The following is a 144,179-nucleotide window of genomic DNA, read 5'->3' as shown; positions in this document are numbered from 1 at the left end:
GAACTTTTGAAATAATAAGAGTTTTATATTGTGGTGGGTCGTCTCTTATCCCAGAGATCCCTCATGTTGGTGTTACCTTCTGGTTTTTCCTTTTAGCTTTGCTGCTATAGAAAGTCTTGCCGGAGTCCAAACTGCACAATGACATTAACTTCCATACAACAATAAAGACACATAATAATCCATATCTTTCTCTTCCTGTCACCCCTCTTCTCTCTCTCTCTCTCTCTCTCTCTCTCTCTCTCTCTCTCTCTCTCTCTCGAGTTATACATGCTCCTGAGGTTCCAGTGACCACTGTTCCTGCCCCTCTCTCCTCCGTGGATCTTCCGACTTCGTCCAGGCCTGCCTCTGGATGGTGTTCCTTTTCGATTGGAGGCCACTCTGTGCAGCTTGGGATGGTTTCTTATCAATGCCTTGGGTGGTTCCATGAAATTCCAGAGTAAGAATGGGAGCTTTGAGGATGGATTGGACTGTAGTTAATGTCAACAGTGGCAACATCGTATATCTGCTTCAAATGGACATTCGGTGCAACCCAGATGAGGATGGGTTCCCTCGAGTCTGGTTACTCTCAAGGTTTCTTCCTTATGCCATCTCGGGGAGTTTTTCCTTGCCACAGTCGCCACCGGCTCACTCATCAGGGACAAACTTACACTTATAAAGAACATATTCACTTTTAATCACCACATTATCTGTGTAAAGCTGCTTTGAGACAATGTTCATTGTTAAACGCGCTATACAAATAAAAATTATTTGAATTAAATTGAATTATATTCGCTTTTTCACACAATTATAAATGATGTGTGAGAAAGTGAACATACAACACTATAAATGATCAACTTGCTTATCGATCCATAGTGTGAAATCAGACCATTTAAGATGAACATGTACGCAGAGTTATGCCTGGCAAGTTTCATACATCAACAATGCTTACATGGCTTTAAGAATGCAGCTTGTTCCTCTCAAATAATCTCTATTAAAAATGAAAAAGGAACATTTTGTGCAGATTTTTGGAACTAATCTAATATTGAATCAAATAACCCTAACATGTGCAACATCATAGAAATAGCCTGTGGACAGACAAAACACCATGCATCTCTCACTATGTTGTCTCACATGGTGACTCAATGAGTGAGTGTAGCTAGCTTACGTCATCCATCTGTATTATTTATTATGACATGTTGCAACAGATGCTCCCTTAAATCACAGTTTGATAGCAGATGATGCTTCAGCTCTGACATATTGACATGCCCAAACCTTCTTTCTCCCTCTTTGAGAGCCTTTTAGAAGAAGTCCAAGTGTACTCTTCCAAATGTTTTTTTTATTTGTTTTATCAAAAAATAAATAAATAAATAAATGTATGTATATATATATATATATATATATATATATATATATATATATATATATATATATATATATATATACACAAACACACACACACACACACACACACACACACACACACACACACACACACACACACACAGTGGTGCAAAAACTGTACTGAAAGCACCCAATTTGTACTGACTGTAACTAACCTATCTGTACTTACACTACCCGATCTGTACTGAAACTACCAGATCTGTACCCACACTACCCAATCTGCTACACTACCAAATCTGTACTCACGCTAACCGATCTGTACTGAAACGACCCGATTTGTACTCACACTACCTGAACTGTACTCACACTCACACTACCCGATCTGTACTCACACGCACACTACCTGATCTGTACCCACACTACCCGATCTGTACTCACACTACCCGATTTGTACAATTTGTACTCACACTACCAGATCGGTACAGAAAATACCCGATTTGTACTCAATTCAATTTATTTTTATTTGTATAGCGCTTTTAACAATGAACATTGTCTTAAAGCAGCATTACACAGATAATGTGATGATTAAAAGTAAATATGTTCTTTATAAGTAAGATTGTCCCTGATGAGCAAGCCGGTGGCGACTGTGGCAAGAAAAAACTCCCCGAGATGGCATAAGGATGAAACCTTGAGAGCAGATATACGATGTTGCGGGGTACAGTGATGGTGATCAGAAGTGAAATGTAGTCCTGAATCAATGTAGCAGTCTGTTAATATTAACTACAGTCCAATCCATCCTTAAAGCTCCTGTTCTTACTCCGGAATTTCATGGAACAACCCAAGGCGTTGATGAGAAACCGTCCCAAGCTGCACAGAGTGGCCTCCAATCGAAGAGAACACCATCCAGAAGCAGGCCTGGACGAAGTGGGAAGATCCACGGTAGGAAGAGGGGCAGGAACAGTGGTCACTGAAACCTCAGGGGGGCATGTTTAACTGGTTGAATGAAAGTTAATGTCACTGTGCAGTTTGGACTCTGGCAAGACTTGCTATAGCAGCATAGCTAAAAGGGAGAACCAGAAGGTAACACTGACATTAGGGGAACTCTGGGATAAGAGACGACCCACCAAACCACCATCAACAAACCTGAGTGAATGTGTGAAAGTGAGGGGACGACAGCATTCAAAATATCCCAGTTCACCAAACACCATATAGCCATGATCCCTCCAGATCTGCGCCTTTACCTTAAAAAAGTCTACTGATAAAAGCCTTGACTAAAATACGTTTTTAACCTCGACTTGAACACTAAGACTGTGTCTGTGTCCCGAACACTGGAAGGTTGTTCCATAACTGTGGGGCTTTATAAGAGAAAGATCTGCCCCCTGCTGTAGTCTTCATTATTTGAGGTACCAACAAATAGCCTGCACCTTTTGATCTAAATAGGTGTGGGGGATCATAATCATACAGAAGTTCACTCAGATACTGCGGTGCGAGACCATTAAGTGCTTAGCCAGTGTAGACTGATTAAAACAGGGGTGATGTGGTAAAATTTTCTAGATCTAGTGAGGACTCTTGCTACTGCATTCTGAATTAACTGAAGTTTATTTATGCACTTACTACTCACACTACCCGATCTGTACTCACACAACTCGATCTGCCACACTAACCGATCCGCCAGACTACATGATCTGTACTCACACAACCCAATCTGCCACACTACCCGATCTGTACTGTACTCACACGACCCGATCTGTACTCACACGACCCGATCTGTACTGAAACTACCCGATTTGTACTCACACTACCTGATCTGTACTTCCAATCACACTACCCAATCTGTACTCCCAATCACACTACCCGATCTGTACCCACACTAATCGATCTGTACTCACACTACCCGATCTGTACTTACACTACCCGATCTGTACTCACACTACCAGATTTGTACTCACACTACCAGATATGTACTGAAAATACCCGATTTGTACTCACAGTACCCGATCTGCCACACTACCCGATCTTCCAGACTACACAATCTGTACTCACACTACCCGATCAGTACTCACACTATCCAATTAGTACTCGCACTACCCGATTTGTACTAAAACCACCTGATCTGTACTCACCCTCACACTACCCGATCTGTACCCACACTACCCGATCTGTACTCACACTACCCGATCGGGCCTGAAACTACCCGATCCGTACTCACACTCACAATACCCGATCTGTACACACACTACCCAATATGTACTGAAACTACCTGATCTGTACTTACCCTACTCAATCTGTACTCACACTCACAGTACCCGATCTATCCTCACACTACCCGATCTGCACTCACAATACCCGATCTGTTCCCACACTACCCGATTTGTACTCACACTCACACTACCCAATCTGTACTCACACTACCCTATCTGTACCCACACTACCCGATCTGTACTGAAACTACCCAATCTGTACTGAGTGAAACTACCCTATCTGTAGTCACACTACCCGATCTGTACTCACTACACAATCTGCAGTCTCACTCACACTACCCGATCTGTACAGACACTAGATGATCTGTACTGAAACTAACCGATTTGTATTCACACTACCTGATCTGTACCAAAACTAACCAAATTGTGCTCACACTACCTGATCTGAACTAAAAATATCCGATTTGTACTCACACTTCCCGATCTGCCACACTACTAGATCTGTAATCACACTCACACTACCCGATCTGTACTCACACTCACCAATCTGCGACAATACCCGATCTGCCACACTACCGATCTGCCAGATTACACGATCTGTATTCACACTACTCAATCTGCCACACTACCCAATCTGTAATCACACTCACACTACCCAATCTGTACTCACACTTCCCCAACTGTACCAAAACTACCCAATCTGAAATCACACTACCCAATCTGTACTCAAACTCACACTATCCGATCTGTATCCACACTACCCGATTTGCACTCACACTCGCAATACTCGATCTGCACTCTCACTCACACTAAATGATCTGTACTGAAACTACATGATCTGTACCCACACTACCCGATCTGTACTTACACTACCCAATCTGTACTTACACTACCCGATCTGTACTCGCACTACCTGATCTGCACTACCCGATCTGTACTAAAACTACCGGATTTATACTGACTCAAACTACCCGATCTGTAGTCACACTACCCGATCAGTACTCACACTACCTAATCTGTGCCGAAACTACCCGATCTGTACTCACACTACCCGAGCTGTGCCGAAACTACCCAATTAGTACTCACACTACCAGATCTGTACTGAAAATATCCGATTTGTTCTCACACTACCCGATCTGCACTCACACTACCCAATCTGCACTCTCACTCACACTACCCGATCTGTACAGACACTACATGAGCTGTACTGAAATGACCCGAATTGTACTCACATTACCAGATCTGTACTAACTATAGCCGATTTGTACCTACACTACCCAATCTGGACTAAAACTACCCTGTACTAATCTGTACCAACTATACCCAATTTGTTCTCACACTACCTGATCTGCCACACTACCTGATCTGTACTGAAACTACCCAATCAGTACACACACACTACCCGATCTGCCACATTACTTGATTTGTACTCACACTACCTGATCTGTACCGAAACTACCCGATCTGTAATCACATTACCCAATCTGCCACACTAACCAATCTGCCACACTACTCAATCTGTACTCACACTCACACCTGATCTGTACTCAAAGTCATACTACCCGATCTGTACGCACACTACCCGATCTGTACTCACACTCACACTACGCGATCTTCACTCTCACTCACGCTACCCGATCTGTACTGAATCTACATGATCTGTACCCACACTACCCGATCTGTACTCACACTACCAGATATGTACTGAAAATACCCGATTTGTACTCACAGTACCCGATCTGCCACACTACCCGATCTTCCAGACTACACAATCTGTACTCACACTACCTGATCAGTACTCACACTATCCAATTAGTACTCACACTACCGATCTGTACTAAAACTACCCGATCTGTACTCACCCTCACACTACCCGATCTGTACCCACACTGCCCGATCTGTACTCACACTACCCGATCGGGCCTGAAACTACCGATCCGTACTCACACTCACAATACCCGATCTGTACCCACACTAATCGATCTGTACTCACACTACCCAATATGTACTGAAACTACCTGATCTGTACTTACCCTACTCAATCTGTACTCACACTCACAGTACCCGATCTATCCTCACACTACCCGATCTGCACTCACAATACCCGATCTGTTCCCACACTACCCGATTTGTACTCACACTCACACTACCCAATCTGTACTCACACTACCCTATCTGTACCCACACTACCCGATCTGTACTGAAACTACCCAATCTGTACTGAGTGAAACTACCCTATCTGTAGTCACACTACCCGATCTGTACTCACTACACAATCTGCAGTCTCACTCACACTACCCGATCTGTACAGACACTAGATGATCTGTACTGAAACTAACCGATTTGTATTCACACTACCTGATCTGTACCAAAACTAACCAAATTGTGCTCACACTACCTGATCTGAACTAAAATATCCGATTTGTACTCACACTTCCCGATCTGCCACACTACTAGATCTGTAATCACACTCACACTACCCGATCTGTACTCACACTCACCAATCTGCGACAATACCCGATCTGCCACACTACCGATCTGCCAGATTACACGATCTGTATTCACACTACTCAATCTGCCACACTACCCAATCTGTAATCACACTCACACTACCCAATCTGTACTCACACTTCCCCAACTGTACCAAAACTACCCAATCTGAAATCACACTACCCAATCTGTACTCAAACTCACACTATCCGATCTGTATCCACACTACCCGATTTGCACTCACACTCGCAATACTCGATCTGCACTCTCACTCACACTAAATGATCTGTACTGAAACTACATGATCTGTACCCACACCACCCGATCTGTACTGTACTCACACGACCCGATCTGTACTCACACCACCCGATCTGCCACACTACCGATCTGTACTCACACTACCACATCTGTATTAAAAATACCCGATTTGTGCTCACACTACCCGATCTGCCACACTACCCGATCTGCCACACTACCCGATCTGTACTCACACTAACGAATCTGCCACACTACCCGATCTGTTTTTACACTACCCGATCTGTACTGAAACTACCCGATTTGAACTCACACGACCTGATCTGTACTCACACTTACACTACCCAATCTGTACTCACACCCACACTACCCGATCTGTCCTCACACTACCTGATCTGTACTTACTCTACCCAATCTGTCCTCACACTACCTGATCTGTACTCACACTCACACTACCCGATCTGTACCCACACTGCCCGATCTGTACTGAAACTACCCAACTTGTACTGAGTAAAACTACCTGATCTGTACTTACTCTACCCAATCTGTCCTCACACTACCTGATCTGTACTCACACTCACACTACCCGATCTGTACTCACACTACCCGATCTGCACTCTCACTCACACTACCCGATCTGTACAGACACTAGTTGATCCTTACTGAAACTACCCGATCTATACTCACACTACCCGATTTGTAACAAAACTACGCAAATTGTTCTCACACTACCTGATCTGTACTGAAACTACCAAATTTGTACTCACACTACCTGACCTGCCACACTACCTGAACTGTACTAAAACTACCCGATTTGTACTCACACTACCCGATCTGCCACACTACCCATTCTCTACTCACTCTACCCAATCTGCCACACTACCTGATCTGAACTGAAACTACCTGATTTTAACTCAAACTACCCAATCTGTACTTACACTACCCGATCTGTACTCACACTCACACTCCCCGATCTGTACCCACACAAGCTGATCTGTACTCACAATACCCGATCTGTACTGGAACTACCCGATCTGTACTGACACTACCCGATCTGTCCTAAAACTACCCGATCTATACTCACACTACCAGGTCTGTACTTACAATACCCGATCAGTAGACACTACCCTATCCTTACTGATACTACTGATACTATTATATATGTAATCACACTACCCAATCTGTGCTGAAACTACCCGATCTGTAGTCACACTCCCCAATCTGCCACACTTCTCAATCTGCCAGATTACCCAATCTGTTTTCACACTACCCAATCTGCCACACTACCCGATCTGTACACACACTCACACTACCCGATCTGTACTCATACTCACACTCACACTAGCCAATCTGTTCCCACACTACTTGTTCTGTACTCACACTACCTGATCTGTACAAATCTACCCGATCTGTAATCACACTACCAGATCTGACACACTTCCCGATCTGCCAGACTACCCGATCTGTACTCACACTACCCAATCTGCCACACTACTTGATCTGTACCCACACTCACACTACCCAATCTGTACTCACACTCACACTACCCGATCTGTACCCACACAACCCGATCTGTACTCACACTACCCGATGTGTACCGAAACTACCCGACCTGTAATCACACTACCCAATCTGCCAGACTAACACTACCCGATTTGTACTCACACTACCAGACCTGTATTGAAACTACCTGATCCGTACTCACACTACCCGATCTGCCACACCACCCGATCTGCCAGACTACACGATCTGTACTTACATTTCCCAATCTGCCACACTACCCAATCTGCAACACTACCCAAACTATCCCGAACTGTACTGGAACTACCCAATTTGTACTCACACTACCCGATCTGCACTCACAATAACCGATCTGTTCTCACACTACCCGATCTGTACATACTGTTACGATCCATTCTAGGGTTAGGCCGGACAGAGTATTTAGCTCGGGATTTAAAAGAATGGATCTTATAAAGCAGCAACCCAAACACGCACAAAAAGGTTTGCTACACAGGTGTTCATATATTGTAAAACGTATATATGTACACAGACTTACAGGCTTGTCTTCAGGGTGGACAAAAGCCAAAACAATAAACCAAAAGGACTATTTTGGGGAAGCTACCTTTCCTGAAAATAAAGAAAAGGAAAATACAAACAGCTTCCCTAACTCCCTGCTACAAAAATAAAGACAAAACAATCCCTCACCCAAAGTAAATGGCAGCCACACCCCTAGTGCCAGTGAAATAAATATGTACAGTGCATAAATATATTACAATATAATACAAAAGAAATATATACAAACAGTAGTCCAAGGGGCAAAACAGGCTCAAAGTCAGTAAACAGGCAGACGTCAAAATCACTAACATCAACAATCAAGCTATACCCTGAACAACAAAACAAGCAATCAAAACACCACTACAACAACCCTCCCTCAATTGCGTCACTCCTTCCTCCTTAAATAGGAAACTGGTGGATGTCATCGTGAGGGAGGTGGGATCAGCCAGGCTAGGGCAGGCCTCAAACTCTGGAGTGGATCGGACCTGCACACAAAGCACACATACAGAACACAGATATGGACATGGGGCTACCTAGGGTTGTAACAATACACTCACAATACCCAATCTGTCCTCACACTGCCCGATTGGCAATCTCACTCACACTACCTGATCTGTACTCACAATCAAACTACCTGATCTGTCCTCACACTACCTGATCTGCACTCACACTACCCGATCTGTCCTCACACTGCCCGATCGGCAATCTCACTCACACTACCTGATATGTACTGAAACTACCTGTTCTGAATTAAAAATACCCCATCTGAACTCACACTACCCAATCTGTAATGACACTCACACTACCCAATCTGTACTGACACACACTACACAATCTGTTCTGACACTTTCTAAACTGTACAAAAACTACCCGATCCGTACTCACACTACCATATCTATATCGATCTGTACTGAAACTACTCAATCAGTACTAACACTACCTGAACTGTACCCACACTGCCCGATCTGAACTTACAGTACTCGATCTTTACTCAACTCCCCGATCGGTACTGACACTCACACTACCAAATCTGTACTCACACTCACACTACCCGATCTGTACTGACACTACCCGATCTGTACTGAAACTTCCCAATCTGTACTCACACTACCCGATCTGTACTGAAACTACCCGATCTGTACTCACACTACCAGGTCTGTACTTACAATACCCGATCCGTAAACACTACCCAAACCTTACTGATACTACTGATACTTCTCAATACTTACAAACACTACCCATTCTGTACTCACAGTACCTGATCTGTACTGACACTACTCCATCCATACTAACACTACCCGATCTGTACTCACACTACCTGATCTCAACTCACTCTACCCAATCTGTACTGACACTGCCCGATCTGACCTGACACCCCAATCCATTCTGACCCTAACTGATGCATACTGACACTACTTGATCCATACTGAAACTACACCATCGCTCACACACACAAACACAAACAGGCCGTCACACACAGGCAATCACACTACCCAATCTGTACTAACAATACCCGATCTATATTTAAAAAATTAAAACAAGCCATTAAGTTTTGAGTAAAAATATTTTTTGAGAATAAAGGGTTAGGGTTTGGTTAAATATATAGTGGAGTACAAAGTACATATGAATTGAATCACAATTGCAGTTGAATAGAGAGTAAAGTGGCAATTTAGCACAGATGCTTAAGGAGAATTTAATGTCACAAAGTAGACAAACTATTCATACGTTAACACCATGTAATTCTATCGGGGCTGCAGCTAATTAGAACACCACAACCTGTGCTGTAAAGCCTTTCTGACAATCCTAATTGTGTAAAACTATTAAAACCTAACTGCAAAATTTATTCCATTACAAGTTATGTCACCAATTCTAGTACGACGATTGAAATGTAAAGTATGTGATCTGAACAAAACTTGATTATTTAACTCGTATTAAAAGAAGGCCAAACAAGTCTTTTCAAAGAAACAAAGCAATCTTTTAAACAGGTTTTTTAAACAAATAGATGTACAGTTTAACGTCACAAAGTAGACAAACTATTAGATTTCAAAAGAGAAATAAAAGGTTACTTTAGTGTTGTCAGGTTTGAACCCCCGACCTGGTGGGGACCTGCTGATCGATAAACCAACACCGTAACCACTAAGCTACCACTACCCCCATGCAAGCAGTCAATGGACCTAATGAACCAACATGGCTCCTTATCCATAATTTTACAGCATTTACTTCTGTCTGGACTTAGGCTAATTGGAACCAACTTCACCACAACCTGTGCTGCAAAGCCTTTCTTTCAAATACTACTTGTGTAAAACTATTGAAACCTTACTGCAAAACTTACTCCATTACAAATTGTAAGTCACCAATTTCAGTATTACTTAAGTAGAATGTAGAGTATGTGATTTGAACAGTACTTGAGTGTTTAAAACTCATATTTAACATAAACATAACAAGTCTTTTGAAATAGACTAAGTAATAAAGCAACCTTTTAAACAGGTCTACTCAATTAACAAATAGATGTATAATTTAATGTCACAAAGTAGACAAACTATTAGATTTCGAAAGAGAAATTAAAATTTAACATTGGTGATGCCGGGGCTTGAACAGACGACTTTGTGGGGATCTGCTGAGCGGTAAACTAACACCTTTATCACTGAGCTACCACTCCCAACTTGTACAACAGTCAATTGACCTAATTGACCAACATGGCTTTCTTTCCATACTTTAACACCATGTAATTCTGTCTGGACTGAGGCAACCTTGTGAGGTATTTAACTGACAATGCCACACTACATGATCTGCCACATTACCTGATCTGCTTTACTACCCAATCTGCCACACTACCCGATCTGCCACACCACCCAATCTGTACTCACACTACCCGATCTGTACTCACACTAAATTATCTGTACTCACACTACCTGATCTGCACTCTCACTCACAATACCCGATCTGCCACACTACCCAATCCGCCAGACTAACACTACCCAAATTGTTCTCACACTACCTGATCTGTTCTGAAACTACCCGATCTGTACTCACACTACATGATTTGCCACACTACCCAATCTGCCACACTAATTGATATGTACAGAAAAAAAAACCCGATTTGTAATTACACTACCCAAACTGTGTCGCTACCCGATTTGTGTCGCTGCCCGATTTGCGGCGATACCCAATCTGCGTCGCTACCCGATCTGCGTCACTGCCTGATCTGCGTCGCTGTACGATCTGTACTCACAAAACCCGATTTGTACTCACACTACCCAATTTGCCACACTATCCGATCTGTACTCACACTCACACTACCCGATCTGTACCCACATTTCCCAATCTGTACTCACACTACCTGAACTGTGCCAATATTACCCAATCTGTAATCACACTACCTGATCTGCCACACTTCCCGATCTGTACTTATACTACCCGATCTGTACTCATACTACCCGATCTGTACTCACACTCACAATACCCAATCTTTACTCACACTTCTCAATATGCACTAAAACTACCCGATCTGTTCTCACACTACTCGATCTGTACTCACACTACCCAATCTGTCCTCACACAACCCGATCTGTACTCACACTCACACTGGTATAATAGTCATACACATGCCCTCAAGAGAACAGCCCCTAATCTGGAGAGAAAATGGAGGAAAACTAAATTGGAGGTATTTACAATTGCGTATAATGACAGTATACTCAGCTACAGACAGGCACTAAAAGCTGCTAGATCTGAACACCTTAGCAAACTCATAGAAAACAACAAAAACTATCCCAGTTTTCTTTTCAGAACAGTAGCTAAATTAACAACAAATCAGGTATTGAGGACTTGATGAATTTCTTCACTTAAAAAATGTATAGTATTAGAAAAACAATTGTGGTCGGTCCAACCTCTGACAGCATCTCCTGACACAATCTTACATAAAACTCCACAACTACACTGCTTTACATATATAGGACAGGAAGAGCTGTATGATAGATCCCATTCCAACTAATCTATTGAAGGAAGTGTTACATACAGCTGGTGAGCCTGTTCTCAATATTATTAACTACTCACTATCTTTAGGTCATGTCCCAAAATCCCTCAACTTAGCAGTTATCAAGCCCCTCATTAAGAAAACTAAATTGGATCCAAACACGCCATCAAACTACAGACCCATTTTAAAAAACCCATTTCAGGGACTCAAATCCTGCAGTGCCAAACGTGTCCCCCTGCTTAAGCCAGTACATGTCCGGGCCCATCTGAAGTTTGCTAGAGAGCATTTGGATGATCTAGAAGAGGACTGGGAGAATGTCATATGGTCAGATGAAACCAAAATAGAACTTTTAGGTAAAAACTGAACTTGTTGTGTTTGGACGAGAAAGAATGCTGAGTTACATCGAAAGAACACCATACCTACTGTGAAGCATGGGGGTGGAAACATCATGCTTTGGGGCTGTTTTTCTGCAAAGGGACCAGGACTACTGATCCGTGTAAAGGAAAGAATGAATGGGGCCGAATTTTTGTGAGATTTTGAGTGAAAACCTCCTTCCATCAGCAAGGGCATTGAAGATGAAACATGGCTGGGTCTTTCAGCATGACAATGATCCCAAACATACCGCCCGGGCAACGAAGGAGTGGTTTCGTAAGAAGCATTTCAAGGTCCTGGAGTGGCCTAGCCAGTCTCCAGATCTCAACCCCATAGAAAATCTTTGGAGAGAGTTGAAAATCTGTGTTGCCCAGCGACAGCCCCAAAACATCACTGCTCTATAGGAGATCTGCATGGAGGAATGGGCCAAATTACCAGTAACAGTGTGTAAAAACCTTGTGGAGACTTACAGAAAATGTTTGATCTCTGTCATTGCCAACAAAGGGTATATAACAAAGTATTGAGATGAACTTTTGTTATTGACCAAATACTTATTTTCCACCATAATTTGCAAATAAATTCTTTAAAAATCTTTTTTTTTTTTTTTTAAATAATATATATTTCTGGGAAATGACTCACTTCTTTTGCTGAACTCATTACATTATCAATGCAATCCAATATAGTAGACTGGCAGAAGAAAATGTTTGCTCGGCCAATTGGCCAAACAATTGCATCACCAAACATATCAGCAAAGCATACAGTCCTCCAGGACACCGAATGATTATAAATCAAGAGCTATTAAACTAATATGAGAAACTAGATGACACAAGTGTGTTAGATCTGTAGCGGTCCTTCAAGCAAAGATCTAAGCGAATTTGGATCCAGATGTCTAAAGAGCATGCAGCAGGTTAATTCCTGGGGTGGACTTGGCTCTGGATGGTAGTGTTTGCACTTTACCCTCCTCCCTCTCTGTGATCTGTGTACTTCCAGCTTGATTGCTTTGTCATGTGCACTCCCACTCTCTGATCGATGCATGCATTTTTCATTTAGCGTATGAAGTCACAGTCATTCATTATGAAAGGGATTTCTCCTGCATGACGGCTCACTCAAAATAATTACGAATCTCATTATGTTTTGCTTATAACTTAAGTTACAAATCATTATCTAAAAAGTCAATATTGATCTATGCTAGCTTATAAGGATAATAGTACCAGGTGTTCAGAGCTATTAAGACATACTGCATTTAGTGTCTTAATATCAATAACCTGTTTTAATATCACTGCCCTCACACGCACACACACACACAAACACAAACACACACACACACACACACACACAAATGCTAGTTATGTTTTAGCAATTCATACTGAATTAATGATTATTTTATTCATAATGTGACATTTTTGTCATGCAACAATTAGCTGTATAAAAAACAATGATGGCCAGTGTTCATAATATGAACAGTAAACAGGTTGACAGAAAATAAGGATGTAAGAGTAAACTTTATTTGAGATGCTGAAGTGAAAATGAACTTATGATGAAATAGATTTGAGTCAAAGCAATACCAGCAAATCACATCTCCATATGTTAGCGCATCTACATAGATTATCTGTACAAGCTAATTTAATATTTTGATTTCTTGTATATTTAATATACAAATTTATATATTGGTTTTGGAAACAGTAAAGGCGTTATTTTTGTAATATAGATCGGCATGTAATGCGGACATTTTTATATCTATTTTTGTTTATTTATATTTTTTTTATTGTTATTCTGACATTATTTATTTCTGTTCTGTTTCTATGTACGCCATTCCTGCATATTTACATATTGGCCTGTTGAGACATGCGCAAACAGGAGACGAAGAAACAGTTTTCTTGCTGTCATTCGTAGGCTTTTAAGAATAAAAGCTTTTGTAACATTTTTAAGGTAACACAAGAAAAGTATGTCCTGTGTATGTTTGTATATTTTTACATTTTATGACTAAAGAAGAACTTTTGCACGGACTCATTGGTTTTGTGACGATGTAAGAACATATTCCCTGCGTTAATGTTTTAAAGAAAGGTAATCCAGGACCTTATTTCTATTTTATCTATCAAGCACAGGAAATCAGTCACATTTATACCAGAGGTGATCCAGATATTTTTTTAATCATAGTACATAAATAAATGTTTAGTAACAGACTGAGTGCTGCCTAAATCCTGAATGCATACGGGTTTGTGCAACAAACACTCTCTGTGCCCACACTGATCTCTTTTTGTCTCTCTCTCTGAAGCCTTTCACAAAACGACACCTGACAGTCCTCTGAGTTTAGAAACTCTGTCTGTATCTTCCCTACCATCAACAGCTCCAATTTTATTTCAGACACATTTGTCCACCTTTAGCTTTTTTTTTACCCTGAGGCCTTTCAGCCACTCGATTAGTCCAGCCATCAGTCACTCCCCCTGGAGCATCTGACCCAACAACTCAACTCTATACCCAGCATCACCTCACGCACACACACACACACACACACACACACACACACACACACACACACACACACACACACACTCTAGAGTTATATATCCATGCCAATCCTTAAAGGAAAAATCATCCCTTAATATTTTGTACAGTATATAATTATTATATGATATTCAGTGACATTTAGGATTTATTTATGTAATAGCTTCTTTCATGGACATAATACTCTATTCTCAGTTTTACCCACAATGCTATTCAGCTACCTGCTGATAGTGGAGCCAGAGGGATTATTTTATCTCTACCACAGGACTGGTCTGGTGGATGCTGGAACAAAAAAAAAATATTTGTGTGAGACACAGGCTTTCATAAATTCTTTAGTCACTTGTAAAATTTCACAACAAATCTGCAAACTCCAGTCATCCAGAGATTTTGCAGAGAAAAGAATTTGTAGCTGTGAATTACCAGTAGTTTAGTTTGTGGGTCTGACACAAAGCCTTAAGAAAAGTATAAATAACATTTTATACTGCATTGTTCCAGTGTTTGGTTGTTATAAATGATAATAGAGTTAATAATTATACTGTGCACATAAGTATATCCAAGCCACCCATATAACTGAAGGCAGCTACTCATGGTGGAGTTTATTGTCAGTACAATAGAATACAATTAAAGCGACATCTTGGTAATGTAGCTTGTGGATGCAATTGACTAATGGTGTGTTGTAACGGATACAAATTCCTATACTTGAAGTTGGCACTTTTTCTGTGACTGATTTGCCTCAGTAGCCAAACTAAACAATGCCTGATGGAGCTCCAGCATAAAACCATATTTCAAACTGGTCTGAAATTTACAAAAGATTAAGAATAAAATGTTTTTATTTATAGGGCCACCTCTCCATAACTTATAGTCCACACACTGTGCACAGGGTAAAAAAATCTCTATTGGGTCTATTTGATACATTTCAAAAATGTAAATTTTTTGCATGTAAATAACCTTAGTCACCATTGTTAAATGAAAACATTGCTGACATTTATTTTTTTACTTTATAGTTTATGAAGGAGTAAATTTTGATGTACAAGTACTGTATGAACAACACACTTTTTTTATATATATATATTTTTTTTGAATTAAACAAACATTTGATCAAAATCTTGCCAGAAAGTTCCCCATGCAGTCTGATTATAAACTTGAATAAAGTTAAAAAAAAATTCTGTTTTAGAGTGTGTACAATGCCAAAATAACAAAGCAGATAAGATGTAGATCACTGCGACATCACATGCACTACAACTGATTAGTGATTTAGAACATTGTGGCTATAAAAGTGTGAAAAGTGCTATGTTACAGTATAATCAACAAAAAAAGGTTTATGCTAAATTTTAATTAGGACTATTATATTATGCTTACTATACTTTTATGTTGCACTGTATAATTGCATTTCTTTTCTTTTCTTTCTTTTTTTTGTCCTTAGTCGACAGAATCAGTTTTGTCGATAAAAGTGTCACTAAAATCACAATGCAGTCTTATTCAATGTGGTGACAGATTATTCCTGGTGCCTGCATATCTCCTGTGACTTTGGGCATACAGGGGATGTGGGAACAAAAGAAGACAGACAGAGGGTAGGTGGACACTCGTGTTTTGGGGAGACTTGATCTGATTAGAGTGACAGTCAGTCCCACTGGAGCCAGGTTCTTTATGGGATCCACATGTGGGAGATGTGATGTCCCCACTACAGGCCAGATGGAGCAGTAGATCCATCAGTGCAGAGCTGGACAAGGTCGTTTTATTTCTCCTTGGGGAAAGGAAGTGCTGTCAGTTGTGGAGAGGGAGCAGGAAGGAAGAAGGAGTTTGACCACACTTTACCCTCAGATCTAGCTGTTTTTTCCTGAACAGCAGAAACTAGGATGTCTTGTGTGTCTACATACAAAATGCAGGGTATCCTTTATAGGAGTTAAACACCCAGCCACTGCAACATGCATGTAGTTGTTTTATTTAAAGTAGCTTCAAAAAACAAATGCTTTATTCATTAAATATAGCATTTAGTTTGGAGCATGGGTAATTTTTTGTACAGAAAGATATAAAACAAGCAATCAAACGTTTTTTTGTTTGAACTAGCATTTACTTTTTCCTGATCCACCCATTTCCACTGTCTTGTTTATGTTGCATGAATGTCTTACAGTGTTTGATACTTTGCCAAGGAGATCAAGCTCATTATGTTACACAGGCTTTCATGTTTATGTAAAAAAAAATCATATTAAATGGTTCCCTTTGATTTATAAACAAATGGAAATTGTTATTTATGTTCTACTTCTCACTACATGTGGTATATTACTGCCACGCCCAAAATATAATGTGGGGGGAAAAGGACGGCTACATCAATATATAGGACTACAGTATATTAACAGTTCCTTTTGAACTGAAGGAGTGTGAGTTGGAAGTCGATTGCATAATTTTTATTACCATTTTATTTGTATCTCACTTTTAACAAATGGATTTTTTGTCAAAAAGAAAAAACAGCTTTACAGAAATATATATCAATTAATAATATGCATTGTTTATAAAATATATATATATATATTACATTAGACTCAACAAAAGCAGCTTATGAGTTGTGCTTTGAACAACTACTGTATGAGGCTCACAAGACAGAAAAGGGACTTTAATGATAAACATGGACATGTCCCAGACCTGCACTACAGAATGAGGTATGAGGCCAATGCATCTGGTGTAAAGTGACCTTTACTCATTCATTCATCTTCATCAAAATCTATATTCTGGTGAGCATGGCAGTAGTAGAAAACATTTATTTTTATCTTGGGAATGAGTAAGCTGTAGAGTAGTCATTACTGTGCACTTTATTATGATTTATACTAAAAATATAGATATTTCTATCTGGATTTTCTATCACAATTTGTTTCAAAATGGTCCATTTTAAAGGCAACACTTCAAGTGTATGAATTCCAGTTCACTATACCACACTAACATCGTAGACCAGATTTTGGGTGTGGAAAAAAAAGAGTACATATACAGTACAAGCATAAGTAAAAGATATAACCATTGCTAAAGTGAAGTGATGGCATGAGATCATTCTTTGTGCCAGTGTTTATTTTTGGTTAACAAGCTGCTCAGTGGTGCAGTTACCCTCAAAGGATGAAAGTCATAAAAGGTGATTAAAGTGTGAAACCCAACTAATATTTCTAATGGGATAGATTCTGGTCTTTCCCTAAAACAGAACCACATTACATTTAGCAAAGGGACATGCGTCACATAGGACCTTACTATTTGAATGTGGTTTTTACAAGTCTGTGGTGTCTTTTTTCTAGCTTTTTTAACTGCAATAATGACAACAGATAAATGACTAGTTTCCACTGTGCATGCTAAACTAACCATTATCTGTTTCATAAGGCTCAACATCCAGATTTTCCGTAATCCTAATTTGATTTTAAATATGTCCTGAAATCGACTTATACCAGGCAAAAATAATGTGCAGTTAAGGAAAGAGCAATGTCAGTGTTCATGAAAACATGTTTAATCATTCATGCATTCATCTTTAGCAAGCACTTTACTGGTCAAGGCTGAGCCTATTCCAAGAACACAGGATGTAAGGCAGGTATACACCCTGAATGGGACAAGCGTCTGTTGGCCATCATATACTGACATTCACACCTAAAGTACTTGTAGGTGTGAATGTCAGTATATGATGGCCAACAGACGCTGTCCCATTCAGGTGTATACCTGCCTTACATCTCTGTGTTGTAATATAAACTCTATTTTTTTTGTTTTGTTTTTACAGTATAAACTATAGAAGTATCTTAAATAATAATGTTGTAATTTTCTAGTATTAGAATTGATCCAATATTTTTATATTGGATGAATTCTAATACTAGAAAATTACAACATTCTTATTTAAGATACTTCTATAGTTTATACTGTAAAAAAACAAACAAAAAAAAAACAATAGAGTTTTATATTACAGGTACAAACAATAAAGAAAATTTTAGGTTTATTGGTTTTTCTACATGAAAAAGGGTCCAAAGGAAGTTCACAATGACCCCCACCAGCGGAGAAAACAAACTTGCAACACAAGCTGAACAAACAGCACCATGTCACCAGTGAGAGAAAACACCAGTCAGCACCTTGCGGGATACATGCATCATCGTGTGAGGCCTCTGTTCTTTACTTCCTGGTCCTATGAAAGGATCTAAAAGGAGAAGAGGACAGGGGTTGTGAGGAGGTTGTATCAGCGGGCAGCAGGATTAGAGGGTGGAGTTGTAGGGACTGCTGGCATTAGTCTGGCAGCTTGTCGTCGTGCCTGAAAGCAACCCCATATTGCTGCCTGGCAGTGTCTCGGCAGCAGACGGCAGCGTGCAAACACACTCGCCACTCCACTCAAAGCAGACAGATGTCTTCATTATCATGAAGATTAGTAATGAAGGATATGGATTATGATCTGGCAGATACATTGGGAAAATACAGATGGATATTAAGAGGGGAACCCTCTAAAACATACAGTCGTTTGTCAGTGTTGCTGTGCTTTACGCTATTTAATGCTATACTGATGACCACTGCAACCAAACACAGCCGAAAATTGTTTGGATAAATGGATAGGCTAGTTTTCTCTTCAAAATTTGTAGTTCACGAATTACTGTAGCAAACAGTGTGCCATATATAGTTTTTAGAAATCAGTAACAAAAGGAAAATATAACTTCACCTGCTTTTACTTCCTGCTGATTGTAAAGTCACTGAAAAACAAAATGGCTAATCTTGTCGTTAAACCTATTAAAATAGAAAACACTTTGTACATTATTTTCTCAATGAAAATTACATCCATCACTCAGGACATAAATGGATGAGAAGAAACTACATCAAATGCAAGCCACAATTTGACGCAAATACACATGATTGTGTTGATGCAATAAACGTGCTCCCTTGCTACCTTTTGGATTGTTCTGATATCATTTACCCAGCACCTGAGTCGCTGTCTCCCTGGTGACAGAGCAATAGGACCTTTTGCAGAGAGCAGCACAAAACAAATCAAACTGCCACCTGACAGCTCGCCACCTGCGATGAAAATGGCTTTCTGTTCTCCTCTCAAACCTGTACACAGCCTTGTCTGTCTGTGCCACTGAATTCCCAGTCTCCTCTGTCTAAGCTGCAATGACACCACTGCAGGGGAGAGACCATCTGCTTCTGCTGTCCTCCAGCAGCCCCAATTAATCGTCCACTGCCAATACACACCTTTACTGTCAGCAGAGAAAATCTGGAAACCACTGACCCTAACAGCGACACAGTTCAACACAATTACTGATGCCAGTCAGTCGGCCACTATGTGATTCCATGAGCTACTCACAGCATTAATGAGTGCTATCACAACCCGAGGACTCACTTTGACTAAAGACTAAAATGACCTTTCTGACTCTGCATATTCATATTACATACATAAAACCATTCTTTTACTAAGGTGAAAAAGAAGGTGCTGGATCATTATAAATAACTCATAGACATACCAAAGTCAGAAGGTTCAGGCTATGCTCTTATTTATAGGTCTATCTGGTTTTGAGCTATTAAGGTTTAGTTCAGAATTGTTACATTCTTCAAACAGGTAAATAATTAGAATAATTTAATTATAAACATAATAAGCTATTACAACTATGGCATTATGATTTCCTTTGCAGGCAGTTAATCTTAGCTTTCAGACTATTCATAAATGTAACAATTGCTTTGCTTCCACCAATCTTTCACTTCTAATACTTTTTTTTTATGGCGGTAATATAAAGATGCACTCACTCTATTAAAATGGATTTACAGCTAATGTGTTTCCATCATAAAAGGTTTTTTTTGTCTCTAATAATTACCAGGGAATTCTCAATTTCCTGGCAGCCTAGACATGAAAGATAACACTTATGTTACTTTAGTAGGTTTGTTTGAAATATAACAAAAAAACAGCAGCTTGAACAGTTGAAGCTAACTATTTTCCCAACTAACAATATCATTTCCAAGAAATTATTGGTTAATAAATAATTTATTACTTGTAGTTTGTAGAAACTGTTTATATATTTATTTGTGAACGATTTCAAAGTATTATGTTCCTACAATCTTTATATTCTCACAATCTTTAAATATATATATACGTATACCGCATTTTTCGGACTATAATCCGCTACTTTTTTCCACGTTTTGAACCCGCGGCTTAAACAACGAAGTGGCTAATTTATGAATTTTTCCTGGGTTTTTCCCGGTTTTACAAACTTCAAGCCAAAAAACTAAGCCCCATAACATTAGACCAATGAAATTTCGAGCGGAAGCAACGCACCTCACCTGTGTTCTGAGCTGCACGGCATCGGGAGAAAAAAACTTTTTTTTAAACGCACGACGATGCCAAAAGATAAACTGCAGAGAGAAATAGTTGTGAAAGGAAGGAGAAAGACAGTGAACAATGACTTTCTTGGTCGGCTACTGTTTAGATACAAGCTGTTGTAACGCGTTGAGTCTGGGTGAAGGGAGAGCTCGCTAACTCCAGTTACAACAGAAATCATATAAGCACAGACAGGTTTCCAAAACTCGTGCTTTTTTATTTTTCTTGGCAACAGCGTTACGGGTTAGTCAAAGAAACTTAGAAATGAGCATCAGAAAATAATAAGGACATATTCCTCGGTCTTGCACACATGCAGTAATAGCGGAAAAATGCGGTGCCAGGCTATTCCCAAAATACCGCTCTGCTCTTAAAGGAAGCGCAACATATTTCACCCGTTACACCGTGTAACAGACACTGTCTTTCATTAAAGCCTGTGTAAAGTTCATTAGTTTCAGTGTAGACATTATAGACAAGTGCGGCTTATTTATGTTTCAAATAAAAATCTTTGTCAAATTCAGTGGGTGTGGCTTATATATGGGTGCGCTTTATAGTCCGGAAATTACGTTGTATATATACAGTGCCTTGCAAAAGTATTGACCCCCCTTGGCGTTTTTCCTATTTTGTTGTCTTACAACCTGGAATTAAAATGGATTTTTTGGGGGTTTGTATCATTTGATTTACACAACATGCCTACCACTTTGAAGATGCAAAATATTTTTTATTGTGAAACAAACAAGAAATAAGAAAAAAAACAGAAAAATTGAGCGTGCATAACTATTCACCCCCCCAAAGTCAATACTTTGTAGAGCCACCTTTTGCAGCAATTACAGCTGCAAGTCTCTTGGGGTATGTATCTATAAGCTTGGCACATCTAGCCACTGGGATTTTTGCCCATTCTTCAAGGCAAAACTGCTCCAGCTCCTTCGAGTTGGATGGGTTCCACTGGTGTACAGCAATCTTTAAGTCACTCAATTGGATTGAGGTCTGGGCTTTGACTAGGCCATTCCAAGACGTTTAAATGTTTCCCCTTAAACCACTCGAGTGTTGCTTTAGCAGTATGCTTAGGGTCATTGACCTGCTGGAAGGTGAACCTCTGTCCCAGTCTCAAATCTCTGGAAGACTGAAACAGGTTTCCCTCAAGAATTTCCCTGTATTTAGCGCCATCCATCATTCCTTCAATTCTGACCAGTTTCCCAGGCCCTGTTGATGAAAAACATCCCCACAGAATGATGCTGCCACCACCATGCTTCACTGTGGGGATGGTGTTCTCGGAGTGATGAGAGGTGTTGGGTTTGCGCCAGACATAGTGTTTTCCTTGATGGGCAAAAAGCTCAATTTTAGTCTCATCTGACCAGAGTACCTTCTTCCATATGTTTGCGGAGTCTCCCACATGCATTTTGGTGAACACCAAACGTGTTTGCTTATTTTTTTCTTTAAGCAATGGCTTTTTTTTGGCCACTCTTCCGTAAAGCCCAGCTCTGTGGAGTGTACGGCTTAAAGTGGTCCTATGGACAGATACTCCAATCTCCGCTGTGGAGCTTTGCAGCTCCTTCAGGGTTATCTCTGTTCTCTTTGTTGCCTCTCTGTTTAATGCCCTCCTTGCCTGGTCCGTGAGTTTTGGTGGGCGGCCCTCTCTTGCCAGGTTTGTTGTGGTGCCATATTCTTTCCATTTTTTAATAATGGCTTTAATGGTGCTCCATGGGATGTTCAAAGTTTTGGATATTTTTTTATAACCCAACCATGATCTGTACTTCTCCACAACTTTGTCCCTGACCTGTTTGGCGAGCTCCTTGGTCTTCATGGTGCCGCTTGCTTGGTGGTGCCCCTTGCTTAGTGGTGTTGCAGACTCTGGGGCCTTTCAGAACAGGTGTATATATATACTGAGATCATGTGACACTTAGATTGCACACAGGTGGACTTTATTTAAGTAATTACGTGACTTCTGAAGGTTATTGGTTGCACCAGATCTTATTTAGAGGCTTAATAGCAAAGGGCTATTAAAAAAGGGCTACATATGCACGCACCACTTTTTCTTTATTTATTTTTTAGAATTTTTTTTAAACAAGTTATTTTTTTCATTTCACTTCACCAATTTGGACTATTTTGTGTATGTCCATTACATGAAATCCAAATAAAAATCAATTTTAATTTCAAGTTGTAAGGCAACAATATAGGAAAAACGCCAAGGGGGGTCAAGGCACTGTGTGTATATATATATATATATATATATATATATATATATATATATATATATATATATATAATATAAATTATATAATCGACAAGCTGCACATTGACTTTTCTAAAATATATTCACGTTTTATTTTTATAGAATTGTCCCTTAAGAAGATATACAGTACTAAAATAGTTGCTGAAATGTATGTATGGAAATGTATTTACTTTTGTGAGATAATGTGTACACACACACACACCTCTCTCTCTCTCTCTCTCTCTCTCTATATATATATATATATATATATATATATATATATATATATATATATATATATATATATATTTGAATCACACTCAGTAAACATATTGTCAGGCAGCAGGGATGTATTACTATTCTCAAAAAGCTTGCAACAAATCAAATATGCCATATCAGGCACTCAGCAAACAACACAAACAACCATAAGAGGAAAAAAAAATAGGGCACCAAATCTGAATAACAATATAGCATACAGACTGGCAAGAAGTCCACAGTAGATAATCTTCACACTGATGTGTTTGTGAGGACATCCTAAACTGATGGTGATTGAATACAGGTGCATGTATAGTGAGTTTCTGGTTGCTGGTTTGTCGTTAATGGGTCCATATTTGTAGGCCACATTGTGCGCTGATAAATGTAGTGTAGTGACACATACAGTACAGTGAAACCCGCTTATCTCGCCCTCGGTTATCTCGACAACCCTATTAAGTCGACGTTTTTGAAGTGGAACTGCCAAATTCTCGCTTTTTCTTATCGGTTATGTCGACTTTTTTTATGTCGCCGAACCCTAATATCTCGAGCACAAGGGGGAAAAAATTTGCCATTTAACGTCAGTTATCTCGGTGCAGCCGCAGAAGAACTCGCGGAAGTGGCGGAAAAATCAAGGCTTACAGCTGCTACAGGTGTTGTATTGTACACTGGTGTTAGGCGTGGTGCGGAGGCGGAAGCCGGAGTAACGGCAAACAGAAACTTTATTTAACAAAGGCAGAGCCAACACAAAATACCCACGTAGATCGGGATAATCCGGCAAACGGCAGTCCAATAATAACATCAACGGTGCGTTATCGAGGAAGCGCGGCGCAGAGGAAGCGACGGGGAAGCGTCGAAAGTCCGAGGTGCGCTGGGAAAGGAAAACGCAGCCGTGGAGTGAGCGAGGAGTCCGGGAGGAGACGGTATGTAGCGGGTGCAGCATACACACGACCACGCATGAACACATATAATAACGGACCCCGAGAGTGGGTGAGTGAGCGGTTAGTATAGGAGCCGGGAGTGAGTGAGTAACGCGCTTCAGCTGTGCATGATTGCGCGGAGGCAATGACAGCCTCTGAAAGAGGCGTGGCAGGTGGATTCCTGACAACTGGTGAATCTCTGCTGTTAGTTAGTGCAGATATGCCTTTTGTGGTTAAATGTTATGCGATGAACGGGAGGCGAAAGCCGCGCTTGGCAGGCCCGGAACGTGTGATGACCATCCAAAAGCATAGAATGAACACCGGCAGGATCGGGGGAATCCGCGGTGCGCTTTGGGAAGAAAAGAGCAGCCGCTGAGAGAGTGCCGGTGGGAAGACACGTACCGGGATACGCATGCGCGATAACAACGACCGCCATGAACCAACATATACCAACAATAACGGACAGTGAGAGTGTGGAAGTTTAAATAGGAGCTGGAGATGATGATAAACGAGCACAAAATGTGCGCGATTGAAGCGGAGCTTCAGAGAAAGCGTCCGAAAAGGCACCTGCCATGCTGAAGGGGGTGCCGAAGGGGGCGTGGCAGGTGGATTCCTGACAGATAAACATGTACTGTATGTATTTTTATAACATGCCTTCATCAAACAAATCGCGGCAACGCTGTTGTGTAAAAAAACCTCCAAAAACACGTGCATGCACATTCTCATTTATTAACGCACATCATGTACATAAAGAAATTTCAAGCACGTTAATATACTGCCGCCATTTTGATTTTCGTTTATCTCGAACATCGGTTATCTCGATGCTTTTTGGCGACCCCCTAGGACATCGACATAACCGGGTTCCACTGTATATGTATGTGATGGTTAGATGTTCAGAAACTTGTGGTTTTCTAAGATTTGTAGTAAGTAAATATCTGAAACTTGGTCACTACAGATTTTAGATTTTTGATTATTAAATGTTATATGGTTATTTGATGTCTATTTTTTTCTTTTCTATTCTATCTGTGTATTTTTACAAGTTTAAAACAACATAAAACAACAATATAACAGAGCTGATAGAGAGTATGAATCTCAGTTCAGTCCCTTAGCCACTTGCTAGCCATTATTATTAGCTATTAATATATACAAATATAGTATGGTGTGCCTGTTTCCAAGGACATAGCAAGGAAATAAATAGCTCAGAGTAAAATCTCATAATTAGTACAATGTGACATGAAAGCACTATAAATAGCTTGGTGTTAAATGAAAGCACACCACTCCTAACTCTAGTATGATGGTTCCCTCAGTCCAGACACTTTTGGTACAGGTGGACAGAATGGGCAGAATGACAGTGAAGAATGCCTATATGAGCAAGTGCTCTCATTCTCTCTCACTTGTGTGCTGCACAATACTGGTGAGCCAGATGGTGTCTGAAAAATTGTTCTGTAGTCCTGGAGACACAAGAGACCCTATTTCTAGCCAGTTTAGTTATTCCAAATAAAATGCCTAATGTTAGTTTACTGCTGATGATGATAATTTGCCTAGATTGCCATCTTGCTGACTCAGCACACATTTATGTACTGAATATAATAGTTAGGGTAATGTTAGCTCATCATTTTAGAAATTTACTGCTGCTTTTAATTAAAAATATTATAATATTTCAACTGACGATTAGATCTGAGGTAAACTTGCTAGGGGGTTCACACTGGCAAGCTAACTGATACGTTATTGCAGCGGTGTGTAGCTGTGACTAGCTCAGTTGAATTGCTGCATTGTGTAGACATAAACTGTTAACTCTATGCCATGCTGAAGTAATAAAATCCAGGTAACCTTGTTTAATGGGAATATGAGAAATTAAGTTTGTGTGTGACTGCTTGAGTTCGTGTTTCTTTAGTTCTATTTTTCATGGGTCTACTGTATGTGTACCAATATTACTTTCACACAACATAAACTAAAGGAAAAAGCCAACCTGACTTAACAACTTGATGCAAATATCAAAGCAAAAAGATTTTCAATTTTACCGGATCTTGTGAATGTTGGTAAACAGGCTCTCAATGATCAAATAGTCTTAAAAAAAAAAAAAGAAAACGGTCAGCATCAGGAACACTGTTTCACTTCAACATAAATCACATCCTGCTATATTTCAACCCAAATAAAAACTCCATCAATAAATGTGTAAAAGGAGGCCCAACAAACTTTTACAGCATGTGATGGATCCTTATCCAGGTGCAGTAACACACTGCATTTCGTTGCTGTGTACCTGTACAATGCAATGACAATAAAGTTATTTCTTTCTTTCTTTCTATCTTTCTTTCTATCTTTCTATCTTTCTATCTTTCTATCTATCTATCTATCTATCTATCTATCTATCTATCTATCTATCACACTGCTTATGAACATGTCTATGATGTCTCTATATTTCAGCCTAGACCTGCAAACACACCTGGAATATGCCCACTGCAATCAAAATGCTTAAATGCTAGCTTACAATGTTCCTAATTACTTGAAGGTGTGCAGACCTACCCAGTGATCAACAAACACTCATTCAGCCTCTGGCAAGCAGTTGCATTTAAAAGCAATATGAAAGTAACTGTGCAGGCATCAAAGTGTTTGTAATGTCTGTGCTACAGTAATTTGAAATGAAATTAAACTAAGCATTGAACAAGAATGTGGCTATGATTCTTTTATATATATATATATATATATATATATATATATATATATATATATATATATATATATATATATGAAGCAACTGAGCATTCATTGAGATCTGTGAATGATCTACACAGCTTTGAAAAAAGAGAATTAAAAGAGAATTTTTTTTACTGGACTGACAGAATAACTAGCAACTGTATATCAAACAGTATGACATAAAACTCATTGTTTGTACATCCCTATAAATATGCTTGATAATTGTTGTGAAGTGTCTAATCTACTTTAGTGTATTACATACTTTCAGATAATTGGCTTATGCTCTGGTAGCTGTCGTGAGAATTAAACAGCCATTAAGTTTCTACAAAAGACTTTTCCAAAGCACAGAATAATAGCACAGAACAATGCTATAGTTATAATGAATATTACCTGCATTTCTAAAAGGTTACTGCAAAATACTTTTCCACACACACAGAACAATGTTTATATTTATAATAAATAGAATCTGCATTTCTGTAGCATGTGGTCTTTTTATGGTCATCTAAACGTTTGGAATTTCATCTGTCTTTTTAATGTTGTATTTCCCTGGTATGATTATAGCATGCTTTCTTCATCCTATATGGATATTAAATAAATGAGTGTGAGGTCTCATGAATAATAGACCACCATTGATGAATATTGATAAGCACATTAATAGGATATATGTGTAAGCCAGATGGTTAGATAGGATAATATGAACATTGGATATGATCTTCATGAAGAATAAAATACACTATTCATAGGTCTTTTTGCATTCTAAATGAAGATGATCATTTATACATTTTCGGAAACCATGTTGTAAATCTGGGGATTCTTCTTCTTTAAAATTGTATGTAATCCGAAAGATTTAGGATTTGATTTAGGATTTTAAAAAAATGCCAAATGTTCACTTTCTTGAATATGTCATAATCAGAACTCTACACTATTATTAAGTAGTGTAGGAAAGGAACACTTCTATTATTAATTAAACAATGTGTGAAATTGATCACATTAACTGCTTTGTAGATCAGAGTTTTCTCATGTCTAATATCTTCTATTAAAGCATGTGCTCAGATGGCACTCTGAACACAAGCATTTTTTCGAAAATGTTCATAAGGTTTTGCACAACTTCTGGAGTCTGTCAGCTCGAATGCACACTAACATTTAAGCAAAAAAAGGAGAACATATGGAATAGTAATAAACTCTAAAATTTTATTCAATCTTTCAAAAATGTACTTCTCTCTAGTTCTTATATCGTATAATTTATAACAAAAAATGTTGTATAATTTATAATAGTTATTTTTAACATTAGAAGGAGCAATTAAATGTAATTTAATCACAGACGAATACATTAGGATCACAATATCACCATAACATTTACTATGTTATGGTGATATTGTGATCCTAATGTATTTGTCAATAATCTCAACAAAATCAATAATCTCTTTTTTACCTGGTTTCAGACTAATATACTCAGACTTGTAAATATATCATAAATCCAGATATTTTTAACGCTCTCTCTCTCTCTCTCTCTCTCTCTCTGTGTCTGTCTGTCTGTCTGTCTCTCTCTCTCTCTCTCTCTCTCTCTCACTCACTCTCTCACTTTAATATTGTGCCCATTTGTCTTGTCCAGCTCTCCCTAAAACCCCTACTCCCTGATGTGTGCTCCTTTAAATAAGCAGCATGTCTCTTCACCTGCACTTCATAAAGGCAAGTGATCTGATTTTTATTACCCAGCTTCATGTCAACACAGAGCCCAAAGTCAAAGTTCAAGCAAGGTCACAACCTCTTCTTGTTGCTTGGGCAGTTTGGACAGAGTATGACGGGCCCCACATGGTGTTGCCATGGAGCTAAATGATGTAGATCAAGAGAGTCAGACACTGAGCAAGGCTACTGAACACTCAGAAGCTCCAGGGAGGGAATAGAGGCTTCGTTGTAGCTTGTCCTCCTCAACGGGATCAAGTGACAAAGAAACGAGCGTGGAGCCACCTGCCGCGGGGGGGTTCCTGTCCAGGCCCCTTAATCCATTAATGAATTCAATTAGGGCAGTGGCAGCCTCTGGCATAAAAGGCTGACTGATGTCCAGTAGTGACAGGACTTTTTGTCCTGAAAGACATGAAAACAATCAGCAACCCCAACACTGTCCACAAGCAACCTGCAGGAGACAACAATGTCTGAGCTGGACAAAGACCGCAAACAGGCTTAGTGTGAAACCTGCACAGGTTTTTACTATCTTAAACAAAATTCAAGAAAGAGACATTCCATAACATTAAATGTCTAAATGACTATATATAAAAATCTAAAAACATTCTTAGTTTTTGAGATGTAAAACTATTAGGAGATTTTCAGCATTTCATGGTGGGCTAGCAGAGCATAGTTAATTATTTCCCTATTTACCACATCAATGTGTTTATACAACTATTTTAATAATAATAATAAAAACAATGTTACAATCACATAACATAAATGTTACAATATTGGCACATGTTTGTGGACACCTGACCATAAGATTCATATTTGCTTTTTGAGGTTTTGTGCACAGAGCCATTATTATGCTGGAACAGGTTTTGGTCTGCTAGTTTAAATGAAGAGAAAATGTAATGCTACCAAATCCAAAGACACCATAAATCTTTGTGCCTCCAACTTTTTGGTAACAGTTTGGGGAGGAACCACATATGGCTGGAAATGCCATGTGTCCCAATTCTTTTGGCCATATAGTGTATGTTTATTGCTGGTAAGCTGACTTGCAGTGGAAAATTAGAAATGCTAAATTGTAAGAAAATACTAAAGAGACAAAAATTCAGCCAGTCACCTCTTGGCGTATCTGATGTACGACTAATTGTGTGGATAAAAAATAAATAAATAAATAAATGTGTTGATGCATGAGGAGTGACTGACAAAACTGATTATTTAAAGGCTGTGGTTTAGAGTTTAGCAGCTTTCTTTATAAATGGAAGTGGAACATGTTGAGTGCTTGAATGCATAAGTATTAGAGTTATTATTAGTGTGATCATTTAATTCACTCCTGACAAGCATGTCTTTGATGGTTTTGTCACATCTGTAGGACTGTAAAGTTTTTTAGTTGATAATGATGAAGTGCATACCAATTTGGCTGTGTTATGTAACATTTCTGTAGGGAGATGCCATTCTTACTGCATATGGAATGAATTCAGTATTTGGGAAGAACTGTACTACTGTAAGTAAAATGAAGTGCTTGTAGGTGTATACTGAGTGTGAGTTTCCACTGACAATTCTCAAACTGGAGTATTACTCCATGTAAAATCATAGAAAAAAGAAAATATCTATTCTTCAGTGCTTCAGGTCAACAAAACACAACAGATTTCAATGTGTAGTCATTTTTTTTTCTTTTTATTTAGAAACCAGGTGGCAAAATAAGTAGATTATATTTTGTGTAGAACCACCTTCAGTCTTTAAAATCTACTGAAATTTGGGCACAATGTTCTTTACAGCATTGCCTCAGTTCAATGATTTTTGACGGCATTTGGTTTTTGCACAGCTCTCACTAAAGATTCTATTACATCATCCCAATGGGGTTACGGTCTGAACTTTGACTTGGTCTTTTCAACGCCTTGGTTGTTTACGTCTTTAGCCATTCAGGTGTTGATAAATCGGTGTGTTTTTATCTCTAAGTTGGTCTCATCAGTCTAAAGAATGTTGCAGTATTATTACTGCAGTATTCTTTTTGGAGAGAAGGAGCTATTTCATAGCCATTCGTGAAAGCCATGCCTGTTCAGTCTTTTTCTAAATGTGCTCACATGAATATAAATATTGAATGTGCTCATAAAAGCCAGTAGGTCATATGAATGAGTTAATGAGTTTTTTCTTATATCATTAAGCATTAAACAGTTGGACTGAATTCGCTGAGACGTCCACTCCTGGGAGAATTGGCACCTGACCTGAAGGCTTTTCACTTTGAACAAAAATTTTCAAAAGTTGTAATTTTTTAAATTGTTGGAAATGCCCTTATAAACCATCCCAAATTGATAGTAACAATATCATGCCACGGTTAAAGTCATAGAGATCACACATGATCAGTGATGATAACACATGATAATATGATTTATATTGTGAACATTAACTAAATCTCTGCATAATCTGCATAATTTTATGCATTCTGCTTTTGCCATGACTTGCTGATTGGACTCAATTTTAACTCCATAAATCAGCAGTTGTACAAAAGATCCTGCACAGGACAAATTGTTCTTTTTTTTCTATGATTTGTAAATTCGTAAAGGTGAGAGAAATTAACTGTTGGCACTCTTTAATTGTGCTGGTAGAGTTTCAGAAATGCCAACAATGTAGCTGAGGAACAGCACATGTACTGTACATGTCCTCTGAATTCTTTGCAGAATTTCAACTAATTAAAACTGAAAGGTTTTCATACGTAGGTTGCATTTTAGTGCTCATGCATGATGGATAGTATAAGAAAGTATAATAGAATTGTCTCCCGCTGTACAGCAAATACAATGAGTGAATTTCATGTTGAAACTCTGGAGGTCAGTGGGTTTTCCCAATGACCTTGGTCCTCAGTGTCATACACTCAGTGTTCAATACATTAGTGAGGCTTAGAAAAGATTTTGAACTTTTCCATTAACCTCTGAACCCACTACGGGTATTACAAGTCCACTAGATTTCATTGTTTATTAGAAATATACACTATTTCCAGCAGGACTGTTTCCCCAGGCTTAGGGTGTCATCGAAAACGTAAGGGCTGAGAGTTGATGGATGAGTGCTGATACCTAGGGAAATGAATTCTCTCTTGCAATATCAAGTGAGAAGCAGCTTTATAGCACTCCTCATTGCTCAGGGGGAACTGGCTCTTAGCTCTGCCCTTAGTTATATCTTCAATTCTCATCCAACACAGGCCAGGAGCTTGCAGCTAGGGGTGAGCCTTTGGAAAATGTAATGTCTATTTCACTTGCATTTCCACCTACACTCTAACAATGTGTGTGCCTCATACATGCATGTATGGACAATGCTTTGATTTACCATCCGTCACTATTAAAAGTTTATAATGCTATGTGAATGTAGATCCTACCACAGAGGCATAAAAAAACTTAAAAGCAAATGGCTATTTTTATATTTACAATGTATTCTAATGGCAAAGTCAATTTTGACAGTTTATTTGAATGTAATATTTGTTTTAGTTTAGATTAGTCTAGATTTAGTCGCAAATTACCACAACAATTTAAGTAAAAAAAATGTCTGAAATTTCTACAATAATAATAATAATAATAATAATAATAATAATAATAATAATAATAATAATAAATTTCATTCATTTTTAATGTAATGCTTACTGAAGCTTTTCACTTTCTCCTCCAGCTTGGGCTGACCACCTACCAGCTGCCAAAACACAGGCCCAGATGGTCAGACTGGTACACTATTTTTGCAAGCTGGGAAGTATTTTTTTTGTTTCCCTATTACATGACTAAATTGACCAGTAAAAGTCTAAGAATTTCTAACTGCATTTCTGTCTATTTTCTACCAGTAATTATAGAAGACATACAGCAGTGTGTACACTATGCTCTTTCACTTCATTTCTCGTTGCAAAAATCTTAATATGCCTAAATCTCAGCTCATTTAAATTTCTCTGTGTAATCACCTTTGTAAAGTAAGCACACTGGGATGAAGGGGGCATAGAGTCTGTCCAGTCACCTGCTTGTGACATTTTCATTTACATTAATTAAAGAAAATTATTACATTTCATTAAATATTTTGAGTAGAAGGATGAACTATTTAGTTTTCTTTTGTTGTTTGTGAACATCCCTGCCTTCACTCTATGCACTTTGTACATAATAAATTGCATTGCACTACTAAAATATTAAGCACAAATACTCAAACATAAGCACAGTTAGAATAACATTCATACAGCTAGTAAGTCTAAGTGGCGTTCAAAAAATTGGTGTGAGTTTCTAACGGTTGCATTACTCAAAGGGTACAAGTGCTACAGTTTATTATTTAAATGCATAAAGTCAGCAATTTTGGTGTAACTTTGCTGAGGGTAGCAGTTTTTCCACTGAAAGCAAACACATGAACATGATTGACAGGTAAGCCTCAATTTCGTTTTGGATGATGGTGTAAGTAAGTTTTTCAAGTTATTTTTCAAGTTTGCAGAGCCCCTGTGCATACAGACAGACAGACAGACAGACAGACAGACAGTACTAGTTATACATCCAAATATGGATCTCTAGGAGGTTTGTCAGATAAGCTTTTTGTAGAACCAAGCATAACAGCACCAACAATGGTTGTAAAAAGAATAAATAGAATTCTTCTAGCACAGATTCTTGAAACAAACTGAACCATCAAACCAAACCATCTTTTTGAACTATTTTAAATTCTAGTTGTGCTAGAAGCTGTGCTAGAAGCAAATTGAAGAGTCTGTGAAAATCAGTGGCCATCATGTCCAGTGAGTGCACAAAGAGAAATGGCATTAGATATAATCTCTGTTAGGCCATAGTTTGGCTGACATATCTGCTTAAAAAGGATCATCTAAAATACAATACCTGCAATAAAGAAAGCAAACCAGGTGGATTATTTACTCATCGTTTTTCCCCTGAAACCCCTTTGGATGTGAAATCAAATCTAAATGTATGAATCACACATAGTCCATCCAATTAAAGAACATATGCATAAAAGAACAGACAACAAATGTTAGTGTTTTTTACTTTGACCAGTTTTGAACCCTGTACTGTTTAAACTCCGACTGCACTTATTATTTTCCTATAATTTATATATAATCTATTAATGTTTCATCTCTTACATTATTCACTTTATTCAAAATACGCGGAAATGAAATCAAAGATGAAAAAAACTCGGGATTTAATTTCTCCCCAGTCCCTCACACAATCTCAAGTGTAATAAATGCAATCTGTGATTGACATGTTTTGTTCTCTCTTGTTTGGGTGCAGCTTTCAATCGCTGTCTTACAGAAACGCTCAAACCCGAGATGCGCAAAGCAGCCATCTGCTGCCACAGTCCACTGTCTGGGCTTTACAGCTCTCAGACTGCACTCTATCATCTGAGCGTGAAAAAGCCGATCCGTGGCGAAACACGGCAGAATGAACCGTCACAAAAGGGCTATTTGCACTCATCACAACATATTTGAGCGGACAGACATAAAAGTCATTAAATCGCAGTGTGCAGGGGCTGTTACGGATGCCTTTTGCCTAGACCAAAATTGAAATAGGCCATGAGCGATTTGTTCCAGTGTGATCGGCCTCCTCAGGGACAGAGAGGAGGGTAATGAATAGCTATGATGGGGAAAGGTATTAATCATGTGTAATCACGTCTAAAAGGTCCCCTGACTGGTAAAAATGGCACCCTTATGGCCCACACTTACAATCATCTATCAGCATTTGATTGTCTTGTGTTTATGTGTGTGGGTGTGTGTGCATGGGTGGGTTGGTGCATTATCGTCTGAAAAAGAATCTATAATTTTCACAACCAAATTTACCTGCTTTGATTTTTTTTTTTCTCATTAGTGATTTTTTAGAAAAATTATCTGCATTTGTGTATGTGCATGGCTATGTATACATGCTTATGTAGAGGCTTCTCCAACCTGATTGAAATCCTGATTCTTTTGTGCGTCATCCCACAGCTGACCTTCCAAAAATAAAGCTGATTCTTTGAATATTTGGCAGTCATGAATGCAGGTGTTAACCTGTCTGAGAAAAGAACTAACAAATGACTAGCACAGAGAGTTCAAAATCCTGTAAATGGTACACAACACACACACACTTAGGCTGACAAGCACAGCCCCTGTTCCTCAGACAGCAGCAGACATCTTAGCTGTCCTAACCATTGATTTATTGACATGGCCTAAATTGAGCGAGACACATGTTGGCTCTACGTAATCAAGAAGCTGAGAGTGTTAAGTCAACACTAGAATGAGCGTCAATGCATTCTGACCCATCTACCACTGACCTGTTGGCTGTACAGCTCTCTTTTCAGAGATATTTTCACACCGTGCCATTTATTTTATTTTCCCAAAGCACCTCAGTCTGACAAGGTCAAAGGAACTGCACACTTTGAATAGGAGAAACACAACTGGGTCTGTTGAACAAAAAAAAATGCAATTACAGATTAAATCAAGTGTGTCTGGTATACAGTATACACAAACAGGAAGCAGAGCCACATGGATGTTTTCCACAGAAACAGATGCTGCATGGATGGTTTGATTAAGTCAACATAGCATCTTCCATTCGCAGAGTTACACCCAATCTCTATCTCCTATTGAACACTAGGACTACATTTATATAACAACAACTCAAATTCTTATCAGTGCTCAAGATCACCGTTTAATACGACATAATAATATCAAGAAGTTTTTGAGTAAGCACTAATAGGCAGTTAGGAGTTTGCAGTCATCCAGCATGTATTCTATCAATCATTTGGAGCCATTTTAGACATTCATCACCTTTCCTCAACTGTTTTCAATACAGCAGGTGTGTTTCCCATCATCACGTCATACTGTTTGAAATGAACACAGATGATTTAATATTAATAACCACAAAAACAAAACAAAAACACAAATGAACCCTGAAACTAGTGCTTTTAGCCACTGGATAAGCTGCACATATTTAATACACTGTATGCACTTACGCTTCATCTGTGCAAAGGATTTACATTTTATTCCAATGATATGCATTCCAACCTGGTAATAAGATCTCCATGAGCATTTGCTGCAGTTCACATGTTTGCTCACTATGTGCAATAACACCTCTGTGGAGCTTGGAATTGTGAATGAGGACTTGAAGATGAAAATGGCCACAATGGAACTGGAGTGGAATTTTCCACCTTTTTTTTAGTCTTTGGGATGAAAAAACAATTGCGATTTCGAAAAACAAACAAAACAACAAAAAAAAACATTACACAGTTCCAAATAAATGTGTAATTATATTACCCAAACCTGGTACACCTCTTATCTAAATATTTGTAAAAGATTTTTGTTTTTGATAGCAGCCTCATTTCCGTATACACCCACATTCCAATGTTTTGTACATTTTGGTTTTATAAAGAAAAATATGTATAAGGATTAATCATGGAACCATTTATAGCACTGGGTTTTTTTGTACAGTGACCTGCTCTATTGCTGTAGAATTGCACCAGAGAGAGAGAGGACACTTCATGCAGCTCTTTTGTGAACCCTGTGTTGATGTGTAGATTGGATTTTAGGTGGCCATCCATCAGCAAATCAACACTTCCATTTTGTGTGGTCTGCATAAATCTGTCCTCAGCCTCTCACTCCCCTGTCTTCTACATTATCCTCTGTCTTTCTTTTGCTCTCTGAGTCAGAGTCTCTGCAGACTGACATATGCAAGAAGAACAGCTGGTGCAGTGTTGTACATGTTGAAACTGTTCCATAAAGCTAACTGGTAATGTATCAAAACATACTCATTCTCGCATGGAGAACGCCTACGCGTACGAACGGTATGTTTTTTCCACAAACACTGATATCAGGCTTTATCTCTAACTCTACAATGAAACAGAACAATAACACACCTACATTGCCAGGTGTGACTGATTTAAAACCAGTTCTAACAGCTATTTCAACTGCTTTCTTAGATAAAGCATATATCAGAGGATCTATGACAAAAATTGCAAGCATGTGCTTACATCGTTTTCACACTGCAAATGCAGTGAATTCATACTGCCTTCATTTAGAATTACAAGTGAATAATTACTCCATATTGGAAAATTCCTATAGGGTATGACTGCATTAGAGAGAGAGAGAGAGAGAGAGAGAGAGAGAGAGAGAGAGAGAGAGAGAGAGAGAGAGAGAAGGAGCAGGGGGGCTTTAAATACCCAGGAACATTGTGAGCTAAGATAAAATTAGACATTTAAACAGCATCATCATCCAATGCCAAGCTATAGAGTCAAGTAGAAAATTAGTTGTTTAATTTATAATCCCTATAAATATACACTGCCTGCATATGTATACACAGGAGCCACTTCAAACCACATCGCATCGAAACTCTGGAGTGGAAAGAATGTCAGATCAGCGAACAGGCACACGCCAGTTTTCCATAGCATGCGGGTGCCTCCTGTCACAGAGCGTCTGCATTGGAAATGCGAGAGAGGAGGCAAAGGGAATGGCGCAGCAGCAGATGGCTCGGAGATGGAGGGGGTTGTGGGTGGTGGGACTCTACCATTCTCAGGGGCTTTGTGACTCCTGTCTGCATTCCAATAGATCATTTGGATGGAGCCCCAGTGAGCTGCCTCACAACCTTCCCTATGCTCGTCCTCTTAATAGATCCAATATGCTGGGCTTCTCATTATGCATATCACCTCCTCTCACCTGTGTGTTACATGTCCACGGTCATTGTGTGCATTAGATGGTGAAGATGTTCTACATCCAAACACACCTTACCGACGAGGTCAACTCACTAAGCAATGAACACACAGTAACACCACAGCCCAGTCCCGAGAGAGATATATACTCTAAATGGTGAACAGAGCCCAATATCTGCTCCATGTGAATGCATGTGCAGGGTGGGGCAAAACATATTTTAAATTAAACACAAAATACTTCAACTTTAAGTGTATCAAAATAAACTACAAAATACAACAGCCACACCACATATCAAAATAGATGACTGTATTTTTGTATTTCATTTTAATATTTTTATTCATTTTTTTATTGAACTTTTCTTTATAAGCCTTCCATCAAATATCTGATCTACTGTAAACAGTTTTTGATAGCAACAGCTTTTCTCTGGTCGAGTCATATATCGAGTCATATCGAGTCATATATCGAGTCATATGCAACCAGTTAACAGATCAAATATTCACATATAAATATCTCCCAGATAAAGGTTAGTTTGCCTTTACTGTAAGTAACCAACAGTTTAATGTTTAATAGTTTGCAAATGACTCATAATTGTATCATAATTTAGTTACTTGGTGTTTGGTAACTGCATTAGGAACACTGACTCAATGACAAACAAACCATTAATAAGAAGACGACTGATGGCACCTGTATTCATAGCAACTAGTTCTTAATTAATGAATCATTTGATGGTTAATCATAAATATAATATTTTATGTGTCAGGCAGTCATTCATTGTATGCAAAATCAATGCCTTACTAAACTGCTACTTCAATCAGGGTACAATATTCGGTAATCAAATGTTTATTTATTAATCACTAGACACCTATTTGAAAGCTGGCAGCCTGCACATTTCTTACCTTCACCACCAGTAAGCACCAATCAGAGGCCGCATTTTTATTACTTCATCATGTAGAATTCTTATAAAGTATTTTACAACTACAATTTTAAAACTACAAAAATGCAAAACACTAAAGTATTTTGATACAGAATTCGAAGCCATTTTCATCAACCCTATCAAATACAAATGACAAAATCCTATTTTATATTTGAAATGCATGTATCACAAATACCCCCCATCCTTGTGCATGTGTGTGAGAGAGGGAAAGAGACAGAGAGCGTGCGAGAGAGAGAAAGAGAGAGAAAGAGAAATGAGAAATCAAAGCAGCTGTGAGGGTTTTGTGTGTTTATATTTACATTTATTTATTTGGCAGATGCTTTTATCCAAAGCGACCAAGTGAGAAGGAACACATTCCAAGCATGGAACTGTTAAAAAGAGCTGACAGTGACTGACTAAATTTCCACCAATTTAACAATAAAAAAAAAACAGAAAAAAAAAAACAGTTGTGTGAAGAAGAGAGTGAGTCGCAACCATATTCACAAGTTGGAATAAGTGCTGGTATTCAGCAGTAGTACAAAAATATTGTCACAAAGCAGTCAAGTAACAAAGCTAGGCACCACCAATTTCTCTGCATGAAGGGCTCTGGGTGCGTGTGGAATCACGGCAGCTGTGAAGTGTAATATGTTATATTTACATTCATTCGTTTGGCAGATGCTTTTATCCAAAGCGATGAAGTGAGGACGAATACAATTCAAGCATGTATCTTTTAAAGAAGGTGACAGTGTCACTACTGCAAGCTCAAGACAGATGTGTAAAGGAAAGAAAGAGTAACACACAGTACATGCTGGTACTGAGATGTATTACAATACAAAACAGCCAAATGCTGGCCACAAAGCTAGTCACTAATAAATCTACCATGCGCATGGCTATGTATGTGTGTAGAATCAGAGCAGATTACGTTTATTCATTTGGCAGATGCCTTTATGCACCAGGGCCAAGTGAGAAAGAAGCGGGAGCTGAGCGCACAGTAACCCCTGCGCTCACACTAGCAAGTGACAAGTCGCTTATGTCGCTTGTAGTTTGTCTCTCATTGGCGTGAAGCAAGTCATACCGCGGCTGGGCACTGTCCAGAATTAACCAAGCAAGCTATTTCTACCAGGTACGTACACTCAGGGGCACCAAAAATCTCTGCTATGTTATCCAGAGCTTTATTTCTCTTTGTAACATGTCTGCACAAATTTCATCAAAGGTTGTCTATGCACAATTAAGATAAAATCATGATTATAGCTTGTGGCAAGCCATGAATAACTTCCGGAAGGAACTAAAGCAAAAGGGAATTGAAATGACATTGGACCTCATGCGCCATAAAACCATTGGCAAGGAATCATTGAAGGCAGCTTATTTAGCTTAGAATTGGTAAAATCTTACTTAATTTTGTTGTTTGCTGCTGTTGAAGAATTTGTGGCTTTGTGCACAAATTGATAAGAGCTGACAGCCTGACCCAATTCACAGTAAAATAATGCTAACCTGCAATAATAACATTTATGCATGATATAAAATAATTAAATGCAGTGCCGTCATTACATATAGACTACATTCCAACCAGATCCTCCGTCAGCATTTTGTGCTTTGCCATAATGAGGCTGTGAATTCAGATAGATTTTGGCATCATTTGGAATCTGAGCACAAATACTGTATAAGTGCTGCATGCATCAAGATGGAATAATATGCCCACCTAGATGGCTCCTGGAACTCAGGAGAATATTTTCCTTAAAGTTGAACGAGAGCTAAAGCAAGCCTTGAAAAGGACAACGATAAGGACTGCAATTGGAGAAACATTTCCCAGAATCAGGCCTTCTTTAGGCTTGCAGATCATAAATACATTTGAGTATAAGACATTAACTCTGTGTCAAGCTTTCACCCATAAGATTACCAACCTTTTTGGATATTATGAATATCCAAAGAGAGTGACTTTTTGTGGAGAAATTTTAGGTTGACCACCTAAAAAGTGCCTCAGAAAAAAGTTTTAAATAGATGAGATGAACAGATGTGAATTAATCAGTACTCTGACAGTAATAACATTCACAAGGACAAATATGATGAGAATGCAAACACTGCTGGACACTGAAAGCACAACACAAGATGAATGAAGGTTATGAAGAGTGTGTGCTGTGTTTACCTGATACCAGAGGTGGGAAGTAACGGAGTACAAATACTTCGTTACTGTACTTAAGTAGATTTTTCTGGTATCAGTACTTTACTCCACTATTTATTTTTTAGACAACTTTTTACTTTTACTCATTACATTTTTACACAAATATCTGTACTTTTTACTTCTTACATTTTCAAAACAGACTCGTTACTTTAGTTTTAATCCATTGATTTGGTGAAATATTATTTTTTATTTTCACTGCGCGCCGATTTCAGTCGAACAACCGATTTCCTGTTACTGCGCGTTCAATCCACTGGTGTATAAAGTTTGGGGTTAATGTGGATGAGACAGAGGGAGTCAGTGATGTAAACATGACTGAGAACAGACACATTCCTGATCATAATTTTTTCTCTGCTTGTGTTCTATATGTGGATCTTCAGCCTGGAAACATTCATTTGGTAACAACATTTTTAATTCATTTTGTATATATTTATGATATAATATAAAATATATATATATATATATATATATATATATATATATATATATATATATATATATATATATTATATCATATTATATTTTATATATATATATTTGGCTGTCAAAATGTAAATTATTTTAAACGGCACTAGATGTTATTAACGCGCTATCAATTCAGCGTGCATTTCTGTTTTTAACATTTTTATAAAAAGTATAAATAAATAAATAACTAAATATAAAATAGGCTGAATTAAAACCTCCAGCAAAACATACATTTATCCACGACGTCCTTTCTTTACTTAGATATACAATAAATAAATAAACTCCAGATAAAAATATTTTTAATCAGTAAACTTTTGCTTTATTTCTGAGTCTCAAATCAAACACCAAAATCCGCCATGTTTTACACAATTAACCCTCTGGGTGGCGTTTTGTGGGTTTTTCCCTCATAATGGCGACACGAACTTAAATTACTGTCTTTATTGATCGTACAGATAAAAACAATACATCATACAAATCTGTAAAATGTCTATGATTATATATATAAAAGCTTCTTCACTTGACTTGAAGAGGTGCACTTTTTCCGGTATCACCTCATTAACTGTCCGTGTGGAAACATAGCAAAGGCTCTTAATGATGTCCACACGTCTCTGCACTGATATAGCCTTTATATTTAATCACTGTACATATGCTTACATTTATATCACATGCTGTACATATGATACATATTTATTTGCACTATTTGCACGATTGCTACTTTTTGCACTTTTGGTAGATGCCAAACTGCATTTTGCTGCTGTGTACCTGTACTATGCAATTACAATAAAGTTATTTCTATCTTTCTATCTTTCTATCTATCTATCTATCTATCTATCTATCTATCTATCTATCAAATATTAATATGATGTGAGGTCCAGTTAACAGCTAAAACAGGTAGCAGTAATAACTACTTTTTACTTAAGTACATGTCAGAGCCAAGACTTCTTTACTTTCACTCAAGTAAAAGTTTAATCAGTACTTCAACTTTTACCCGAGTATTTTAAAACATAAGTATCTGTACTTCTACTTAAGTAAAGGATGAGTGTACTTTTGAATGAGAAGGTGTGTCCAAACTTTTGGTCTGTACTGTACACACACACACACACACACACACACACACACACACACACACACACACACACACACACACCGTATTTTTCGGACTATAAGCCGCTACTTTATTCCCATGTTTTAAACACCGCGGCTTAAACAACGAAGCGGCTAATTTATGGATTTTTCCTGGGTTTTTCCCGGTTTCACAAACTTCAAGGCAAAAAACTGAGCCCCATAACATTAGACCAATGAAATTTCCGAACGGAAACGAAAAAACACACCTCACCTGTGTTCTGAGCTGCACGGCATCGGGAGAGAAAACTTCCACGGAAGGAGGAAGACAGTGAACAATGACTTTCTTGGTAGGCTACTGTTTAGATACAAGCCGTTGTAACGCGTTGAGTCTGGGTGAAGGGAATGCTCACTAACTCCAGTTACAACAGAAATCATATAAGCACAGACAGGTTTCCAAAACTCATGCTTTTTTTTTTCTTGGCAACAGCGTTACGGGTTAGTCAAAGAAAATTAAAAATCAGCATCAGAAAATAATGACATATTCCTCGCTCTTGCACACATGCAGTAATACCGGAAAAATGCGGTGGCAGGCTATTCCCAAAATGCTGCTCTGCTCTTAAAGGAGCCACAACATATTTCACCCGTTACACTGTCTTTCGTTAAAGCCTGTGTAAAGTTCATTAGTTTCAGTGTAGACAGGTGCGGCTTATTTATGTTCAAAATAAAAATCTTTGTCAAATATATATGGGTGCGCTTTAGAGTCCGGAAATTACGGTGTCTATATATATATATATATATATATATATATATATATATATATATATATATATATATATATATATATATATTATATGTGTATGTGTGTGTGTGTGTGTGTGTGTGTGTGTGTGTGTGTGTGTGTGTGTGTAGAATGATGATTTCAAATCCTGGATGTGTGGCACCTCATGCCACATCCATCACAAACCCTCCCCCTTTGTATATACTGAATCATAGGCTACACATACTGTAACACCATGGCTGCTGAGAAAAGCTATCATTATTTAATTTAAATCAAAATTCATTTCAATTATCACTTTAATTGTATTTGTATACACTTGGTCAAAAGGCAGTTTACAGAAATCCAGAGGTAGCTCTCAAATGAGCAAGTCTAGGATGACAGTGGCATGGAAAACTTTAGAGGAACCAGATTCAAAAGAGAATCCTTTCTCTACTGTATGAAACTCATGAATATGGACATAAATATGGCAATAAAAAGAGAGGGCCAACAGAAAGGCATTCAAATAATGACAAAAGTAACTAATCATTCAATTATTACAGAAGAAATGCTGGTGTATAAATAGACAGGCTGTTCTGTCCTTTCATGGCTTTAAGCCATATGTATAAAAGCTGAGACCAGTACGATTTTAGGCAGATGAACTTTGTGCAGTACTTGAGATCGAGCAAGTTGGCTGGAACTCATTTAAAATGACATTTTCTCTGTATGACATTCTTGATATCCACGTTCAACTGGTGAAGTGTAGATTTATTTTTCTTCTCCGTTTTCATGTCAAACCATTTTCTTTTTACCTCACCTACAGTAATTCACACATGTCACCTTTTCTACCATTTGTCTTCTCTATAGCTTGACCTTTTCGGATGATGTCACAATGAAAAATACAGTATTTTTTTTTTGCATAAAAGTGGGTGAAATAAGTGGCACTTCTACCATTCTGCCTTTTCGTTCGGCATTTAGATATTATTTTATGTTTCTGGCTCTTATTCAATGCAAATAAGCTGTGCAACACAATTCGCACTTTATGGGTAATCAACAGATGCACAATAGTACAATGGAAATCTGAAAATGTTCTAAAAGAGTTTCCTTGTGAAAAAAATACTTAATGTGTATTTTAGAAAAAAGCAAACTGGGTCACATACTCAAGTACATCCTGAAACTGAAATGACAACCAAGTAAATCAATTAGGCTGAATAATTAGGAAGACTCCCCTGATCCATGCCAGATGACTAAAAGTTGAAGTGACTGAGATGACCTTGCTGAGGGTGTTGCAGGGGAATTATGGGTAGAAACTAGAGCCTGGTCTTTAGTCCGTCAGAGGGAGGGGAAGCAGAGCGGACCGTGCTGTTTTGTTTAATCCAGTCTTTGAAGAACCTGATATAGTTGAAGTGTGAAAGAGTCAGCATCTGCTAACAAATAAAATCAGACTTGATTGGCAGGCAGCAGTGCTGCAGAGCCAGACCATTAGAGTGTCGTATTACCCAGCGGAGTCATGGTTGGAGGCAGGCGGATTGACTGCATCTACTCTGTGAGCACCTGCACTATGAGGGAATCTGCCACATAAAAGGGTTTTAGACTTCCATAACACTGCATACTTTACCATTACAGAAAGACGATAACAAGATGACACTTCAATATTATGTATATGCAATATTAGTATATTTTTTGCCTTTTACACATTCAGGTTCTAATTCGATCCTAGAAATTATAAGAGACATAAGGGATTTGCTACCGTGTGGATTTTTACAAAATGACCTTGTTTTTTGAGATCGGCCTCAGGTGTACATTCTGATAATAAAACTGGAATGACGTATAGAAGTCTAAGGGACTACTTATGTTACTCATGAAGCAATCCAGTGATGCGAGATGACGGCGATATCACAAGGAAAACAGAGTGCTCGCCATCTGCTGCCCTCTCGCGCACATGCGCGTGCACACACACACACACACACACACACACACACACACACACACACACACACTCGCTCACACACATGCACACCTGAGGGTCTGTAAGTGAGCTCACGTTGCACAATGACAGATTTGTCAGCGCTTGCATGTCTTCAAGATGAAAAAAAAAAAGAGAGAAATGGGAGACCTGCATTAAAAGGCAACCGGCATAATACGGGCTATGGCTCAGGTATAACAAAGGCTCTTTACATGTTACAATACCCTATTTAGACACTGACATCTTTAAGAAAAAAACTGAAGCCACGACATTAAATATCACAACATAAGAATGAGGAACTTTGCTCGGTATTTCTCGGTCCAGTTATAGATTTTTTTTACATGAACAATAAAATCTTTAGTAGTGGGTGAATACACTGTTTTGTTCCCTCATGGAAATTGTGAATTTAATTACACCTACGAATGTTCTCAGGCTACCAGCTGTTCATCACTGAACCCTGTAAAGATTTTCTTATGAAATGTAATATTAGTGTAAAAGGTTTCACCATAGATTACAGAATAAAACAACAGGAGAATATCACAAGAACAAACACAGTGATGTATAATATATTACATCAGTGTAAGAACTAAAAAACTTACATGGAATGGAAACATTGCATTTTTATTTAAAACAAAGCAAGTGACATTGCTTCAAGAGAGATTATGTACATTTATACACATTTACACATATGCAAACTGATCTGCTAACATGATGGCACTATTATGTGGTAAAACAACTGACATAAAATTACACAAATGACAAAAATAAATCTATTGTTAACATTTTTTCCTCAATATACAGTATATAACATCTCCTACAAGAGCACCATTGAACATTTATAAAACGATTGCTATCAAACGAGAAACATCAAAAACAACTTTTTCATTGTTCAGTGTAAGTGTGAATAAAATGATGATGGTAATAAAATCCATCATTTATCATACAAACATCACCTGAATGGGCTTACTGGCTACATAAATATACATTGATTCTAAAGCTGCATCACTGACATAAATAGATACACAACACCTCGTTAGTTTTTTTTTCTTAGCATGTGTATGGATTTATAAAAAGCTTCCCCCATAAGTAATTACAATTATTCACATCTGAACATGTGCATCATAGTCCAATTCACAAAATCGACATTTCTGGTCTTCAGTCATGTGAATCCCACATGTCACACACACACACACACACACACACACACACACACACACTCTTCTCTCTATTGTCTCATGCTACAGGAGTTGAACAAGTCCAATGACGCATGAATGTCCCTTCATGGGAATGACAACAGCACACGTCCCCATGTCCTGTTTTTCGCCCTCTCCTTTCTCTATATGGGAAGAAGACATCACTCACAGGCTGATGAAATCATGGCCGATGAGAAGACAAACACGGTGTGCTAAAAAACTTCCTCCTCTTCGCCTTCGCAACCATATTCTGGGAATAGAAGGAAAGTTCTTGAATTGAATTTGAAAAATCATGAGTAAAAAAGTCCAAATTAAATGTGGCCCTGCGCATATATATGATAAATTGGCACGAAAAATCCATAAATATTGTAAATGAGCTTTTGTTTATTGTACTGTAGCTTTTATTTTTAATCATATGTGCTGTTTTAAGATGTGTTGATGTCATACTGAGCTGCAAAGCAACTTTCCCATGTGGACAATAAAGTCATTTTCTCTCCGATTGTATTAGAGACTTCATCCATGGTATCGGGCTGGTGGGTGGGAATTAGCAGAAGACCGTATTAGGCAGAAAATGGAGGAGGGGAGGTGATCTACGTATTTAATATGATTGTCGTAGTCAAACTTAAGAAGCAAAACTGGATTTTGGGTCACTATGGCATTTTAGCCATCTCTATGGGAAAAATCATACTGTTTGCTTACTATGCAATTTTAAAATCGTTACTTTCATCCAATTTTGTGTGAACGTGAATGAACAGTTTTAATGACTAAATCACATAATAATATTTGTGTGGCAAGTTTGAGGCTTCTCCAATCACATCATAGGTACAAATTCTAGTACAAATCGATGTAAATATTAAACCATAAACTATTATTCGGCATATATGCAAGTTATGTACCCAAAGGTACCCATTTCCCTAATTAAAAAGACTTAAATGGCATTGAATTTTCTATTATTTTCTTTTCGGATTACTGCAGCGCTCTATATGCTGCCTATTCGACATGTGATATGCTTTTGCACACTTAATTCCATTAATCAAAGTGGGTTTGCAGGTGCATTGCTAACTCTCAAATGTCTCCATTAGACAAATTATGACAGAAACCAGAGGGGTCCTTTCCTTGGCCTTGATCTTGGTTTCACTTGTATTCGAACTCTAAGTCTGTGTCACCTTTTGACCTTAGGTTTGTCTAAACTATTCAAGGTCTTGGGTTTCTCTATTCAACAAAGGTCTTGATTTCAGCCCTGGGATCTATGCATTACAGTCTGCATAGGGAAAGTGAAAAATAGCTACTTTTCTACCTCAAATGTTAAAGGTCTACTGTCTATAGATAGGCAATTGTTAGTTAAATTGATTTATTTTATTTAAATCTATTTAAACAATCCACCAACGCTGACTTCTATCAATATTAACCACTTTATATATTTAATTCTACCTTGAAATTGAACTGACATAAATTATGATCATTAACTTTAGATTCTTAAACCAAACTGCTGAATCTGTTTGTTACCATACTGACCATTCCCTCCCATAAGCTTCATAGCACTGATGCAGGGCTCCTCCACCTCTTCGTCGTCCTCTTCCTCAGTGGGTTCCTCATATGCCACAGGGCCACTCTCTATGACTGCAGGAGGAGTAGGTGCAGGAGGAGTTTCAGGGGTTACTGGAGGGGGCATCAGAGCATTGGGCTGCATCTAAAAATTACAGGAGAGAGAATAGCTTATGTTGATTTTCTGACATGCTTGTATTGACCTTCAACAAACCTTGCATTAATCAATGATGGGCTGAGGCCAATTTCATTCAGCGCCCTGAGAAAACTGAAATCAATGACAGAGAGCAAGGTAGTAATAAAGTGTAGAAAGGAAACAAATGGGAAAACGGGATCTCTGCCAAGTATGTGGTAAATATGTATTCAGTATTGACAGAAAAGAAATTTAGGGAGAGAAAGTTTTAAAAAGAGGAATAAAGAATCTGTGAGAGAGGAATCACTGCCCAGGGATGTGAGAGGCCTAATTAATTATTATGTAGAAAAGTAAAGATGAGTATGGAAGTATAAGCTAATTATAGCTGGCATATGTGGCATGAGGGTCCTCCCAGGCCGTGTCTCTCTCTCTCTAGGACTGGTGGCAGCAGCAGCAGGGTTCTGCTGATAGCGGCAGCGAAAAACCCTTGCACAGCTTCAGAAGCGGCCCCTCTGCTGGCCTCAAAGAGAGCTGACGCTCTGCACTGGGTCAGACCCCGACTGAGTTAACCCTATCTTGGGTTGATCAAACAGAGAATCTTGGCAGCTACAGAATCTCTGGGACTCATTAAATTTTACATGAAAAGAATGCGCATGGCAAATAATCTAGGTGAATAATTTAGAGACTAAAATAAAACTGATGTGAAACTTTAATCTTTGCGCTAGATATAGTAACGGGAACAGTAAAAGGCCTCTGTTTGCCTCGTATGTTGCAGCGCGGCCCTGGAGGCATGACATTTTCTCCCACTGTGTACAGGCATATCACTGTAACAAAGTTGACATGACAACTTCAGGAAACACAGTAATAAATATATTTGAGCGATTCTCATAGTGACACATACTACATTTACATTTTTTCCCCCCTAGACCTTTCCTTGGATTGGAGAGAGCAGTCAGATAAATGCTCCTGATTGTTTGTTGATGGTGACTCCTTTCCGATTGCCTCACAGGAACACATGCAGTTATGTAACACCGATTCATTTAGCTGTCTTTCTTCCGCCAATCAGAACAGCCACTCCACAGCAACCAGGACAGGACCGGGAGGTTGCCTAGCGACGGCCCAGTTGACCCCCGCCAGCATTCTGTGTGTGTGTGTGCTCTTTCTCTATGCCTTCCTACCTCTCCCCCCTTTTCTCCCTCTCATTTTATTTTTCTCACAATACAGATTTAGACTTTAATACAGATTAAGGAGATCCTAATCGGAGCATGCTCAAACGCACTTAAAGTCTCAGAAGCAAACAACAAAGCAATTAAACAAACACCCCGTGACAGTAGATCCTGACTTCAGAATAAATACGACTGATTGATTACTGTCAGTCACAATAGTTCCTCACCTGTGTAGCTGCTCTTTTCTTCTTGTGATTTGACGCAATGAGGGGGCGGAGCCTAAAAGAGTGCAGAGAAACAAAGAAAAAAAATGATCAGATTATAGCCTGGAATGAACATGTGCAGGGACACATTTGATTCGGTGTTAAACCACGTTGCTATCTTGCATCCACTCTGTTACATTTATTGAATTTAGCCAGATAGCCAGACTGGAACAAACATTCAGATTCCGTCCCAATCCGGACTGGACGCATGAAATCAGCAGCATGAGCAGCAGTGGATTGGGTTTCTCCTCCCAGGCTGTGCACCCCTCTCAAAAAACTTTTTTTAATCATTCTGTCTCATCCCTTCCTCCTCCTGCACTGCAGATTATTCAAGCCTAGCACTTCGTTAAGCCCAAGAGCTGCACCATTGGGTGAAAAAGACATCCCCTGGCACAGATGAAATACTTGCTTACATCTGCAAGGAATCGGATTTCAACATCAAACATCCTGCTCTATTTAAGGATAAAATTAAAGAGACTGTTATGAAAAGCTAATTAGTCTAGAGGGAAAAGGGAAGCAGGAATTGACGGAACAATCATGGAGAAAATGACCTTGATTGGTGCCTGTGCTGCTCCTGTGTGTGCAGAGCAGATAGATCTTGAGAGGCTCAGAAGAGAACACACAATTCATGTCTCATTTAGAACAGTCCAAATACATGAAGCCTTAATAGAACTAGTGAAGGCTTGTAGCACAACGCAGGAGCAGACGGTAAAGCAATTCTGTGAATCTAATTTAGAGCAGCAATGATGGGGAGAAAAAAAAAATCACACTGTGAGCTTTAACAACAATTTACATTGAACTTAAAAAGCATTGTAAAGTGCACCTGGACCAATTTAATATATGTTTAAATGTCACACACAATTAAGGATTACACACCACCGTCACACATTTCTCTTTCAAAAACAAATGGGAATTAAATAGGGAAGAGCTGAAAAGGGAATGGAAGAGAGAAGAGAATGCCTGCCATGTAGCAATCAGCCACACTGACACGTTTCTGGAAAAAGGTTGGCAGGTTTGTAATACAACATTCTGAGATAGCCTGCTATATTTAAAAACAACTGGTTAACACATTTGTAACAAGGGGAAAAACATAGGGCTAAGGCCAACAATGAGAGAACAAATAGACCATAAATATACTTCAAACAGAAAAGAAGATAAAATTGCATCTGACGTTTGAGCTTATCGTGTCCTTAACCCTGCTTGGGTTCATTCCAAACGCTAACCAGTAAATCTACTTCTTAAAATGATAATTCCTCATAAATCGTACAAACACTCATCCACTTGTTCTTGAGAAATCAAGCTTATGACAATTTTGGATGGATGGACAAAAGGGTGGACAGACAACTTGAAAGCATAAACAGCTAGTGGAGGAGAGATAAATACAGGAAAAATGTCGGCGAAAACTGCAGACGCATGGAATAATTATATAAAATAGTTCGAAACATAAAGTCCATTTAAACCATTATACGCGGGATTTGTTACAGGGAGCATCCTGTGTTAGCAGTATACAAATCAAATATTAGCAGTATTCCAATGTTCCTGATTTTGAACTTTAAAATTCAAAATGGCCAAATGCCATATCCATCTCTCTTCATTTACTCACATCCTAACAACAGCATAAGCCTGGGCAGTGACTGGGCCTCCCTGCTGAGTTCTCCCAGAGGACTTGTCAGAGTGCTTTCCTGGCTGATAAACGAAAGTGCCAGTAATTAATCAGCTTAAGGAGAGGAGGAGGATGACGAGATGCAGACTGAGGGCTTGCTGTTTGCCGAGCAGAGGAGCTTCCATTTCCTTGTGATTCATTAAGTGTGCCAGCTAGCACCAGCCATCTGCCAGATACAAGACAAGCTAAGTCTGGCCAGGCTACTCTGTGAAGTGCGGGTGGTGTGTGAAACTCTGGTGCCGATCCCTACCGTAGCAGTGGCTTTAGGGTTACCCAACAGAAAGCTGAAAAACTTTTAGATTGAGGCCGGGATCCGCTAGTGGGCTGCGACTATTACAATTACTTTGTGTGAGCAAGCGACAGCAGGCAGCTGGCCTCTGGGCAGAATGTGGAGAATATCTATCGACTGGTTCTGCTCAGAGGGAGTCAGAAGTGTATACAATTTCTTGGCACTGGACTTGTGAGATAACCCATGAAGAAGTAAGTAGGAGTACCACCCAAATGCACTGCACATTACATGGGAGTGGAAAGGCTAAGTGATTGCTTTCAATTATTTTTCTAGTGACCTTCCATTCCATATAGCAAGGCAGCGATGGAAGAATCGATAACAATCCGACTGAGTCCACAAAATCATAACGGGATCTGAAAAAGCCTGAAATTCAGCGAGAGCATCTGCCAATGCAATCAAACTCTGATTTGCTGTGATTAATCCCATTTTTCTATTCACTTCTCACAACTATATTTGTGGCTACCTTCAATAACTCCATACACAAAGTTCTCTGTTAATCTGACTTTTTACTACAAACTGTCCTGAGATAGAAGTCATTTTCGATGAAGCGTAAAAAAAAGGCAAAAGGTGCAACATTAGTGATTGTATCTTAAACCTCTAGTTGAATAGGGCCCTTATTGTACACCTTAAAAATATGTAATTCTTTGCCAAATCACTTGGCATTTAGATCAAACTGCTGCTCTATGTACAGTATAGCAGTACACTGTGAAGACCATGACAGCACATGGTGAGAAAGGTCAGAGAGCTTCGAGTACAGGTAATGCTAAAACACATTACAGAGCCAAAATTACCAGACAGACAGAATCAAGCATGGCTGGGCAGCTCAGTAACCAAAAAGAAAAAACAATAACATCCACCCAGTATCCAGCAAATGTTCTTTTATGTGCTTAATGGAGCGAGGCCACTGAAGCAAGATGTTTGTTCTGGGAGTATAAAGCCACTGCAATTCTTAAGAAATGAAAGACTAAGTGTGTTGTGTTTGAATGGCATCTCGGGGCAAGGCTTTAAATGTGACTACTGAACTCTGAACCTTCACTATACACGCTCTCTATTGTTGTGTTATTTTTATTTTCTTGTGCCGGCAGGGTTTGGCTGAAGCTGAGCACATCCGCACGTGAACCCCCACAATCCCTGTGGGCTGGCAACTCACACCAAACAGAGCCAACCAGGAGTGACATCCCATATAGCATCCTTTGCCAGCTCCCATGTGGTTGGTCTGCAGGTTTTTTTTTGCCAGTGTGGATGCATTAACAACATTTCTGCTAGGTGTGAATGACAATGGAGTGTAAAGGACACCTTGGCAAATCAGAGTTACTCAAAATGTTCTTGTGAAGCATGCAAAGGTCATGCTTAAAGGAAAACCTTGTTTAATTTAAACTAAGACCATACAATCTTGAACTGTGCTTTTAAAAGAGTATTATATTTCATTAGATAATTAAGGAGGTCCCCATCGACTTCAGTTCAAAGACAATCGTTGCTATAGTGAGAGGGTTTAAATTAATGAACATAAAAGACTACAAAGATCGAATGGATTATCGTTTGCTCAACAAAGGCAGGCAGAATTCCACATGGGTTAGCTAAATATTCCATGTTATTCCATGTAATGCCAGGAAAGAAACCCACAATAAAAACAACATGCACCATCTGGCAATTGTTGTCATTCTACAATTTATTTAAACCATAAGATTTCGAATGCAACCAATAAAAAGATATTCAAAATAAAATGTGAGTGAAGTAACATCTTTATTAAAAGCAAATTACAGTAAACATATTAAGAGCTTATTCACATGTGTTGCACCGAACAGTCACAGCGAGTGCAGAACACTTGCTTGATGGGTCGTTCTAGTGTGTGCATGGGGAGAGGGTGGGGGAGTCTGAGGCGCCAACCTGATGCCAAACTGCCTGCTTGCCCCCACCCTTAGACAGATGGCAGATGAGCTGGATAATGGAGTGAACTCACGCAAGATAAATTTATCAACTTAACAATCAATCCCCGTGTTGCCATATCATCAATGATTTTCCACACGGCCACAGAATCGGCAAAGACACAACAAGAGATGGCAGAATGACCGAGAAATTTAAATAATACGGCATTATTAAGTAGTCTTCTACACAACCACATAACTGACTATAGATCTACAAATAGCAGGGCTTTTACATGAGTGCACTGTTTGTACACAGCTAATATTTTCTCCATGCAGCAAAGAATGTCGCAAAATCTTGTGTCACATTAACCACAAAGCAAACAATAATATTACAGTCGATCGGCCAACAATGCAGTCAGCATCATTGGGTCACTGTAGGAAAGAGTTCAAATTCAAGGTCAAGCTCTTCCAAACTTTCTAGCTTTATAGGTAGATTAACACTTTTAAGTGGCTCTTGCTGTGAGCTCATAAAGCTTGGCACAGCTGCACCGTTTTTTTTGTGGATGTGCTCCGTACCCCTGCGGGGCCCATTTTGCCATTCAGTCAATAAGGCACATCAATGAAATCTGACAGGAGGAAGTAATAATTCTGTTGATCCAATACCGCATGTCAGATGAGACTGCATGAATACAGAATGGGTCTAAATGCAGACTGAAGGAGACACTAAAATGGCAGATCATCATTTGTTAAATGGGACAGTCTTTAAGCAATATATAGGGGATTCTTTTGCAATGCAAGGCTTATATTTCGTGAATCAAAAAACTGACTAGGCTAGAACAAGAACTAATAAGCATATATTAAATGTGTGCTTTTTAAATTGGTCTAGCCTGGTAGTATTCTAGTCTCCTACATCTTAATGCTGGTCCCTATGGTTTTAAAGTCACACAAACAGCATAGCTAGTCACTAAATGTGTACATCTCACAATACAAATATGTGCACAAAAAGAAATATCCCTCTCATTTTCATTATAATTTAATGTATTCAAGCTAAAAATCATTCAGAATTGTAGGAATTGGTAAATTCTTGTACATACACTATTGCGAGATACACTAGTATTGGGAAACCTGACTTTCCTGCCATATGTGGTTCTTCTCCAAACTGTTACAACAAAAGCGCACAATTGTGTAAAATATTGCGTTCACTCTTACTTGGACACCCAAACCTGTTCCAGCATGACAACATGTTTACATGGTTTGGAGAGGAAGATCTTAAGTGGCCTGCTCCAGAGCTCTGATCTCAACCCTAATGAACACCTTTGGGATGAAATGGAACACTGACTGCACCCCAGGTCTCCTCACCTACATCATTACCTGACTTTACTAACAGCCTTGTAGCTGATGAACACAAATGTCCACAAGCACACTTCAAAATCTAGTGGAACATCTTCCCAGAAAAGTGGAGGGAATTATAAGAGCAAATTGGGAATAAATGTGAAATGAGACGCTCAAAAAGCACATACTATCCTCATAACCATGTGTCCGCAAACCTTTGCTGATATAGTGTATATTAAACCGTGTGTGCTATCTAAATCGCTCCAGCCTGATGGGTACTTCTACTATCCTACTGCTGGTTCCTATTGTTTTAAAGTCACAAAAACATCATACAGTAGCTAGTCACAAAATGTATACCAAACATCGCACAAAATATTTATATATATATATATATATATATATATATATATATATATATATATATATATATATATATATATATATCGTTTTTATGCAGTGTTAGAATAAACGGAAAATGTGTTCTGCTGTTTACTTAACAGGCTTGAAGTGTTCAGCATACCAAAAGACAACACTGAATTTTAACATCTAGCACTTTATACCCCTTTACGGCATCGAGAATATCACCAGCTGCAAGCAGGAACGAATAAACGACGCTAAAATATACAGCGGTTCACAGGTTTGAAGGTGAGAGTTTGTGGGGAATCATATCACTCTTTCTCACTCCTACTGGTCACATCACTCTCACGTGCTTTTCACGAGCGTAAAGTAAAAAAAAAAACAAACAAACAAAAAAAAAAAAACTATTTTTTGCATCAAAACACCTCCAGTTTCACATTGTGATAAATGCTTGGGCCCCTGTGGAGGTAGTTCACCGAATCTTTGTACAAATGAAAGCTTTCAGGCCACATTGTTACGTCGCTGCTTGTGTGAACGCAAAGGAATAATAATACTTCAAAAATATCTTACTGAGCATTTCAGAAGAACCCAGCAGAGAACAGTGGGGCCGTGGTTTTGCATGCTGCAGGAAGGAGCTTTCAGATAAGCAGAGCAGGATATAATGGAATTCTCATGAGCTTCTGCTCAGGACACACCCATGTGATGTATGAGATATACTGTAGCGAGCGAGTGCAGCCGTCATTTCTTTCCCACATCAAGAGTTGTCTGGCTCGACTAAAACATAATAAAGGTCAATCATGAGCAATTCAAAAGTACTGTACTTTGCACTGTGGAAGTAAAACGACTGGATGAGACAGCCTTCAGACACAGATCGCTGATCATGCTCACGCCGTGCACACACACACAGAGTAGGGGATGGGAGGTTAAAGCGCCGAACGCAGACCAAAGAAAGCTCGCTTACATGGCATGAAGTCATTAAACATTCAGCTCGCACCCTCAGTTCCAGTACGATGAAGAAGATATTGGAAGGATGCATACATTACGAGCTGTGTGAGTTCCACACCTCCTGGTGTGAAGACAGCTTATCACACGTCCTGCAGACCACTGAGGAAACCCCCCCTCCAGGGTCTGGAGGCTAAAGGAGGATGCTTGGTGGGTAAGATCCAGGGTAGGGAGGGAAAAGGTGATTATCCTCCTGCTATCTTCCTCTCCAGTGGTTCAGCAGGAAGGAAGTACAGAGGGGGGGTGTCCTCCAATGTTATGATTAAGCCTAGCTACAACGTCTGCAAACTCAATCTTCTCACAGGATGCCTTCTGAGTGAAATGGGCAGACTGTGGCCCTATGATGCCCATCTCACCGTACTGACATGGACGTGATGCAGTAGACATTACATAGCGTTACATAGCAGTTTATACGATTTATTCATTTCCCATCAATTTTCTGCTGGCAAAGCATCCACAATGCTTCCAGATGAATCAAGTGGCAATTTATATTTATATTTTACATGTGCTGAAAAAGAGCGTGTCTTTTGCTTCAGTTTTCTTTGTACATGCTTCATGGTCTCAATTTAAAAAAAAAGCAGCACATCACACATTTTGCAGTGTATTGCCATAATCTAAAGAGCACTCCGGTTGTGTTTCAGGCTGCTTCCTAAGACAGTAATGTATGCAAATCCAAATTAAGTGAAAAGTCGATCTGCCACAGTACATGGAATAAAGTTTGTTGTCACCTGACTATAAGACTGTGCTTTTTGAACATCCCATTCCACCATAATATAATAACTATAATCCCATTCCATTATAATAACCTCCAATCCAGATATTTCACTAGATATTGGAGTGTGCTTGTGGAGATTTCTGATCATTCAGCTACATGGGTGTGGTGGGTGAGGAAGCCTGGGGTGCAGTCAGCATTCAAATTAATCTCAAAGGTGTTTAATAGGGTTGAGCTCATTGCAAGCCACTTAAGATCTACCACTTCAACCATATATTTATGAATTTTGCTTTATGCACAGGGGAATTGTCATGCTGGGACAGCTTTGGTCCTCTAGGTGGAGTGAAGGAAAAATGTAATGCTACTGCATCCAAGGACATCCTACACAATTGTCAGAGTTGGGAAGTAATAAAGTACAAATACTTAGATACTGTACTTAAGTAGATTTTTCTGGTATCAATACTTTACACTATTTATTTTTCAGACAACTTTTTACTTTCACTCACTAAATTTTTTTTACACAAAAATCTGTGCTTTCTACTTCTTACATTTCAAACCAAGACTCGTTACTTTAGTTTTAAACTATTTGGTGACATGATCAATATTTTTTCTTCTCATTGCGCCGTTTTCTGCCCACCAACCCATTTCTTGTCATTGTGCAGCTTTTTCAATCCACAGCTGGACATTATTTCCTGGCTCTCACACACCACAGGTGTAGATTAGTGTAAACATGACTGAGAACAGAGACATTCCTGATCACCTGATCATCATCATCTTTTCTTTGCTTATGTTCTATATGATGGTTGTTCAGCCTGAATACATTCATTAGATTACAACATTTTACATATGTTTGTATTAATATGTTAATATGATGTAAGGTCCAGTTACCAGCATGACACTGAAACAGGTAGTTTTAATGGCTACTTGTCAGAACCCAAACTTCTTTACTTTAACTTGAGTGAAAAAGTGTCTTTTAAAAACATGAGTATCTGTATGTCTGCTTGAGTGAATGATGTGTGTACTTTTGTCATATCTGCCTCTGACACTGTGGTAACAGTTTGGAGAAGAATCACATATGGCTAAAAGGTGTCCCAATACTTTTGTCCATACAGTGTGCATGTGAAAACTGCATTGGATTAATAAACTTAATGTGACCTCATACAGTCATAATGCTTAGGCAGAATACTCTGATGGTCAGTACAGATTGATGGTATTAATTATTAAACCAGTTCAACAAAGCATGGAAATAAATGTGCCACATCTCATTTGCTTGAAATGTGCAGACTACATCTGGTGTAGTGCTTTACTTAACTGTTAATACATCTAAACAAAGTACTGATCGAGGTTATATATAAGAGCCAAGATGCACACTTGCCATAACTTTTCCCAGACTTTGATAAGCTGCAGTGTGACATAAACCAAACCTTTTAAGTAGATGCTGTGAGTGTAGACACAGTGATTCACAGAGGCATCGTTAAATGTCTAAAAAAAACCACGCGCTATCTTTCTCTCTTTGAAGCAAGACAATTAACGTGTTCCTCTGGATGTGCAGGGATACATGTAGAGCAGAGCTGAATAAAAGACCGATCATGAAAAACGTGGACTGAAAATGCCGCCACCTGCCAAAAAAAGGCTGAGATCCGCTGGCTCTCGATCGTACGCTGACACACATACATTCAAAAACATGCACTACAGGGACTGTTAAAACCACCCTGCCTTCGAGTGAACAAACAGTGTGGGGGAGTAAATATGCCCTAAACTGATCACACAAAGAATCTGACATGGTGCAGGGTGGCTGTAAAGGAAGTACCAATTTTCTCTTCGTGTGTGGCTGTGCAGCTTCGAAACTGCACTTCGCTGTCATCATGATGCCCTTTGTTGCATTTGGTCAGAACAACAACGAAAACCCAAAGTGCAGAAGAGTACAGAGGATCGTTCTTACCACCTCCGCTCATGTCAGCGAATGTATGCGTTCTTGATGCCACCAAGAGACATAAGCCTCCATTAACAGACAAGGTCTAGCCTGGCTTAGTGGAGAAGGAGAGTGGGAGAGGGCTCCTGCTGAGACAGCTTGAGCAATGTGAAATGTGACTGACTCAACCTCCCTCAGCACCTAAAGAGCAGATGGAACAACGAGCCGAGAAAGCTCAAAGGGTTTTACAAGATGGCCATTTGATGCTACAGTGCTAACTGTCCGCTACGTGCCTAACCTGCTACTGAACCAAGCCATTTAATCATTGCTGAGCGGTGGAGGAATATGTACTTTAAATTGAAATGCATAAGTGAAATCAAAATAAACATTGGGGATCCCACAAAGCATTAATGAAATACAATTTTCTAGTCATTAGCCAGAATTTATTGTTTCACAAATAATCCATTTAGGGGCTTGTAAAGTTGCTTATATGTTGCTTTCATTACCTGATTAGCTTTTTTGGCAATCGGGTCATTGGTCACCATGTAACAAATTTACAATCTACAGGTTTATATTTCCCTGAGAATCCTGCTTTAAAAAAGTACCACATTCAGCTGTTATGAAGGACGCAGTTCCCATCAGCAGGCAGTGGCTCCCTGACTCCTACCATCATGCGTCCTCCAGACTAGCAGACCACATCCCACTCCCACTAATAAATCACATCCCTACACAATAGAAGACTCTATGTTGTGAAATCTGGTCCGAAGTCTTTTGGGTCAGAGGCGAGGCATGAAATCACCATGAGAAAAAAAAAATGGCCTGGACATTAGGCATGACCACAAAACCTTTAGTTTAGCTAGTTAAGCTAGTTACAAGCGTCACTCTACTAGTGTCCCTTCGTTTTTGAAATCCATGCTAATCTGGATTTCTTCCTGCCGCTTCAAGAGGAATTTTCTTGCACATTATCCTTTACATGCTGGCTATAGAGGTTTTGTTGAGGGGAGGGCAAAGCCTTTAGAGACATAATCTGTCACAGTCTCAAAGGCCACGCTGTCTGTCTCTGGCTCAACATGACCAGACTGGAAGAAACCCAGTCACCCTTCTTTCTGCTCTGGTTACTAGGGAAGTTGCTTCAAGGACCTGGTGACGTAGAGCTTCGACCACATTAACCATGGGGCCATGTTCCACTATTGGTTGCTTGGAAATGATGTCTGTGTTTAATGACTGAAAGCTTATTGCTGAATCTGCTGTTATGGAGAGATGAGTAGCCAAACCCATAACACACGATGAGCAGTGCTGGAGAAAAAGCTCGAGTTGACTGGAAACAATGACATTAGCTATAGTAAATGTTGCATTTCCACTGAGAATAAGCAGCCTCTTTAACAAGCCTGGGAAATGCATCAGGATAACTCTGTATTTTGGTCATTCAGAGCTCTGTCAAGTGACATCAATCCCATGTGAATGTAATGCAAAGCTAACTGAAGAAAAAAAAAGCAAACACACGTTTTTCTGGCCTTAGTCTAATATATCCTTCTATCTTGTTATTAGGCAAGAAAGCTACAAATAGCATAGCATTTAAAACTCTCAGCTGTGTTACTCTGGCTGTGATTTCAAAGCAGGAGGAGGTACTGTAACATCAAGATCAGACAAGCTTCACACAGCACTCTGGGAGGAGACACGTCTGGATGCGTTGTCATTCACTTTGAGTTACGTGCATAGAGGACCCATAAGCAGGTCCTCCTGCCTCAACAAGTTCAAATTTGCACTTCAAAAGTTGAACTCTGTGACTACTAAAGGCTCAGAACCTTTACAGCGAATAGATGGAGGACTGAAAGACAAAAAGGAAGCAAAAGAAAGAAAAAATGCAGTTCTCTTCCTGGAGAAGTGCTTTTCCTATCTCTGTTAGTATGGAGGTCATGTAGTGGGCTTGGTTTGGCAGCCTGTGTGTGTGTGTGTGTGTGTGTGTGTGTGTGTGTGTGTGTGTGGGTGATAGATGATGGAGTTAAAACAGTGTGTCTGCTTCCTTGCTGAACCAACAGAGAGGTGTGGGGTCATTCAGTTTAAGGAACCATGTAAGGAACGATTTGTATATACAAAAACAGATTTTGTCTCTTTGCTCATAGTCTGCCAAATAAACACTCAAAATAAATAAGCAAAGGTTAAGAAAAGTAATGTATTAACATTAAGTTGATGCAAATTAGATTCTTGAGTGGCAGATACGAAGCAAGAGGTTTAAGCTCTTTCAACACTTTATTCTTGCCAAGGCAAAAAAAATGAAGAAAATAGTTTGTGTTTTGTTAGTAAACCATGGCTTACACTGTCTGGTATAAGAAATTAAAGCACTAAGGCCAAATTGCCCCCCCCACGACAGCTCATTAAATGTTTTCCCATGCTCCAGCAGGAGGGAAATGAAACGTTTTCACTCAACCAAAGCTGTAACTAAATTAGAGTTTATTGTCAAATTTGTTCCACGTGCCATCCGTGACATTATTTAATACTTTTTAATAAGCCTCAGCCAGTCAGTAACAGGGGACTAAATTGATTTTGCATTATATCTGTTTTTAATAGCGAAAATGTTTTTGTTTTTTTGGACAAAGAACTTGTATTAAAACCTCAAAGCAGGAATTGATCAATATTAATTAGCTACAGAAAACAAATTCTGAAAAAAAATAAAAAAATTGGTTAATAAATATATGCTCGAAAATATATAAAAAATATTTTCGAGAGGTGTTTTTCTATGTATCGTTTACTGTATTCTAGCATGAAATGTAGAATGAAATTAATTGCTTCTGCAAAATGACCTCTACGGCAGTTCATATTTATGATTCTCCTTGACAAAAATGAAATTAGTAAAACATTATTTATAAAACAAACCTAAAAAATATCAAAATTTCACACAAAAACTAAAAGTCTGTCTGATGCAGATTCATTACTTTTCTTACAGAGACATTTTGGAGCTCCAGAGAACTATTAATTGGAGAAGAAGCAAGTTCAGAGAAAGCACCGCAGGGTGCCAGGTGACAGCAAACAGAAAAGACTGGCAAAGAATTGATGACGAGGCCTCTCCTGGTGGAAAAGACTCTGAAGGTCAGCCAAAGCGAGACAAAATTATATAGACGAACCAGGAAAAAAGTACCCTATCAAGGACTGTGAGAACCTTTCGATCTTCTTTTGTCAGAGGTACAAAAGAGGTTTTTCTGAACTTAAAGAAAAAGCTGCACCGCTATAGAAGGGCAGTTGCAGACAATAAGGGAAAGCTCCTTCAGTACAAATGAAGCCATTACTGCATAAAACAGCAATCACTAAACAGCTTGCTTGGTTGAAAGGAAACTCTCGATGTTAATTCTCACCTTTTCCCCATAAGGCTGGCAGGCTTGGCCAGACCCAGATTGCTCTTGTTGGGCTGTTTCTTGCGGCGGGTGAGCTTCTTACGTCCAGGGACTATAGCAGACACTTCCTCTGTCGTATGTGCCGGGCTGCTGCTGCCTTTGCTGTTCAGGTCTCGCAGCACATCGTAATTGATTTTGCTCGAAATCTTCTTTTGTTCCAACATCTTCTCTATTGCTTCTCCTGCAGTGCTGGCCCGAATAGGCTCTCGGCGTTTGGACGATTTCTTCGGCTGCCCAGTCGCAAAGAGAGAGAAATTAGACAAGCTGGGAAGGACAAAGCTCAGAACTGAAAAATATATAAAGAATCAGTACTGAAAAGCTGCTCTGCTCTACTCTGACTTACTAAAACACAGATACGTGTTACACCTTTGCCAAGCATAGATAAGGTTCTGAGTCCAAAGTATATATTTATTAACAGAAATTACCTCCACACTGTCCCTCGTGGGACCAGCGGAAAATTACGTGAACCTCATACATGGCCGAATGCAGCCTTTAGAAGTGATTCAGCTTGTCAATCATCTAAAAAAATGTTATCTAAAAAAATAAACAGAGTTTATGTCTGAGAGCGGAGCAAATCCCAGACCGCTCTGACTTCTGTGGGCTTGGTTCTCAGCATCATATTAGAGGTCCAGGGGTCCAAATATTAACATAAAGAGGTTAAGTAAAAACAGCACAGGGAGTCTGAGCTGAAACAAGAGGTGCAGCTTGGTTCAAATGGAACGTGTGTAGATCCCAGGGACAGGGATATGTTTAAGAACCCAGGGACAAGGACCTTGGATTACTGTTGACACACTCACCTTCTCCTTATAAATTCCTTGCTCTTTCTCCCTAGCTATCCTCTCTTCTTTTTCTGAAAAGACCAGAACAAATATAAATCAGAGGATTTGTTGGAGACTTCACCCGAAAAAAAATAAAAAAATAAACGAAGGAAAAATAAATACAATGGAGTTAGGAGACATTACACTATAATAAGAGTAGATACAGTAATAAATGATGTATTTATATTTTTAAAAGAAAATAACAGGCAGTAATCCATCTAAACCACCAAAATGTTTAATTTTAATTTCTTTTCTAATTTTAAATTTCTCATTTAGAAAAACATTTTTTGGAGCATTAGTCTTGTTATAGCACTGTATGTACACTGATCAGAAATAACTTTATGACCACTGACAGGTGAAGTGATTAACACTGATTATCTCTTAATCATGGCAATTGTTAGTGAGTGGGATCAAAGTTGACGTGTTAGAAGCAGGAAAAATGTGAAAGCATAAGGGGTTTGATAAGAGCCAAATTGTGGTGTCTAGACGACTGGGTCAGAGCAAAACTGCAGCTCTTGTGGGATGTTCCCAGTCTGCATTGGTCAGTATCTATTAAAAGTGCTCCAAGGAAGGAACAGTGGTGAACCGGGCGGTCAAGACTCATTGATGCACGTGGGGAGTGAAGACTGGCCCGTGTGGTCCGATCCAACAAACGAGCTCCTGTAGCTCAAATTGCTGAAGAAGTTAATGCTGTTAATGCTCGATTGGTCAAAACTGTTTTAGCAGAAAAAAGGGACCAACACAATATTAAGGAGGTGATCATAAAGTTATGCCTGATCAGTGGTCATAATGTTATGTCAGTGTATTAAGTATTATACAACAGTTAGTTCTGGACCATGTGACTATATTTACTATAACCTCTGTTGCTAGTTCCAAACCATTATTAGAGTAGTGTTAGTGATCATCAGTGGAAAAATAAAACATAATATCCTAAACTAGCATAAAATATGAAAACATTTGGTTATTCTGAATGTCAACATTAAGTGATTACCTACAGCACTCACCTAGCAAGCTTGATATTTCTTAAGAATTAAATGATATATAAAATATACACCGATTTTTTGGCACTGTTATTGGATAAAAAAAGGTTATAAGAATGCCAATTTATTAAGGTAACATCTCACAAAGTTGTAATATAATCACATTTATCCTAAGCACATTAAATAACCTTTAATATGTTTTTCTATAACGCTGGATGAAATCAGAAAATACACTGCAAAGTATTTGATACCACTCAATCTATCTAAATCCTCTGAGGTTCCAGGTCAACCTATCTATAATAAACTCTCCATTTCAGCACACTCCACGCATTTTTTATTTATTTAATAATTTAGACCTTTAGAATCACTTTTTTTGCCAAAATGTTTTTTTTTTTCCTTTGACCATTAACCCGTGTTTCTGTCGAAGTTCCAGTAGTGTGTAAACTCCAGATGTTTATTTTTATGGTCAGATAAAAGAAAAAATCTTTCTTCTAGCATGCCTTCCCAACAGATTGCTGGAATGTCTAACTCTAGGCTTGGTGACCCCAACATGCCACCATCTTCTATTTATCTCCATCTGTGATCCTTGGAGAAGACTTTTGCCTCTTTCACCTAAATCCTTCTTACTGTGTGTGGGTCTGGTTGTTTTAAACTTCTTAATTAATCAGTGGATATGAACATTTTAGGGAATGTAGACATTTTTATAGCCGCTGAATTATGTATGAAGGTCAACACACGTTCAGCTTATTTCATTTGTGCACTCTTTAATTGTCCACGTGCCGATTTACGACTAACGGAATTTGGCCTCTGAGTCACCATGTATTTATATGCTATTGAAACAAGATATTACAACTGACCAATTGGAACATGATTTAATTATGTTCATAAACTATTCCATTGTCAATATTTGTGAAACATTCACTATATGGACAAAAGGTTGTGGACACCTGACCGTAAAATTTGTATGTGCTTTTTAAACATCCCATTCCACATTTAGTCTGTTATAATCTCCATTCTTCTGGGAAGATGAATGAACACTAGATTCTGGTGTGTACTCAGGAAGATTTGTGCTCATTCAGCCACAAATCTGAGTAATGTCAGGTATGTCAGGTAGTAATGCCTGGGGTGTTCAAATATAACCCAAAAGTGTTCAAGAGAGATGCGGTCGGAGATCTATAGCAGGCCACTCCAGCGCTTCCACTCCAACCCATGTGAACTATAAAGTCATGAAGTTCGCTTTGTGCACAGGGGCATTCTCAAAATGTAATGCTACCATCTCCAAAGACATCCTAAAGATTTGTGTGCCTCCACCTTTGTGGTATCAGTTCGAGGAAGAACAGAATAATCCTGGAAATGTCAGGTGTCCCAGTATTTTTGTCCATAGTGTATGACTCATTCAATGCATATTTAATGCAGTTTTTTCCTACGATGAATTCAGTCCAATCGATTATTAGATTATGATGAAAATGATCAAGTTTGCTAAAAGCATTTGCTTTGACAGCAGGGTACACTCATATGTGCCATAAAAAGGCTTTCTGCTACTCCTACAGGGATGTACTGAATTAAACTTAAGTGTAATGAAGCAGGTTTTATCTAAGATTTATTCATGTTTGAATACTTGAAGAAATGAAATATCCTGAAATTTGATTTGCAATTTGCTCACAGGTACTCGTTCACTTTTCCAAATGGGCAACAAATCCTTTCACTTCATTAAGCTCTATTTTAATCCCAGACGTTTCCCTTCTCTGGGCGTCGCACCCGCTGGGTTGATAGCCATCTGTACTGCGATAATCGAGTGAGTGTTAATGAATGCGTTAAGCACATCTTTTTTGTTCCCCTTACCTTTCTGCTCCCTTAGATACTCTTCATTTTGCATCATCCACAGCTTCGTCTTAGCCTGCACCTCCTTCTCATTGAGAATGTACTGCACCGGGGAGAGCACACAGTTGATAAGGGGTAATGCTAAACATCAAGACTGCAAGATCTCATATCGTTCACTAATGAGCTGATTAACACGGAGAGCGTTCAGGCAAACAGCTTTGTGAACATGCATTACAGCATCACCATCTAACAGGCTGTAAGTGCTTAGAGACAGGAGTGGCAATGGGAATGTTTCATGTGATATTGAAAAGATCTCTTTCATTTCTCTTCATAGGACAAACCTTTTCGATCTCGTCCTCATCGATGCCTTCCAGATTAAGCTCGCCATTATCTGTCTTGTCCTCTGCAGGCAGATGAGAAAAAAAAAAAAACGGCATGCATTAGTTAATGCCCTAAAGAAACATGAACTCATTTGAAATTCTACTGCATGATTTGTTATTCTGCTTCATTTGCTATTTTATAATTAACATTGCTCACAATGATGTATTGCATCATGATCACTTATGATGCTACTCTAACAGTTACTTATGCTAAATCCCCTTTCACTAAGCAGCTCTCTTTCAACATCTATGGAATGCCATTTTAGTCACAATTATCTCAATATAGCCACAATATAAATAATAAAATGAGTAAATGCAACAATACACCTATTAATGAGTCAACAACTGAAATAATACTATCCTCATTATTTTATTATTTCATCAAAAACATCTTCATGAAGAATTTAGCCACATTTTACAGTTTCCTATTTAATAATAATAGCATGTATGTATCAAAACACTTCATTTCTTAATACAAGTAGCCATGATATAAAAGATATAAACCTGTTGTAAAATAATCTTTAGCTGGTTATAGAAATCATGTTAGGTTGAATCACACTACCCTGCTGTTGTAGTTTCCTTTAGCAGCACAACACCATCATGTTTCATTAGCTGCTGTTTTAATAATGACATAGAGACTTATACTTCTTGTAGTTTCACCGTCCTAGATTTAATAAATATGTGACCATGCAGTGTAACCTCGGGCGAATATGATTAGAGGTTAGCTGATTGTCAATTTATGTTCGCAAGCATAAAGAGGACAGATCATGGGCTAACCTCAATCCTTTAAGCAGTACCAACTTTACCCTTTTGCAAGGCACAAGTGAAAGGTATCACTGGGCAGATGACAGATGACATTTATAAAAAAAAAAAAAAAAAGCAGGCAGCGTCTGTTTATCTGGTCTTCTGGGCAAGCTTTTCCATTAACCCGGCAAATGCCCTGGAGCATGATTTAGTGATTATCACCAGGCCACATGAGCAGGGAAGATAATTCAGCCTAATGCCTAATTTTTAAATGAAACAGAATCATCTTCTTGCTTGGCTGGAGGCCGGGGAAGACAACAAAAGAGTGGAAGACACCGAATTCCAGTCCTAATTAGACCTCCATTTCATTAAGTAGCAGCATCACTTATGTGCAGCTCTGTCAATAACACATGCTCCTGCCAGCTCTGTTCGGTAATTACCCGTCATAGACATTATTATTATTATTATAATTATTCAACATCTATAATGGGGGAATCTGAAAAAAAAAAAAACATTTCCTACAGTCTCATATGAACAAAAACCTTGTAACTAAATGCATCTGAATGACCAGAATGCACTTATAAGCTAATTTTAGATCACCGATTTACTGTTTAAAGAATTGGGGAAGCCACAAATCAATGATCCCTGAACGATCACGGTGGATTGTTTAACCCTGTTGGAAACTGATCCGATCCAGCATCGGTCAAATACCAACGGTATGTAACTGAATTGGTGCACCCACACAAATATCCCTGTGCATTGTATTGAGGATATCGCCACTACAGAAGAATCATATTCAAAACCTGTGCAACCTGCATGTGGAAGAAGAAAATAATTCCTATAAATAGATTTTTACCTGCAGTTGAAATGATACAGAGCTAATCTCCGGTGGAGAATCTGCAGTTCAGCACCGCACGGCACATTCGGTTTAAGCAGGTGAGTCTTTTTTGTGACAGAAAAGGCTTCTTCCCTGATAATTAAGAGCGGCGAGAGGAGCATGAGGGGCCGACCTGCGATATTGCTGTGAATTAAATGAGTCTCTGCAGATCAGGATTTCTGCAGATGTTCATTATCTAAACTAGGAGTTGCTTGGACTATGACCGACACCACACACACACACACACACACACACACACACACACACACACACAAAAGACTAAAAAGAAAGCAGCAGCTCCTAAGAAGAACTGATTCTACATGTGGGATGAAGACAGAAATTGGGTCAGAGTCTGTCAGAAAACGTATATTTCCTTTCTTGTTTGCGTCGAGTCGGAGACGTTTTACATTCTGACTGTAAGAGACTAGAGACACACAGAAAAAAAGCTGTCAAAAGCCTGCAGTTGTTCTTTGAACACAGGCACGCAATCTTAATCTAACACTTTTAATAAAACAGCCTGAAACTTCCAAAACCCACTATCAGGAATATCTCACCAGAAATCCGCTAATGTCAGCTAAAGGTCCTGCTCTTGTGCAGAACGGCTACAGCGACCTGTCAATGCAGATCCATTCGACACTCCACTGTCTGCATACATTTTCACTTTTGTAACATGATAAGCACTGTGCAATGTTATCAGCACCTACAGCTTCCTTGACACAGCAGAGCGAGTCATTATCAGCTGCTGACGGACTCTGACAAGGTTAAAGGTGAGGAATGATTCCTGAAACCATATTTTAACAAACAAGATGCTCACTGTGATGATTGAGGTGAAAATTTGACCTGAATTTTCAAACCAGGCCAATAAACCCATTAAAAGGGTGATGAAATCAGTGGACAAGTATGAGGCCTGGGGTACATTTCCAATTCATCCCATAGGTCTTCAGAAGGGTTGAGGTCAAAGCTCTATAGCAGGCCCCTTAAGATATTTTACACCAACCTATGTATGACATCATGAAGCTGGCATTGTACACATGGGCATTGTCATACCGGAACAGATTTTGCTCTCCTAGTTTAAGTGGGTGGAAAATGTATTGCTACTGCATCCAAAGACAATTGTGTACCTCCAAGGTTGTGGTTACAGTTTGGAGAAGAGCCACATATGACTGGAAAAGTCAGGTGCCCTGTTAATGTTGTCTATTTAGTGTATGTTTAAGCTACAACTAACACACGCTGCTTTGAAAACCATTGCCTGCTGGAATTCACAAACCAGTGCCGAAGCTCCCCACGTGCATCAATGAGCCTCGGCTGGCTGTCGTAGCCGGTTCACCACTGTTCCTTTCTTGGAGCACTGTTGATAGATACTGAGTACTGCAGACCGGGAAAATCCCACAAGAGCTGCAGTTTTGGAGATGCTCTGACGCAGTTGTCTAGCCGTCACAATTTGGCCCTCGTCAGACTCGCACAAATCCTTACACTTGCCCATTTTTCCTGCTTCTAACACGTCAACTTTGAGGACAAAATGTTCACTTCCTGCCTAAAACATCCCTCCCACTAACAGGTGTCATGATGAAGAGATAATGTGTTATTAACGTCACCTGTCAGTGGTCATAATGTTATAATGTCATAAATGTATATAAGGACACAGGGGTTGATTAGCATTTAAAAATGTCAGATGGCCTTTTCGGAATCAGAACCATGTAGTAACACTTGTTAGAGCACATGTGCTAGAAGATTATGATCATATGCTTGTTATATTTAATGAAATTACTCTCTATATGTAATTTAAATGCATTAGCCACCCCTTAGTCAGCTTCTAAGCTACTAAAAGATCCTGGGTAGAAAGGTAGAGCTTTTAGTTCTGCTAAAAATTTGTATAAATATATATATATATAAATTGTCTACATTCCTTCTACTCGTTTTTAACACCTCAGATTTTTTTCTGTAGGTAAGCAAATTTCTCATATATTTAAAAAATGTCTGTCTTTGACAAGCTGTCAGTGGCAACCTTACTCAAGCATGGCCTGGTGCACGCACGCCGGAGTACGCGACAGGGCTTGCCGCGGCTGTCACATATCAAACTCGACAGAGCAAATCACCGCAGCTCCTTACAGCAACTGCACAGCCACAGCTGAGAGAACAGAATGAAGGAAACAGCACGGTACAATTAGGCTTCTTTTCTGCAGCAGATTAGAGTTAGCCGGGGGCTGCTGAATAGCATCCATACTCACAAACCTGAAGGTCATCCACATGCCTCCACAGCAGCCTCGTAGAGCGAGAGCAACCTGGAGAAATGCAGCCATCATTACAACAAGCAGTGGGAACGGCTGAATTAGGCCCATAACCATGTCATTTTTTTGTGCTGTATGTAATAAAAAGTTACACAAGAAGAGACAGAAAACTGCTACTTGCAGCTGGGGGATATGTTTACACAACAGCAAACATGCTGTGCATGAGAAGATATGGAGAAGAAACTCCAAAGATGGAAGCTTGAATCATGGAAATTCAGCATGTTTATTTATTTATTTATTTTTTTGAAGAGCCTAATATGCCTGTGAACTGTAAACTAGCATAATTCAAATTGCATAATGAGTCATGTGAATCATTTATGCAAATAAACAAGATAAGTTTGATGCGAAATGACACAGAGATAAACTAGGCACTCAGGCTAAGCGCTTCTGCTGAAACACAGAAATTAGCCTACTCAGAAAGTCGCTATTTATAGCACTGGTTGGGAAAGAAATAAAAACAACGATGGAGTGATACAAATACAATAAAATCTCAAGCTCATATCAAAACGGATCATGAAATCTACAGTTAAAGCTCAGGCTTTAGTCTGGGATTCTGCAATATAGCAGTCCGACCTCACAAACCCCCTTCCACCCTCGCTGCTCGTTCCCACTGTTTGTGCTGTAGAGCCAAAAGGGTATATGAGATAAAATGTGTGTAAATGTCACGGCTTGGCTACTGCATACTGTTTATCAAAATCCATCCTCGGAGAAAAAGGCAATGTACTCACACACACACACACACACACACACACACACACACACACACACACACACACATACCAATGTCCCAGCAGTACACTCTATCCCTATGTCTGTGAGGAACTATTAATATCCACAGTTCATTTTTAACAACACTTCCACTCTGGTGCAGAAAAATGATGGCTAACATATTTTCATGTCTGTCAATTATTCTTCTTGTAAAACTGGCAACCTTTTTTTTTTTTTGGAAGAAAAAAAACCACTTCTCCGCGACGATGATGGAGTTTATGGATACTAGTGAGATATTTAAATGGTGTCACTGATTCAGCCATACAGGAAACATGATTAGAAACCAAGCACCACCTTTCTAACATTAGTATGCTAAATGATAGCAGCTACATAAGGGGAACTTTAGAATACTGCTGTAATGGGATCAAGAGGAAAAAAATAAATTCTCAGTATCCCTCAGCAAATTTACATTGTCAATCATTTCAATCCACCCCTAAAAATTTAAGCATTGCAAAGGACTTAGGAGGGTTTAGCTGTTTTTAGTTATGTATTTACTTTTTTTTTCAAAAATCCCCATGCTGAATGTCATCCTCTGAAAGTTTACAGAATCTAGCTGTCATCTCCGGTGACACGTTCTCCCTTCCTTGGCTGCACTTTCTCTTTCTGCCTCTCCCTTTACCTCAGGCCATTGGTCCATCACTCTGAATCATGTGCAGTTGCCAGCATTCATGGCAGCCAATAGACTGGTATTTTACCCACAAAGGCACGAGAAGAGGTAGCCCAGGCTTTTGGCAAGAAAAGCGCATCCACCAAATGAGGTAGATGAAGTGTATGTGTGTGTGTGTGTGTGTGTGTGTGTGTGTGTGTGTGTGTGTGTGTGTGTGTGTGGGTGTGGGTGTGGGGGGAATCGCAGAGTCACGCTCACTCAGCAGAAGGATGAAACTGCACAGCACTACGATTTGTGAAACCTGTCAGACGCGAGAGCTTCAGCGTCTGAAAGCTGCAGCTACAATTCCCTTACGGAAACAACAGGCCAATGCCGGAATAATAATGTAAAATCAATGCGAGTGCCGAAATGACTCTTGCAGCTTGGTCGCTTCTGGTAACTGCTGATCTGATGAACAGATAATGCGCATTGAATGCGTTCTAAATTGTGCCGAGGATTACTGTCTTTGGAAGCTCTCCGTATCCAAATCCTGTCTGATTTCAATTATTTGTCAAGAATTTAATGTGTGAGTTTTTCCTATCAGTCTGCACTGCCTTTTAGAAGGCAGGGTTCAATGAAGGTTCTTAGAACCATAACTAAATGACCTATAGAAGGATTTCCTCAGTACTTGTTACTAGGGTTTTGGACATATTCACGCATGACGATGCCTTGTTTAGACCCATTATACTCATTAATATATCAAACAAGATCTGATGTTTGGAGGTAAAAAAACTATTTTGATTACATGAGCATGAACTACTTACAACCCTTTTCTGGGCTAAAAGTGTCCTGCCAGTCAGAAATCGAGCTGCTTAAAATAGACACTGATGAGAAGAAGGGAAGGAGGCTATGGGACTAAGAGTGCTTTCTTCCTTGCTGTGCCTGTGATGAAGGGTGTGAAAGACAGACAGAGAGAAAGAGTGAGAAAAAAAGAGAGAGAGAGAGGGAGAGAAAGTGAAGTGCCACACACTGCTGTTTGTTCTGTCACTCTCACTTTCAAAAATTCACACAGGCACATTTAAACGCTCCCTTTTCCAATCCTCAGCTCACACTTTCTCCACCTGTGTCTATCCACCATTTTCACTTTCTCCAATCTCAACAATGCGACAGTCAGTCTCTATTTCCTGACCTTTTTTTTTTCCACAATCCTTATCCATGCTCTGCAGGTGAAACTCTCCCCCCTCCACCATCTCTTCATGATAATCCACACAAATCATTATGCAAGTGTCTGCGAGAGCCGAGATTTTGCAGTCTGCTGCGCATTTTGTTATTATTGTTGTGAGGAGGTGGATTCGTTCCTGCGGAGGAGATGGCAATAAAGCTGTGTTTACCAGAGACTCTAAGAGGCTTTTGCTACTGCAAAGTCATCAGCCTCCCCTTTACAAAGGACGAGAAATGATGGGGAATAATATTGGCTTGCAGCCACTCAGTGAAAATCCCATAAACTCCCTTCGTCACCGGCATCAGCAGATAGTTCCAGTCTGTATCACAGCTGTGCACCTTCGTCACGCCTCTCATAACAGCCCCGGGGGCGACCAGCAAAAAGTCAATACCAAAATCCAGGTCAATGACAGGGCAAAGATCAATGGTGGGGTCAAAAGGCAGAAAGAAAATAGTGTAAATTTGAACGGCCTGCAGGTGCTGAGTGCTGAGACCAACACAGTATTGCTTGGCTAAGCAGACTGTATAGGATTTTTAGGTGTTAGCAAAGAGCGCATTAATAAATGATGGATATATCAACACTTTAGAGCCCTCTTTCCAAACAACACATCAGCCATAAGCACATTACTTCAAGGTTAATGTTCTTTGAGCAGAACATGCTTTTAATTACAATCCTAACTAAGTCAAGATCAATTTCATTGATGTTTTGTGTATCGATACTAGCTAATGTGCTGTACCTATTAGTGTACTGACAACATATGATAATTAAATACCACTCATTTATGTATTGATTTACTCTTGTCTAATCACGCGAAATACACGTGAGCCCGGCATGACTGAAAAGCAAAAGACCTGTATGATGTGTTAAATATTTAATCCTCCAGCCCATGCATTTCTTCTGTTCATTTTTATATTTTTTTTTTTCTGATGCACTTTTTCCACTTATTCATTTTTCATAATAAATACAGTGCTTGCCAAAAAAAAAAAAAAAAGTCACCACCTGGATTTAACTAAGCAAATAGGTGAGAGCCTCCCCTTGGATAATTACTGCATGGATGATTATGTTTGAGCTGGGTTAGGGTCATAAACTCATATATATATCATTAGATTTTTTTTTTGACAAAAAAATATATGTATATATATTCACAACAACAAACTCAATAAAAACGTCAAGACTGCAGCAGAAGATCATAAACTCATATATATCATTAGATTTATTTTTTTTGACAAAAAATATATGAATATATGTTTTCTACTACTGTAACCACTATTTCATACTTTTTTAATCAAGCCTGTAGCCCATTCATTAAAGCACTAATGATACAAAATGTTAAATTATAGATTTTACGTCAGGCTTTTTGGTTAATGTTACATACCAGATGGAACAGATAGAGAATTTGCTAAAAAAAAAAATGCATCCCTTATATGCTATCATTGTTATTACTAAAGATTATAAGACAACCCTAAAAAGAATATGTGGTAATACTTGAGGAAAAAAGACTTTATTTCAGTCCTGAGAGTCCTGCCTGAAGGACTATAGGTCGGTCAGATCAGTAGAGAGTGCATTGATTAGCTGTATTGATTAGGCTAATTCCTGCTTCCAGTGGTTTTGACTTTCCCACACTGTGAAGGACTGTAAAATGAACTCTAATTGTTTTCAAGAAATGCAGACCATTTGCCTCCAGACGTTCCTGACGATTACGTCTGAATGAAAACTGAAGCACGAAATAAAATAAGAAAAACTCTTTAAGAAGTGAGAGAAATAAATGATACATATTAGATGAAGCAAGGTAAAGCAGTTAAATCCAGACTACCAGAACAAATCCAGAAGAAGTACCCATGTTTTGTAAATGTGAGCAATGTACAATAAAAAGCTAATACTAAATTAAAAAAAATGCTTGTCAAACGTGAACTACTGTACACTGTACATAGTCATATCAAAAGAAAGTTTATGAGTTGTAATATATAACATTATTTCACGTTAATTGATTTGGATTATGACTCTATCTCTAATGAGCTTGGGGTTCTCTATTTATTATGAAGCATACAATGGGGACAACAAAACAAATTAACAGAGTGTTTTGTGACTAGTGCAGCTGTAGGTCATCTTATCCATCATAATCAAATTAGTATTTAAAAACAGTTACATAACTCAAAAAAAAAAAACACAGCATGTGGGACACTAATACTTCATCCACTCACCATCCTCCCCCTCGTCTGTCAGGCAATGGCGGATAGAGTCTGTGAGGCCAAGGCTGGCAGCGCTAGGAAGTGGCCCAAGCAGTGAAGTCAGTGGCACATGAGTGGAGCCACTGGGCAGCTCTGCTGTTTCTTTACCCTGCTCCTGTGCCTCTGTGCCCCCCTGAGGTCCCTGTGCCAGTTCAGGTAACACCTGGTTCATGAAGTCCTCATGGAGGTGCTGAGCTGCCGCCTCTATCTCCTCATCTTCCGTGTCCTCATCTCCTGCCAGGTCCGACCCCAGAGACACACTGCCATCGCTGGTGTCTAACAAAGAGACAGGAGGGATTTGCAAATGTAATCATGAGGAGCAAACATACTTCCTCTTCAAGTTAATTTACAACTGATTGCGGCTACCAAATGACACACTAATTACAACTAAATAAACAAACAGTTTGTAATACTTGAAATAAAAACAAGAAAATACTTAAAAATATATATTTACATTTACAGAAATAAACACCCAAACTCAGCGAACACAGTACCTTCTTGCACATACATGGCATAGATTCCTCTCAGTTTAGGCCTGCTGTTCTCCAGTTCAGTCTCGATCTCATCCCGATAGGAACTGATCTCACCTAGAGACAAGCAAATGCACCGCATCTCAATCACAACACTGCCTCTGGCAAACTACACCACTTCTCGGATTAACTCAAACCATAGCATTGCACTTTTTCTCAACATGATCTTGAAGGCATTTGAAATACTATGGAGCATGTAGTTAATGTTTAATGGTCAAATTCAGATTTTCCTAATTAAATTCTAAAGTTGAGAGCATGCAGAGAAGCACTATGCACCCGATTTTCGGGGCTCTTAAAACGAATTATCTGTGTGTAATTCACGTCTACATGTTTCCATAGAATCTACAGAGTTGGTTTTCAGCATCTATACCACTGGCAGGAGCATTTGTTTATGCATTTCTGAAAGAAAAGCAGACTGAAGACGGAAATAGTATAAAGGGGAACTAAATCTGTTTAACGTGTTTATTGGGATGTTTAACATGCACACTGCACATGAGACTGGTGTCCACATATATTTTGGCCGTATGGTGTAATACTATATTAAATAAATGCAATAGAAAAAATACACAAAAAAATCTAGAAGATTGAAATAAGTACGAGGGGAAAAAAACAATAAGAACAAGCACTTAATCCAGCGAATTTTATTTTACATCTTGCCTATATTCTTTAATATCGTACTTCAAAAGCTGAGTGCACAAACTCATGAAGCTGATGAAATCCTAATGCACGTGCAGTTTTTATTAAAAATAATGTCAATGTTTTTTATTTAACTTGATGCTCTTACTTTTAAAATAATGTGCCCACACACACACACACACACACACACACACACACACACACACACACACACACACACACACTACATTCTTATGCATCTTCTGAAGTCTTTCAGTCTGCCAGTCTATTTTACATTTTAGAGCCGATGCTGAACACAGCTCTGAATATTGCCCTAAAAGCCTAACTGATGTAATGTGCTTCTTCATCCCATTGTTCTCATAGAATATTAAAATGCTACTTCAAGCAAAAAAATTGAAATAGTTAGATACTGCTAAGAACAAGCTGAAAAAGGGCCTGACTTCAGAAAATGTACAAACCACAATTTCTTTTTTCAGCTGCGATAACTAACCTTGATATTCATCAAGCTTCTTGGCAAGCTCCTGTTCCAACTGGGAAAAAAAAACAAAAACGAATTTGTATTTTGTTAAAAATTAGCTGCGAAATTGAACAAGATACAAAAAATAGAAATGTGTCATGGGCATAAAGTACCCAAGGAGCTATGCAAAACTCAACCTGCATGATCTTTAACTTCTTTTGACCAGCAACAAAAGAAGGGGGATCACACTCCTCCTCCAGGTCCACTCGCATGAACTCATCAATGGTCAGGTGACTGGTGGGTGTGTCCTCAAACTCTGTTAGCCTAAAAAGAGATCATGTAAATTATGGTAAAATGACAGGAATCCAGTTTTTCCAAAGACTTCATAATTGTGTACAGTATTTATATCAGAACTGTAGTTTGGTGCACTGAATGTGCAGAACTGACTGAAAGAAAAAAATACCTTAAATCACAATGCTGTTGGATGCAAATTGGATACACTCTTGTTAACAATGCTACACCTAACATCTTATACAGTAGCAGGAGTGTATTAAATAATTGTTACATTTCCATCACAGAATCACCAAAGGGTACATGCTGCTGCTTTAAATAATGGTGTTTCTATATAATTAATTCTTCACTCACTGAAAATAAAACAAAGCATCGGAATATTCTATGTACATTTTGGCATCATGCAAGCAACCTTATATAGCATTTTTATATATTAGTTCTTTCATTTTATTTTACCTTTTGCTATATAACTCTTAGTGCTCATGTGGGACCAACACCATGAAACATTCTGATGTCACCGGCGAGGCCAAAATCAACAAATCAGATTGCAGTTCTACAGGTAATATATTAATGAGGAAATGATCAGTAGTGGATGAAGTACACAAACCATGCACTCTGTTTACCCAGTAAAAGTAAAAGTGCATCCTTTAAACTTTTACTTGAGTAAAAGTACAAAAGTATGTCTTATTATTATTTGTGTCACAAGACTGTTGCTTAATCAACTCAGTTTATGTGAAAAGAATCTAATGTTACTCTAAACACAACAATCTATTAATACAATTAAATTAATGAGTCAAACACTGATTGATTTCTATTAAAAATAATCATGAGTACAAAACCTTCTTTTCATCCACAAAAATCACGCAAATAAGGAAACAGGTGTTGTTTCAAGTTCGAGTCAGGAGTGTTTATTCCTCTTAAAATGTTCTGCTTGCTGATAAACTGATGCTGTATGTTGGTGATAAGTAGCAGCCACCAAGCGCCAATCCAAACAAGTTCAGAACAGAGCACGAGCTCTGTGCTGATTGGTGGATTGCTGCGTGTTTGACCAGTCAAGTTTTCATCCAATTAAAAATAAAAAAGAAACAACTGATTTCGCGAAATGTAGTAAAAAATAAATATTTGACATTGAAATGTAGTGACGTTCAGGTAAAAGTCTCTCCAAATTGAAAACGCTTCAGTAAAGTACAGATACGTGAAAAAGTAACGAATTAAAGCACATCAGCGAGAAAACCAAAGAAAACCAAAATAAAACAAATCCATCAACCAGGTTCCCTTCTCATACTACTGTACATCTCAATACGAATATTCCTAAACATGCAACACTAAAAGGAACCCACTCACACATAAAGCTGGGTCACCTACCTCTTTCTGAGAGTCGCCTCGCATACTTTCACCACGCCAATGACCTCCTTCACCGTGCGGCGGAATTCATGCATGCGGGCCGCCACCAACAGAGCTGCAAGAGTAAAATGTCATCCATTTCCTATAATAAATCTGCTCAGGTAATAAGGAGACATTTCTTGAGTGTGGCAGCACCGTTACATGGCAAAAATATAGAGCACATGAACACAAAAACAAGCCTGTACAAGTCACCTTGGGTCGTCAGCCAGCGTTTAAGCTCAGTGCCCATAACTGCTTTATGCAGCATTTCACAAACACGTCAATAAAAGTTTCATTGCTAACTTTATGCAACCAGCACTCACCTGTATATAGATAACTAAAGAAGAAAAAGAAAGAAAGTCTTTGTTTCTTGGGAAAAAGTTTCGGAACAGCAAGCTTTAAATTTAAAAAAGCATTGAATTTGAAAGAAAAGTAACATTTACCCGTAAGAACTTCATTACTGGAGTATTTACAGGAAAAAGAAGGGTGCGATGGCTTTAATCGTGATTTGAAGACTGTGAAGCAGAGCTTATATCATTCACAAGCTGCCAAAACAAGTCTTTGTGCCAGTCTATTAAACAGTTGACTATCTAACACTAGTTTGAAGAAAAATCACTGAACACTCATTTTAAAGATACAAAAGTATAGCAGGTGTCAGTAGGCTATAATCCCATATTTAACACAGTGGTAAAAAAAGAGCAAGATGGCTGATGTCTTATTACATAATGCTTCTTATTTTAATGCATACCTGACTTCTGCTGAACTCCTGAACTTTGTATTTGTTTTTCATTTCTCTTTCTATATGTGTTTTCTGAAAATAGTAGACATAATACAGAAGTACCGTATTTTCCGGACTATAAGCCGCTATTTTTTTCCCACGTTTTGAACTTAAACAATGAAGCGGCTAATTTATGGATTTTTCCTGGGTTTTTCCTGGTTTCACAAACTTCAAGCCAAAAAACTGAGCCCCATAACATTAGACTAATGAAATTGCCGAACGGGTTCAGGTGAACCAATGAAATTCTTTATATTAAATCAGATGCGCTCCCACTGAATCAGGCCGCACCACATCATAAATATGGATGAGGTTCCTCTGATGTTTGACCTGCCGCTCACTCATACTGTCAACAGGAAATGTAAATCATTCGTCACGCTGAAAACAACCGTGCATAAAAAAAAACACACTTCACCTGTGTTCTGAGCTGCACGGCATCGGGAGAAAAGCTTCACCGATGGTGATTTTTAAATGCACGACAATGACAAAAGAAAAACTCTCGAGAGAAATAGTTGTGAAAGGAAGGAGGAAGACAGTGAACAATGACTTTCTTGGTAGGCTACTGTTTAGATACAAGCCATGTAACAGACACTGTCTTTCGTTAAAGCCTGTGTAAAATTCATTAGTTTCAATGTAGACACATGCGACTTATTTATGTTCAAAATAAAAATCTTTGTCAAATTCAGTGGGTGCGGCTTATATTTGGGTGCGTTTAATAGTCCAGAAATTACGGTATGTGTGATAAATGATTAAGGTGGTAAACTCCAACTGCATTCGCTTCATAAAAACTGGGACCTCAAGGTTCATTTAGGCGTTTTCTGATTACGAGACTGTAAATGCAGGATGGAAATATTCTGACCATCAGATTAATATAAATATGATTTACTGTTGTAGATGATCAAATACAGTTTATTAGCTGGAAAAAGCAGGCTTTTTTTGAGCTGCCTTCCTCACACTGTGTTTATTTGTATTAAAGTGGCACTGTTACAATTCACTGCTGTGCATTTAAAGACATGCTGAGAAAACACAAATATGTGTGAGTGACTACAGAACAGCCGGTCACTTTTTTGGCATTCAATTTGGTGAAGAGCACAAACTTAACAAGCTTTATACACTGTGTGCACAATTATTAGGCAAGTTGTATTTTGAGGATTAATTTTGTTATTGTACAACTACAGTGCTCTTGGTCAATCTAAAATGTTAACAAACCCTCAAACCTGAACATTTAAGTAGTAAAACTGAAGTGTTGGCTTTCTAAAGAGAGTATCTACATGTACACCATTATAAGGCAACTATCAGTGTGCAGAATTATTATGCAACTAATTGAAAAACAAAGATTTTCCCATCTCACTTGTTTATTTGCACCTGTTAAAGTGAGAATAATAAACAAACTCAAAATGTACAAATAATCATTTCTGAAATCTCAAAAAGAAAACCTCAGTGACCACTATAGCCACCCTTCTTTTCGATAACAGTCACAAGCCTTCCATTCACGGAGTCAGTCAGTTTCTTGATCTGGTCAGAATCAACTTTTTGTGCAGCCGCAACCAGGGCTCCCAGACACTGTTCAGAGACGTGTCACGCCCCAATATCTTAGATATTTCGAGAGTGCCGCATCCCTGTTAAAGACTTTTTACAATTTTTTACTTTTCAAAGTCAGTTAAATCTCTGTTTTGGCCCTTTTTTCCTGAGGCGTCGAATCTGCCTAATAATTATGGACACCTTAATATAGGGTGTTGATCTCCATAGGCCACACCCTCCCTCGTTACACAAATACACATCACCTGATATGCATTAAATCCAATAAGCATTTAAGTTTATACAGCTTAGACTTGGAAATTATGGATAAAATGATGATATGGTCAAAATAATCATTTGCCTAATAATTGTGCACACAGTGTATAACCAGCTATAAAATATGGACCAAAATACACACCTTTACAAACAGATTCTCACTCTGAAGTTTAGTAGCCGATGATGCAAATGATGTGACAAAAGGGCCAAAACAATGGCACTGGAATGGGCCATTTACATGGTCGAATGTTTTTAATTAACCCTTCACATTAATTTAAGATTTTTCAACAGTTCGCCTTTGATTAAAAATTGTTTCCCTGAACACAGCGAATGATGAATAATGAATACAATGCAAAATAGAATGTAAGCTATTGAAAGACAGAATAGAGATGTATGGAAACAGTTTGTTTCCTGTTTGGGGTGAGGGCATCTTGCTGATGGCAGAGTGCAACGCTTAAATGCTGACCTTCAGATGGATGGCCAAGGGGTCTGTGCAGCAAAACAGAATGTGCAGAGCTTTGAGTTTAGGTGTGTTATGCAACACAGCAACTCATTTTAGCTCCCATATCAAACACAGTATGGGTTTGCTTCACGGTCTGGTAAAAACATTCAGCATATCTTTATCACTTGGAATTTCATGGAGGTTCTGATTTGTGAGGCATATTTTTTTATGGCAAACTTTGTTCAGTCTACTGTGGAATACATTTTATAACACTGCAAAATTTACCCATCTGTCTATCTGTATTCTTTTCTATCAAAAAGCATTTGTTCCTTTCCTCATCTACCAGCCAACAGTGACAATGTATGTTTTTGAAAGCTTGAGGAAATGTTAAACATTACAGAGCCTGAGGAAAAAGAATCTACCCGGAATGGATTGCATTTTAATTCTTATAATCAACCTGTGATCTTCTGTGCCATTCAGAGATTCAATTTGAAATAAAATTGTGAATTGACCTTTGAAGGTTAAACTTATTTCCTTTAAATGTTAGTGTAGATCCACTATGGACAGTGATTTTAAACACTACACACAATTCAATTCGAGCACCAGCTCTACATGGGATAAGTGGATCAGTGGATAAAATGTTGTATGTTGTTCTGATCGAAATGTCATGGGTTCAAATCGCACCCCCCAAGCTGTCATTGCTGGGCCCTCGACTAAGGCCCTTAACCGTCAGTTGCTCAGCTGTGTAACTGAGACAACTGTAAATAGCTCTGGATAAGATCTGCCAAATGCGATAAATGTAATGTAGGCACATTTACAATAAGCACATATGGACTTTTGGTTCTGGGGAAGGGGTAGCTCAGTGGTTAGGACATTGGACTTCTGATTGAAAGGTTGTGAGTTCGAATTTTAGCACCCCCAAGTTGGCACTGTTGGGCCCTTGAGCAAGGCCCATAACCGTTGAGTACTCAGCCTAACCCTAACCCTAGAAATAAAATATTTATAAGTTGCTCTGCAAAAGGAAATCTGCTGACTTCATCACTGCCTCACTACCAGACATACTGGACCCATTACAGTTCACGTACCGCCAGAACCGTTCTACTGAGGACGCCATTGCTCATCTCGTCCACACTACGATGAGCCACCTGAACTACAGAAACGGGAATTATACAAAGATGCTGTTTGTGGACTACAGTTCAGCATTTAACACCATAATTCCTTCCACACTCACCTCTAAGTTGGAGGTCCTGACACTTTGCCTGCCGCTGTGTCAATGGATCTCCAACTTTCTGACAGACAGACCACAAGCCGTACAGGTGGGAAAACACACCTCATCCACCCTCACCCTCAGCACTGGAGCTCCCCAGGGTTGTGTTCTGAGCCCCCTGCTGTACTTACTGTACACATATGACTGTGTGGCCACTTCCAACTCTACAACCATCATCAAGTTTGCTGACGACACTGTTGTGGTGGGCCTGATCTCCAACAATAACGAGACAGCCTACCTACAGGAGGTTAAAAACCTGGAGAGATGGTGCCAGGAGAACAACCTTCTCCTGAATGTCAGCAAGACTAAGGAGTTGATAGTGGACTTCAGCACAAAGCAGAAGCGGTCATACCCACCGCTAAACATCAATGGGACCCCAGTGGAGAGAGTGAACAGTTTCCGATACCTAGGTGTTCACATCACACAGGACCTGTCTTGGTCCTGTCACACTAACACCCTGGTGAAGAAAGCCCGGCAGCATCTGTACCTTCTGAGACGCTTAAGGGACTTTAAACTACCCTCTCAGGTGCTCAAGACTTTTTACACTTGCACCATTGAGAGCGTTCTGACGGGTAGCATCACTTCCTGGTTCGGGAACAGCACCATGCAGGACAGGCGAGCCCTCTAGAGGTGGTGCGTTCAGCTGAACGTACCATCCACACCGAGCTCTTTGATCTGCAGGACATCTACAGCACGGGGTGCCGGACCATAGCCAGAAAGATTGTGAAGGACTTCAACCATCCCAACAGTGAACTCTTTTCTTTGTTGCGTTCAGGGAAACGCTTCCGCTCCCTGAAAGCAAACACAGAGAGAATGAGGAGGAGCTTCTTCCCGCAGGCCATTTGGAGTTTGAATCAGGAGACACCCAGGATCTAAAAACTGGCCCACTCTCTCCATCATCACACTTTTTCTCTGCACAAATTTTTCTTTTCGCACTACGACATTTTAAACTTAGGGCTGTCACTTTAGCTCTGGACTTGCACAGCACAGTGCACTTTATACTTTATACCACACCACAACGCACACGGACACTTTAAGGACAATCACATAAACCACCTTAAATTGTTTACTGATTTACTGTTTACTGCCATAAGCATACCTTGTATATACACCTTTTTTCTCATATATATCTTTATATATTTTATATAGTTTTATACTTTATTTATCTGCCTTCTTTTTCTTGGTTTATTTTTTTACTTTTTTCTACCCATCCTACTCCCTCATGCCAGACAGTCGTAAAAAGCATTTCACTGTCGTACCCTGTATGTATGTGTATGTGACAAATAAAATTTGATTTGATTTGATTAATAGTTCTGATTCTGGATGCAACTTTGAACATTGTTTAGGTAATTAAATAAATGAGTAACTGTGATTCTAAACAATGTAATAACAGTAAACGTTGAATAAAGATGTAAATAGCTAGCTACGATTTTGACACAGACCAAACAGTTTCATTACATTAGGTTTCATACTTATCAGGAGAAACAATAACAGCATAGTTATGGTTTCCAACAGAAGGAGGTCCTTCACACCATGTTAGTTATTATGAGTTTTTCTGCTGCCTTTTCACCGGACAACAGATGTTTGTTTTGTCCATAGGGGATAATACCATGTTTGAGGTGTTTTTGAAATGCTGCCTACAGATGCACATGCTGCCTTTCACCAAATGTTCACCTTCATCCAAGTAAACAGCACAAAGACATTTTTTTCTCCCAAGCACTTCGGTGAGAAACGAGTGAACTTTCGAAATGCTGCTACTACACTAAATTTCCAATATAAAAATATCTAATGTATTCCAGAGTAGACTGTTTTCACACACACACACACACACACACACACACACACACACACACACACACACATATATATATATATATATATATATATATATATATATATATATATATATATATATATATATATATATATATATATATATATACTGTCACTAGCATCAAACATTACCTGCACCACAGAGTCCAGACGGTCTGCGTCCTGTGTGCATCCAGTCTCTTTTCATCCTCTGGAGCAGTCTCAGTGCAGTCATAGACACTTCATGTGTTTTCTCTCCGAACTCCAACATGTGTGCAAAGCGGGGAATATACAAGCATGGATCTGGGAAAAAAAAACCTCACACATCAACAATATTAGCGGTTCATATTATGCCATAGTCCGACAAAAAAAAGTGCTGTTCCCACTGCTAATAATAAACAAATCTATAAGTACTAGTGTGTAAAGCATTTAAAGTCTAGTAATAGCATTTAAAGTAAATTTGCTTTGACATTTGCTTAAGCCCTGTTCAGATTGATTGCGGGGAAATATAATTATTATTACTGGAGTATCTCTGGGATTTAAATCCTGTTTAAAATTCGTCCTGTCAGTAAATGTTTTACAGATGTGCACATGCCTGCGAAAGACTACAGCATACTGTGTTTAACCATCTCTGAAATTACCAGCAGAAAAAACCCCACAGGTAATAGAATATGAAGATTGAATTATATACAGTGGTTAAAAAGGTTTTGCACTTTTCTATAGAGTAAGAATGATCCAGGAAGTGCTCGTTTCTATTCTCTCTGGCCAAAATGAAATCAAATAAAGTACTGTCTGAGTTTAAAACACTGAACCCAATAAAATACAGAAATTGTTTGAAAGGACATGTCAGAGAAGTAATGCTTCTGGGGGTTTGAGGTAAGATATTACGTTTCTAGAACAGTTATATCATAGCCATGCACGCTTTGTGAAGGCACATCCATCTTTATGCAGGCATCACAGGTCTTTATGCAGACATCACAGGTCCTGTGCTAATTGATCGAAATTTGGCTAGAGACATCTAACATTACTAAATATACTTTTTGGATGCCATTTCTAGTCTCTGGATTTTCTCTCTCTCACACAAATTATTAAATCAGTAAAAGTATATCCCTATAGCTACTCCTACAGGGGGTTTTGTGGGTCACAAAGGACATCTCTTTATGGCTCTCCTTGACATAAGGGGCAAATGTTAAACCTGCTTCTCTATAGGGAGTACGCGATGTGTTCTGTTTCAGAGACACTCTGTTGAAACAAACATCCCTAACTTCCACCTACTTCAAAGTCCTTGAATAAACTCACTCTGCTGGCCCAGTAAAAAACACGTCACTGACTGCTGTCCTAATAACAGGGAAAGGAGTTCAGCTCACAGAACCAGGCAGGCACTGTCAAAAGGAAATAATATATGGACTCCACCTGTGTGTGAAAGGAAAAAAAAAAGGCACGGAAATCCCCCAGGACTGCGCATGTCATGAGCCTTTCCTTTCTTATGGCCATACTGAATTATCATATTAATTACGTGAAATATAACAATGAGGGGACTGACCTTTCTGTGCCATCTGTATAACAGTCAACTGCTATCTGACAAGTCGCTGACAACATTTTGTACTGAGATACGTATGATACAAATTGGAACTAATGCCAGGATCTGAAATCTTTACTTGATGTGGACTACAGAGATCGTTTGATTTGTATGACAGATGATAAACCAATGTAACGGGACAGAAGGGACTGTAGCATTAGAAGAGAAAGAAAGTTGAAGTTGAAGTCATAGTGTCCTGGCTGAAGAAAAATACATTTATGAGCGTCGGTGAGAGCTGTGAAGAAGAAGCCAACCGAGACTCATGCTGAAAAGGAATCTTGAAATCTCCATGCTGTCTATCACTACTACTTAGGATCTAATGGAGGTTCCATACAGATGAGGAAAATCTGCTATTTATCTTTTTTTTCACTGTTTTGTCTTACGTCTTTGTTTTATTTCTGGATAAGGGCGTATGCTGAATGACGTGAATGTAAATGTAAATCTGTCATTTAAATCCCAAAGAAGATCATAACTCATTTCAGACAAAACTGTATAAACTAGTGTGCTGGACATCTTTACAGTGCTGGATGCCACTTAGCAATAAACCGCAAAGTTTTGTCTTATATTACATTTTTTATGGTTATATTCCTATCCTGGTTCCTATTCCGATTTGTTAAACTGTACATATAAAAACATGACAGAATTCAACCTTTCTTACCAAAATGATTCTCTGTGTACACAATTCAAGTTTTCCATATTTGAAAAAACTGATATCTTAGTGTTAAACAATACCAAATATGGAGTAAGTTCCTGACATGCTCTGCAAGCCTAAATTGTTTAGCTAAATAAAGTTAGATTGTGGTATATCTCGATTGGGGCATGCTGTAAGCAAATCTGTGTCCCATGTTCACTTCAAAAGTCACTTGCGTTCAAGCCAAAACAAATTATAAATATAAAAATAATCAGGGCCATCTTGGTCCTAATTCAACCTATTCAAATACTGCCTATGTTTAAAATTTGTGCAACATACTGTATTATGCATGATTATAAATAACACGAAACTTTAAGGTTTTCATTTAAAAACATGATATTATTAAACTCCATATGATACCGCGATTAATCGGATTTATACCACAGCGGTGCGGAGTTCTTATATCTGATTGGTTAGAAGGCTGTAACACTGGATGCAAAGCCACAGGTTTACACAATTGTGTAACACATTATCATTTTTATAGTGACAACTTGTCAAGAAGGATTTACATAAACTAAGACTAATAGTAAGCAAAATAATGTGCTCTAACAACAAGAAATCGAATTACACGCCGATAAAGGGTGTTGTATGTCCTTTAACATACTCAAATGTCGTTGTTTTGCAAATTGCTGTGGAATAATGGGAATAAAACAAACTGGTCCTGGTTAGACCACCATGTTGTTGATCGGTTTTGTTGATTCGTGTTTTACTCCTGCTGCTTTTGTAAATAGTTACACTATCAATCCAATAAATCATCACCAGTTTGTTAACCTTCCTCAGGATGCTGTCGTACATGTAACGAATCTTTAATAATATAGTAATAACGTGAAAGGGGATGAGAACGCTTAACAATCGTGCGTAAACAAATAAATGCAAACACGTGATTTCTTGAGAATGTTTTTGTTTTTGTTTTTTTTGCAGATACGTGCATTATCAACAAGTCTGGCCGTCAAAACACTTGTTATGTAGATGTGTATAATAAGACTGAAAAGCCGCTTAGCCCTGATTCGCTTTGGATAAAGTGCTCCTGATCCATTTTGTAACGCCGGGGCCCTCTGTTGGAAAGCCGGGAAAGCGATGTGGGAACAGGACGGAAGCCCAACCCCCTCTCCCACAGTAAGCTCCGGATTTAACATGGCTTCTGGCTGCGATCGGGCGTCCACAGAGCAAACCTGAATGCATTTCCTTCTCACCTGCGCTTTTTCTTCTGCTTTCTAAGGTAACGAAATGACAAAAAACTCTACATCAGCACAGTTTCTCTCGGGTCTGCTGGTGGGCTCAATCTCCAGATCTTCACTTCCGACTAGTCAGTGTTACTGAATGAGTGTGTGTGTGAGTGTGTGTGTTTGATAGAGAGAGAGAGAGAGAGAGAGAGAGAGAGAGAGATCATCTCTGGTGCCACTTTCTGCTTTCTTCTTATGTAGGCATCATAGTGCTGTGTGTATATACAGTGTTGAGTCGTCAGTTTGGTCTGGTACTTGGGAGTATCTGGTGCACTTCTGCTGCAGATGTTTATTCATCCCAGTCAGTAAACGATGAAGCGTCTAAGTATCGGGACTTCACAGGCAAGGTTAGCAAACTATACAATTCAATGTGTTGTTAAAGTGGTGAATGAGCCCGTACTGGGTTACTGCACTGGGTTTGATGGTTGCAATGACTAGTTTTAAAGTTACTTAGTAAATGATACAAAACCTGGAGCTGGCGTTTATTATAAACACGCCGTATCTTTGTGCGTTTTTGTGCGTTGTGTATGTAATAGAGCGCGTTCCGGATTATGTTTTTCTCCTATAAGAATAGAAATAAAGCCGCGGTGTAAATGGTGTAAATGGTGTAAATGGTGACGTGCGCCTACATTGTCAACAAATCCCGCAAGGGGTTAAAGGGCTGCGCTTCGGAGAATATTATGGCGAAAATGGGCGGGTGCGTGTGCGGTGGGCGGCGCTTCGGGGGCGCTGACGTAGGCGGCGTGCGGAAACCCCATTGGCTGACGCGCGGCTGGGCGTCCGCGTCCGCGACACAAAACGAGCTGCTTACTACGCGGCGGAGGAAACAGTGGGGGATGCGCTCAGAGCCGCGCGCGGTCAGCGAATCCGCTCGGGTCTCTAATGACCGATCAGACGAGACTATAGACAGAGGATGCGGTGATGGCAGCACGGTCAACTAACCGGGCATGGATGTGGATTCGGTAACGGGATGTTTTCTCAATGACAGAGGGAAGAGCACTCGGTTGGGAATAATGCATTGTAGATCCGCTGCGTTGTTGCCCCAAATAGAGCGGTGTTTTGGCACACTCAGTCCCGTGTAAATCACAGGGCTCCACTCGCTCCACCTTGCCTTTTAATTACTCCATACACTCGTGGATTTGTTTTCTGATGCCAACACCGGACTGCCTGTATGGCCGGATCATGAAGTTGTTGACGTTTTTTCTTTTGCTTCCAGAGAGCCTGAAAAGGACTAGAAAAAGTGGGAAGCAGCCAGGCAAGTTGCCAGCATGCTATGAAATTGTGACTTTGTCCTTGAAGAAGAAGATGGCTGCAGAGCTCTACCCTGCCAGCATAAACACCAACCTACCGAACAGTAACAGCACGGCGGTGACACCTGCCAACAAAAAGAGTATCGTCCAAGTGTCCCAGACAGCGACCACTCTGACCGCCACCGCCGCACAGCAGAACCTCAACAACAACAACGTCGAGACTGCCAGCTGGCAATCCACTCATCCCACACTCCGAGAGAGGTAAATCCACACCCGGTGACTCTGGTTTCTTTGACATGTCCCTGTTTGTTTGGCCGGACCTTCTAACATCATCGTCTCTCTTTCCAGGAACGCTCTGATGTTTAATAACGAACTCATGGCAGATGTTTATTTCATTGTGGGTCGCCCCGGCGAGTCCCAGAAAGTGCCTGCGCACAAGGTGAATTTAGCGCTCATGATTTTGGACTAACCAACACGGAAAGTGTCTGTTTCACTGATTTAATTCAATGTTCTGTTCTTTCAGTATGTCCTGGCAGTGGGGAGTTCTGTGTTTGGTGCCATGTTTTATGGGGATCTCGCTGAGGGCAAATCTGAGATTCATATTCCCGATGTGGAGCCTGCTGCTTTTTTAATCCTGCTGAAGTAAGCCATATAACTGATAACTGAAATCGTTAGCTTTTTTCATATTAGGTGATAAGCCAATTAGTAGCAATTATTTGATAACAGCTTTGATTAAGTCTGTTTTCCGATCCTCTCCCTGCAGATACCTGTATAGTGATGAGATTGAACTGGAGGCAGACACCGTGCTGGCCACTCTGTATGCTGCCAAGAAGTATATTGTGCCTGCCCTGGCCAAGGCCTGCGTCAACTTTTTGGAGACCAGCCTGGAGGCCAAGAATGCCTGCGTACTGCTGTCTCAGAGCCGGCTTTTTGAGGAGCCTGAGCTCACACAGCGCTGCTGGGAAGTCATTGATGCCCAGGCCGAGCTGGCTCTCCGCTCTGAAGGCTTCTGTGAAATTGACCTGCAGACCCTGGAGATCATTCTGAAGCGGGAGACGCTCAACACCAGGGAGGCTGTGGTCTTCCAGGCTGTCCTGGAATGGGCCGTGGCCGAGTGCAAAAGACAAGGACTTGGGCCGACAGCTCGAAACAAGAGGGCAGTGCTGGGCAAGGTCCTGTACTTGGTGCGCATCCCCACTATGACCCTGCAGGAGTTTGCAGATGGAGCGGCGCAGTCAGATGTGCTGACTCTGGAAGAGACTCATGACATTTTCCTGTGGTATACGGCAGCCAATAAGCCCAAGTTGGACTTTCCGTTGACGCAAAGGAAAGGGCTGACGCCGCAGCGCTGCCACCGGTTCCAGTCCTCAGCTTACCGCAGCAACCAGTGGCGCTACCGTGGACGTTGCGACAGCATTCAGTTTGCTGTGGACAAGCGAATCTTCATCGCTGGGCTAGGCCTGTATGGCTCCAGTGGCGGAAAGGCCGAGTACAGTGTTAAAATTGAACTGAAGCGCCAAGGGGTCATCCTGGCCCAGAATCTGACTAAGTTTATTTCAGATGGTTCTAGCAATACCTTCTCAGTGTGGTTCGAGCATCCAGTTCAGGTGGAGCAAGATGCTTTCTACACAGTCAGTGCGGTGTTGGATGGTAATGAGCTCAGCTACTTTGGACAAGAGGGAATGACAGAAGTGCAGTGTGGGAAAGTGACCTTTCAGTTTCAGTGCTCTTCAGACAGTACGAATGGCACTGGTGTGCAGGGGGGACAGATCCCAGAGCTGGTCTTCTACGCATGAAAGGTGTGAGCACAGCGACACTGAAGTGCATTCCGCCCACTGTATTTAGATGCAATGAACACAAGGGGGAGTACAGGGTCCCGAGACACTTTTGCCTTCTTTTCAGTGTAGCAGTGGAGGACAGTTAAACGGCAGCCTGTTTATAAAACAGACTCTTCTCTGACAAAGCTTGAGTGAAAGAATACTCCTCTGCTTTATTTATTGAGAAAAGTATATTTGATTTAATTATTGATGCTGCAGCATGCAGACATATAAATTAGATAAATAAATAAATCTATATATTAACAAAGAAATCGATGTATTGCACTCCTGGTGGCATGTTACCACTAGTGTGTTTTTTTTTTTTTTTTTTTTTGTACATAACCTGAATTTAATTTGTTTACAGCTTGATGAAATGTCTTGTATTAGTGTGCAGCTTACTAAACTGCAGATCATAAATTTTTGTGACTCAAACTGAAGAGTGGTTTGCCCTCCTTATTGTTTGAATGGTATTGTGTAATAACTGGAATGTAAAACCCACCAATATGTACTGAGGAAGTTTGAAAATAGATGCAGACACATTAGCATAAAAGATGACAAGGAAATATTAGAATTTGGACACAGATGATTTCATACACAACTCAAAAAACAGCCACACCAAACCTGAACTGTATTAATAAGACAAATATCGCTATATAGTACAGAAATATCTCTATAACCCACATTAGGATAAGCTTTGCCTTGCCAGGCTGCAGGGGCAACTGAATAGGGAGATTGTTTCAATTGAGCCCAAAGAATTTGCTGTGCTGTCGTTTGCATTCTAATCGAGGACTTGGTGAATGCACAGCAGATGCAGGATGGTAAAACGGCAGATTTTTTTTGACAGACAAGCAGCTGAATATGAAATCGGAACACGTGGAAAGTGTTTAATCAGTCTGATTGCTGAAATTTTACCATGTACATTATGCTTTGATATATCTAAGGAACAAAAGATGTTTTCTATCCCTAATAGGATAAGAAGCAAAAAACAAAAAGCTGAGTTCAGAATGATTGCATTATGGAACTAAATTGATTTTAAGAAATGATGGTACCCCCTGTGTACCCTAAACCAACTTTGTTCATATAATTTCCTTTAAACTGATGGGTCATTTATATTTAGTCAAGTCTGTGCACCTTATATACAGTGATGTGAAAAAGTGATTGTCCTGATTTCTTATTTTTTTGCATGTTTGTCACACTTTAATGTTTCAGATCATCAAACTAATTTAAATATTAGTAAAAGATAACACAAGTGAACACAACATGCAGTTTTTAAATTAAGGTTTTTATTATTGAGGGAAAACAAAATCCAAAACTACATGGCCCTGTGTGAAAAAGTGTGGTTTATCACACCTGAGTTCAATTTCTCTAGCCACACCCAGGCCTGATTACTGCTACACCTGTTCACAATCAAGAAATCTCTAAAATACGACCTGCCTGATAAAGTGAAGTAGACCAAAAGATCCTCAAAAGCTAGACATCATGCCGAGATCCAAAGAAATTCAGAAACAAATGAGAGAAAGTAATTGAGATCTATCAGTCTGGAAAAGGTTATAAAGCCGTTTCTAAAGCTTTGGGACTCCAGTGAACCACAGTGAGAGCCAATATTCACAAATAGCAAAAACATGGAACAGTGGATAATCTTCCCAGGAGTGGCTGGCCGACCAAAATTACCCAGAGATCACAGCGACGACTCATCCAAGAAATCACAAAAGACCCCACAACAACATTCAAAGAACTGCAGGCTTCACTTGCCTCAGTTAAGGTCAGTGTTCATGAAAGAGACTTAGCAAAAATGGTCTGTATGGCAGAGTTCCAAATGAAACCTGCTGCTGAGCAAAAAGAACATAAAGGTTCGTCTTAGTTTTGCCAGAAAAAATCTTGATATTCCCCAAGACTTTTGGGGACACACCAGCAAGTCCACCTCTGAATGGCTGAAGAAAAATAAAATGAAGACTTTGGAGTGGCCTAGTCAAAGTCCTGACCTGAATCCTATTGAGATGCTGTGGCAAGTTATCGCAAACACTTAAATGCAGTTGTTGCTTCTAAGGGTGGCCCAACCAGTTATTAGGGGCAAACACTTTCTCACACAGGGCCATGTAGTTTTGGATTTTGTTTTCCCTCAATAATAAAAACCTATTTTATTTACCCTAAAAAAAAAAAAAAAAAAATATATATATATATATATATATATATATATATATATATATATATATATATATATAGGGCTGTCAATTGACTAAAGTATTTAATTGCAATTAATCTAACGATTGTCATGATTTAACTCATGATTCATCGGAACTTAATCGCACAACATCATTTGTTCTAACTGTGCAAATGTATGTTTATTATTAGTAAAACCAAACTCAACATAGAGTATGAAGACAAAATATTTTTGTAAATGCTTAAAAGTAATTATGGTGTTTTAAATTCCATTAATCATTAGGACACCAAACTGAACTTTTGCTATGTTTCCACACGGACGCTTTTAATTGCCGGATGTGTGTATCATGGCGGATTTTGGTGATTGATTTGAGACAAACAAATCATGCGGATGGTCCGCTGTGGCGACCCCTAATGGGAGAAGCCGAAAAAAAGTTAGATTCGAGACAAACAAATCAGCAAACAAATCAGTAAATCAGTAAAACAAATGTTTAGTGATTAAAATATATATGTATTTATTAAGTTTATTTATTTATATATCTGAGTAAAAAAAGGACGTCATGAATAAATGTGTGTTGCGTTGAAGGTTTTAATTTCGCCTTTATTTATATTTTAAAGAAAATTTTCCAAACAGAAAATTAACCCACGTTAATCGTATAATAAAATGAGTGCAGTTAAAATAAAGAACTTTAATTTTGACAGCCCTAATATATATATATATATATATATATATATATATATATATATATATATATATATATATATATATATATATATATATAAACTGAGATAGATATACAATAAATAATATCTCACCATAACACTTTAAAATGTATTAATAAGTATTTATAAGTATTTATGTATTTATAAGCACCGCCTCTTCTGCAGTAAGAAATAATAAAATCCAACTTTACCGACAGCAGGCGCATTGATGCAGAGCTCTCTGGCCAACAGCAGAAAAGTCTTTCCCAGGATATACACATTCACCTGAGAATATAATATATTGAGCACACAAGTCTTTACATAAATACTGTAAGTTTTTTAAGTTTTATATAATATACCTGTGCATTTATTACTAAGCATGCATGGCTGTGACATAATGCAGTATTCCAATTCTTTCATTTACTGTATACATGTCATAGTAGGGTCTTTATACCACAATATGCACTCTGTGTACTATGTTCACTTTCTCTGGGTATGACCAGTTATACAGTATGTTTAGAGCACTTTGGCCAACACAGTAAAGTACAGAGGTCAAGCCCTCAGCAGCAGGTCTCTAGTTAGCCTGGCAGGCCCAGCAGGGTGCGGTGCTCTCACAGCCGGGTGTGGCTGCACTTGCATAGGATTCATTGCATATTTCAGATTTGCTGTAAGCCACCCTCCTAACATCTCGACAGTGCCAGACAGGGTTCAAGGGTCCATACTCCCTGGACAGCTGCAGGAGTATAAATAAGTGCAACACCAGCTGTGTAGCTCTGAAATGCCGCCCCCCCCCCTGGAACCACTGTCGGTTTGTTACAGTGTAGAATGCAGGATTGATTCGGTAAACAGACATTTGCTATTAAAATTACAGTTTATTTGTAGTTGGAAAACACTGAGTGCCAACTCAGTCCTCTGTGCACTATTCACTGCATAGCCCCAATGGAAGATGACATTTACTTAAAAAAAATAATTAAATACTGCTCCTCGAAATATTATTTTACAAATATTTTTTCTGCTAAAACTTTAAAGCAGTCAACAGCCTGGCAGGTGGCTTTAGCTAATATATATATATATAGACACTATTAAAACCACCAACCACCAAAACTGCTGGCAGACTCCATATGACTCCACAAGACCTCTAATACTATATAAAGGGGTATACTAGGTACAAAAACTGTATAGCTAGATGTTACATATCAAAGTAACATCCACATGAATGCTAGAAGCTAATCTGTCCCAGTAAAACATCACCCAGAATATCACTCTGCCTCCACCTGCTTGCCTTCTTTCAATAGTGCATCCTGGGACCATTTACCATCGCTTCCCCAGATAAGTGGCACACACACACCCGACCATGTCACTCGTTCACCATCTGTCCTTCCTTGAACAACTTTTGATAGGTACAAAACAACTAAACGCAAGACCTGCCGTTTTGGAGTTACTCTGACCTAGTCGTCTAACCATCGCCTTTTGGCCCTTGTACAAGTTACTCAGATCCTTACACATGCTAATTTTTCCTGTTTCCAATACAAGTTTAATAACTGATTGTTTGTCTCCTTACAGTGACACCTGTCAAAGGGGTGGGGTTTATTAGGCAGCAAATGAACAATGTTATTCACTTTACTTCTCAGTCATTTAAATGTTATATCTAAATAGTGTGTATAAAGAAGGACAATAACGTGGTTGGACAAAAATATATAAAACATCCGGCATGCCGATGAACCACATTTCAAGTCGGTTTTTAAAAGACAGTATAACAAATTACCTTCGTATTCTGTGAAACCTATATAATAATATCTTGAGTTTGTACTTCATAGTCTTGTGGTGTGTGTAATCTAAAGGCGTATCAGCTGCCTACAGTGTAGTCTAAGTGGAAATGAAATGCTTATAAAAATGTGAAAGCCAACCTGTAAAAGATCGCTCAGGTCCAGGAGCATATCTGCAGATGAGTTAAGGAAGGATAGATTTAAACACAGATTTAGATACTACAAACATGAGAAGACATGCGGTGCTCCTGATCAAGAGCTGACAAGTTTAATTCCTTTAAGATGACGTCACTGCCTTTCTTTACACAGTCATTAATGCAAAGCTGTTATAATTAACTGAGTTTGTTAATTGCCACATTGGATTATGGTGTAATTTAGTTTGATCATTTCGAAATCAACACCTCGCCCTCTGAGGCCTGGGGCAAAATTTAATTCTTACATTGAGGAAGGATTCTCCCTGTTTGTCTGCCCCAGCTCACCTGTGCTGCGTACATAAAAAACATACATTCACCTGTGGAAGGTCTCCATGGTGATTAATGCCTTCTAATGACATTATGGAGAGATTAGTGGCAATGAAAGTGAAAGGCTAATCCTGTCTTATCAAGAAATAGCAAAGGTGATCAGTCGGGCTGTAATTACACTGGCGATCTTGATAAGGATAACGTACAGTGGTAAGTTGTTGATTAGAGCGACCAACAGAATTCTGCAGTTAGATACCTTCTGCAGAGTTTAGATATGGGTTTGGGCTTATCAGCCATTTATGCACAGTAAAGTCTGAAATGCAACCGTGGCCTTTGCTAAGGCTGCACTTAGCTGAGGTTAAGCCGTTCTCTTGAATAAGCCCTTCCCAGGCCCCAGGGGCAGGCAGCCTCACCCGACAAAAACAGATCCAGCACTCTGCTTCATCACAACAACTCAGGGATACTGGGCATTGCGTGCATGTGAGCATGTGCATGTGTATGATGTAACACTGAGCAGGTGTGCATCGGAAGAATAGGAAGGCTTGTTGCCATTGTGTAATAAATTTGAAAGGCTTTTTCCATAAAAAGAATAAAGCAGCTTGACTGAGAATGAAGAAAACATATATACTGTATATAGAGGATGATCTTCTTGACTATGGGCCATCAGTCAGACACTATTCTCTAAATAATATATTAAACTAATTTATATTCAAACTCATTACTATAAAGGTTATACATTCCTTTTTCCATAACTTTTGTTTTTGCCCTTGAATGCCTATTAAAAGATCTATATAGATCAATCAATTTTAAGTCCAAAGAAAGTGCAAAGTATATAGTAATGCATATAGAATAGAGTTCATACTACATACAATGCATGTAAAAAATGTACACCCTTTATAACATTGTAAAATATGAATCCAAGGTACAACAAATCTTTAGATCTTTTACAAGCAAAGAAAAAAAAGGGAAAAAAATTACAATATCTGGGGGTTACATGTGTGCATATTTGTTTATAAGGGTCATGTGACTATGTTTAGAATAAACTAATCACATTTACACTCCGGTTCAAAAGTAATTATAATAAACTATAAACTTTCATCAAGGACAAGATGCTACTGATAAGCCTACACTAGCATTGAAGAAGCTACAGAAATATCTGGCAAGTACCTGGTGAATATTCACAACATGCTATCCGACATATAATTTGGATAAATGTTTGGTGTAATAACATTGCTGCAAAATCACCATACTTATGGCGAAGCATGGTGGGGGTTGAATTAATGCTATGAGGCTGCTTCTCTTTAGCTGGGAATGGGCCTCTAGTCAAGATAGAGAGGATTTTATTTTATATTATATTTTTTTTACATTGATAGTTCCAAACACTAATATATTTTGACACAAAAACCTAAAGGCTTTTTGTTAAATGTCAACATCTTTGACCCTTCTAAAGTGGATGTCATTTTTAGGCAGAAAAAAGTTAGAAAAAGTTCGGCTTGTGAGAAAATGGCTTGTTCATAGCTGTTATAACACTGTTGCAAACTGTTCCACAACATGAATTGTCATTTTTAGATAAACCACTGCCATATAACAAAAATGGCTCCATCACTCCACATTGTTGTGGATTGTTTTCCTATAAGAGCATAGTGTGAAGTGTTTTATTCCTTACTTATAGGTGAAGTACTGGATGTTGTTACCCTGTGGTGCATTAGAGAGAAGACCACCACTGTGATCATTCCTGAGAGGAAAGAGAGTTCTAAAACTGAACAGATGGTCTGTGCACCATAGTTTACTCAGCAGAACGACTCGGAATAATCATAATCCTGTCACACTCATCCCTCAGGCTCTCCATAGGACATAATGTTTTTATCGATGGAACATCTTCCGTTATCAATAAAGAAACAAACCGGTATATTTTCAAGCAAATCTCTATCTAGTGCATCTGTAGTATATTTTCAATTACCACAAAAAATCATTTTGATAAATAATGATAAATGAAAAAAAAAAAAACCTGCTTACTTGAAACTCAATTACAATGAAAGCCTAAGGGCAGATGGTGAAGTCAATGGATTTTCACATAAAACATTTCATTATGCTACACTCGTGTATCCATCAAATTTATTGATAAATGAAGCTCTAAATCTAATTTAATCTCATTTAAGAGCAAATAATTGGCTGTTACAGATTACCAACATAGTCGATGTGGATAAAATTACAAATGGAAGTGTTTTGTTTTCCACCTGATGATGCGCGGAGACAACAACATTTTAAAGATAGCTTTTCTTCTATTACAATACAGATGTCAAACTTGTGGCCAGGAGGCAAAACACACAGCAGTGACTCATTTTATTGAGCCTGCTCAAAAATAACACAAACATTTTCACATTATCAAGAATTTACATCAGATTCCTCGGTGTAGTGAACACCTGTCTAAGCTAGCATTTCATAGGGCTGTAATGCTGGTAAAAATAGATATGCTCCTATCTACTGTTTAATGAAGATTCGAAAGTGTTGGCTTTTACCGTCATTCAATGACAAAACATACACGCTGTCATTGAAAAAAATGTTGCCAAACTCAAGGAGAACCGAAGAATAAAGACAAAGGATTGTGGACATCACACTCATATGTGCTTGTTGAACATCCCATTGCACAGATATCAGATAAGGAGACATGTGCTAGATGTTCCAGTTCACCTAACACAGTGGTGGATGAAGCACACGAACCATGTACTTCAGTTAACGTAGAAATACAGTAGGTCAAATATTACTTCAGTAAAAGTAAAGTGCTTCCTTTAAACTATTCCTTGTCCAAAGTACTATTATTAGTATTTATTATGTCTATAATGTTCCCATTAAATTTTTGGTTTATTTGCTTAATCAATTTATGTGAAAAGAATCTAATGTCACTATTAGCACACCAATCTCTTAATAAAATGCTATTAATGGACTAAGACATCTTTTAAAAATGTGTGCCTTAACTTTGTTTTAAGTTTGTCAAGTGCCCTAATACTTTTCGCCATATTGAGTATGTACTCAGCAAAAAACGCATTTTATTCTACTGTCAGAACCTGGGTTATTGGTAATAGTACATACAATACTAAAAAAAAAAAAATAGACTTAGAATATGTTTTTTCAAGCGATCACAAAAATGCTGATGTGGTCCCAGCCGAATCGGAGTCTGACTACACGAGGGTAGCTTCAGAAATGACATTCTCTAATGCCTTTCTCCTTCTTAGACCTTCATCAGTAGTTATGGATTCATGTTGTGACATATTTTAAACATTTATCAGGGTTCCATTACACGCTAAGTACATTTCACTTCAAGGAATTTTTATATGCTAAAGATACAGTGTTTAGGTTGAAAAGTGCCATCCTGTGTATCCTATTTGTAGTTAATTTATAAGGCTTTGGAAGCAAATTGGAAACTGATCCACATAAAGCTCGAAACCTGGCAACTCCTGAAATATGATTCGGATGAAAAGAATACAAATCGTGGCGCGAATAAGGATACGGGGAGTCCCCTCTGTCCGACACACCAGATACAGGCAGGCAGCTATGACGTGGGCCATCTTGCGTCCTCTTGTCAGATGCTTGCTCACCACCATCTTGAAGAAGTTGAAGGCTGTGTCTAGGCAGTGCTGGTTTAGCTGCAGCTGGCTGCCCAGGCTGTGTATTTGCCGTTTCCCTAGAGACAGGACACACACATGTACATGAGTTCAGTCAAACACAGGAGCACACGCACACGCACACACACACACACACACACACACACACACACACACACACACACACACACACACATTGAAGCATGACTTCACATGCAGGTGTTTAGTTTTTTTTTCAGTAGCACTGATGTCACGAGAGGAGCGCACATCTGGACAGGCTCCCCTGAGCTTCTGGGCAGAGAGACAGCTGTTTTGGTCCCAGGAGTGAGACCATATGCAACCTTGTCTCGCTTTCTCTCAGGATGTTCGCGTGTTTGTGCTCACACTCACCCTAATTCATTTGACACATCTAATATATCAGTCCACAAGAATCCCACAGCATGGTGAAGTGTGTTTAGTTTATTGAAAGGAGCATTTAAACGTATGGTGCACAATCTGGTCAGTAATTCGTTTTGCATTGCTTCTTCCCAAAAAATAAAAATAAAAATAAAAAAGTCCTCCAAAGCGTCTGTCCCTGGCAGAAGGAATCGGGTATCATACACAAGCATTAAGCAGATGTGGACTGGACAGAGACAGATGAAGAGGTGGATTCCATGCCTCAGCTCCCCAGTGTAGCATCAACATGCCAAACACCAAAAATAACCCAGAAAGCTTTGAAGAGCTTAATCCTTCTTTTCTACAACCACTGTTTGCTGACCCCTTGCTCTTGTGTGTTCACACTTCTCAGGCCAGCTAGAGCACTGAGTGATTTTCATGCTGCACGTGCCACAGGATTAGCGGGGCTCAGTACCGCAGTAACCTGGACACATGCGTACGTAGCAGGAGGATTACATCACCACAATGGAGTAAATTTGGCATCCTGGGAATTTCTTTCTCACTCGCTCTAGAGTTTTTTTAGTGAAGCAAAGTTCTCATATTACTTTGGATATACTTAATTAATATCACACATGGGTTTAGCTTGCACTTTGGAGAAAAATTTGTCTTAGAAAAGGCCATGATTGTCCTGTTCACAGCTTTTCCCTCTGGGCCGTGGATCTCTCCACCTTTTGTAGAGTTCCCCTTGAGTTAAATGGTGATGTTCAGAGTGAAGTACTTTATTGTAAAGCAGAATAATTTACTGTGGAAACTTATAGAAAGCCTGTATAAACATTAAAAGCCAATCAAAAAATGTTTTGATGACTAAAAGACTAAATGCTCACCATTCTGAAGTGTCTGAGCACGTGACTCCTTCCCAAGACTTGTGTGGAAGCCGGTTCCAAGAACTGGGGTTTTCGCAGGACCTGCAGCGGAAAATTGCAGAAAGAAAAAAAAGCCACATGTCCTGGTTTATCAGAGAGCCGTCCAAACCACTTCCAGAAACAGAGCAACCTTCCTGTTTAGTTTGTGGCTTTTTTATTTACATGCATCACAACATTTTTTATTTATAATAGGACATCCTAAAGCAGCTTTTGTAAGAATTCAGGTTGTCCAGGTTAAGAATGGACTGTAACTATGGGCCATGCAACAACACAATTCAGAGTTAACTGTGCTTTTACACTGACTCCATCTGGTGGCCTTTAGCAAGACAAACAGGGACATATTTCAACTCTGTCCCATAAATCTAAGAAATGCTGGAGAATATTTTGAGTATAACAGAACCTTGGTCATATGTAGTGATCAATGGCAGGAAATAATATTGGAAAAAAAATGGGGATGTGGTTCAGTATAAAATACATATAACATTAATAAAGTAAATTCGCTCAATAGTAGTAGTAATAGTAGAAGTGTTAGAACTAGCAGCAGTAGAAGAAGAATTTTGCTCCAATAGATCTAATGTGTTCACCTTTTGGTGTACATTCATGTGTCATGATCTCATAGGTTTTTTTTCTGTTAATATGCAAATTTAAAAGCGATACAGAAAACTAGTACTGAATCAGTGGTGTATACTGAATTTGGAAGAACATAACGTGAACCGTGTTGAAGGCTATTTACAGACGGAAATGTCAGCACCTAAAAACATGACTGAAGTCATGGATCATTTACTAATGTTCAATGCAGACACTCTGCGTAATAAGCTGGAAACCAGGAAGGTCATTCTTACTTCAGAAGACTTTTCTCCATTTCCTTTTCTTTGATGTATTTGATAAGATTGAAGCTGCTGATGCGGCTGATGCCGAGCATCAAGGTTTTCTAAAAGATTAAATGCTAGTATTTACACAAAACATGACAACACCCCCCCTCCACATCAGCCCCACCCCCACCGCCACCACCCGAAACAACTAACAAAAAGAAACCTATACAAGATATGATTAGCACAGCAAACAGAAATCGCTAATAAGTGTTAAAAACACTCATATAAGTCGAGGTATAACTGTCATTATAATAATAGTAATAATAATAATAATGTTAATTATTATTAATAATAATAATATTACTGAGCTGTATCCCTATTTATTACCCACACTGTCTATACTGTCTCACATTGTCTGTATTGTCTTGTCTTGTATAGTCTGTTTTTGTCTTGTCTTGTCTGTTTTGTCATGTATAGGTTTTATTTATGTCTGTACTTTTGAGAGTCACTAACAGCTGGAACCAAATTCCTTGTGTGTGTCAACACACGTGGCCAATAAACCTGATTCTGATTCTGATTCTGATGTTAGCCAGATCAAAGGCGATGCCATTACATTTTCATTAGCAACATTAAATACGATGTACTGTACATCGACAAAATTGCTTCACATGTGATTTAATGTGAGTCACATTACATTCGCATCAATGTGCTGTACAACAAGAGAAACAAGGCAATTTCATTAGTTTTTCTCTGCTACACCAATTAACGTTAACTGTGCTAATTTGGAATAACAGCCAAAATTAGGATGAAAGGGGAATATATATATATATATATATATATATATATATATATATATATATATATATATATATATATATATATCTTGCTTCTATAAAAAACCAGTCGTACATATCTAAGCACGTAAATTCTTAATTCATCTAATTGATTTTAGGAACGTGCCCCTCATGGCTCGTGCTTAAACCAGAGCTCCATTATATAGACGTGTCCCATGATCTGGCTTCCTAAACACATCACCGTTCATTTCTGCTTATACAATTTGTTTGAGACTTTGTTTAAGAAATTATATAGCTAAAAAAAAAAGAAAAAAAATTGTTTGCTTGAAACAAGGCGACATAAATGATAAACCCCTATTGTATTTCAGCAAACAAATATATAGTGTTATTAATCTGATGTATGGGGTTTGGGGAGATTTTTGTACAAGTGCCACATCAATATTCAAAAAAAATATAGCCTTTTTTACTCCATCGGTAAAAATTGTTTATGTAAAAGCAACACTGAGATAGAGGACTACATATTGCACTACCAACACACAGACTGTCTGACAGCTAATAGTAAGCATACTAACAGTTTCTACATAAAAAACTGTCGCTAGAACTCTAATAGCGTTCAGCAAACTCCGGCGACTGGAGTAATTCAGACAGCAAAATATTTCAGTACTGTTATACTAAATATCAGCACTCTTGGAAAGGTGCTTATCCAATCAAATTATTTCATTAACCTCAAATCACTATCTGAATTGTACGGGACACAAGTTAGCAGGTGAAATTGAATGGACTTGATCAAACAGGTAACAATCTTATGATCGATTATCCTGTATAATAAAAACAATCCACTGAGTTAAAATAGAAAAGTCACACATGGAGATGCAGGGGATTGAACCCTGGACCTCATACATGCAAAGCATGCGCTCTACCACTGAGCTACATCCCCAAGTGCAAAACACCACTTAGAGTACAGTGTTCAATTCTACCATCTGATTGGTTGCCAAATAATGTTTTAATGGTCAGGAAAATATGAATTTATTTTAAATGTTCTCTCTTCGCAACAGTCTGAACAAAAAAAACGGTGACTGTTTATAATGGTTTAAATACAAGCAGTAAGAGGAACTAATTAGATCTGCAAACATCCCACAACATAAGAAACGATTATAAGTTGTGAGCGTCGTTGATTATTTTCCAATAACAGAGAGTCTCGCTGGAACACATCGAGCACTGACGTACCATCAGCAGACACGAACTGTCCGATAGCAGAAGCTCCTCCACCACTGTTCTCCACAAACTGCACCTCAGACACGATGATGTTGTCCTCGAGCACAGAGCCGCAGGTGGTGCACACAGCACTTCCACGCGCCTGGTCTATGTCTATATCATCTCCACCACAGTTCTTACAGCGCCTGCTACTCATCCTGAGTACTCAGAGATCCTGGTACACCTGAAAAGGAAGCAAAGAACATGCTTTTGAAAAAAATATATATATATTTGACAATATTTCATTATAGATTAGGAAACCTACACACACAACAGGTCCTTATATATATAAATGCTGGATTAAGTAAAAATATTGTGAACATTTTATTGGTATCAATGCAACACAATAAAGCAATGAGTATTTATTTAGAGATAAGAAATTGAACTTTTGTTATAAATCTTTATAACGGATTTACACATGCAGCGCCTGAGACTCGAACCCGGGCCTCGTCGCTCTCCGGTCTACCGCACTGTTCCGCTCAGCTACCGGACATAACAACCTACTGCTTGTCTTAAACACTAAAGTATTACAGTTATCGCTGCTCCAGCTCGATTATTTAAATCTATTTTTATTATTAATGTTTATTATTATAGTATTAGGATGTTTATTTGTTTCTGTGCTGCGCCTGCTTTAGTGTATGGAAAACGTAGCCATATTTATGTAAAGCTAGCTCCAAGTTTCAGAAGTTAATCTCCACTCAGAAACTTGTTATAAAGCTCATAGATTTTTTTCCCCCACTACCATATTTTCTTGTTTATCAATCCAACGCTCGCTCAAGTCTCTCCCGGTTTACCTGCTTGTTTTTTTTTTCCTCCTAGCTTGCTAATGTTACATGCAGTGATGCTCTCCTAGGCTAGTTAGCCACTCACCAAGCACAAAAGTAAACGCTACAAAGCAGTGCCTTCGACAGACTTTATTAACAACCGAGATATCCGTTATGATAGTCCATCTTGCAAATAATAAATAAATAAATCAACCAATAAATCAATAAAAACAAAAACCGCTGTAACACTGTGTTTCACTGTCAGGTGAAATCGCCTCGCAACCTGATCAAGATGGAGCGCTAAAAATGTGCCTGGGTGGGGGTGTTCGCGAAAATACAACAAACGCTTCGCTTACACCGAAATACTTTCTCATTAGTTTCACATCATTGTTTAATTAGATTAGTTAGTCATATTTGTTTGAGGAAATTATTTCATATGTATGTGCTCGTAAACTAACATATTCATTCAAAAGCACACCCCTATACTGGAGCATACCATTATCAAGGCCTTTCATAGTTAAAAACTAACCCGCGCTCTTTTCTGGTTGAGTTTGAGCATCACTATGGACTGTGATATACCAGTATTCTTACATAAAAAATTTTCCTAATCCATTTTAGTACATATTTCTGGTTAGTGTAATTATATATGTATTGTTTTACATAGCACTCTGAAATTGTTTTACTTACAGGAACCTTTATTTTGACGGGTATTCGAAGTTTGAATCCTAACCAGGAAATAGTGTTCAAGACCAGGCGCGGGAATTTTTCTAATACAATGTTATTGTAATAATGATATAAAACCTATGATGTCTGTAACTGTAAATATCATCAGCTTCAGACTTTAAGACCGAGTCATGAGATACAATGGATTGGGATAAACTTGAACTGAGCCCAAAGATTATTCATGCTTTAAAAAGAGGTACAGAAATGATACGGGATAATGGTGTATATTATTATTATTATTATTATTATTATTATTATTATTATTATTACCTGTATTGAACTGTATAACAGGATACGAACTGATTTATTTGCACTACATTTTTTTCCAGCCAATGTGAACTCGGCGAAAAAGGTCCTGAGTCTTCCAGCTTCTGATCTCCAGAGGCTCCTTCAGCTGTCCAGCTCTGAGGTGCAGCTGGTGCTCCATGCAGTTTCTAGACTTTTCCGCTCAGTGCCTCCTGTTACAGGTAAATACACCGGCTTTCAGAGCAGAGTGTCAGATCAAACCTGGTTTATTAAAAAGACCAGATTAGAAACTTTTTCTGCACAAACAGAAAATGTTATTTGTTCTGTCTGACATACATACCCCCTTTTTGTCTCCCATCCCCCTCACATACTTCTCGTCCGTCCTACATAACCGTGAATGTCCGGCATAACCCTTGTCTGACTTACATACCCCCTTTTTGTCTCACATTCTCCTTTCTGTCCTACGAACCCCTGGCTGTCTGTCATCCCCCTGTCTGTCTCACATCTCCGTTTCTGTCTTACATTCTCCTGTCTGCCCTACATACACCCAGTCTTTCCAACTTACCCCTGTCTGTCCCACATCCTCTTGTCCATCCATTATACCCTTGTCTGTCTCTCATCCTTCTGTCTGTTTCACATCCCCCTGTCTGTCCTACATACCCCCTGTCTGTCCCACATACCCCCTGTCTGTCCTACATCTCATCTGTCCTACATACCCAATGTCTGTCCTACATACCCAATGTCTGTCATTCATACTCCCCTGTCTGTCTTACATCCTCCTGTCTGTCCCACAGTATACCATTGTGTTGTTGAATTCTCAAAAAATAAAATAAATTTAAAAAGTCAAATTCAAATTGTCCCAAAGCAGCTTTATAGAGATAAATAAGTTATCAATTCTTCTTCTTTCGGCTTCTCCCATTAGGGGTCGCCACAGCGGATCATCCGTCTCCATACCCCCTGTCCTCTACATCTGCCTCTTTCACACCAACTACCTGCATGTCTTCCCTCACCACATCCATAAACCTCCTCCTTGGTCTTCCTCTTTTCCTCCTTCTTGGTGGCTCCATCCTCAGCATTCTTCTACCAATATACCCTATGTCTCTTTATTTGCACAAAATAAATTCTTTAATAAAAAACAAACTTTTTTTTTTCATAAACTATCGGTTCGAAACCAAGACTATACTTAGCAAAGCCAATGCCCCAGACTGAGCTAACTCAAATTACAAATGCCAGTAAGTGAGAAAACTCAAATCTCAAGACAGGAATCTTATAGTTACATCATACATCCTACATCTCCAGCACTAAAATATATGAGCGAGCATGTCTTAATGTATATGCAAAAGTTAAAATTGCATCGGCAGAAAGCTTTGGTAGGATGTCTGAATAATTAGGACATTTTTATTTTATTTTTTAAAATATTCTCACATGTCCTTTTCAGCTTTACAGCTTACACTTGGAGAATTTCCATCTTTGGAGCCTGGACACAGGCTTTCATTCGCTTGTCCTGTTTTGGATGAGCTCTTGTCTGGTGGTCTTCCCCTGCATGGAATAACCGAGTTAGCAGGAGAGAGTGCTGCTGGAAAGACCCAGTTTGGTCTGCAGCTCTCCTTGTCTGTACAGTATTCACGTGAGCATGGAGGACTCGGAGCAGGTAAGGCTGGAACTGAGGCTGTATTTATAATGTAGTATTTATTTGGTTTTACATATGGCTGAATAATAATGGCTACATTGCTAATTACTAACAATTTACTATAATGGTGGTGGTTAAAAGCTTAAAGTTACTGCTAATCCTGGAGTTTCACATACTTAGATATGTTGGGATAATTTTCCTCAATAATTAAATGACCAGGTCTAATTTTTGCATCATTTGTTTACTTGGGTTTTCTTTGTTGGCTTTTAGGACTTTACAAATCATTGTTAGGTTCATTTATCAGTGGAAGATTTGACAGAAATATGTTTGACTGTAATCCATGAACAGGAGCTGTATATATCTGCACTGAAGATCCTTTTCCCATTAAACGCTTGAGGCAGCTAATTACCCAGCAGTCTCGCCTTCGCCCAAATATTCCACCGGCTCTGATCCGCTCCATCCGCTTCAGTGACAACATCTACATCGAACACACTGCAGATCTTGTAAGAGGAGCTTGCACATCCCTAATAAACAATAGAACACATGATGTATATGCATCAACTACTGCATAAAACACTGCTTGCTTTTATTTCCCATAAAGAAGCATAGAAATATAATTCTGTACATCATCAGAACACTGTCTGCTTCTACACTTCACATTTGTTTGTGTAAACGTATTGTATTTTATTTACAATATCCATAATAAAGCTTATCATGGCTTTATTACCTATGATACAACACTAGCTTCAATATGTGAAGAAAACTTTTTTGTTCGTGCATGTTCTTCTGTATGTACAACAGTGGAGGGCCATCAGGGCCAACAAGGCCTTCTGTGCTGGAGTGCTTCTCTATCAGAATCACTGAATCACGTTTAAATTATTTTTTTTCCATGCTTATGAATGAAATTATTCCCAATAGTCTGTTCTCACTTTTTTTATAGCGTTTCTCTCGGGTGTCTGTTCACATTGGAGTTTCTCTTCAGACAGATTTCAGCCGTTATACATCACACGTTGCCAGTTTTAACGGAATCTGCCTCGAGCCTTCAGAATAAACAGTGTGGGAAGCTGGAGTTTAGAATACATGCTGTTTAAAGCTGTAATTTAAGAGATTTTGATTCGGTTGCACAGGGGCCATGTAGCAGGCATGCAGTCATGTCAGCCTTTCCACGTCCTTCGATTGGATGGTTGGAGAGCAGCCTAGTCAGAGCTATCACCACATTTGTCTGGCTGTGAAAGCTGTTTTTTGTTTAGTTTTTTTTTTCATTCCACAATGGCTGACAGAGGAGAAGAAATTGACTTTGTTGCAGATATACGAACAAGGACATTTCCAAGATGGACATCTTGAGTAAAGGTCTGGCAAAACACTTTAAAACAGTAAGCTTTTTCATGAAGCATATATGCGTTTTTCTTTCCTTTAGAATTTGCACAAAAACACACAATTCGCTATCATTTAAAATCCCCAGGAAAACTGTAATGCACAAAAAAAAAGCACAAAAATGCTCCAACACTAGGGGTCGTCTTATGAAGAAAATATTGATGATTCTGATAGAGATGGTGCATGCGGGCCTGTCTGTGGTGCAGCGCTCTGTTCTACTCTGTCTCTGTATAATATCGATGGGTTCTATATCATCATAATGATGGTATTTAGAGATGGATAGAAGGCCTAGGTGTGACATGCACGGCCCACCACTGAAGTACAACATTGAAGATATTCATGCAGCGTCTGTCTGTCTGTATGTCTACAGGAGGCCCTGCAGACGTGTGTGACGCAGCGAGTGCGCACGCTGCTCGAGCGAGGTCTCGTGCGCCTCATCGTGGTGGACTCGGTGGCTGCTCTGTTTCGTAGCGAGTTCCAGGCTGATGAGGCCATAGAGAGAGCACGTCACCTTCTGGCCTTCTCCGCCACGCTACATCGACTCAGCCATACATATAGTGTTCCTGTTTTCTGCATTAATCAGGTCTCTCTCGCTCTTTCTCTCTCACACACAAACACTTACACACAGATTTGTGTAGTATAAAAGTCACATGTTCTACTTTTCATTGCGTAGTATAAATTGATCTGAACATCCATTTACAGTCAAGTACACCTTCTTTGAATTGTAAGCTTTTATCTATCAGGACATATTAAACATTTGATTCTTCGCATATTACACCAAGTCAATCCATGTGTGAAAAACTAAGTACACCGTGTGATTCAATAGAATGTAGAACAACCGTTAGCCGTAATTATGTTCATGGGGAGGCAGTAGCGCTGGGAACAAAGGCGCTGGGTTACTGATCAGAAGATCAGGGTTCCAATCTGCCACTCTTGGGCCCTTGAGAAAGGCCCTTAAACCTCTGTGCTCCAGAGGCGTCGTATAATGGCTAACCCTGCGCTCTGACCCCAACTTCCAAGCAAGCTGTGATATTCAAAGAAAGATTTTCTTCTATTTTCTATCTTTCTGCATGACTTTCTCAGTCTCACATCATTGTGAAGGAATATTTGGCTTACTCTTCTTCACCTGACCATTCAGTTAACAGCACCTAGCGACATAGCCGGGAAAGCAGTCAGTTTTTCACTGTGGCATTTTTCATTATGTAAATCAGAAAGGCAGGTTCAGTTATTGGATTTTAAATGACAACTTTAATTGCACATCTAAGATACAATATTGACTACTGAAAATTTAGGCTTAGAGAAATTCCATAATCGTTACTCTTCTTTACTAGGTGTCAGATGTTGTGGACGGGCCAAACCCAGGCCGCTGTGATTACGGGTGAGTAATACCTGCGATATTGATCCTTTTGCTGAATGTCACTTAAGCGTAGGCTGAAGGCTTGTGTTTGTGCTCCTTCAGGCTGGTAGACAGTAAGCTGCTCCCTGCCCTAGGTATTATTTGGGCCAATCAGGTGATGGTGCGTCTCATGCTGAGGAGACAGGAAGGCTGTTTAAGATCAGGGGAGCAGACCAGCGCTGCCCGCAAATTAGAGGTGGTTTTTTCTCCTCATCTGGCTCGAGCGAGCTGCCTGTGTGGAGTCTGGGAAGAAGGTGTTCGAGGAATCTCACAAGAAGGAGAGGTCAAATCGTCTCCTGGCATCACAGAGCAAAGAAAGAAAGATTTTCTGGAGCCGACAGACTCTATTAATCGAACAGCCTAATAATTACAAAACCTGTTTCCACAGCATTAATATGATTATATAGTAAATTATTTTGTAAATACACTGACCAGGCAAAACATTATGATGTTATAACATTAAGACTAGTGAAGTGAATAACACTGATTATGTTGGGCAAGTGTAAGCATTTTAGCAAGTTTAATAAGGGCCAAATTGTGATGATTAGACGACTGGGTCAGAGCATCTCCAAAACTGCAGCTCTTGTTGGATGTTCCTGGTCTGCAGTGGTCAGTATCTATAAAAAGTGCTCCAAGAAAGGAACAGTGGTGAACAGGGTCATGGGTGGCCTAGGCTCATGGTGGTCCGTGTGGTCTGATCCAACAGACGAGCTTCTGTAGCTCAAATTGCTGAAGACGTTAATGCTCAATCGGTCAGAACTGTTTTGGCAGCAAAAGGTGGACCAACACAATTTTAAGGAGGTGGTCATAATGTTATGCCTGATTGATGATGTATGTCTGATTTAGTCAGTAAACTACTTTTTACCTTTAGTTTTCATTATAATACACTAAACATCTGTTTGATGATGAGGACAACTCCACACTGTTAGTTTTGTTAAAAGGTGTGTGGACACTTTTTTGGGGGGGTAAAATATTTTCACGGGAAAATGTGCTAAAATATATATTTAATACTGAACAGCAGAGGGCGCTCTGAGACTTTGAACCCCATTCACTGCATCAATCCAAACCAGAGTAGGATGTTATAGATTATCTGCTGTACTCAGGTTATTTGTTTCCTCCTGCATAATTGCTGAAATGGGTAAACAGCACTGAACCTGCTCAATGATCAATGCCACACCAGTCACTGTGACTTCTATTTGAAAACATGGTTCCCCCGGGACGCACAGCAGACAGTCCTTGGAATTACTGTGTTCTAGAGAATGATAAATCACTCAGCCATCCCCTCGAAAAGACTATTACATTCCATTGGTCTTTTATAGAATTTATGTATATGAGAGGAAGAGGTCATAAAGGGTCAGTCTCTCTCCCTGATCCTGATACTGCGTGTGGGTGGAATGAAGGATGGATCGTGATGGACTGTTCTAGGTAGCAGCTGCCAATCTAACACTCAGCCTATTAGGCGCTATTAGGAGCGGGGGAGTGGGGTTTGATTCAGCATTGTGCTCAGTGCAGGTCACAGAAATAAGAAAATCACCTTGAGTCAACCTACACTACTGGTTTTGGAGTGTGTGTGTAGGTGTGTGTTTGTGTTGATGTACATAGATTTTGTTCCATGTGAGAAATAAGAACAACTCTGCAATGTGAGTTCTTTTCTTGTTGTTTCTTGTTCTCTCCTTTTTTAAATTGGCTAATTATAAACTGACTGCTCAGTGAGATACCAGTATCATTAAAACACAGTCAACTGAATGATATCCTGTTTACTTTATTATTATTATTATTATTATTATTATTATTATTTGTACCTCCATCCCCTATTCTGTCTTAGACTTCTGCTTGCATACAATGTGCCTGAACATGTTTCTTTGAATCTGATAACACACATTGATAGTATTGCATTCAGTTCACATTTTTCTGTTTACAAATACAATTTCAGTAGTGTACACTCATTTGAAGTGTTACATAAAGGTCTGTTGTTTTGGTACATGCCAGTTTGTATACTTTTAAAGACATTGCTCATAGGCAGAGCTTCCAATAATACAATCCCCCGCACACGTTTACTAATAAATGTGTTTACATCCATTCGGTCATATTTAGTGTGCGTGGAATAGAAGTGTAGAAATATTCTGATGCAGGCTTTAGGTTTCACCGCCATAATATTGATGATTTTTTTCTTGTATCTCAGCTTCCCTTTTGGATTCTCCGTAAAACTTATTCTTAGGCATGTTCCAGATATAGCGTTTTGATTTTGCAGTGGCTGCCTCATATATACTCTGCATATATGTGTGTGTGTGTGTGTGTGTGTGTGTGTGTGTGTATGTAGGTATGTATGTACCCCAGATATAACATTGACATTATAACATTATGACTTGATAATCTCTTCATCATGGCACCTTTTAGTAGGTGGGATATATTAGGGGCTGGTGTTTATTATAATGGCAAATATATATATATATATATATATATATATATATATATATATATATATATATATATATATATATATATATATATATACCTTGCCATTGTACTGAACAGTGGCATTAAAAAATCCTGGCACAGTGTAGCACTGCTATTTGCTATTACTTTAATTTATACAATCAATAAATTGTGGAGGGTCTTAAAACAGCAAGCACACAAACATGCACACACTCATACACCCGGCCTCTTCTCTTTCTAGCCTTCGCCATTGCCATGGTGACAGTCACATGGTTTGGCTGTCCCAGATTACTTAACCCACCCCACTGAGCAAAGCAACTCTACATTGTACTGCAAAACTGAACCCATTCCCCTCTCATCACTCTTTTACACACACACACACACACACACACACACCTCCTTTGAACTGTTTACTGCTGTAGTTAATAAAAAAAGCTTATGTAATGCCCATGGTCTTTACAATAGGAGCAGTCAGGCAAACCAAATATAGATACTCGTCAGCATCCATAAGTTCCCCAGGCTTCAAGATGTCTTGCAGGCTAAAACATTGTATATAAGAGTGCAGACTCGTATAGCAGCCCAAAGCTGTGAGGACAGAAGGAGGACTAGGAGAAGGGGGTTGCAGGCTGGCTTTTAGTATGCATCCTGCATCCTCTCATCTCTCTGCTTCATTCACCCTTTCTGAATGTGCGGTACAGGACAGAGATGAGAGCCCTTTGCAGAAAACGATGTGTGTGTATGTGTTTGTGTTTAATTAAGCAGCTGGATATATTTATATAAACTACAAGATTTTGAAATAAAGCTTAGTGTTGTATAATTACAATCATGTTTAAAAGCACATGATGGCTTTTAAATGGCATGTTTCCAGGTTTTAAATCTCTGGAATAAAAAAAAAGTGCTGTTTTGAAAGCATCCCGTGTTTACATGATAAACTGATACCTTCTGCTGTGCATGGCAAAGCTCATGTTTACAATAAAGATGCCTTTCATGCCATATTATCTAATCTAATCTAGTCTAAATATTAGAAATAAACCTTACTCAAATGACTTTGGATGTCCCATTGTCAACCTTCCCACCACCCCACTGCTATGTTCTCTCCACTGACTTCCTGTAGCTGCCTGCATGAGATTTAAAATTCTGATGCTTGACTACAAAGTCAAAAACAGACCAGCTTCCCCCTACCTCACGGCACTTATCTCACCCTGCACTGCATAACACTCCCTCCGATCCTTAACTACTTTTTAGGGTACAGGGAAGACAAGACTTTTTTCTGTTCTGGCACCAAACTTCCACTTGATGTCCAAAGAGCAGTCTTTAGCAGTCTTCAGACGACATCTAAAGACCTCCCTCTTCTAGCAATACTTAACTTAGCATTTCTCCTTTAAAAATAAACTCTATTTTCTCTCCCAACAGATTTTGAAACTGATTCTATTCGGTGTCCTAATGTACCAGCATTAGAATGTATTTATTAATGGAGACTTCAAAGTTCTTTTGTAAGTCCCTCTGGAAAAAAAGCAAAACAGGCCAAACACCATAATTGTAAATGTGTAATGTAATTTTAGGTTCTATCTCCAAGCACAATACACATTTTGCAGCCCAGACTAGAATTCTTCTAATAAGAACTTCTGTCACTCTTCTATGACTGATCCTTGTTTTGTCCTTCTGAAGTTAATTTAACATTCACTAGTGCAGCTGCAGAAACAGAAGCCTAATAGTGGAGATCTGATCACACCACAATACCAGTAACCTTGTATATTCAATTAATTGATCCTTCTTTCGATTTTGGATGCTGTGCAAGTCAACCCCATTATTGATTCATAGTCAAAAGCCAAGAAAACTTTTGCCATGTCAGCTACACAAGGACGGGACTCATGACGTCACCTGAGCTGTTGATGAAGCAGCATCACAGGGGGAGTGGTGAAAACTGCGCAGAGGATGAAATGCCATTTTCATCTCCGGCATGCTTATACTTTATCATTGCTTATAAAAGCACTGCAGACAAAGACTGTAAAATTGCTTTATGGAAAACATTTTAAAAAAGCGTTTAATGAGCTACAAGCATTCAAAGTAGGCTCCAAGCTGTTTGCATGCACTGTCTTTAACTTCATGTCAAAAGGCTAATGAGATTCAAATAGATAGTCGCCAAACATTGTCCAGACTGAAAAACATCAGACTGTATGTTGTTAATTCTCTGTCTCCACTCGGTCCTGCCCTGTATGTGTAACATTCCCTCTGGTCTGCAAACTCATGCTGTCTCATAAGAGCTCCTTTTGAACCCACCTTGGACATGTGATCATTTTAAATAAAAAACACAAAGCTGATCTCAGATCAGCATAGGATAAAAGCCTGACTGTAATTGTTGGCATATGAAAGGGTTTCAGATACACAGTAGTCCTATTCAACTTCAGCACAAAAGCAGGCCACTCCGAAACAGGAGGCTCTGACTATCAGGACTCGATTACCTCTTTATACTCGTTTAGAAAGCTTTTGTGTTTTCGTCGTTCATTGAAGAGCTACCTCAATGACCCGGAGAATTACTGTAAGATGATGTCATGATCTCTCCCGCCCAAACCAATACCTCCTTCTCCCAATATGTTTTGAGTACTATGCAAAAATAAAAAAAAATGAAAATCTATTTTTGATACATTTTAATAATTGAACAAATTAATTAAATGTCGAGCGTGTTAAATGATTCCATGGTAATGCATGGAAGATGTTTCATGGTTGCCAAAAATAATTTTCTGTTCTACTCAAACACAGAAAGCATATGTCCAGCAAGATCTTCGTTTACACATTTCAGGCCAACACACAAGCGCACACATACCGGGCTGTCTGGCAGATGAGGACGTAACGCTCAGAATGTTTTAGGAAGAATCCTAAATGAGCCAGGAGCATTGTGCTGAGGAGGCATCTCCATGACGACGAGAAGCCAGGCTAGACCAAAACAATCAACAGCACCAGATGGGGCAACTGGAGGGGGAAAAAAAATGTGCGGGTATGTGTGTGCGTGCATTGTATGGTTTCTGATAAACGTGGGGGTAAGAGTCCATTCTGAATGAACATATCCTAATTAGATCGGTCTCAGTCATCAAGAGAGGTCAAAGAGAAAGTGAATAAAGACTCACTCTGCCTATGAGCAAATAAAGACTAAGATATATGGTGTAGAGGGCAGATTACTATTGGGTATTATTTTACACTGCTTAAACTGATGAATTTACCAGTACTACTCTAGATTTAGAATCAACTGGGATTCACAATGATGTGTTAAATCATTTCCTCTCAGCTCCAGTGTCATTGCTTTTATCTTAAACTTGACTTTCATGCATGTTTCCTCCCTCCTCCTAAATAGATATACTACATTGTCCCTTGGCAATGTGAATTACTGTGTGAAAATGTCTGCCTGTTGTGCATCGCTCTAAACTGGCATCTTATCCAGGGTGTGTTCCTCCTTGTGAACAATAGATCAATAGATGTTAGGACACTGTGTAATTTGTAAATAAAAACAGAATGCAATGATTTGCAAATCTCATAAACGCAGAATCTATTCACAATAAAACATAATATATTATATTAATAATAAAAAAAACATATCAAATGTTTAAATTAAGGAAATATAAAATTTGAAGGAGAGAAAGGTTGGTAATTTTTTATTTGATGGCTGCAACACGTCTCCAAAAAGTGGGCAACAAAAGTCTGGAAAAGGTAAGTGTTATTATAAACATTTTGCAGCAAATTAGAGACTCTTAGATGTGAAAATGGGCAAAGCTTCAGCAATCTGTTAAAGACTGTGTCTACAAATTGTTGAACAATTTCAGAATAATGTACATAAACATAAAATTGCAAAACAGTTAAATATCTCATCATTTTAAGTACATGATATCATCAACATTTTTAAAGAATCTGGAGAAATCTCTGTGCACAAGGGACAATGGTAAAAACGGATTTTCTGTGATTTTTGAGCCCTCAGGTGCCACTGCAATGTTTAAAACTGTAATGATTCTGTAATAGAAATCCACCTACAAATGCAGGTTGAATTGCTATCATGCAAAGAAGAAGGCATGCCCGAACATGATCCAGAAATGTCACCATCCTCTCTGGGCCAAAGGAAAACTGTTCTGTGGTCAGATAAATCTAAATGTCTATTTTTTTTTTTTGGAAACCATAGACACCACCTCCTCCGGACTGAAGAGGAGAGGGCCCATCTTGTTTGTTGGTATATACAGCTTTTAAAGCAACAAATGCTTCCATCTAAAATCTAAAAGGCAATGCTAACTGCATACTGCATTAATTACAATGGCATTTAGTGTAATTATATATTATTGGAAGAATCTGGGTTCTGAACTGGCCTGCCTACAGTCTAGACATTTAACCGTTTGAAAACATTTGGCGCATCATGAAACAAAATATATAACAAATGAAAACCCAGAACTATAGAGCAGCTAGAATCCAGTATAAGACAAATAAGGACAAAAGTCCTCTCCTAAAACTTCAGCAACTGGTCTTCTCAGTTCCCAGATGTATACAGCCAGAAGTCATGATGCTACACACTGGTAAACATGGCCTTGTTGCAATTTTTTTGAGACCTGCAGCAATCAAATTAAAATGACCATCTTTTTTCCTTAAAATAGAATCTAATTCAATGTAGAGCCAATACTGGACCAACACCAAAATATTAAATATCTAATTATTTCCTATTGCTTCCAAATGACTACAATGTCTAGTATAATATGGGGTGCTGAACAGTACTTATTGCAGTAAACACACAGGATTGTGTACTTCTGGGGTTTTGGTTTTAGATCTATGGTTTATTTATTTCACTAATCCTCTTATGGCACAGAATCGGGTATCTTACACATCTAAGACCATCTGTGTGTTGTTTGAAGGTTATAGCTGGAGGACGAGTGCCTCAGTGTTGTCCAGATGGAGTTGTCATATCTTGTGTAAACGCCTGCACTGCTGTATCTATGCAAGTCTGCTGCATAAGCATCAGTGCAATAGGAAAATGCGAACAAATTGAAGATCACGCTGGATTTGAATGACAAAGCACAGACAGCAAACGCATAGAAATGACACACCTACTGCTATTAAACCTGACAAAGAGCTGCAACCGCTCATGTCTAGTCGGCAAAACAACAAATCTCTATTAATGAAAGACCTATTTTGTGTATACATTATGGCAAGGTTTTGCCTACTGTGATGATACTACAAATATTTGCCTTCTGTTGTATTTTTGTTGTAAACTTTACTTGCTACTCCTGTCTACTTTCTGCATGACATCAGGTGCTGTAATAAGCCCAATGATTTGATATGTTAGAAAATAATTTGTTAAAAGGCAAAAGATGAGGTGCTTCTCGTCTGATCACCTCTGGTGCAGAGCATTTGTCACTCTTTAAACATGGAGTATTAAATCTGTAATCATGGTTTATTCAATCTGTATAGAAAGTGAAATATGACAACCTGCAAATAGGATGATATGTCATTCAAGCCAACTGTGCTGTCATTCAGGTAAGACATCAGATTTCACCTTGCGTTTCACACAGAAACACAGTGATTAAAAGCCCAACATTGAGGAAGAATTTTTAAAAATATTGACAATATTAATAAAAGCAATCCATGTACTTGACCTTTACAGGAAATCACTTGACCTTTTTTCAACCATTGAATGGGGAATGAATCTAAATTATTTATGGACAATTTATTCCAGACTATAAGTGCAATAAATGTCCAGGCATGTAGGTTCCTCAATGATTTCTAGCATCAGTGAAAACTAGAAGGGCAGGCAGGGTGAGCAGCGCCTGTTCATTTAAAATGTGATCGATATCAGATTGAGAAGAGTGACAATGTACCAGTCGCATGTTAGTTCGGCCCATTGAGCAGGACCTGATTTTTGGTCCTGGTCCTCAGGACACATTCAGCATGGCTGCAGCAAGCCACAGAACTACCTTTAACCGCAGCCTCATTTAGACAGAACTAGAATTAAGGCCAGTTTACAGGCTACATAAAGCCAGAACTAGATAGAACATCCTCTACCAAATTCTGTACACACTGTCAAAATATACAGACACTACAAAGCATGCTTCACAAGCTCATGCTTCCTTCCTCATTTTGTCTAGTTTGCTCATTAGGGAGCTACAGCTACATCGGGATTTCTTGAATGCTGCATTGTGACAATGTGTTTTGGTCAAATTCTCTTTGGTCAAAGGTTATGAATGAATGAAACAAAATGATTAACCTCACATTTAACCTTTGCATTTGTACAATTCCTGTAGATTTGTTGTCCTTTAGAGCAGGAGGAAATAATTATTCAACTCAGTATTAATTTGTATTTATCATGTTTTCAAATGTAGACAACATGTTTAAATAACTCAGTAAAACAATGCAAAATCATGACAATGCAAATGTGAAATACAGACAGACGAATGGGGGCTGATCAAACAGGCTAACACACAGACAGATAGACAAGTCTTTGTGTCTGGAGTAGAAGCGTCTGGGTGAGAGAGAGAGAGAGAGAGAGAGAGAGAGAGAGAGAGAGAGAGAGAGAGAGAGAGAGAGAGAGAGAGAGAGAGAGAGAGAGAGAGAGAGAGAGAGAGAGAGAGAAGCTCCACTCTTCACTAATAGCACAAAGTGAACAAGCTGGCTGAAGAAATTGAGTCAAATCAATTCAGGGTTGACTTTGATATATACCATCCCTTCCTTTACTGTGAACACGATAGGATTTCCCACAAAATCATGTTGAGTTAATAATCTTGTAAGTCGATAAAAGAGCCGATGTGCATAGGAAATGTACTTATGTAGTAACGCATTGCACATTTTCACATGCTTCAGGTTTCAGTGTTCGGTTTTTGTGAAAAATATCTACTAATAATTGAGCTGATATTTATTAGAGATATAGAATCAAACTACTAACATGATACAGTATATATATATTATTTATAGACAGGACATGCTTTTTTCTTTTTGATGCTTTTATATAAAGCTGATATTATTGAGCACTCTATACTGCCATATAGCTCAAATTCATAAGGAAAAATAGCACATGCATGTAAGCAGGTTACCTTTAATACATGATTAATACTTACATACAATGTTGAAGTAACCAGTATAGAATTTAATAAAGCCAAGTTGGGTAGGTTATTTTTAAACATTCTTTACTGTTGAGCTGATTAGATGTTTCTTTTATATTTTTACAAAGTTGTTTTTTTCTTGCTTATCTGTAAATGCAGCAGTGAGTACATCTGCATAAAATCTGTGGTAAAATAATATTATTATATTGATTTTACTTTTTTATTTACAGCATTCAGAAGACATTATTATCTTCATTATCTAATTGACTTGCAGTCAGAAATATATTCTCATACAAGTTCACTAAGTCAGCTACTAAGAACCTTTAAGTTAAAATCCTACTGAAAAATATTTCATTGAAGACAACATTAAAGAAAACACACAAGGCAAGATTAATATTATTATTTCTTAATTAATTAATTAATTTATTTATTTATTGCAAGAAAGGGGTGCAGAGTGGTGGTGTGTTAAAAGTTTTTACACAAAGACTCTTGAAAGTCTTGATGTTACAGAGCCAGAAAAATGTCTGGATTACAGTAGGTCAGAGGTGGCAAAAGTACACACATCCTTTACTTAAGTAGAAGTACAGATACTCATGTTTTAAAATACTCTGGTAAAAGTTGAAGTACTGATTAAACTTTTTTACTTAAGTGAAAGTAAAGAAGTCTTGGCTCTGACATGTACTTAAGTAAAAAGTAGTTATTACTGCTACCTGTTTTAGATAGATAGATAGATAGATAGATAGATAGATAGATAGATAGATAGATAGATAGATAGATAGATAGATAGATAGATAGATAGATAGATAGATAGATAGATAGATAGTCCATGCTGGTGATAAGGTATCAAAGCCAGTCCTACATGCCTTCTTTCTTACTGCGCTGGCGTGAAACAAAGTATGAACCCTTCAAAAAGCACACATGCTTTTCAGCAGTGGTCGCTTAGTGGTTTAAGGCTTGTGCCTCATCTAAACATACTTCCAAGTCTGATCTCTTCCATGGTTGAGTGGGTTAAGGCTGATCCCTTGCTGATGGTGAGGATCAGGGTTTGAATCCTGCTAGTTGCAATGTAGGTTATGTTCCTGCTTTCTTAGCTTTATATTCTTGTGTTGACGGTTTAAAGGTAGATAGACCTGCTCTAAACAAGCTTCCGGGCCTGTCTTCCCTGATGGTTCAGTGGGTTAAATCAGGTTTCTTGCTTTTGGTGGGGTTCAGGGTTTGACTCCTCCTTTCTGTCTACCAGTCACGATCAGGATTCACTTCCTACATCTTTCTTTAGCGATATATTTTTGAAAAGAAAGATAGACCTGCTCTAAGTCTGTCCTCACCAATGGTTCAATGGGTTAAGGTTGGTATTTCGCTGGTGGTGGTGATCATGGTTCGAATCCTGCTTTCTTCCTGTTATTTACAATGTGGGTTCAACTTGCATCTGTATTCGCTTCCTACATCTTTCTTTACCGTTAAATTGTTGTGTTGATGGTTTGAAAAGAATGATAGACCTGCTCTAATCAAGCTTCCCATCCTGTTTTTTTCTGATGGCTTAGTGGGTTAAGGCTGGTACTTTGCTAATGTTGGTGGTCAGGGTTCAAACCTGGCTTTCTGTCTGCTAGTCATGAGGTAGGTTATATTCCTGATTCCTACATCTTCATATTCTTGTTTTGATGGGTTAAAAAGAAAGATAGACCTGCTCTAAACAAGCTTCCCAGCATGTCCTTCCTGATAGTTCAGTGGGTTAATGCTGGTGCCTTGCTAATGGTGTGATTCAGGGTTCGAATTCTGCTTTGTCCCTGCTAGTCACGTCATGGGTTTGCTTCCTATGTCTGTCTTTAGCATTATATTCTTGTGTTGATGGTTTGAAAGAAAAGATAGACCTGCTCTAAACACTCAATGCAGCCGGTCCTTCCCGATGGTTCAGTGGGTTAAGACTGGTATTTCGCTGTTGGTGGGGTTCAGGGTTCGAATCCTGCTTTCTGTGTTTCTGTCTGGTCTGAATTTCTTGCTTTGAAGCTTGAAACAAATGATAAACCCCCCAAAAAAAGAAGGTGTGTTGTGGGACTTGATGGCTTTGTGATAAAAGCCTTGCCTCTGAGTTCAGAGGTTGCTGGTTCGAATCTGGCTTGTCCCCACACTGGGTAAGCTGGGTGGAAAGTAGTGTCTGGTGAGCAATGAGGTAGTTGACTGTAAACAAAGGCTGTGAAGACCTGCTGCTTCACAGCCTCAGAAAAAGTGAGGGTGATATGTTTTTGGCAGAATTTTTCCCTATATATGCAAAACTAAGTCGAAACTTTTTTGAACGTTTTTGCTTCATAACCCCCTGTTTTCATCTACTCAGACACCGGGGGGGCAGATGCCCGGATATTGCCCCCCTGCTTCAGGATACGCCCTCCGAAACCACATCCAACCTTCCACGCAGCCATTTCCGACACCTTCCTTATTACAGCCACCAGAACCTTCCACACTATTAACTTTGAGCCCTGGCCGGGGTTTGAACCGGCAACCTCTCAACCCAGAGGTGAAGCTCTTCCATTTGAGCCACAGGATCTCCTGCAAGAACCTGATTTTTAGGACCTTTTCTGGTTCTTTTTAAAAACTTTTTAAACAATTTAAATGATATCTAAGGGGTAGGAATCGAACCGGGTGAGTCAGATAGCAGCGACCACTTCACTGACCATTACACCAACACAGGAGAGGCAAACAAACCTTTGCTTATTGGACTCTTGACTTTTCTGAAGTTAGGAGACCAGTGTTTTCTCTTAGATCATGATGGTAGAGGGTCAAAACTTCTCCTTCCTGTGAGAAGTGACTCAGGTACAAGAACCACATCTCCAACACCTGCACCACTGATATACCATGATTTGCCAGCAACCAATTTTAATGATCTTTCATTGTTCTGTTTTTAAAAACTTCTTATAATGTTCAATATGAAACTAGAGGTAAGAATCGAACCAGGGAAGTCTTTCATCATAGATCACTAATGGCATTACTTCAAAACTCAAAACTTTGTTAGACATGTAAATAAGCAGGAAAGACAGAGACAAAGACAAAGAGACACAGACACAGCTTTAGAAAGAGTGAGAAACAAATAGAGAGACAGCAAGAGAGAGACATATACAGTGAGACAGAGACATTTACTAAAAGAGACACAGAGACAATTAGATAGAGAAAAAAGAGAGACAAAGATAGCGAGATATACCCACTTCCTGTTGGAAGTGTTTATCCCGAGCGACTCTTAATGATCTCATTTACTAAATGAGCAGTAGTGAGTTAAGGGCTTGCTCAGGTGCCCAAAACTGGCAGCTTGGAGGTGTTAAACATGTATCATATGTACAGCATGTGCTCTTCACAATATACATGCTTCCGTTAGGAAATATTATTAGAAGGCATGGAATTAGCTTCCATTGTTATGCTGATGATACTCAGCTATATATTTCATCTAAACCAGGCGATACAGCTCAATTAACCCGGATAACTGAGTGTGTTAAGGAACTAAGAGATTGGATGACCCATAACTTTCTACTTTTAAATTCTGATAAGACTGAGATTTTGCTCATCGGCCCAAAAACTAGTATACAGACGCTCCAGCATCTCAACCTGCATTTAGACGGATGTTCTGTAACCACTAGTTCAACGGTAAAAGACTTGGGTGTTATTTTAGACAGCGACTTGTCTTTCAAAAATCACATCAATCAAGTTACAAAAACAGCCTTCTTTCACCTTAGAAATATTTCTAAGCTAAGAAATATGTTGCCCATATCCGATGCAGAGAAGCTCGTCCATGCGTTCATGACCTCCAGAATAGACTACTGTAATGCGTTACTAGGTGGATGTCCTGCATCATTAATAAATAAGCTTCAGTTAGTCCAGAATGCAGCAGCCAGAGTTCTTACAAGGTCAAAAAAATATGATCACATAACCCCGATCTTATCGTCCCTACATTGGCTTCCGGTTAAGTTTCGAATAGACTACAAACTATTACTCCTCACTTATAAAGCACTAAATGGTTTGGATCCCATATATCTATCCTGTCTTTTAACACGCTACAATCCGCCACGCTCCCTGAGATCTCAAAACTCTGGGCTTCTAGTAGTTCCTAGAATAGCAAAGTCCACTAAAGGTGGTAGAGCATTTTCACATTTAGCTCTAAACTCTGGAATAGTCTTCCTGACGGTGTTCGGGGCTCAGACACACTCTCCCAGTTTAAGTGTAGATTAAAAACATATCTTTTTAGCAAAGCCTACACATAACATACGTCTCACATCATAACCTTGTGCTCCAGAACATCTGATCACATGCACATTATCAACTTGTGCTGTTAATATTATGAACAGCAGCTACGCTAATTCCTCTCCACTGCTTCTCTTCTCTCCCACCCCGAGACACCCTGAGGTTTGGCCAGCTCCAGTCACCTCCCACCTCGTAATGATTACGGACCTTTGAAGAAGTAGATGCCGAACTCACAAACATCCCGAACCATCTAGAGACGTACCAGTGCCATTTGGATCCCGCTACATGTGTGGAGTTTTGACATTGGACCTCCTGGAGTGTTTAAAGGCTCTGGCATGGAGAAGCTGATGCTGGATCTGTGGAGATCACAAATGCTGAGCTCATAAAACTCGGAGCTACTAACCATATAGACTGTATAAGACTGCAGAAAGAACATCACTTATAATCTTATACTCCAGTAATCATGTTAGTTCTCACTGTCCAGTGTTCTGTATTGTTGAAAGATTTATGATCAAACTCTTGATGTCACCCAAATGAGGATGGGTTCCCATTTTGAGTCTGGTTCCTCTCAAGGTTTCTTCTTCATAACATCTAAGGGAGTTTTTCCTTGCCACAGTCGCCACGGCTGCTCATCAGGGACAAATTCACACCATTCACCATCACTGTTGATTTGTGTAAAGTTGCTTTGAGACAATGTCTGTTGTGAAAAGCGCTATACAAATACACTTGACTTGACTTGACTTGATATATATAAGCATATGTACAGTGATTAAATATAAAGACTATATCAGTGCAGAGACGTGTGGACATCATTTAGAGCCTTTGCTATGTTTCCATACGGACAGTTAATGAGGTGATACCGGAGAAAACGCACCTCTTCAAGTCAAGTCAGGAAGCTTTTATATATATATATATATATATATATATATATATATATATATATATATATATATATATATATATATATATACATGTATATATATATATATATATATATATATATATATATATATATATATATATATATATATATATATATATATATAATTATAGACATTTTACAGATTTAAATGATTGTTTTTATCTGTACGATCAATAAAGACAGTAATTTAAGTTTGTGTCGCCATTATGAGGGAAAAACCCACAAAACGCCACCCAGAGGGTTAATTGTGAGAATCATGCTGGATTTTGGTGTTTGATTTGAGACTCAGAAATAAAACAAAAGTTTACTGATTAAAAATATTTTTAGCTGGAGTTAATTTATTTATTTTATATCCACATATAGAACACAAGCAGAGAAAAGATGATGATGATCAGGAATGTGTCTGTTCTCAGTCATGTTCTCATCACTGACTCCCTCTGTCTCATCCACATTAACCCCAAACTTCTTACTGCCTTCTGTGGTGAGTGAGAGTCAGGACTTTATACACCAGTGGATTGAACGCGCAGTAACAGGAAATCGGTTGTTCGGCTGAAATCGGCGCGCAGTGAAAATAAAAAAATAATATTTCACCAAATCAATGGATTAAAACTAAAGTAACGAGTCTGTTTTGAAAATGTAAGAAGTAAAAAGTACAGATATTTGTGTAAAAGTGTAATGAGTAAAAGTAAAAAGTTGTCTGAAAAATAAATAGTGGAGTAAAATACTGATACCAGAAAAAATCTACTTAAGTACAGTAACGAAGTATTTGTACTTCATTACTTCCCACCTCTGCAGTAGGTGGGTAAGATTCAGCTACTGTCTCTCAGTGTAACAGCATCACTGTAGTTTGTGTAACAGGATCATATTATATACCATTTTTTATTTAATTCAATGAGCAATTTATCCACTCCAGGCACAATTAATAGGAACACAACACTTATACAAGCAATGTGTTACATTGCATCTATTTTATCTCAAGGACTTTCATGTCCTGTTTTTTTCATCGGTATAAAATATTATTGCTAACTAGCGTACTTTAATGCCTCGTAACAACACGGCAATAGGTCAATCTGCCATAGCATTCCCAAGCACTAGTCCTTTTATCACAGGCACAGGTCTGTTTCACACACATTTAGATTCTTGCAGTCAAATTGATTTTTGAAATAGATTTGACCTAATCACATATCTGCAGGCTGTATAGCATAGCTGTGTATTTGAACTACACTGGGTGCACTGGAGCTTGCTAAACACAATCCAGATGGGGACAGGCTTTGACGGAGGGAGCTCAGCAGGGTGGGCTCATGCTTATGTGTTTCATCTGCCATTATCTGTCATTTTCCTCCATGCATCCTCTCACAGCACTGATTCACCCGGGCCCCTCAGTCACCCTTTATCAACCCCCACCCTCTCCCTGTTTTTCCACCTCCTTCTCCTCACTCTCCCTCTCATCACATATACACTCCCCCCATTGTGTTATTCCCTCTCTATGTCTGCACAGCACTAAATAATTCTTCCTCACCTCTCTGGTGGAGGTCTCTGAGAGCTGTGGAGATAAACAGATAGAGAGGTACAGAATAAAGTTGCACATAAAATGTGTGTGCATTGCTGTGATGAAAGTGGTGACATTATAAAATCCCTGAGAAAATGAAAATAGTCTATGAAAGTGCATTTATCACTTTTATATAATGGATAACTTTATTGTATTACAAAACTTCTGTACATTTGTGCAATTCATACAAATGTGACCACAAACTGGTGAAATAATTGCTTGTCATGCTTTTTCAGTTGGTCCTGTTTGCCATTTGTAATATTATCCTCATTAGACTGGCATATGGAGAGTCAGGTGAAGAGGACTGGTTTAGTCCTGAGCTCAGGTTACTCTGTTTAAAAGCTCCTCTTTGTGTGGATTTCCTCTGAGTTCTTAATTTTCTTCTCAGCTTCCAAAACATGCAAGGAATTGCTTAAAGGTGAAAGTTATCTTGCTCTTAATCCACCATTATACTAATGTGGATAAAGTGATCATGAAGATGAACAAATAAATTTATTGTCATTATAAATTCTTTGAATTGTTTACATCACTTGACAAGACTCATCATTTTTTGGTTTACTAACATTTGATTGAACTTCCAGTAGCTATTTTATCCAGGATCATGTTGGATCTGGAGTCTAGGTACATCCTGGTACACTGGGTGCAAGGTGTGAGAATTTGTTAGTCCACCGCAGGCCACCATTCAGGCATAACATTATGACCACCTGCTTAATATTGTTTTGGTTCAATTTTTGTTGTCAAAACAGTCCTTACCCATTGAGCATTAACACCATTAACTTCATCATCAATTTGAGCTACAGGAGCTCGTCTGTTGGATCGACCACACGGGTCAGTATTCACTCTTCACGTGCATCAATGAGCCTCGGCTTCCAATGACGCTGTCGCCGGTTCACCACTGTTCCTTGGAGCACTTTTGATAGATACTGACCACTGCAGACCAGGAACATCCAACAAGAGCTGCAGTTTTGGAGATGCTCTGATGCAGTTGTCAAATTCTTTAGAAATTTTTCAGGAAAAAAGATCCCCTTACTGCTTAATATATCCCTCCCACTAATAGGTGCTATGATGAAGAGATACTCAGTGTTATTTACTTAGTCATAATGTTGTAATAAGATAATATTATGCCTGATTGGTGTATATTAACACGTTTTAACACACATATATTCACAACTGCAGGCATGAGGAAATTTTAAAAATATATATATCACCAACTACTAAAACCATCTTAATCATTGTGGTGATAAAAAGAGAAATGGATGTGTAAAACTTATTTGGGAACTCCTAAAAATTCTGAAAGCACATTATTGTAGTTTTCTGTTAGATCTAAACTAAAAGCAAATTATTATACACTTCCCTGACTGTGTTGCCATAAATCATCAAGTTACAAGCAATGGAGACTGATGAAAGGCTTACTTGAGTTGTATTTCATGTACAGTCTGCTATTCTGCAGTGACCCTGGGTGTTATTAGTTGCTGCAAGGCAAATAAAAAGACACCCCACCGGCAGTCCATCTGCACACACTGAAATCTATGCCATCTCCACAATTACACACACACACACACACACACACACACACACAGCTCAAACTCAACAGGGCCTCTGTGAATCCTGCCAGAGTGTGACATCAAATCAGACAATCACTCTCAGAGAGCACAGTCTGCTTGCACATGGAACTGTGTCATGATTGTAGCAATGGTGGTAGAAATGACTACCTCACTCCAAAGCTAACAGCTAGCACTGCAGTGTTAATACTATCTCCCTGTTGCAAACTCCCATTAGAGTACCCATGACAAGCCATTTCAGTGGAGCCATGTCAAATGTAACTGGCTCTAAGTGTAGAGGTGTTAATGATTCCTTCTCCAGCAGAGAAAGTGACACAAACATATAAAGTAAGCATTGAGAAATCATGTAGATGGGAAATTATTTAAACAAGTTGATAACCGATGAGAATATGTAAAAATATAAATGTAGAAATATTAGAATTTATATATAACTCACTGTCCAACTGCATTGTAAGTTCTCTGATATGACTTAAAGTATAGACCCCGATAGAAGAAGAGGCAATTCAGTGCATTTATGTGAACCAATTTACAAAGTCAAGCTAGTGGTAAGTCATGTGGCTCTCAAGGCCAATACTGTTCTCACAAAGACGTATGTAATCATGAGAATAAGACGTTAACCATAAGGGTCCAAATGTAATCTAAAACAAAAGTTGTTCCAGTGCACAACTGTTTAAAAGATAAGACGTAGAGATGTGTAAAGCTGGGACAATTTGCAAAGCATGGGAGACCACTTTACACTTAATCATGTTAAATGCACAGATGGAGAAAGACGAGAGCCACTGATACAAAACCAAGGACAGACGAGAGAGAGACAACTGCTTCGTTTTATTCAGCAAGAATCAAGTCAATATAAAAATAAAACCATAACAAATCTATGTTTTATGTTTTTCAGGGAGAAATGAAAAGAAATCTGAAATGAATGCTCTAGACTTGTGAAAATAGATGTAGACCCAGATGACGGTGGGGGGAGGGGGATGTGAATCATGACATGGCAATATTTTAATGTAACCAGGCATATGAAGGAATATTGTCAAACAAAAAAAAAGACAAAGGCTAATTTTGTGTTGTCCAGGGTGTCCTTAAGAGTGCAAAGTTACTGTGTGCCCAGTGGGAACTAAGATTAGTGGGGCAGACACATGCTCTCTCAGTCCAAGTCAGCTTTGCCAAAAGCAGATTATGGATTACTTGTGTGCTGCCACATGACCAGCAGTCTTATTTGTAAAGCAAAGCATTAGGCATCATGAAAATGATGGGACCTTGGCATTATTATATATGTACATATTAAATGAAGTCCATAAATATTCAGATATTTCGGCAGTCTACAACACTGGATATTAAAAATATCAACAATGCATATGAGCATTTACATCCATACTGGTTGAACTGGGTAGCACTTACAGGAACTCTAAATGATCTGAAGCATCATATCATGAGATAATATGTGGTTCCCAATGACACTGCTACCTGTTTATTGAAGTTGTGACTGGGATAACTGGGATGAAAACTGAAGAGTGATACATCTGTATTACCTGTTCAGATTCAAAATGCTTTAAAACCCATTGGAAAGTGTCTCATAGTACAGATGGACAATCATACCCAAGATTTTTTGAAGGTAAAGAATCTTTAAGAAGATGTTCAGCAATCGGTCAAGTCCATGACCTGACCTGAATCCAATTGAAAATGCAGTTCACTCGCTGAAGGCGATATTCATTATTTAATCTCAATTTCTCAATCTCAACTTCAATATACATGTCGAAATAATCTTTGTCGGTGTCCTGATATTTATGAACCTGAATGAATGTAATATCCATCCAGCTGGTTATGAAATATTACAAAATATTGTGTTGATGATGATAATGATGGTGATGTTGACAATGATAAAGATGATAATGCTGAAGATGGTTAGAAGAAGTTAAATACACACAGTGCGTACTCCATAATACACCGTGATTTTTCTGTGGTGTGTTTTGGCACGGCTCTGAACTGTAGAAAGGATTGATTTAAGCAGACAAGTTCAAGGTGAAAGAGAGCAGTAAAGTCTTTTGTCCAAGGCAAGTGCTTTTTTACTTTCAGAAAGCTTAATCCACTTTACACTTTCACTATCAAGGTCAAGTCAGACTCTTTCTGTTTGATTTTGTGTAAATGTGCATGTCTGTGTGTGTGTGTGTGTGTGTGTGTGTGTGTGTGTGTGTGTGTGTGTGTGTGTGTGTGTGTGCCTCATGTTTAATTTAATTTTAATTAGGATTTTCATTTAATTTGTACAATTCATGAGCAGAAGTGATCTGGGAGTCCTTTAATGAGAAAATCCAGCTTTCTAATGATCTATTATATAGAGCAATGTTTCTTAAGTGATGACAGTGTTCTAATTTTTTCATTTTTCTTATTTGATTACAGAGAGGAAAGTCACAATTCACCATCATTAAAGTTACTATATTTATGATCGAGTTTTTAGTCATTAGACTATTTTAATGATTATTGGAATAGAATGTCTTGTGTTGTTTTTACACTAAATGTTGCATATTTGTGCTTTATGTTGTGTCGTAGTTTATGTTTTTTTTATGTAGCACCTTGGTCCTGGAGGAAACATTGTTTGGTTTTACTGTGTACTGTACTCTATATTGTTGGATTGACAATAACAGTGTACTTGACCTGTCTTGACTTGATTAGCTATATATTTTTAAATAATGTTCATGAAATAAATATGTGTAGAAGCTATTAATGGAAAGTTAAAGAAAGCCATGGACATGACAGTTGGTAAATCCCTTGATAAATGGCATTCGTAAAAAGCCTACGGAACAGCTTGATAATATTATTAATGTGGATATCCAATATTATTTAACAGGCTGAATAATTCCATAGCACACTTTATGAAGACATTCAGCTCACACTTGGCCTGCTGTGAATCCTTCTGAAACAGGAAGCCAGTCTGCCTCAGACAGAGAAGTGACGGGAGGAAAGGTCAAAGCAGATTGTATCAACTGTGCTATAGGTCTTAAATGTCACAGATCGGAGAGCTATAAACCACTGACTTATACTCTTGCAAGCACATTATGGCACAGACTGATTAATTTGTCTTCTTGGTTGGGATCAGGGACGGCCTATGCTGACGTGTACTCTGTGAATCTCTAGCACAAGAGAGTGATGTGCACTTAACCAGCATATACTCAAAGATAAAAGGAGCTAGAAATATGATAGACTTAAAAATAGTTGCTAGTTGAATTATTCTCAAACTTTAAAATTAACGTTAAATTCAGAAAGACACTCGAGTTGCCGGCAGAAAAGATGTGTTCATCTAGAATCAAAACAATGCATTCTGGTCATTTACAGCAATACAAGACATTCAGAGTGAGAGCGATAGAGAGATAGAGAGAGAGAGAGAGAGAGAGAGAGAGAGAGAGAGAGAGAGAGAGAGAGAGAGAGAGAGATAGATAGATAGATAGATAGATAGATAGATAGATAGATAGATAGATAGATAGATAGATAGAAAGAAAGATTTTTGTTACTTGTTCTACTAGTTTCAGTATACTTTAACAAATGTCTTCATTAATTCCATCCTTCATTCTTTGATATGTGGAATTGGCAGGATTTTCTCCTTTTAAGAAAAATTCTTGAAGCTGTACAAAAAACTCTAAAGAATTCTTAGCGACAGCGTTAGCCATTAGCCACTTCCTGGTTTGCCACTAACGCTGGCGCTATGGATTCTTTCGTTTTTTTCATGCATGTACAGAGTAAAACTTATTTCTGGTACTAAGTAAGAAGCCACATTGACACTGTTGCTAAGTCATGACCTGATCAAAAGTATGTGGACACTAATTTCAGCATGACAATTCCAAGGTCTGGTATGTACATTGGTAAGGTGGTCCTTAATAAACACCTCTGGGATTAACTGGAATGCCGAATGAGCAGCAGGCCACCTCACCTGGCACAAGTCCCTGACCTCATTAATGCTATTGTCATTGAATGAGCACAAAACTCCACAGACTTGTTCCAAATTCTCATGAAAAGCCTTACCGGAAGAGTAGAAGTTATTTTAACAGCAAAAAGGAAATTCAATCTGTAACCAGATATTCAACAAACACATGTAAGTGTTATAGTTCTGTGTCCACACACCTTTGTTTATTTAGTATGCCTTATATACATTTATGAATAATTAGACAAAATCAAAGTTGTCTTTGTTAAATGTCTCTAATGAATGTTAACAACGTTGTTAAATGCAAGAACCATGCCATTTTACAGAATTGGGAAATAATGAAGTACAAATTCTTTATTACTGTACTTAAGTAGATTTTTTTCTGGAATCAGTACTGTACTGTACTACTGTACACTATTCTTTTTTACTTTTTACTTTCACTCATTACATTTTTTACACAAATATCTGTACTTTCTACTTCTTACATCTTTAAACCAGGCTCATTACTTTAGTTTTAATCTATTTGTTGACATGATCAATATTTTTCCTCTCACTGTGTGCCGTTTTCAGCCTGTCAGCCGATTTCTTGTCATTGCATGGCTTTTTCAATCTACAACTGGTACATCATTTCCTGGCTCTCACACACCACAGGTGTAGGTTAGTTTATGAAGTTAACATTAAGCAGGGCAGAAGGCAACAAGAAGTTTGGGGTTAATGTGGATGAGACAGAGGGAGTCAGTGATGTAAACATGACTGAGAACAGACACATTCCTGATCACCTGATCATCATTTTTTCTCTGCTTGTGTTCTATATGGTGGATGTTCAGCCTGAATACATTCATTAGATAACAACATTCGAAATTTGTTTGTATTAATATATTAATAATATGTGAGCTCCAGCTACCAGCGTGACACTAAAACAGGTAGTAGTAACGTAGTAATGTACTTAAGTACTTCTTACTTAAGTACATGTCAGAGCCCCAAACCTTTTTACTGTAGAGTGAAACTCTATCCTTGAGTGAAAAAGTGTAGTAAGTACTTCAACTTTTACCAGAGTCTTTTAATACATGGGTATTTGTACTTCTGCTTGAGTGAAGGATGTGTGTACTTTTGTCATCTCTGCTATTTTAAAATAAAAAAAAGTAATTGCAGAAACTGCTTATTTGCTCGTTAGCCAAATAGCTGATATCTCGGAATGACCAATTATTTTTATCTGTGATACATCCTCTGTATGTCTTATTAAGTCATATGATCTTGTGTTCTCCTCCTCAGTGCCTCTTAGTTATCACTTTCTGTTTTGATAATAAATCTAGTATTGGAACACAAACTGTTATGTGTTTCACTTACAAATCTTATATGAAACATATCTGTAGAATTCTGATTAATAAGATATAATGTATTATTTTGTATAATATTATTAGTATTATTTGTGCTTCTGTAACAACAACAGCTCAAGTATTAGTAGGAGAATCAAGAATATCCTAATATTCATTCCCCCCTCTTGTCCACTGTTAGTTTTCTTAAAAAATGCTTTCTTATTTCTTGTTAGAACAATGTTCTTTTAGGCAATATTTGAACACATGTCATGATTCGTGAAAATTCAATATTATACATGATATATTTTGGCAAATCACACTTATTATTTAAATAACTGAGGGTGGTGGTAGCACACAGTTTGGCACGTGCATTTGTGTGAGCTTTTGGTTGAAATTGCCACATTACTAATACAAATATGGTGTATTTTGTTACTTAAAAGGATGATACTGTGTGTGCTCAGATCCAGACCTGAACATTAGTTACTATCTGTGCATTTCTTTTTTATGTATGTCTGTGGATTTCCATCTGCCTGCCAAAACATGACATCAGACAATAAAAAATATTAAACAGTATAAATGATTAATCACCTCTTGGGTCAGAAAAAGGTGCAGAATAAAATTCAGTTTCATCTGTACAGAGGTTCTGGGTTAGTTAATTTTTTTGTAAGATTGTCATATCCAGTGCCCCTGTCATATCTAATGTCCCTAAATGACTGACTACACAGTTATAAGTAAGCAGGACATCACACAGTTAATGTAATTTTGGCAAGAAATAATGTAGATCATTTTGTATGTATATATTTTAATAGTGCTATATTAAATAAAAAATAATTTGCAACAATCAATTTTTCTTTTCACTCCAATTGTCCAGTAGCATTTTTTTTCAATGAGATCAGTATTCTAAGGTTTCAGTTTGTTATAGATAATATTTGCCACTGATCAGAATAGCTTTAATAATCATGTGTTTTCCTGTTTCCTTTTGTGTTGTGCAATACACTTATAAGCATTTATTTTGAACTTGAGGTAGGTGGTCTCAACTGTGCGAAGAAAGTAGATAAACTTCCCTGATTTACTGAGAAAAACATTGTTCATTCCTTTTTAATCCTTGCCACATAAGTTATTTAGTCATGGCAGCATGTCCATTCAGTCCACGTTTTTATTTTATTTCTCGCATTTACAGACTTTCACAGATGCGGCGGTAAAGTGTATGAACCAAAAACCTTGTCCAGTGATTGATGCAGAGCAGGAGTCAATATCAGAGCTGGACCTCAGGAGAGATAATAGTGATATTTCATCTGTCCTCCAAACATGTTTGCCTCCACACTAAATTTTATCAAGGCCTTCTTCTGTCTCACGTGTTATGTTTGTTTGTTGTTACTGCTAGGGTGAAGGTGGATCCAGTCTAATCATGAGATTATTTATGGTACAGGAAATAAGCATTAATCCTGTTTCGGGACTCAGAACATAAACAGGTCTAGGATCCAGTCCAAAGGTGCAGGAACCGCATCAACATGATGAAATTCGGTTTCCGGTGCTTTCTGAAAGTAGGAAAAATCTTAATGACGGTGACTGAGGTGCTGAGCATGTTGCCGTGGTAACAGGGCAGCCGTTACAAAAGAAGTCTGACAGCTTGTTTAATGCAGGCATGGCCACAGGCAGCAGGTCGCCTGGCAACAAGGCTGAGAAGACAGAGGACCATGGCACGACCCTGGCCACCCAACCCAATCAACCAGGAGACAGAAAATCAGCAGGACCTAAGAGTTTGGATGAAACTGTCAGGAACAAAGCTTTCAGTATTAGATCACCTAGTTGGCAAGACTTTAAAAAGACATCACTATTAAACATGAATGACTAATTTCTGACACTTAATGACTGTGTCATCCTTACACTACTAGACCGATCTAAATGTTTTCCAAAAAGACTGCACCTGTGTCTGTGGTGTTACCATGTATGACCTTTTGTGAGATATACAGAGAACTGGCTGCAGAAATGTTTTTACTCCCTCCCTCTGAGCACGACTCGGCCTCATAAATAAATGAGGCTGGCAGTGCAGCTCAGACAACACTGCTACAAACTCACACAGCTCCCTGCAGCACAGCATAGGATTTATAGTCTGAATATAAAGCACACCAGCTCCAAGAGACAAGCTATTGACTAGTCGTATGAAGATTACTGTTTTCCTGTATGCTATAGACATCCAGTTCTGTCCGACTGCTGTTTCATTCTTTACAGGTGATATACAGTACAATTATACAGTGTGCTATATTCCAGTCGGTCTCACACAGGCTGTGCTGCACCATTGCCTTGAAAAAGCTCAGCACTCAAAGTTGACAACTTGATAGTATCGAAAGACAGAAGAGAATAGATGATGTGGAAGAGAAGATCAGTGCAGAGGGAATAGCTAGTGCAGGCTTTGAAGAGGAAGAGCAGCATGTGGCTGGGTGCACCACATCCCTCGTCTTCAAGAGTGCTTTTCATTTTAAATGCCATTTGAAGGGCGAAGGTGGTACAGAGATCCAGAAAGACACCACAGTGGTCAGACACGTAAAAGGAAGGAGAGCAAAGAGGAAAACAAGCCTGAAAAATCCCACTTGGAAGTTTATCATTTACTCATTATTGCTCAATGTGATTCATGTATACTCTCTAATTCCATGACTATTTATTATTTGATAAGAAACACTTTATTTTATTCAAACAACCTTATGTGTTTAAGTATCACCAATCATTTGGGATAACTAGCACTAGCATGGGGAAGTGGTAGCTTAGTGGTTATGGCTCTGAAGGTCATGAGTTCAAATCCTACAACAACAAACTGCCACTACTGGGCAAGTGAGCAAGGCCTTTAACCCTATTGTTGCTCAGTTGTATGAATGAGATATATAAGTACCCAGATACTATTGATACAATGCCGCTGTTGTTGTTATTATTATGTATATAGAGTAGTAATGTAGCTATTTATTGGCACCAGTCTGATGAGCACTAGTAATACAGGCCTGTGTGTGTGTGTGTGTGTGTGTGTGTGTGTGTGTGTGTGTGTGTGTGTGTGTATGTAACTGGCAAAGAATATATATAAATTTATCAGAACAGTCAGCCAGAGGAAAGAGGATGGGGACAGAGGACACAGAAAGAGGGTGATTTTAAAGTTCAAGTACTGAGCATGCTCCCTGCGAGCCGTGCAAAGGTGCATTGTAGGAGACTGCAGCATTGCAGCATAACTGCAGTGGCTCCTCATTTTTCACTGAATGGCACACACACACACACACACACACACACACACACACACACACACACACTCAGACTTAGATGTCTTTCTCAAATTTACGATGGATGATTAGGAATGTATAGAGCGGATGTATTTGTGTAAGTAAGTAAAGAATCCTGCTGAAATTGGCAGAAGCAAACTGACACTTGCACGCACCAGGCGGTCAAGAATGCCTGAATCATTTATGAATCAGGACTAACTGTATGAGGCAGCACCCCACTGCAGTTTGTAATCTGTTTACACAGGATCATGAGCCATCTGTGTCCTCTAGCACACTTCTCTGACAGAATGCAACCCAACTTATTGCATGACACAGCAATGGAGGAGAAGCCAATGTGATATAACCGAAAAAAAAAAGTAATGAGCAAAAGGCTATGCAATGATATGAGCAGAGCGAAAATGGAAACAGGAGGCACGAGCTTGCATGGCAGCATATATCTTCCTTGCCGCTGTGCAGTTTTTACTGATCAATATCATCTGACACGTTCCTCCACTGCTTCTTTCTTTCCCTCACTTCAGCAGCCTAAGGTAGAACATGCAGAAGGCCCATGCACTACTAATGAATGCGATTGCCCCACCAGTGACTTTCAAACAGGTTTCAGAGAGGTACTTCATGCCTTCATAAATAGACAGGAAACCCTTAAAAACGTAAGCCTTTGTGTTTGCTCTTCATCAATGGCTCTTTGAAGTACTCAGTACATTGGCATTAAATTTTGGCAGGCACTGGTGGCAGATAAGAGACACTTCTAACAAGATGCTTGCTATGAATGATGAACACTGAAAAACCATTGCAGACACAGTTTGCTGCCATTACAATGCCGAACATAAATGCCTTGGCACTATGTTACCATGTGCAGCCATCTTACCCAGTGGAGTCCAAGTGGCTTTGTTTAACCTGTTGCTGGGTTTCAACCTTCTTAAAGGTTAAACAAAGCCACCGTTTAAACTCATTCAGAATAACCATTCTGTAGATACTCAACATGATCTAAACTCTCATAATAATATTTTTTATTATATAAAATATATATATAAATATTATATAAAACATGCTTATTTTTTAATATTTATTTAAGGATTCAGAGGTGTCAGTGTTTTACAATGGTCATTAGGTTTTCTGCCATGGGAGAATGTTCAGGACTTTATAGTTACATGTTATTATGAAACAAAGATGAGCTGGATTTTGATTATAGCTGCTGTTAAGTAAGTGATAACAGGGACTAATTTGTTTAAATGCAAATGTAAACAGATATAAATGTAATGTTGGTCTTGAATTAGTTCAACATTTGAAAGTTTTCTTTATTAAATATAAAATATAAGACATTATTTATGTTATTACAGTCTTCCTGGCATCAACTCGTTTTGTCCCTGCTCCCAATAATACAACAGAAGGACTGGCTACTCTTAATTGTGTGCATGTGTGAACATATGAGTGCATGGTGTTCATTGGTCCTACCTTGTCCTGAGTTCCTGTAATGGGCTCCAGAACCATCATGACCCTGACTGGGATACAACAGTTACTAAAGATGAGCAAATATCAACAATAAACAAGAACCAATAGACCTTATTTGGCCAAATTTATATCAGCATTTGACAATATGTGCTTTTGTGTGGCATGTGTTCATATGTGCTTGTTTTATGTGCAACAGTCATTCCAGAGCTCCTATGCTGTTGTTCACTCTTCTGGGAAGGATTTACACTACATATTTTTTATATTTTTATTATATATGCAGTTCTTTTTTTTTTTTTTAACATTCAGCCATAAAAGTGTTAGTGGGGTGACACTGATTTCAGACAAGGAAATCTAGTTCTTTCCAAATGTAGTCAGTGAGGTTGAGGTCAGGGCTCCATTTCTTACACTACAAAATTGACAAACCATGTGTTTATGGATCTTTGTGCACACATTGCCATTCTGGAACATATTTGGGGCTCTTAGTTCTATTGGTGGTAAATTGTAATGCTACATCATATATAGACAGTGACCTTTACTATATGGCATTATAGTAATTGTATGAAATAATTGCTATTACTAATTACACCAATGTATACTGGTTTAATGTACAGGACGCATATGCAGAGTATTTTTTATCTATATAGAGTACAGACCAAAGGTTTGGACAAATCTTCTGATTCAAAGAGTTTTCTTTATTTTCATGACTATCAAAATTGTAGAGTCACACTGAAGGCATCAAGGGCTATTTGACCAAGAAGGAGAGTGATGGGGTGCTGCGCCAGATGACCTGGCCTCCACAGTCACCGGACCTGAACCCAATCGAGATGGTTTAGGGGTGAGCTGGACCGCAGAGTGAAGGCAAAAGTGTCAACAAGTGCCAAGCATCTCTCGGGGAACTCCTTCAAGACTGTTGGAAGACCATTTCAGGTGACTACCTCTTGAAGCTCATCAAGAGAATGCCAAGAGTGTGCAAAGCAGTAATCAAAGCAAAAGGTGGCTACTTTGAAGAACCTAGAATATGACATTTTTCAGTTGTTTCACACTTTTTTTGTTATGTATATAATTCCATATATAATTCCACATGTGTTAATTCATAGTTTTGATGCCTTCAGTGTGAATCTACAATTTTCATAGTCATGAAAATAAAGAAAACTCTTTGAATGAGAATGTGTGTCCAAACTTTTGGTCTGTACTGTACATAAATATCAGGTCGGTCACAGCACTCAGTGAACTCCCAGCAGACCAAATATGGCCTCCATGGACTATAATCACCACATCACACATGTACTCTCAGTCACCCAACGCCAGACTATACACAACTGTGCTTACACCCCCACACACACACACACACACACACACACACACACACACACACACACACACACACACACACACACACAAACTGCAACCTTTAAAATAATTAGACTTAATTAATTCACTTGCAAAGCATACACTTGTACATTTAAAAAATACATTCGTTTTTGAGTTTAAATCATGTGGGAGAATTATTTGGCAGTCGCAGTTGGGGGAAATGTAATTTATCCTTTGGTTTGTAATGTGAAGGAATGCCCCATCTGAATAAGCAAACCAAATATTACATGATGCTAGAGACTTTAAAGGGTGGAGGGAAATACTGGAGAGGCACGATAATCCTGGGGCACGAGGAAAGTAAAGTGCCAGCGGCAGACACAGCGGGGCTTGAGGCAAACTGCCACCGGGTAGAATACCTTGGAGGTCAGGAAAGACCCAACGAAGCGTGAAGCGAGCCTCCAGGTGAGTGCCCCAAGCACTTTCTGGCCGATGTGATGAGGCGGAGCGACACCGTTTGCGGAGGTCTGAGGCAGAGCAACACCTTCTGCGGAGGTCTGAGGCAGAGAGACACCGTCTGCGGAGGTCTGAGGCAGAGCGACACCGTCTGTGGAGGTCTGATGCAGAGTGACGCCCTCTGCGGAGGTCTGAGGCGGAGCGACACCCTCTGCGGAGGTCTGAGGCGAAGCGACGCCCTCTGCGGAGGTCTGAGGTGGAGCGACGCCCTCTGCGGAGGTCTGAGGCGGAGCGACGCCCTCTGCGGAGGTCTGGACCACGTCGTCAGCAAAACCCAGGGGCCAGGCGAACACCTTGGAGTTCGGGGTGGAGCAACGTAATCAGCAATGATTGGGTGCTTGGCGGGACTCTGGAGCGGAGCGGCGCCCTCGGCGGGACTTTGAAGCGGAGCGTCTTATTTAGTCTTATTGTAACTTATTTATGTCTTATTTAGACATTTTTTGCACTGTTTGCCTGCAAAACTAGTTCATCCTGTTTGTTGATCACCTGACCCTATGCCTGATACAGATCTTGAATCTGCCTATCATTTTAGATTTGTGTGCCTGTGTTTCATTAAAACCCAATTTTCCTGAGCTTGCTCAAGTACCATTTTTATAATACATTATATATAGCAGCTATTTATAGTCACTAGCCTAAATACAGATTAAATAAAAGAAACTGGAAATAGAAATACAGAAAACACCTAAGAATTTCATTTTTGCAGTCAAGACATAGTGTGCACATTGTGTGATAAATAAGGAAATATTTAAAAAGTACAATACAGCAAGAAATTGATCCAGATGATAATGAGTGCCAAGCTTTGTGAGCTAAAGCACAAAACATCAATTCAGAACTAAGAGGAAGCTCTAGAGAGAGTCTTTTTCCTGTTTTAGCACATTTGAACCAGCTCAAGGCCTTGATAATTAGCTGAAGATTTGAACCAAAGGTAGCGTTTATCTGTCTTCTGTGTGAGAAAACAAAACTGTTGAGACCATCAGCAGCTCTGCCAGATAGCAGATGATGCTCAGCCAAATGTGATTTAGACACATAAGGGATAGAAATGGCAACAACAAGTCTATTGTGAGCCAAGCCAATGTAGCCTTAGAGTAAACAGTCACATTTAAGCTTTTTGTAAAATTGGAACTAAAAATATGGCCCAATCCCATATAAACACATATCCAACAGTTTTGCAGAATCTCAATTTTAAACCAAAAGTGGCTGGCAAGTTTTGGTCTTTCTCCTGCCTGTGCTAGAAGGCAGACTCTGTGAGTTCATTGCCATAATTGTATGTGGGCCAGATGAAAGTGGTAATTATGGGATGGCACTAGGCCATATCTCATTATCTATCTGGGTCATTACCATGAGTACCGAGCTGAGATTTCAGATTTATCATGTGATGCAAGGGTCCTCACTCTGACATCTCCTTTGGGTTTTCTATGCAGAAAATACTTCAAGTGGACTTAATGTCAATTTTCTGGGCACATGACCCCAAATAAACATTTACATTTTCTGTGGCCCCAAGCTGTGGCATTTTGTTTTCTCTTTGTTATTGGTTGTTATGCTTATAAATTCATATTTGTATTTATGCATTTTGTATTTATAGTTTTCAAGTATGTTTCAAGTATGTTTCGGTGTTAGTTTCAGTGTTGCCAAGAAACTAGTAGAGGGACTATGGATGGACAGATACATTTGTCCATTGTTATTGCTGAACTCCTACACTAGTGCAGTGTGTCAGGAAAATAGACTAAAATAGCACATGCACTCTCGGTTTAAATATGGCTTGTTTTAGTGAGACTTACTGTTACATTACAAAATCTGACTTAACAAAAAACAAACAAGCAAACAAGAAAGTTGTGAGTTTTTATAATGACCCAATTGGTGCTATATTTTAGACGAAATAACTAAATGTGGGTTTTCATTAGTCCTGAAGTAGGTGAAATGTAGGGGAAAGGGATCAATGAAATGAAATTGAATTGAAGCACAAAAAGAGCAGAAATATAAAATACCATAAAAAATATTGTCTACCAGGTTAAAGGCACTGAAACCTAAAACCTTTCAACAAAATAGAATATACATATAGTTACAGTGCACAGAAAACACATTAGAAGAACCCCAAAACAGAGCCTGACTGTGCAGCAATCTAGGTTTTAAAAAGTTCTGAGATGCAATGGTCAAGGCCACAGTCTGCAGAAGAATGTTGCAGCAGAAGATACTGTAGGTCTGGTGAATTAAGATTAAAGCCACCTGTGATTGTGTAAATCGTGTCTAGCAGTGGATTTATACTAGATAAAGAGACAGCACAGGACCTTCTCACAGACATGGCATAAACACCACAGCTCTTCTGCTGTAACAAATGAAGTCTATTGGTCTGATCTGCTGACACAGCCATTGTTGGGGTCTATCTTCCTTTCTGACTAAGAAAGAAATATGAGCTTCTGATCCCTTACGATACATAAAAATGTGTTAATTCCTAAGTTCTGTAAAGCTGCTTTGAGACAATGTTAATTGTGAAAAGGGCTATAGAAATAAACTTGAACTTGAACATAGAAATGTGCCATTTGCAAAGTAATTTACACCAGTAATATACAGAGCGCTATTAAATATCTTGAGCTACTTTCTATAAGCACAAATAATGAAAAGCTGTATATTTCAGTTGTAATTAAGTATCTACAGAAGAAAAGTATTAATCAAATCTGAGTGATTTTGCCCATCTATAGACCAATACATCCAGCAGTTTACTCCATTTAATACAGTGAAAATCAAGACAATTTTTGCTTCTGGGTTGAATCTAACAATATAAATCTAATGGGTTCTTCATCTTTTCCTCACAGAGGAATTTTTAGTTTAACACCCTGTTAGAAAGCTAGAACCAATCAACATCTAAGCAACCTCCAAAATGCTACAACAGAAAGGCAAAAGCTCTATCTTAATGAGCTTGTGGATTTCCCAACAATGCCACCACTAACTGCAGCAAGGAGTCCTAAATTGTCAAGAAAGCAAATTTGGCAGTGTTCTCTCATGTCAGTCACAGTGCCAAGAAGCATTCATAGGTGTCTGATAGTGATGTAAGTGATGTGTGACTAAGTGTGACTAACAGTGAGAAATGGCTGGTTTCACATGTACTAGTGCTCATCCTCCTGTCATGTGATATGGGAAGCTAGCTAATAGGTAGGCCAAATTGAAACCAAGGTTTAAACATAATTGATTTATCTGTTAATTTGCATTTCTTGGATGTCTATTTAAGTATTTTGCATAAATTATAGTCACTGATGTCAGTCAACTTAACAGTGTAAATTGTTTTATGAATGTACTTCATAGTTTGATGTATATTATACACAATGTTTTGTAAAAATATATATATATAATTATTGTTGTATCACATTTATATTTAGAGGACTTAGCAGACGCCCTTAAGCAGAGCGATGTGCAAAAGTGCTTTAAGTCTCTAACAATGAATAAATCAGCACTGGATCACTAGGTTGCAAACTTAGGACACATCAGACTAAACTCTGTTGGGAGGAAGGAAGAGCACACTTTTTTTTTAAAACATAAAGACATGAAACAAACAGGAAAATAAGTGCTAGTTTAAGTGTTTCAGGAAAAGGTAGGTCCTCACCCACCGTTTGAAGATAGGCAGTGACTCAGCTGTTCTGACATCTATGTGAAGTTCTTTCCACCACCTCAGTGCCAGAACAGAATAATCTATATAAGCCATTGGGAGTTACACTGTTCCATATAAATGGCTTCTATGTAAAATTGTAGATGTAAAACAGGCAGATGCAAGTACAGTTCAGAATTTGTAATGTCAATAGCAAACAAACTCGAATTCGGGCAAAGTTCAGTACCAACAGACTATAGGAGTAGTATAGTAGTAGTATTAGAGAACAAAGTCATAGTGAGAGTTTACTTCACAATTTAATGAATGAGGGTCCTTTAAATGCTGTGTGTGTGTGTGTGTGTGTGTGTGCTCAATCACTAACAGGGAGAATCAAAACTGAAGTATATGTATGTTATGGGAATCAGAGTTTGTATCAGTCACATCTGTAAGCTGCAGTGGTTGCTGGGAACTAGAGTTCTTACACACCAGTGATGGTACTACATCATACACTACATCCTACTAGAACCATGGATTTGTGTTTTCTGTGGATAAAATGTCTGTAATAGCAACAGCAAACAAACGTGTCCTTATCTGTATAACAAAGCACTCCACTTATTCCCACCTGACTGTCAGCTGCTGTTTGAGTGAGTCCTTATGTGTGTTTTTCCCTTTCAGATCAATAATCATCGCATTGAGGCTTTCTTTGTTTTGCAACTTTTTTGTTATCATTTCATAAGTGATATACCCCAACGAGGCAGGAACATTAGTAGCTAATGCTAGAAGCTCAGCTAGAGATAGAGGGAGGAAGAAAAAAAGCATGACATCATGTCTTCTTTTGTTCTCATAGCAACAACCGCACCAATGTTTCATTAACACAAGCGCTCTGGCGTTCATATGCAAATAGGGCATCTGTGAATGGAGTGGGAGGAGAGACGCCAGAGGAGGGAAAAAGAATGACAGAAAAAAATCTACACAGTCTTAATTGTACAAATATATTGTCTGCACGCTGGAGTTCAGTTTTCAGCCTTCAGAACACAAATGGAGGAGACACACGACAGAAAATAGCTCTAAAGCTTTCAAAGCTCCATGAAAGGAAGTGGGAGGGGGAGAGAGGAAGGTGAGACAGAGAGAGACAGTGAGGTAGGTCCTTTGTGTCTGAAGTAGGAGCTGTAGGGAGAATCAGTCTGACCAGCAGGACACTTTTTCTAAACACAACATTGAACAAAAAAGCACTGAGCATAACAGAATATTGAATTCCTGGGATAGAAATGTAAACAGAAATGCAAGTTACTTAGCTGCTCTTTGTCATAACACGTATTGACAATATAAGCATTCTCTATAAACACACAAGACAGAGCAAGGAAGGAAGATGACAGAAGAAAACAGCCACTCTGCAGATCCAGCATGTGAATGTGACATGGGGGAGGGGGGTGTGACA

At 38.8% G+C, this 144,179-nt stretch overlaps 3 protein-coding genes and 1 non-coding gene across 8 annotated transcripts; 2 read left to right on the top strand and 2 right to left on the bottom strand.

The window, feature by feature from the left end:
- Positions 1–45,791: 45,791 nt before the first annotated feature.
- On the bottom strand, positions 45,792–104,588 carry brf1b (BRF1 RNA polymerase III transcription initiation factor subunit b). 2 transcript variants are annotated; one of them, XM_046836040.1, is made up of 19 exons: positions 104,386–104,588; positions 103,489–103,699; positions 100,617–100,697; positions 99,240–99,437; positions 95,436–95,467; positions 93,741–93,813; positions 84,260–84,409; positions 77,999–78,092; positions 76,540–76,666; positions 76,376–76,415; positions 75,214–75,306; positions 74,693–74,995; positions 65,968–66,029; positions 65,648–65,729; positions 62,805–62,857; positions 61,969–62,237; positions 49,451–49,502; positions 47,895–48,069; positions 45,792–46,629 (listed from the first exon to the last, which is right to left on the bottom strand). In XM_046836040.1, the coding sequence occupies exons 2-19, from the start codon at positions 103,670–103,672 to the stop codon at positions 46,592–46,594; spliced, it is 2,106 nt and encodes a 701-aa protein (XP_046691996.1). In that variant the 5' UTR covers positions 103,673–103,699; positions 104,386–104,588; the 3' UTR covers positions 45,792–46,591. The 2 variants fall into 2 exon arrangements, with proteins under 2 accessions (XP_046691996.1, XP_046691997.1); XM_046836041.1 differs by having other exon boundaries at positions 99,264–99,437.
- On the top strand, positions 87,013–91,109 carry btbd6b (BTB (POZ) domain containing 6b). Of its 3 annotated transcripts, none has more exons than XM_046836044.1 (5): positions 87,013–87,595; positions 88,816–89,110; positions 89,198–89,288; positions 89,373–89,491; positions 89,613–91,109. In XM_046836044.1, the coding sequence occupies exons 2-5, from the start codon at positions 88,905–88,907 to the stop codon at positions 90,643–90,645; spliced, it is 1,449 nt and encodes a 482-aa protein (XP_046692000.1). In that variant the 5' UTR covers positions 87,013–87,595; positions 88,816–88,904; the 3' UTR covers positions 90,646–91,109. The 3 variants fall into 3 exon arrangements, with proteins under 3 accessions (XP_046692000.1, XP_046692001.1, XP_046691999.1); XM_046836045.1 differs by lacking the exon at positions 87,013–87,595 and adding an exon at positions 87,770–87,946; XM_046836043.1 differs by lacking the exon at positions 87,013–87,595 and having other exon boundaries at positions 88,430–89,110; positions 89,613–91,043.
- On the bottom strand, positions 103,127–103,198 carry trnaa-ugc. The gene has a single exon. It is a non-coding gene; the product is annotated as a tRNA-Ala (tRNA).
- A 231-nt stretch (positions 104,589–104,819) lies between the features above and the next one.
- On the top strand, positions 104,820–110,300 carry xrcc3 (X-ray repair complementing defective repair in Chinese hamster cells 3). Of its 2 annotated transcripts, XM_046836566.1 has the most exons (8): positions 104,820–104,909; positions 105,112–105,198; positions 105,332–105,469; positions 106,687–106,899; positions 107,227–107,381; positions 108,623–108,835; positions 109,584–109,630; positions 109,712–110,300. In XM_046836566.1, exons 2-8 carry the CDS (start codon positions 105,144–105,146, stop codon positions 110,010–110,012), a joined length of 1,122 nt encoding a protein of 373 aa, XP_046692522.1. In that variant the 5' UTR covers positions 104,820–104,909; positions 105,112–105,143; the 3' UTR covers positions 110,013–110,300. The 2 variants fall into 2 exon arrangements, with proteins under 2 accessions (XP_046692522.1, XP_046692521.1); XM_046836565.1 differs by lacking the exon at positions 104,820–104,909 and having other exon boundaries at positions 104,925–105,198.
- The last annotated feature ends 33,879 nt before the right edge of the window (positions 110,301–144,179 follow it).

The sequence above is a fragment of the Silurus meridionalis genome, chromosome 23 (genome assembly GCF_014805685.1).
Source record: "Silurus meridionalis isolate SWU-2019-XX chromosome 23, ASM1480568v1, whole genome shotgun sequence".
Taxonomy (NCBI): Eukaryota; Metazoa; Chordata; class Actinopteri; order Siluriformes; family Siluridae; genus Silurus; species Silurus meridionalis.
The sequence above is the reverse complement of the archived record's forward strand: the minus strand, read 5'-3'. Positions and strand labels throughout refer to the sequence as shown.

Coding starts and splice junctions, on each gene's coding strand:
- btbd6b (XM_046836043.1), top strand. CDS start 88,749: ATGCCAACACCGGACTGCCTGTATGGCCGGATCATGAAGTTGTTGACG. Junction 89,289..89,372: donor AGAAAGTGCCTGCGCACAAG/GTGAATTTAGCG, acceptor CTGTTCTTTCAG/TATGTCCTGGCAGTGGGGAG. Junction 89,492..89,612: donor GCTTTTTTAATCCTGCTGAA/GTAAGCCATATA, acceptor CTCTCCCTGCAG/ATACCTGTATAGTGATGAGA.
- brf1b (XM_046836040.1), bottom strand. CDS start 103,672: ATGAGTAGCAGGCGCTGTAAGAACTGTGGTGGAGATGATATAGACATA. Junction 78,093..84,259: donor GTCTGGACTCTGTGGTGCAG/GTAATGTTTGAT, acceptor TTACTCTTGCAG/CTCTGTTGGTGGCGGCCCGC. Junction 46,630..47,894: donor GAAGCTTATGGGAGGGAATG/GTCAGTATGGTA, acceptor TTCTATTCCCAG/AATATGGTTGCGAAGGCGAA.
- xrcc3 (XM_046836566.1), top strand. CDS start 105,144: ATGGATTGGGATAAACTTGAACTGAGCCCAAAGATTATTCATGCTTTA. Junction 105,470..106,686: donor CTCAGTGCCTCCTGTTACAG/GTAAATACACCG, acceptor TGTCCTTTTCAG/CTTTACAGCTTACACTTGGA. Junction 106,900..107,226: donor GCATGGAGGACTCGGAGCAG/GTAAGGCTGGAA, acceptor ATCCATGAACAG/GAGCTGTATATATCTGCACT.